The 144,179-nt window shown below is 39.2% G+C and overlaps 7 protein-coding genes and 2 long non-coding RNA genes across 13 annotated transcripts in view; 6 read left to right on the top strand and 3 right to left on the bottom strand.

Annotated features, from left to right (window-relative positions):
* The first annotated feature begins 1,057 nt into the window (after positions 1-1,057).
* On the top strand, positions 1,058-28,127 carry yes1 (YES proto-oncogene 1, Src family tyrosine kinase). Its single transcript, XM_067606271.1, has 12 exons — positions 1,058-1,457; positions 10,669-10,959; positions 12,478-12,577; positions 13,622-13,720; positions 14,795-14,898; positions 15,108-15,257; positions 16,919-17,074; positions 19,888-20,067; positions 22,328-22,404; positions 23,171-23,324; positions 23,676-23,807; positions 26,253-28,127. The coding sequence occupies exons 2-12, from the start codon at positions 10,677-10,679 to the stop codon at positions 26,459-26,461; spliced, it is 1,644 nt and encodes a 547-aa protein (XP_067462372.1). The 5' UTR covers positions 1,058-1,457; positions 10,669-10,676; the 3' UTR covers positions 26,462-28,127.
* A 371-nt stretch (positions 28,128-28,498) lies between these two features.
* clul1 (clusterin-like 1 (retinal)) lies at positions 28,499-31,284 on the bottom strand. Its single transcript, XM_067604725.1, has 7 exons — positions 31,249-31,284; positions 30,995-31,165; positions 30,228-30,666; positions 29,774-29,893; positions 29,470-29,684; positions 28,701-28,876; positions 28,499-28,517 (listed from the first exon to the last, which is right to left on the bottom strand). Exons 1-7 carry the CDS (start codon positions 31,282-31,284, stop codon positions 28,499-28,501), a joined length of 1,176 nt encoding a protein of 391 aa, XP_067460826.1.
* colec12 (collectin sub-family member 12) lies at positions 31,254-68,170 on the top strand. 2 transcript variants are annotated; one of them, XM_067606272.1, is made up of 10 exons: positions 31,254-31,433; positions 39,693-39,743; positions 57,312-57,434; positions 60,872-60,958; positions 61,090-62,133; positions 63,288-63,854; positions 63,963-64,105; positions 64,223-64,332; positions 64,458-64,600; positions 67,172-68,170. In XM_067606272.1, exons 1-10 carry the CDS (start codon positions 31,283-31,285, stop codon positions 67,189-67,191), a joined length of 2,439 nt encoding a protein of 812 aa, XP_067462373.1. In that variant the 5' UTR covers positions 31,254-31,282; the 3' UTR covers positions 67,192-68,170. The 2 variants fall into 2 exon arrangements, with proteins under 2 accessions (XP_067462373.1, XP_067462374.1); XM_067606273.1 differs by lacking the exon at positions 31,254-31,433 and adding an exon at positions 36,011-36,525.
* Positions 68,171-69,862: 1,692 nt separating this feature from the next.
* stam (signal transducing adaptor molecule (SH3 domain and ITAM motif) 1) lies at positions 69,863-81,488 on the top strand. The gene is made up of 14 exons (XM_067606274.1): positions 69,863-70,096; positions 73,026-73,110; positions 73,307-73,382; positions 73,567-73,662; positions 73,800-73,946; positions 74,150-74,240; positions 74,515-74,710; positions 75,003-75,097; positions 76,167-76,255; positions 76,521-76,608; positions 76,715-76,769; positions 76,922-77,075; positions 77,713-77,834; positions 78,519-81,488. The coding sequence occupies exons 1-14, from the start codon at positions 70,057-70,059 to the stop codon at positions 78,748-78,750; spliced, it is 1,566 nt and encodes a 521-aa protein (XP_067462375.1). The 5' UTR covers positions 69,863-70,056; the 3' UTR covers positions 78,751-81,488.
* Positions 81,489-83,231: 1,743 nt separating this feature from the next.
* On the top strand, positions 83,232-87,934 carry tmem236 (transmembrane protein 236). The gene is made up of 4 exons (XM_067606276.1): positions 83,232-83,719; positions 84,389-84,461; positions 85,207-85,330; positions 86,700-87,934. Exons 1-4 carry the CDS (start codon positions 83,466-83,468, stop codon positions 87,338-87,340), a joined length of 1,092 nt encoding a protein of 363 aa, XP_067462377.1. The 5' UTR covers positions 83,232-83,465; the 3' UTR covers positions 87,341-87,934.
* LOC137194403 (uncharacterized) lies at positions 86,884-90,086 on the bottom strand. 2 transcript variants are annotated; one of them, XR_010930961.1, is made up of 3 exons: positions 89,715-90,086; positions 88,833-88,920; positions 86,884-86,971 (listed from the first exon to the last, which is right to left on the bottom strand). It is a non-coding gene; the product is annotated as an uncharacterized lncRNA (long non-coding RNA). The 2 variants fall into 2 exon arrangements; XR_010930960.1 differs by having other exon boundaries at positions 88,833-88,924; positions 89,715-90,084.
* Positions 90,087-98,479: 8,393 nt separating this feature from the next.
* cacnb2b (calcium channel, voltage-dependent, beta 2b) lies at positions 98,480-135,673 on the top strand. 3 transcript variants are annotated; one of them, XM_067606277.1, is made up of 14 exons: positions 98,480-99,196; positions 117,530-117,595; positions 121,758-121,880; positions 122,088-122,227; positions 122,702-122,763; positions 122,936-122,961; positions 127,278-127,358; positions 127,524-127,582; positions 127,688-127,797; positions 130,066-130,217; positions 130,410-130,505; positions 131,302-131,475; positions 131,701-131,728; positions 133,323-133,428. In XM_067606277.1, exons 1-13 carry the CDS (start codon positions 99,161-99,163, stop codon positions 131,710-131,712), a joined length of 1,137 nt encoding a protein of 378 aa, XP_067462378.1. In that variant the 5' UTR covers positions 98,480-99,160; the 3' UTR covers positions 131,713-131,728; positions 133,323-133,428. The 3 variants fall into 3 exon arrangements, with proteins under 3 accessions (XP_067462378.1, XP_067462380.1, XP_067462379.1); XM_067606278.1 differs by lacking the exon at positions 98,480-99,196 and adding an exon at positions 102,979-103,625; XM_067606279.1 differs by lacking the exon at positions 131,701-131,728 and having other exon boundaries at positions 98,484-99,196; positions 133,323-135,673.
* A 1,109-nt stretch (positions 135,674-136,782) lies between these two features.
* Positions 136,783-144,179, top strand: part of LOC137194406 (uncharacterized) — a 15,824-nt gene continuing 8,427 nt past the window's right edge. The window contains exon 1 of the long non-coding RNA XR_010930962.1: positions 136,783-137,172. This is a non-coding gene — a long non-coding RNA (uncharacterized lncRNA). The remainder of the gene's footprint in view (positions 137,173-144,179) is intronic.
* LOC137194405 (macrophage mannose receptor 1-like) overlaps positions 139,678-144,179 on the bottom strand; it is an 18,489-nt gene continuing 13,987 nt past the window's right edge. Inside the window, exons 27-33 of the mRNA XM_067606280.1 lie at positions 143,304-143,536; positions 142,700-142,865; positions 142,230-142,400; positions 142,012-142,128; positions 140,800-140,958; positions 140,559-140,588; positions 139,678-140,467 (exon numbers count right to left, since the gene is read on the bottom strand). Coding sequence (XP_067462381.1) covers positions 140,208-140,467; positions 140,559-140,588; positions 140,800-140,958; positions 142,012-142,128; positions 142,230-142,400; positions 142,700-142,865; positions 143,304-143,536 — 1,136 coding nt within the window. The 3' untranslated portion in view covers positions 139,678-140,207. The remainder of the gene's footprint in view (positions 140,468-140,558; positions 140,589-140,799; positions 140,959-142,011; positions 142,129-142,229; positions 142,401-142,699; positions 142,866-143,303; positions 143,537-144,179) is intronic.

Genomic DNA, 144,179 nt, shown 5'->3' on the forward strand with positions numbered 1-144,179 from the left:
TTTTTATACTCTTGGATTGATTTATAAAAGAGCACACGTTTATGCATTTGGTACGGAGCCAGATGGAGGATTTTGTCCTCAGACATTGATGTCGGCCATATTGGGCGCACGGGAAAACCATTCAATAGCAGATGATGCAACGTTCAGGTGCTGTCGGAAAAAAAATGCAAATTCCCGGTATGAACCTAGATTTATGAAGCAATGGCAGGGGAAAAAAGAAAAAGAAAAGTTGTTGTCTTGGACACCACAGTTCTCACAGTGTTAATTGCGAGGTTTCCTGAAGTAATTTAGACTAATGCAAACTGCATAAAAGCATACATGAAAAGGCGAGGAGAGGTTTTTTTTGTTTGTTTTGTTTTGTTTTTTCACTCTGCTGCTGCATTACAAAGTATAGATGAATTTATACAAGTGACCAACAGACACAAGAGGCAGATTATTATTTCTGGTCATACAGGCCTGACTACACGTTTCTGTGGTTTTCCAGGACGCAACATATTTAAGGCTGCTAACAATTATTTTAATATTGTTTTATTTGTTTTAATCTATTGATTATTTTCTCAATTGACTAGTTGTTTGGTCTATATAATGTCAGAGAATGGTGAAAAATGTCAATCACCGTTTCCCAAAACCCAAGATGCATCTTAAATTGTCTTGTTTTGTCCCAACTAACAGTCCACAACCCAAAGATATTCATATTTTACCATCATAGAGGACTAAAGAAACCAACAAATATTCACATTTGAGAAGCTTTTTTCTGTCTTAAAAAAATGACTCAAAACAATTAATTTTCTGTCGATCAACTCATCGTTGCAACTCTAAACATAAATATTTCTGCTGCACAAAATTATATTCTTTAATATTTTTTCTTATTTGTGAAGTAGGGGCCTACTTTTAGGCGTTTCTTAAACCACTCAGACAAGGACTGACAAGTCAAAAAGGGAAAGATTGGGATCTACTTAAATTGTGTTATTAGACCAATAAAACAAAACAAAAAAAGAAAAAAGAAAAATAGGAAGTCGAATTTACGAGTCTAATCTGAGTACACGAATGCCCCATGATTCCTTCTTTGGCCTCGTCGGCTCCTCGGTACTAGTCCGGCTATTGTTGTGTGTCTTTCAGGGCAAGCCTGACCTATCAGCGGCCGGTGATTTCTGGATATTTTAACTGTTTTGCGGCGCTTTCACTCCGCCATATTAAGCGGTCTTTGTCAGCCGACGGCGTATGCTCGTTTTAAAGGACTATCAGGGATCCCAGCGGAGGACTTTGGGCTGGTGAAGTAGTTAATCGGTATGGGACAGACGGAAGACTGAGATTCCACGTTAGAGAGACTGCTTGTGTCGGCTGTTTCCACTTTGGATTGTCGACGTGAAAAAAGAAAAAAAAAACGTGGGGTGGAAAAAAAAAAGATCACAGGACGCATGTAGCCGAACTACAACACTGCAAAGGTCGCTTTTAAGGTAAGAAATCCTCTCCTGAAAAAGTCACATTTTGCCTTTGGAAGAGGAGCGAGCAGGGCCTTGTAGTGCTGTGTGACACAGAAAGTTGGGAAAGAGGATCATGAGAGTTTCCTCGCTGTGTTACAGTGTAATTAAAGTCTGAACCAAGACTCGAGCTTTGAGAGTCTTTGCTTGTGTTAATCGATGGAAGAAACTGAGAAAAAGACTCCCAAACCGTCCTGGAACAAGGTTACATAGTTTAACTTGCACTATTTAAGCTACAAAAACAACAACAAAAAACCCCTCAAACAAAGTCACTTTTTTGTAGCTTCATTTTACATTTGAGTGTGGATTTCTTTCACACAACAAAGTTTAACCACCTACTCTTTTCTTTCTGCCTCACCCAACCTCAGTCTCTCTTTCACACAGTCAGCTGCTACAGGCCTCAGCTGTAATAGGCCTTCAGTGCAGGACATACTGCATTACAACAGAGTTTCCAAAATGACACTAAAACCCTATAATTTAAGCCTTATGCAGTAATTTCCAACTTTCTTCTTGCATGATCTTATGGAGGTGGTGCTGGTGTACTTCCCTCATTTGACCACTACAGAAAATTTGTGTGTAAGATGAGGGATAAAGTACAGGAATGCTGCTGTTGTGTTGTGTGTGTGTGTGTCCATATATTCACTGTCCATGACTGTGCATGTGTCTGTTGGTGTGCTTGTACACTCCAGTGCCACAGTAAGTAATCCTCCTCTATGGTAATCCCTCTGTTAGTACAGCCCCAGTTGGCTGGACAGTCATGTCTCCTTCACACACACACACACACACAGATGGACACACACACACACACACACACACACAGCTGGAATGGAGAAGGCTGTTGGCAGAGGAGTGAGGAGCACTAACAGGTGGTGTTGGCTGAGTTTCAGGGGCTTGAGTTTAAGGGGAGGCATGAGGGATCCTTGAGTGTCCTCATGGCACGATTCAGACTCTACAGTATCATTACAGCTACCTGATTAAAGATTATGAGCTTCCCAGCAATTTCAGCCCACAGTGGCGAGGTCAAAGCCGTAATACAGCACGCTCACACGTCTGCAAACCTGAACGAAAAGTTTAGAATTGTGAGGCCAAAAAGAAAATGTTCAGATTTCAGCTTCTCACTGAGCGATGTGGTGTCCTTCATCAGTTTGGGAACAGAGAACAAGAAGAGCTCTTTTTTTTTTTTTTTATATAGCTGGAAGATGGCTCTTTCTCTCTCCCAGCCTCACTCTAGCCTTTGACAGGCACAGCAGGTGGCCTCAATGGCATGAATGGATTCGGAAGGAAGTCCCTCTCTCTCTCTCTCTCTCTTTCTCTCTTTCTCTCTCTCTCTCTCTCTTCCCCGGCCGGCCCCCGGGTCCCTCTTCCACTCTCAGTGATTGGCAGAGATGGCAGGCTGCCCTGAAGATAAGACCGTACCGCGCCTCAGTGAGTGTGCCAGGGCAATTGCCGAGTTACGCTTCAGTAATGGTTTACAGCCCCTGGTACCTTCTCATCTCTCTGTGATTGCGGTCAGTGTTTACCGAGGAGGTCTGTCAACTTAGCTTTCAGGAGTATGCGTGCGCTGGAGTTATCTTTTATAGCAACCAGCGGCTTGGTTGCAGACTTTGGGTGCTGCTGTTCGCCCAGAGCCACGTCTAAAAGTCTCTCTCAAGTGTAGGAGCTTCAATAACAACCTGGTGGCCTTTCTTGTAGTGTTTTGAATTGATCAATGGAAAATAAGTGAACAACACATACAGTGATCAATGCATTGTGTAATAATTTATCCAAAGCTAAAATGCCACATATTCACTGGTTTCAGCCTCTCTAATATGAGGATTCAACAACTTTTGCTTTTGGATTGTTTGAAAGTTCTCAGATATTAAACGTCTAAACGCAAGAACGGTACAAGAACCTTGGTTAAATGAATGAAAGTCAAAATCTGCGTTTCAGTCTGGAACTATCTGATCAAAGAGTAAACAAAGATTACAAATCAGAGAAAGCATTTGTTCAGGGCCATCAATAACGGTTTATTGTTGTTATCAAGTAATCTGATGATTATTTTCATGACTAAGCAAGTGTTTAAGAGTGTTAACCATCACTGTCACAGTTTCATAAAGCTCAAGGTTGACGTCTTCAGATTGCTTGTTTTCACCGACCAATAGCCCAAAACCCGAAGGTGTTTAGTTTACTGTCACAGCAACACAGAGAAAAACAGCAAATCCTCACAACTGAGAGCTGGAAGCAGAGAATGATCAGCATCTTTTCTTGATAAATGATGAAAAACGCTTGCAGGTTAATTTTCTGTTGCTTGATTAATCGGCTAATCATTGCATGTTTATATTCAGTGCCATTTGTCGGCTCTTGGATTGATTTTAGATAATGCTATAAACACACTTCGAAGTACCGCTATTTGCTTATCAGTCAAAGCGATACGCCCTCGATTCATGTAGTTACTAAACATGAACCCTGTTAAAGTTCAGTGTGTGAAACAGGTTCATCTCAAGCGACTGAAAAGGTTACGCAAGGCAGTCGCTCAGGGGTCGGAAGGCGTTCCCACGTCTCTCCCTGCCGTCGCATCTTATCTGATTTGTTTGTCACAATGAAAGTAAAGAGCTGCGTCACGCTCAGTTTATCTGAGTGCATCACACAAACTTCACAGCAGCGGAAGATATCCCATTCATACGAAACTTCCCTATCAGAGCTACACGCGAGTTGATACTTAATTTTTTTGTCATTTAAAAATAACCTCAGATCATAACACAGATCCGTGTTATGATATACTGGAGAGGCTCTGACATAGAACTTGAAGATTGGTTCATCAGATACTGTATACAGTTTGTTTTCCTTACATGTACGAACTTATCACTCTTAACAATACTCTCTTAACATTTCCAACTCATTTTTTTGGCACAATTTAGGCCCGTGGAGCTATTTGAGACACTTTGACATGAGTCGAATAAATAAAACCGACTCCAGTACTAGTTGTGAGTCGGCTCTTACCGTCTTTGATGAAAGTTTACCTCAGTAAAGAGCTAACAGTTCAGCCTGATAACACGCGGCGTTGGGATTTTTTTTTTTTTGCTCCTGAATGGCAGCTACAGCAAAAGCTTCCCTCCTGCCGCTCTGCAGCATTGTTTCATTCGGCCCTGTGGGAAGCAGCAGCCTGTGTCTCCTTAATCTGACACGGCATCACTGGCAGTCTGGCACACAGCCTCACATGTCACATGTCCTTGGATGGGCTCCGACTCCGCTGTTTGTTTGAATACATACCAGTGTCTTTTTGTGTGCTCTTGCACAGTACGCCTGGCAGTAAAATTAGAAGTATTTTTTTGTGAATTTACTTCCATTCTGTTCACTTCCAAACTTATACATCTTTCACTTAGATTAGAAGGGAGTTTGAGTATAATTTTTGCTTTTTGTAAATTTATAAAACATCTCAAACGGATTAGCTAACCTCCATGGTTTTTAAGATCCAGTTAGTTAACAAGCAATTTACAAAGTGTATTTGAAGTCATGACCCACATCTCTGTACGAGTGGGAGGCAGTATCTCTCTGTTCCCTCGGAGCCATCAAAAGAATAGCACACTTCTTCCTGCTAATCTCGTTGTTGTATATAACGATCTCATTCAGGAAACCATCTGATAAAGGATACAATAATCTGCCTGTAATTTGATTTGCCGTAAAGTCGATTTGAGCCGTCATTAGTTTTGGTAAATTTGTCACACAAGGGAAAAAAAAAAACACTGGTGGTGGTCATATTCTTTGCCAAGAATATTCTCATACATATTTCTCAGTGCTTCATGTCAGTTCAGGACTTAAGTATCTGGATGAAAATGATTAATAGCTTAACAGATAAATAGAACAAACAGAGCTGTAAACCACCATAACAAATCCTGTCTGTAGAAACATCTTTTTTTAGTATTTAATGGAAGTACTTGGTTTGATTGTTGGGGCTATTTGGCTCCAACTCTGTAAGGACAGTTTGTGCCCTTATTAGCATTTATGCGGCTCAGTGTTAGCATGTGTATAGTGAGTCTGCTGTGCTGTGCTCCGCTCTGTGGGGGAGCACCACAAGGTACTTTCTCTTTGTCTGTAACAAAAGGTAGATGGGACTGACAAAAGAAGAAAGTGAAAGCCTCTCTTTTGCAACAAAACAGGGAGATGTGGGATTTTCTTTCTCTCTGAGAGCACAGTTCTCCTTGGGTGGTTCAAAAGCTGGGTAGTACATTTGTTATATTCATTTTTTTTTTGCTCTTTCAAGCGAATAAAAAGAACTTTTCCTATAACCCTGAGAATCTGTGAAATCAGCTACGGACGGCGTTGAAATGTTAACCCCTAAGTGATCTCCTCTATGCTGTCTTGTTTTCATAAAAGAATGTGCTGTTAGATATCTGTAGCAGCAAGAAAAAAAATGAACCCTGAAGACTCTCCTGTCTCATGATCTTTTATTAATGACATCATTTTTTGATTTATTAATAAATCACAATATAATGTAACATCCCCACATTACATCTGCTCCAGGCCACCTCTTGTGTTTTTTTTTGTGTCAGAGAGGATCCCAACTGAAACTTGTGGGCGTTGAACCAGTTTGACACACCAGATCATGCGCCAACCCTGTGGGCTCGCTCAGGCTTGTGATCTATTCATGGCCATTTTAGGAGCGAATCATCTGGGTGCATAACGGTGAAAATAAGAGAGGTTGCCAGTCATTAAGGAAAGGGCAGTTTTTATGCAGTAGTATAAACTTTTGGAGCTCCAGATGCCTCAGCGGAAATCAAAGTAGGTCCTGAAACATGATCCGTGTACTTAAACACCAACATCAGTCACCCATCGTCCGGTTTTGTCAGGATTAGTCGCAGCTCAGGGTGTGTTTGCTTCCAGGACGCAGCAGAGGATTTGAAGCGTTGACACCCTCTTTAGACGACACCGACACACTCCTTCACCGTGTTGTCTTTGAGGTCAGCCACTAGTTTGCTGTAGCATTAGGTTCAGTGTCACGCAATAAGTGTGTTGGACTTGTGGGACCGTGTAGAGGTTGACATGTGACACAGGACAAGGTCAAAGGTGACAGTCATGTTTATGTTGGCCTCTGCTCTGATGTCAGTTGCTTCTTATTATGACGTGGTGTGGACCAAAACTATTTTAGGGTTTAGTTTAGCCTCTATAGAGATATGATATAATAGTGCTGTAATACTGTTCGCTATAACAGTGAACAGGAAGTTCAAATAAGTAGAGAGAATATTAAAAATAGGCGTTTCTGTGATTGTACTATATATTGCAACCATAATTTGTATCATTTAGAAGATGAGATATCATTTGCAAATACTAGACCACACCAGGGAAACACTTAGGCTACATATCTGATTTTTGTTTGCATGTTTAAAAACCTCATAAATCTACTCTTAACTGAAGTGGAAATACTATAAAAAAGGTTTCTTTGGAGGAAAACAAAGAATCAAATAGTAAAAGATGATCCATTTAAATGATTTTCCAGTTTATTTCTATTTTAAATATCAGATTTCTGTGGTTTCCAGGTTCATTCTTTGTTACATACTGCCTTTCGTGGGACGCTTCCTTACGCTGACTTTAATTTTACATTGACGTGCCGTGTTTTTTCCCACACACCTGTACGAACATCTGCGCATGACAACCGTGCCTGTTTACAGCCTCAGATTTGCAGATGCGTGTTTCAGGCTTCACTGACACATTCACAAACACGGGGCTTAGCTTTCTTCCCATCTGATACACTTCATGTAATCAAGATAACGAGAGAAAGTTTATTTTACTATATAATCGGCATTTTATAGCAGCTACGTTGCCAAAGTGATTGTCTCTCTCTCTCTCCTTCAAAATTGCAGACACGTTTCCTGTTGCTTTGCATGTTAACCAATCGTAACAAACCGTCAGGACAAGCAGTGCTGTCATGCTTACACAGATTGCATGCTGTCGCCACCAGCTGTTGTTGGTTATCTTTTCTGTGCAAACAATTCTGTGAAGGATGTCTGGCTTCTGAAAACGCTCTAATTTGTTTGACTGGACTAGTTAGTTAGCTAGACAGTGTACATGAGTTGAACTTAACATGTTTGATTTATTGGTCTGATTTTGTATTTGAAATATAAACTCACCTTCATCAGCTTCTCTCACATGATGTTTCTGGTGTGTAGAAATAGTTAAAACTTCTCAAAGAGTGAAAACATGTCAACTAAAAGCGTCCGTTCTTTTAAATGATGACGGCTCTGCAGCATCAATCTGCATCTAAAACTGTCCTTCCACCTCTTTAAAGTTCACCGTTTTCATTATGTAAGAATTCATGTCCATCCATCCTTCTGACACCATCATTCATCCTGTTGTCTTTTTCTGCTGCGTCAGAATTGGCTGCTCAGTCAATACTGTTTATTAATGGGAGGAAGTCAATACACCATCCGTCTCAAATAAATAGATCCATACATTGACTGTTCTCTCTCATTAGGTTCAGTTGTAGCGATGCCCTTCACAAGCCAAGATCATACTCGGTAGTAGAGACTAAATGAATTGTTTTCTTTGCTGAGTTCCTGTTTTATAGAAACAAAGTGCTGTCAAATCAATAGTAATAGTAGCATAGTAGCATAGTAAGGATCTTTTTTTTTTTATTTGTCATCTTACCTTTTTGGTTTCATTTTTAGATGGAATGACAAACGTAATCCATGCTGCATGACTATAATCCACTTGTGGAAAGGTCACAGATTAAGTATTAGCTGAAATTCAAACCTGTGTTCATAACAGATTGACTGGAATAAAAACCTAATATTGGTCTGCACTAGTAGAGCTACAGTTTCTAATATAAAATATTAAATTTGTGTATGTTGTTAAAATAACCATTTTATAGCCTTTGCTTGTGTTTTTAAGGACACAAACTTATAAGGCTGCAACGAACGATTATTTTCATTATCGATTAAAGGTTCAATGGCCAGAATTTTAGTTTAAAACATTTTTGATGTTATGTCACAGACTTATATGTGATGTGTTGCAGAGATATCTACTGAAGTTAGCATGCTAACCAGCTAGCTCTGGCCCCGTCCAGTCTGTTTCATAATACCACTTATAGCACCAGCTATGTGTCAACTGGCCATTTGGCATCGTAGCACATCGAAGTAAGCTGGATCAATATTGAAATATCATATCAATAAATAAGGTCTCTGCTGGATTACTGTGTTGCAAAATGGCAGCAATTAATGGAAAAAATGACGCTGTTTGGCAGAAAAACTGTTGTTTTACCATTTGTGAGTTCTGTAACATTTCATGATTTACACCTACCCTAGAGACATGTGTGTAACTATTTAGTTTTTATTTAGAGTTATGTTGTAATCATCTCTGTGGTGCAACCACTTTCTGGTCACTGCAGCTCTTTTGTAATTTACCACTGTCTCTAATGTCTCCTTTGCCTTTTCATATCTTGACAACGCCATAGCACAGAGTCACTGGAAACAGTAAGCTTTATGCTGAGTGATAATGGAGGTGGGGTGATGCGTTTGAGGGGAAAGGTGGGGGTTGGATCAGGCAGCCAATTCTTACACATTGAACCTTTTATTCTGTCAAATATTTTTCCATTAAATAATTAGTTGTTTGATCTATAAAATGTCAGAAAACACCAAATATACAAAAACCACTCCAAAGGTGTATCAATACAGTACCAGTGAAAGGTTCAGACACACTTCCTCATTCAAGGGAGTGGGAAGGCGTGTCTCTACTTACAAACCTGTTACACCTCCACACAGGTGTCACTCATTCAAATGTCATTACACTGCCTGATGATGTGTCACAGCATCAAACACCAAAAATGTTTTCTGAAGCTAACTTGAGGCTTAATATGAAGTAAAGTTTGTATTTTTCAAAGTCTTCTTAGTACAAAACTTCCATCTATGTAAGAAACCCTAGGTATCAGTATGTGAGCTGTCACTGCCAGATATTTGAAACCATGTTGTAACATTTTACAAATGCCAGGATATGAGTCACTGACAATGGATCAGTCTTAAGAGTTATGGAGTGGTAGCTTGTTGAACACACGTAAGGAAAGAACACACAATAATACTTTGACAAAGAAGTCAAATGTGGCAGAAAAATGACTAAACACAGCAGGCTCTGTAGAACACACCCATAAACTGACCTGCATTCATCTACCACCGGATACTCTTCTAGTGAGGACATCCCGACGCCTTCCCAAAATATTAAACATAACCCAAGACAAACATTAACCGAGCCAAAAATAGTCCAGAGAAGGATTCCGCTATCTTTATGATCTGTGAAGTTATTTGGTCATAGTCCTCGAAATACAGCAAACACACCCACACCCACCGAGCTCTCATATATCAATAGGTTAAGCAACTCTTCACACCTAAGGGCTCTTCTCTGAAATCTGTGTCAGTGATAGTGTGATCACAGGGGAGAGCTGAAGAGCTGAAATGGCCGCAGGCTGTAACAGGATCTAGTTTATAGCTCTGCTGGCTTGAAATGCTTTTGTTGGGAATTGTGAAGTCATGTGAGGTCATCGGTTGGCTTGCAGTCTTTGTTTTCTGGACGGCAAGGTTATGCTAAGATCCCCCCCACCCCTCAAAAAAAAAGCTCCAGGCGTAGTATGCGCAGTATCACAATTATTCCTCTCCACATAAGTTCAGCTCCATGACAAAGCAAGAGCTCAGGCCTGGTAGATTCTGTTGCTGATTTATTCAAGTTTATAGTTAAATTTGGTAATTGAGGGCTTGTTTCTAACCTTTTCAGGGAGGGAACATGTATCTTCTGCATTTTACATTCAAATTGTTCTTAAATCTCATCATTAAGATTCATCTCCAGGAAAAAAATAAATCCCAGCTTCCATGATCGATTGACAAAACAGACATCAGTTTCTGTAACAGTGCTCATCAATGAGGACATCATTTGGCTTGTTCCCAATTCACAAATATATCTGGCACATTTTCACAGCTCCAACTGTAATCGTCCCATTTGATTTGCATGTATTTCCTGATTTGATTATTCCAGCAGTTTCCATCTGAATGTTGTTCCTATATGTAAATTGGAGCCACACTGGATTTGCACTTTGTCGTTAATGTGGTGAAACATTTATCTGACCACTTCTGAAAGGTATTTAGGTCAGATATTATTTGCATCTCAGGTATCATTGTATTTTCTGTATGTATCAGCCAGTTAAGTGAATCTTCCTTGTCGTCCCCTGCAGGCTTGACAATGGGTTGCGTCAGGAGTAAAGAAGACAAGAGCCCGGCGCTGAAGTACCGACCCGATAACTCAAATGCCACGCCGGTCAACGCCCACCTGGGCCACTACGGGCCCGACCCCACCCTGATGGGTCATTCGCCAGCAATGAAGACACACAACAACAGCTACAACAGCCACGCCAGTGCCCTCACGCCTTTTGGCGGAGCGTCCTCAGTCATGACGCCCTTCGGCGGGGCGTCCACCTCCTTCACCTCGGTGGCTGTGAGCAGTCCCTTCCCTAGTGTCATCACAGGTCAGTTTCCAGAGAGGATTTAAGATTTCAGGGACACATGAGAGCAGGGAATCTGCATATTTGAGAAAAAGGCTTTGGAAGTTTTTCAACATGAATGAAATGTCCTTTTTTTAAAAAATTCAAATATATTCATATAACTTCAGGTCCCAAAAGCTCTTTGAGAGAACAGAAGAGAATCTTTGCTGCTTTTTAATACAATCCGAAATGAAAGACTTGCATTTTCTTTACTAATTTGCAAACTAAATTCAACCTAATACATATTTTCCTCTGCCATTTTCTAACTTTTTTTATTCTGTTATTATGTGCAAAACATTGTACAACTTTAGAATAAACTCAGCCGAACATTTGTTATGCATAGGACATTATGAGCAGCAGATGTTATGCAAATTAGACATTTGAAACGACTCAGCCAAAACATCAAGGCCGACTAGAAACCCTGAAATAGCTTTATAATATGGAGAGCAATGCAGCAGGCAGACATGGCTTCTCTGGAGCCAAAGAAAACAATTACATACACTGAATTCATTGACTTTAGTTATATGTACATTTAAAGTTTTAGTTTACTGTGAATGTGGATTCGTCGGTGGTGAAAATGACTCTCTTGTTATTCCGGATGATTAATGCAACATAGATTTGATGGGGAAATTATGCGGTAAATGAGCACAACAAATGTACAAAGAATGACGTGGCCTCCTACAGTGCGCACACACACAAGCGCACACACAGAGACACGCACACATGCCACCCTGCAGCCCTATCTCGTTCCATCTCGCTCTCTCAAGGAGGATAATCTGACCTGAGGGGCTGCCACAGATCTAATCCTGCCCGTTCAATTTCCTCCTCAAGATAAACATATCAGAGTCCTGTTGTCTCTCAGCACTCTGTCACTTCATACTATGTCAGACGAATAAACTCTTTTCATTACAGCCAGAGATCAAGTGACATCAATTTGATTCAGTGACTCGAGGCGATGCTACAGAACGGTGGAACGTATATTCTGTTTCCTTCATGCGTTCGTAAAACAAATCATAGTCAAGAGAGCCGGTTGTATGTTTTTAGATATTTCAAAAGAAGCATACTCTGTGATACAGTCTTGAATTTTATGAACATAATCTGATTGTTTTCTGTGGATTAAGATGAGTTTCCATTGTAAAACATGATAAAAGTAACAAAGGAGGATAAATATCAAAACGAGCATCTTGTTTTCATATGAAGGCCGAAGGCTGCTTCTATTTGCTGGTCTTTCATCATGTTGCCAGTAGATTAAATAGTCATTAAAGATCAGGAAATTCTCTGTGGTTACTTTCAAAGTCACACAGAGGAAACTAAAACTCTCATACCAGCTATAATAAAAAAAAAAAAAGATGTAATACCCATTGAGACAAAAAACTTGATTCAGTATAAATATGGTGTTGATAAGTCAAACTGTCTTATTGAAGCTTGGAGGTTGTGTGGGACTAACTAGCCGTTGTAGTCATGCACACCTCTAACTATCTATCTGTCTCTCTTAACTTGCAGGCGGTGTAACATTTTTTGTAGCGCTGTACGACTACGAAGCGAGGACGTCGGACGATCTGTCGTTCAAAAAAGGGGATCGCTTCCAGATTATCAACAACACGTGAGTACATTTGCTTTTTACACCGACAAACTCCCGCTGCGTTGATGTGTGTGGAGACGGTTGTGTTTGTGCAAGTGACATCCTCTCTGTGTGTGTGTGTGTGTGTGTGTGTGTGTATGCGTGTGTGTGTATTTAATCCCTCATTGTATTCAGGTCTGATATTAAGGCTGAAATCTGTCTGGGTTAATGGGTTCCTCTAATGGGCCATCTGTTTAGTCCTCATCGTTTTTCTGCCGCCACTGATCATTCCTCCAGTTCAGAGTGTTACGTTTGTTAAAGCAACTTTTGCATCAGTCAGTAAAATACAAGCAGTGCACATTTATAAAATAAGATCATGTCATGATTTATAGAATCTTTATTCAAAGACATCAGCAGTGCACTGATCATATGCCTGAAGGTCAAACTGATAACAGTATACTGAAAACAATATTTTTTGCTTTTTACCAGTAAATCTCAGTTGTTGCATTGTGACACTTGTATTGTTAGCCATCATTTGTGATCATTTTGTCCACAATACATGTTTAAACAAGTACAGTATGTCCTGTTTTGCAGGATTACACTTCAGTAATGCTCCATTAAAATAATATAAAAGGAAATAACAACAAATGATAAGAACTAAGAGCATTATTTTCTACACATTCCTTACTCCCTACTCCCCCCAGCACCATCTACTGCCCAGGTGTGCAGAGATGATAAAATAGGCAAAGCTCCAAAAATTCTTCTCTCCTCATTTATCACATACAGTCCTCAACAACTGTCCGTGTTCGTGTTGCGTTCGCAGCGATGGACATGGCCATCTGCTTTCAGAGAGGAGGTGGGAGGAGGATAGACGTGCTCAAAATGCCAGCAGACAGATTCTCCCAACACCTCAACTCCTCTCATCTTTGAATTTAAACGTGAACATCTGCTATTGAAAATACCGGGAATGTGACTACCTGTGTGGTGTTTTCAATGAATCCACAATAACTTGGACTAGGTGTATTTTTCCAACATGTTTTCATCTGTATTATTTCTTACTAACTTCTTTACTTTTCCTCTGTTCAGGGAAGGCGACTGGTGGGAGGCTCGCTCCATTAACACCGGACAGAAAGGTTACATCCCCAGTAACTACGTGGCCCCAGCCGACTCCATACAGGCTGAAGAGTGAGAACTCATTATCCTCTCTAACCTCTCTGTTTTGCTCGCTCCATCTTTAGTTTACTTTCACTTTATTTAAAACCTGGTCGGTTAGTTCTTCCCTGATTAAGACAACACAATGCGGCTGGGCGGTCACACTTTGTGACTAACCCATCACGTCCACACGGCAGAGAGTCTAAACAATGAGGCCCTGTATTGAGGACCGGTGGCTGTTCATCCGGTCTGACAGAAACGTTACGTACTGTGTTGCTTTCATACAGTTTTGGCCTGGTTTCTATGTGGCTGACAATTTAAGCTACGGATGAAAAAAATCTCAGCTAAACCAGTCAGTTAACTTTGCCCGCAGGGTGCCTAATAGTCTACCAAAACGTTTTAATTCATTAAAGTGATGACAAGTGATTGACAAGGTTCAGGATTGCTGGTTTCCTTTTAATTGTGTTCAGGGAAAAGTATACCTGTGAGGTGAGACAATGCATCTAGTTTCTAACATGGCTGGACTTGTAATGTCATCTGGAAACAATGTAATCTATTAAAAAAGAAGAAGAAGAAAAGTTAGACTCTAAGATTGTATACAGCCGTGACCTAATATTTTACTTATTATTCATAGCAATAAGGACAAACTATTTATGTAGCTCATACTGTATGTAATGGAACAAGCTAAAGACCTACAGCCTGCAGCAAAGCTAATAATGAGCCATAATGACAGGAGTGTGGTCTAAATTATTTTGACTTAAATGAGATTTTAAGCTATCTAACTTCGAATGTAACCACAAAAGAACCGCTTCAAATTCCTTATGTTTAATGTCAGCTGAATAACTTTGAATATATTTTATTTCTCTGTTCAGCCGTCTTTGATGTTTAATCTGCCAAGATTACAGACAGGATTTAACAGTCAAAAGTTTGGACACACCTTCACATTCCCTTGAATGAGAAAATGTCTCATTCAAGGGAAACTTTTGTCTGGTTCTGTACATCTCCAACATCTAAATATCACATCTCCATCAGCATATTTTTTTTAAATGAATCCTTGAGCTTGAGCTTCTCCTCTGACTAAGAATTTGACTTTCTGTCTTTTGGCAGATGGTACTTTGGTAAAATGGGCCGCAAAGACGCTGAGCGTCTCTTATTGCTTCCAGGGAACCAGCGGGGCACTTTCTTGGCACGAGAGAGTGAGACGACCAAAGGTAAGTAAATTTAGTCTTTGACATGAAAAGGCTGTAATAATAATGCTGCAGTTTAGTATACAACCATAAAATGAAATTATTTTTTTCTTATTTGTGCTTTTGAAGACTGTGGACCTTGATTAATGGTAGTCATATGTAATGCATTGCAGATTTGAGTCATTATCTATTACTATGAAGCATAATCTAACTGAATTTCTGTGAATTTAAAGGTGCCTACTCTCTGTCTATCCGGGACTGGGATGAGATAAAGGGAGACAACGTCAAACACTACAAAATCCGTAAGCTGGATAACGGTGGTTATTACATCACCACTCGGGCCCAGTTTGAGACACTACAGAAGCTGGTGAAACACTACACAGGTACGCAGTCCGTCCACATGACCCACTCACACATCTTATCCTCACGCAGGTAGCATTTAGACAAATTGTTGTTTATAGCTGGACAGCTCGGACAAAGTTTTCCCTTCAGACTCATGTTTGAGTTGTGTGATCTGGTTTATTTAACATGTTGGGGTTTTTTTTTTTTAAGGTTTTTTTGAAGGACAAGTAGTCACCACTGTTGTTTTATTTAACATTTCAGCCAATGAATGCAATGCTTGCAGAGGAAAATGCATTATTCAACTGTGGATCTGCTGCAGGGATATGTATTGAATACGTTTTACAGAGGCTTTTTTTTTTTTTTTCCTCCTGTGGTGACTGTAAACCCGTTGCAAGCGGTGCTTTCACTGACACGGTCGCAGCTCAGTAATCACAACCGAGTCCCAAAAAAACTAAACCATGTGAGACTTAAGCCAAAAGAGGCGTGAATATAAAAAATGTTTCATAAAAAAAACCAGTCTTAAGCCTGCTGTAATCTGCACAATATTGATAAGCAGGCAGCTGTTGCTAAAAATCCCCTGCGGACTGTCGCAAGAAAGCAGGACGTCTGGATGATGCAAACACAAACTGTTCATTGAAAATTTTGTAAGAATACAGTTTGACTCCCAGAGGTAGAATAAAAAACAAAAAGATGTTTGTTATTTGATTCTTTAACATTTGATTTCAGGTCATGTGTTGATCCTGCTGCTCTGCCCCATATAATTTATCCAATTCACTAACTTCTGCGCTTTTTATCATTAACGACCGGTAGATTCAAAGCTCTGCACTCCTTTGTATTCCTATAAGTGTCGTCTTTGAACTCCAGGCAGACTTGCATACGAGTCAACAATAACCGAGAAGTCATGCAGGAAACATCTTACATGTTCAGTGGCTGAATATAATAGGCTGTTCAACTCCACTGTTTCTCCCTTTTTCTGTGTGCAGAATACAAATGGGGCATTTCTAAAGCTGCAACAATTAGTCGATTGAAAGAAAATTAGTCATCAACTATTTAGATAATCGTTTCAGTCATTTTTTCACACAAAAAAATGGCAAATATTTGCTTTTCCAGCTCCTTGGATGTGAGAATTTGCTGTATGTCTCTATCATATATGATAGTAAATTAAATGTATATTTTTTGTCTGTTGGTTGGAAGAAACAAGCAATTTAAGGACATCCTTTTGGTCTCTTGGAAGTTTTGATAGGGGGTTTTTTCACTTCTTTTTGACGTTCCACAAGATGGTCAGTGCTCCTGTTGTCAGCTAGACTCTTAAAGAGGCTTCTATACCAAAACTGCATCTGGATCTTTTTGCTTTTCACAGAAATTGTTCACATCATTATAGTGAAATTACCAGAAAATTTGATTATTTCTGGCATTGAAAAATAAATTCTGAGGGGAAAAAGTCAAGATGAACAATTCTGTGTGTTTGCTTTGTTGTGGTTTGATTGTAGTATGTTGTATGTATCACATGTTTACAGTCCACTTACTGCAGTCTGGCTGTGATCACTGCCAGGATTATGTATGTATTTACACATTGATTGTGTTTGTGTTTAACATGCTACTGGTGTGAATGAGCAGGCTGATCAATCATTCAACAAGTCCCATCTGACCGGTCATTTTTCTTCCTGTGTGTGTGTGTCTTTACATGTCTGTTCCTGTCCAGAACATGCCGATGGTCTGTGCTACAGGCTGACGACCGTGTGCCCCACGGTGAAGCCTCAGACTCAGGGACTAGCTAAGGATGCCTGGGAAATCCCCCGAGAGTCCCTCCGACTGGAGGTCAAACTGGGCCAGGGTTGCTTTGGAGAAGTCTGGATGGGTAAGACACCATTACTGCTGTACTAAAACACACATGTACATTCATATACTGTTGATAAAAGGAAGGCTTCCAAAGAGTCAACTGAGTTTCATATTGATTAACATGCACTTGTGCTTTTTGAATGAACCTTGGGGCCACAGAACCAATTCATCACAAATGTGTTGACTTTAAGTATGTTGTTTTGGTAGTTTCACCATAACTGGCTTGCTGGAAGCTTGTTGGCATAGTGAGTACTTATGATCTCAGTCGCTAACGGCCCTCTCAGACACAACAGGATTTGAATTGTGCTCACCATTCGGTTTAGCGCACATCTGACTAGGTGTTCGGGGAAGTCGCGGAGGACAGAGCAAAATAGGTGAAGTTTTCAAAACTTCTAGTGGGACTGTAGAGCAATTAGAGCAGTTTATCATATAGGCTACACATATTGCCTACCTACAAGCTACCTGATTGTTAAAACACACCTGTTGTGCCTACTTGGTTGGAAACATGTTTCCAAGATAGGACTTTCCTCCCAAAGTCTTGATACAAGCGTAAACTTGTGTTGTACAATTCAGGGAATTCAGACACACACAATATTAGTTTTTCCTCCATATCGCCTTCCACGCCTGGCTGGCTGCCTCGTTTCTATTCAACCAGGTTGAACTCTGGGCGCTGCGCACTGTGACGAATACTGAACAAACTAGTAGCACACTGTGCCCACGCTTTGCTTGACACCGCAGAAACCATCATGGCACAGCACAAGCCATTGGAAATAATGGGTTTCAGAGCGCAGTGGTGCCGTTGTCACTTTATGTCTGAAAGGGCCTTAACTGGACACACAGATAACCCAAAGGGAACTACAGTCTTTGCACCACTCACTCCTGATTGCAAACCTTGTTGCATTTTTGTGGATCCACTTATACTCCAGCAGAGCAGGATTAGATAAAATTACGAGGAGCAACACAGCTAATGAGATTTTCCACCAGTTTCTAACATCTCAATGGTCAGCACTGTCAAGACGGTTTACAATTAGTCAAAAAGTTGAACTTCAAATGAAAACACCCTCTGAATCAACTGATCATGGCAATTCCATTGAAATGACTTGATGTCAGTCTGAAATCTTGCTGATATAAACACTTGTGTGGCCGCGCCCTTAAAGAGGTTTGGGTTTCTGTCAGAGTTCCTCTATTTACTCCACAGCAACGGAAACAAAGAGAGGGGTTTTTACTGTGAAATTCCCTCCTGAGTATAAAAAGCCAATATGAGTAGGATACAGGTTGAATCATATTTCTAAGAAACCTGCCAACAAAACTACTATATGGAAACACTGAAGTGACTATTCATGCTACAAAAAAGGTGCTTTGCTCAGTGACACTGACTGGCTTGATCTGTCCTGCTACACAACATAGAGATTGACGTCCAACATCCATTTTCGTATACACACTTCCTATGTCAACAACACGCTTACATAAACACACTGTACACTTTTAGTATTGATGTTTGACGCTGATCATGAATTAGTAAAGAATATAAACAACCGCATGGACTCACACAGCCATTAGCGCTTACATACAGAAACAAATCATCCACTTTAAATTATTTATAACTTATGTAAAATTAATGTAAAAGAATCTAGAAGCAGTTAACTCTATAAACCGAGTTACTTTATAGCAGTGGTTCTCAAAGTGGGGTCCGGAGACCCATTGGGGGGGCCTTGAAAGGGGTCCAGGGGGTCCCCAGCAAAAAGGAGAATCATTTATTTTCACTATAATTCCATCCATAAGTAACACAATGACAGAATGTATGACTGTTTTGGTCATGGGTGTCAAACACTTAATGTAATAAAACATCTAAAAGCAAAAATCTTATCAAATGGGTGGTGGCTTTATAGAATGATTCATATTACCATAAACTAAGATCTCATCTTGCTACATCACTGGCCCACATTCTGATGTAAATGCTGATTACTGATTGCCGTTGGTTCTCACACACACACACACACACACATAGCTCAGTAATCACAGGTCACATCCTACGCTTCAGCTCTCCGGCCTGCATGTGAGAAGGGGGCCTTTCAGCAAACACGACTCTCTTCTTTCATCACTCACTCTTTCATTAAGCCTGGCCTGCAGCAAGCCTCGACCTGCCAGCCTCCACTGTGCAATCCCAGGAATCCCTCTCTGCCTCTCTCTGCACTGTTCTGTTCTTGATGGTTTTTTCTGCTCAGACAGCTAAAACCCCTCACTGAAAACTCTCCCTGTTCATGCATTTGTCTAACGTTTTCAAATGTGTTATATTTTCTTGTGCTTTCCATGTTCTCACCACTTCATATTATTAGATATTATCAGTGCCCTACTTTGTCCTTCAGCTTGTGTGTATGTGTATGTGTGTGTGTGTAGAGTTTGTTCAGTATGATTCATTCATGAAGGTCAGCCTTATGACGGAAGCACTAGATCTCCTGCCTCAGCTCATTGTATGTAAGCAGGGCGTGAGTAAGTGGCTCTCGACCAGGAAATGGCTGATTATTTAAGCTGTCGTGTTCTTTCTCTCCCGGGCTGCTCTTGACACATGGGAACGCTGCCAGTGATCACTGGCTTGCAGGTTCATTTTTAGGATTGATGTGCCAATCACCTAAAAGGGGTCAAAAAGTCTCTAATATGCCTTCAGTGTTTCATTTTGTGTCTAAAAGTAAAATATGTTAATGTGCAGAATAATAAATTGGGGAAAAAACGTGTTATTCCTCAATTATACCTTTCAGTAGGCTACACAAATACCTTGTAGGTTTGTGGTTTATTTCAGTCATCAGTGATGATTCTACATTTTGTTTTATTCAGGCACATGGAATGGAACTACTAAGGTGGCGATCAAGACCCTGAAGCCCGGCACCATGTCCCCAGAGGCTTTCCTGCAGGAGGCTCAGATCATGAAGAAACTCCGACATGACAAACTGGTACCTCTCTATGCTGTGGTGTCTGAGGAACCCATCTACATCGTCACCGAGTTCATGGGCAAAGGTAAGGACAGTTCATAATCACAGAGACTCTAAATTTGAGCTTTAGCAGAGCTCTATAGACCAGGCTGTCCACTAACCCAAACATAAAGGCTGTGATGCTGTATTGTTAATCCAATATTCTTCAGTATATTAACGTAAGGACAACATTTATAATACAGAGGTTATCAAAGTTCTCAAAATGTGATCCCTTACCTTGCAGCTCTTTTCAGAAATATCCCAGCAATGATCACTGATGCCTTTCCTTTTTTTTCAACATATTTTTATTTCCAAAGCATGTACTATAACCAGCACCAATAGATAAACAAGCATAACAGTACACTGAGTATCCTCTTATCCCCTCATCCTTCCCCTCCATCCCCATACGCCCAAATAAACAAAAAACAAACAAAGAGTATATTTTCTGAAACTGCACTTTAAATACCTTAGTTTATCCTTAAAAGTTATACTATTGATGTGTTCTTGGTTACTTTTGTCTACCAAAATTTCGTAAACATCTCAGGTGTGAACTTAAGTATACTTAGCATATTAACGACCACCAAACTGTACATGCAATGAACCACCAAAGATACATTGCAAGTTTACCCTCAGAAGAGCACATGTGCATAGAAATGTGCCTGTAACACACTTCATTATTATTATTATTATTATTATTATTATTATTATTATTATACCAACAATTTACTTTCAGTATAGAAAAACATACTTGTGTTTGACTTAGGTGCACGTATTCATGCACATACGCATACACACACAGGTTGTGTATGAGAGGAACAAAACAACAAAAACAAAGAAAAACAGCGACAGAGTAGTAAGTAACAATAACAAAATATGTCCATAATTTATGGTGTGCCTGTATCCATAAAGGCTTAGGACCAGAAATTGTCCAAGTCCATTATTGATCACCTCAAGAGAAGTTTTCCAAGTAAGAAAATAACAGGAACCAAAGGTCTTGAAAAATACATCCACTGTTATGTTTCACTAGAGTTCATCTCTCTAATGGAAAAAAATCTGATATTTGGTTCAGGAACAGTTTAAAAGTTGGAGATAGAAGTATGTAAATGGTGAATCAGGGTGTTGTTGATCTAATTCAGATAATTTATGTAAATTGCTGCTTTGGAGGTAGTTATCCAGTTCATCTTGTGAATAGTTACTGAGGCATTTATAGAGTTTATTATAAAATTCATAAAAAGCCTACTTAATCTCTTTTAGGTGATGTTATTGTCTTTGATGCCTTCTTTAATTGATTGGCAAGTAATTTACTTGGTGTATCACCAAATTCATGGTGCTTTTGTCTGATATAGTTAATTTATTTTGTGATTTCATTTGTAATGTTGAGGTTTAGTTTAGCTCTGGATACAGTTAATTGTCTCCAGTTATCCTCTGCAGACGCAGTCTTATGAAGTACTTCACATCTTTCTACTTCTCTCTCAAGTTCTTGTCTTTGCATCCGTTTTTCTTGTTTTTAAATGATACATATGAAATAATTAATCCTCTTGATTGATACCTTTCCAAATGATGTTTTGCAAATGCATGTAATTCATGGAATGAAATCAAAGCTGGTTGTGTATATATAAGACAAAACCAAATTTAGAGTATTTGCCACAAGCAAAATGGGAGTTTTGCAACCAAAAACTAAGTCAAAGTTATAGCTGCCTTTTTAAACATAGTTTAAATCTGCAACTTATCAATACTATCATATGAGTGGTTTGCAGTTTCATCATTTTCTTCCACTGCAACGTGTAAGCTCTGCCATCTTGCATATCAATCATATTGAACAAACAAATCCCACTGTATTACATGGCAACCTTTATAAGAAATTTCAAATGTCATTTGGAGCATAATGCCAGCCTTAATCATCTTTAAGCCTCCGTACGTGAAGAATGATCATAACACATTATATAGTATATACTAGATCTTCAGGCAATGGATCTGTAATTTCTTCACTTTCTAACCCAGCCCTTGAGAATACTTTTGTAACAATATATATATAAAGAAAGGAAAATACCTATTAATATACAGAGAATCTGTGATGACAAGTTCACCTAATCAATACAAATAATCTGTGCTGAACTGGATTCTGACTCTCATTATGAGTGAAGCGACTGCCAACTGAACTTGAAGGGCTAATCCTCTGATGATCTTTGTAAAAACATGTCATGTTGCCTCTAAATTGACTTGTCTGTTTCAGCGTTTCTACTGCTAAACTCTGTCAACTCATTTGCATTGATTCTGCCTGACAGTATCTTCTAAACTCTTGACAGGGAGTTTACTGGACTTCCTGAAGGAGGGAGATGGGAAATATCTGAAGCTGCCTCAGCTGGTGGATATGGCTGCACAGGTAGGATTTAAAAAAAAAAAAAAAAAAATCATCTGAATATCAACACTGGCCCAGGAACTCCCTCTGCCTCTTACCTGCCCAGCTGCTGTTTTAACTCTGTATGAGGGAAGGAGGAGAAGCAGTAAAATAAATAGCTCCATGTGGGCAAGTTCTCAGCTGCGTGTGTAGGTGTGTATGAGTCAAATAATCAGTCCCTATGCAGAAGGGTTTTAGTTTGTTCTCCATCTGTTCGTCATATTTATTTAATATCCAACCTGACATCTCTACATTCCCCTCCCTTCCTCTCCCGCCTGCCCGCTGTATGTGCCTTCCCTCGTTCTCCACCACTTAGCTGCCTGTAGCACTTAAACACTGCTCATCAGAGGCCACTTAAGCTCGCTGGTTCAGTCGCCTACTGTGATCTGCTCTTAATTCGCCACTCCACGCTCCCGGGCTCCCTCTTCTCCTCACTCAGCAGAGTGGAAAAGTGTTTGAGAATTAGACCGAGGCAGGCTGACACCTCGAGACGCCTCTGAGGGACTTGGCTGCCAGTGCCAGGAGGTGTCAGATAGTTGTTTTTGAAGATTTGTCCAATTATTCTCACTGACACAACTGCAGATAATCTCTCAGCCTGAATTAAAATCTGGATTAAATACTACATCAGTGACATGTATTTTTCTTGAAATGACAACTCACTGTAACGGCTCTTGATTGGTATTATTCACGATTTGTGACTGTTTGGTGACCCCTCTTCTGTCCCCGTCTTTTCTGTCCAATCCTGTCCCAGATTGCAGACGGCATGGCCTTCATTGAGAGGATGAACTATATCCACAGGGACCTGAGAGCTGCCAACATTCTGGTGGCTGATAACCTGGTGTGTAAAATCGCCGACTTCGGCCTGGCTCGGCTCATCGAGGACAACGAGTACACCGCCAGACAAGGTGTGTGTGTGTGTGTGTGTGTGTTAAGAATTGGATGTGATTAGCCCACAGAGATGCACATGATTGTTTGTCTGCATTTGAGAGGACCTATAAATAGACTAATTTATTCTGAACCCCTGTTGTCTATCTTGAGCCTTCAGTTTATCTCATGTTCATCAGTGATCCCAGTCAAACTTTGGGTTTGTCCTTTTTTAGGAGTTAACATTTGATCCTCACTTGAACAGAAATAGAAAAAGCAGACACAGATATACATTTTTCTTCTCATTATGGTTTATGCATCCTATTCTATTTAGGCTACAGTCTCTCACTTTTTGATCATTTTCAATCATTTTTACTCTTTTCTCTGTCTAGGTGCTAAGTTCCCCATCAAGTGGACGGCCCCTGAAGCTGCTCTGTACGGCCGCTTCACTATCAAATCAGATGTCTGGTCATTTGGTATACTACTGACTGAACTGGTGACCAAGGGCAGAGTACCATATCCAGGTAAGGATGAGAGTTACACAGATATGGGATATGTGGGATATTTATTCCCCTGTTTTGTTTTTTTTTAAAGTCTTCCATAATCTCAAATATGTTGCTCCCATAGAAAATAAATGGAATCTTTTTCAAGTTTTCCTCATGGAAAACGGGAATAATTCATTCATTTTTGCCTCAGGATGATTCCCACATGCTACTCTGATCCTCAGTCATCTGAATCTTTTAATAGTATTTTCTCACACATGCAGATCAGAATAGAACTGCAATATAGTAGATATGAGTCAACGCAGATGTCTAATGACTTATCAGTCCATGGGAAAGTACCCCTCACCCTCCCATATGTGATCCTCTAATCGTCTGCCACCACATCCTGACCCCTGCTGTCTGAGAGCGGTACTGCAGCTTATCTGGTGTTGACAGCATGCGACTGGCACTGATTACAGAGTGTGCCATATGGCAGACTAAACCACCATCTCTTGCAGAGGGCCATCTGGCTCCTGTGGCCTCCTTGGTTTCAGTGCAAACCCTTCAGTCTAATTAATTCACCCCAGAGCTGCAATTTTTGGGGGCTGAAACCCTCATCCCCCCTTCTCAAAATTGTAATATGACTCAACGGGCATTTGTGGCTCTTCTCGTGCCACGCTGTCTTTTTCGGGAGCTCTGTTTCTATTCCCTTGCTTGGTAGTGTCGAAGCAGTAGGTGGTAAGTAAGACTGCAGCATCCATATGGGAACACACCATTTTTTTCTATTTTAGTCCGTGTGTATTTATAGATATCTTATACACACTCTGATATACGACAGGCATGTTATTAGAGCTATGGTTTCCAGATGCAAGACATAAATCACGCTAACACCTCAGCATCCGACATACCTCCACCACCATATCGTGGTCTCAGCAGTCGCTCTGGGCCTTTCCTCTCTCCAAGTGTGAGATAATCTGATCCCCACTCTCCCACAGAGAGATGGAGGGGGGCGAAGGAATGGAGGAGGGGGGCAGGATGCGGCTACGACCATGCCACTGACTCTGTGTCATAACCTCTTTTAGCTGCAGTTGAGCTCCCCATGGAGCTGTCTCTGCACTGTGTCAAAGGGTTCAGGATCACTGTCTTCCTGTCTTGGGAAGGAATACATAACTCTAGTGCTCTAGTAGGGCAGGAAGGGGCCAGAAAATGTAATGCCACTGTTTTTGTTTGAGTTTTATCTTGAACTCTTCTCAAATCCCATTTTATTTCAAATTACTTACTAGGTTGTTGCCCTGTAAGCGTTTTTATCCCTGTAACTGTCTACAAGTCTTACAGGAAATAGTCACCCAACTTCCACCTAAACAGTTACTGCTACTTTTACCTACTGCTTCAGGCTGCATAATGAGTTGTTTTCTCATCAAAAACTATTATTTTTCTTAACCAGAAAACTTTGGATAAATCCACTTTTCTGCCCTCTAAATAACTTGTCCTGTGTTCTCCTCTCTGAAAAAAAAATCAGAAACCAAAAGGGAGAAATTAATATTTGAAAATCTTCGGTTTCATGATAGTTTTGTTTTAATTTGATCTGCTTATGTCGCTGGAGTTCTTATTTCTTATTTCAGCAAATCGAATCTTGCAATAATGTGGTTTAGGATCACAGGCAGAGCAGATGGTCGCACTGAGCCTGATTGCATCCTGCTACACAACACAAGAGCCACAGACTCTGAACAACAACCCACATTAGCTTTCCTGCTAAAGTCTCCTTCTTATCTTAACTTACAAATATGAGCACACATCTTGTCCTGCACCTTAGCTTGTTCATTTCAATAACACAAAACTATTACCAATATATTAACAAAAACATGTTGACATTATATTATTTTGAATGATTAAATGTGATTTCAGTTGGACTTTAACTAACATACACTGACCTTGAGAGGACAGTAGTCATACTGACATGATTATTTTAGAACATCACAAAATAAAGGCTCTTTTTTTGGGCTAATTTTTCATTTCACTGGCATTTTGTGAAATTTCAAGACAATTTTACTCTACATCTCTATCTGCGCTCTTCTTCTTATCTTATTGAACTTTACACACAGTGCATTGTAGCATCCCAATCAAATAAAGGGAAGCCTTGACTGTTTTTCCATTGGACCTCCGTCATATTATGGGGCTATAGCAACACAAATTTAGCAAACTTAACATATAAAATAAGATTAAAATCCTTAGAAACACATAAAGAAATTATAAAATAATCTTGTTGCCACTTTCAAGTGGAGCTAAACCTAAATTACACCAGCCCCCATACAGCCTGACTTGTTAGTTATTTCTGTTAGTGAGTTAACTTACTGTTTACTTTTTCCATCAAAAATAAAAGCCACACAACAAAATACACTTACAAACACAAACTTTATACCCATGAGTTATGAAACCAACCATGTGAGAGGGTGATTTACACATTGTATTCTTGTGTGTTTTTTCCAGGTATGGTGAACCGAGAGGTACTTGAGCAGGTAGAACGAGGATACCGCATGCCGTGTCCACAGGGCTGCCCCGAGTCTCTCCACGAGATGATGAGGCAGTGCTGGAAGAAGGAGCCAGACGAGAGACCGACATTCGAGTACATCCAGTCCTTTTTGGAAGACTACTTCACAGCCACAGAGCCACAGTACCAGCCAGGGGACAACCTCTAGTTCGGGGGATTTTGGGGGAACTGTGGCATCACACAGAGATACATCAGAGGAGAGCAAAACTTGGGAAAACGGAGAACTGCTGGAGGAAAAAAAAAGAGGTTTTAGTGCTACAAATGAGTCCACAACCACACTGGCATATCTGCAAGTGCAAGAAGTAAATGTTTTCTGAAGTAGAGGTTTGTCCCTTGTGTACCTGGGGACCAATAATCTGGAAGCATCCAAGTGTGCAGATTGGTGCTGGTACGTTAAGCTCTGGGAACCCTGCTAATCAGAATAATCCATATGGACTGACAGGCCACGACACTGTGATCAAACAGAGATTAATTTCAAATCGATGGCTACTTGCAGATGCACAGTTTTTTTTTACTTTTTTATGATTCCCCCCAACCCCCACCCCCACCCCTCCAATCTCCCCCTTTTTATTTTATTTTACAACACAATTCTTTGAAATCTTTTATATGTACATGAGTTTGGTTTGAATATGTAGGTTGATAAGTTTTTTTTTTTTTAAGCGACCAATAACTGGTTGAGTTGTAGAGTATGTGCTGTGACTGTAAAAGCTTTGATGGAGAAGAGTGAAGCGATGTAAATGAAAATGGATGCAAGAATGTACTGAGAGATCAAAGCAGATGTACAGTATGTGCGAAAAAAGTGTATTTTCAGCAGGTGCGATCAGGCGGACGAATGAGAACATGAGAAGTGATTTGCATGTTTCTTTTTAACACGGTCACTTGAATGGCAAATCACGTCGATTTCTAACGCTTTTACTTATTTTCATTCGAAAGGGGACTTGAAATCATACAGAGATATTTTGATAATTTACAAGTGCAAAAAACATCTTTCCTGTTTTAACATTTTATAAATGTTTTGAAATGGACATTTCCAGTGCACAGCTCTGATTGCTGTGAAAAGACTCTTAACATGTTCCTCCTCATGTTGCACACATTTACACAGCGTAACTTTACAGCAGATGAATTACCTGACATACTGTAGATGGTACAGTGTGCTGTTAGATCTATTAAATTCACATCATGTAAATCATACATGCAGCTGTAGTTTTTTCTTCTTTTTCTCAGTAAAATTCCACCATCATATGATAAATGAACCTTCAATGTCCTTAGTACGCTGTTTTTTTACCCCAAAAAACTGTAAATGGAACAATGAAAAGCCACTCTGTGTTATGTTTTATAGAACAGAATTTGCAGAATCTGAAATCCTATGTTGAACTCTCCTTGCGGTTCTGTTATTTCAAATCCCAGTGGTAGAGATTATGGATCACTTTTGCAGCGAGGTAACTAGAACCAGACAGAACAAACACCTTGCACACTCTGTGGTCAGATCAGGGCTTTTTTACTTTAAATAGAGAGAATCTAAAAGTCCAATCACAAGTTCTTAGCGGTACTTCAACTGTCTGTCCAGCAGTGTATGATGGGAGAGTTGAGGAGATGGAAAGCTCTCTTCTTCTTGTCATTAAGTAAGTAAACTAAAGGATTGGACAAAGATGTGAAAATTGTTTTGTTTTTCTTTCTGTGCTTCACTCACGAGAGCCTAATATGTGATCGTTCCTGAAGACGGGACTTGAACTAGTGGGGAGATGATAATGAAATTACTGAGAACTAATATGATTTTGTACAGAAAAAAATAAAAGTTTTACTTAAAAGTTTCACTCAGCTTTCGACAATCATTCTTGGTCAGATTCAGACTGAAGATGTCTCAGTTTTGCAGTACACGCCTTAGACAACCGGGCCACCAAAAAGCGGGTTGAAACACACCTGCATATTACTTTTTCCCCATTTTTAAATGAGTCACACTTTCTGGTATTTTATCTGTTTTTATTTATTTACACCATTTGACAAAAGGTAAAGTTCTTGATTTATACATTAAATAAATGGCAATAATTGACATTGTTAAATTTATAGTGCATTTACATTTCAAAACAAGTCAACAGTATACATTCTGCTGCTACACAGGAACACAATCTAGTTCTGTTCACAAAGAAAGTGTTTGTAGAAGCTCAGAAAAAGAAAAAGTATAGTTTTACTCATCCTCCTCATACCTGTCAAGAAAAAGAGAATGCATTTATGTCAGAGCAGTAAATATTAGAATAAAGCATCATAGACAGTTCAGACAGCTGCAGGCAAATATTACTCCTTTTTTTTTACTTACTAGAAAATCTAAAAGGACAGAAGAGATAGGAAAGAGATGATGGATGACACCTGTCACTGATGAAAGTTCTCACCTGGCCATCTCCTTGTATTTGTCCAGAGCCTCCTGGGCCACATACTGGATGAAGGCTGGGTCCTCCAGCTCCAGCTCTCCAGGAACCGAGAGGATAAGTGCAGGGGAGTTGAGGATGTTTACCTGCACCTTAGTTTCAGTCACAGATACATTCTCTTCATGGCTCTTTGGCGCCACCTGGAGAGTGGAAAAAGTCGTGTTTTTACTAACCATTATGTGGATGTTTCCCCACTTTTCCCCCAGCAGTACAAACAATTTCAGGACTCATATTTGCATACACACACATGCATCGTCTCTGCTTAAATTCAGGTTTCTATGCAGGTTGTGTGACCACATCAGGTAGCTGATTAACTCATATGAAACACCTTTTGCCTTTTATCTCTCTTCCTCTGATTGGTCATTGCTCCTAGTTTTTTTCCCCAGTGTCACCTTTTGCACATTAGAAATATTCTTTTTGCACCTTAAGAGCCTCTTCTACCTTTTTGTCAATGTGTGGGCGATCCTTTTATGAAATGGGACAGTTGATTTTCACACACCTGACACTATCTTTTGAAAAGGCTGGATTTAAGAATACAACAATTCTCAAGTTGTGTTCATTGATTTAGTTCTTTATATTAATCAATAGATATCTAATATTTAAGTGTGATGCCTCTAACATTTCTTCTTATCTCAACATGAATAATCTATCTCATGTAAATGATTTCTTCCTGATGTCTTATCACTGATGCTTTGCACCTTCTTTCATTTATTTCACCCCTGCTCCTGCTCACCATGGTGATACGGAAGATATTTTCAGGGGCACTGCTGTTGTTCACAGCCTGAGCCACCCAGCTGAACTCATCAGCCATGTTGCTGAGCCAGTTGACTGTTTCATCAGTGTGGCGCTGGACAATAGACAAGATCTCATCATACTGCTCTTTGGAGACATCCAGCAGCTGGGAAACCTCGTCCAGCTCCACATGCAGCTCACGTACACTGGGGCACTCTGGAGAAGGGGAGCGGAAGGGTCAGGTGAGATATGTAAAGATATCAGTTGAAGTAAAAACACATGCTGTGAGGGTGGCGGTGCTTCACCTGTGAGCAGGGCTCCCTGACAGGCCTCGCACTGGTTCTGTAGCTGCCAGCACTCTGAGGACTGTTTGCGAAGGTCTCTGCACAGCTTCCTGTTCTGCAGGAAACGGGGGAAAGTTCTCCCTGCACCAAACAGAAAGATGTCAAACGAATAAATTTGTGTTTTTGTTGTCGTTAGATATTTATTTTTACATCTAAATATTCATTAAGAACTGAAATACTTGTCAAATATGAGTTACAACATTCAAACCATATCTTGATGCAGTATCTTGTAACTGTTTTTAAGATTGCAGTTGCTCTAAACCAGCTGTTCTCCACTATGTGCCACTGAGGCCAAAGAATCTGCAGATTTTCTAACCAATCCTGGCAGCTGTTGATACTGATTCTTACATAAGTAGAGAAAGAAATCAATATTTGTGTTTTGGACACTATCTTGCTAGTGAGTCCCCCCACTAACCTTTCTTCTTCTCCTCCTCCACTGCCTCATGGAGGTCATCAAAGACCTGGGTCACCACAGCTCCAAACTCATCCACCACGCTCTTGCCAAAGTCAAAGAAGGAGTCCAGCACCTCTTCCAAGCCCACACCCTGCAGGAAGCCTGAGTCGCGGGCCGGGTAGTAGGGATCTGAGGTGGTTTCTTCAGTCAAGTCATCGGTGTCGTTCAGGAAGGCCCTCTGGAGCACCTTGTCGAGCCTGTCGTTCATCCTGGAGACCAGGGCGACGCTGCGGTTCACCAGCATGCCCACCTTGCTGATCAGGCGGTTGAAGGAGTCCTCAATGCGGACGACCTCTGTGTCAGTGTTGTCGGGGTCCTGGTTCACCAGGATGTCTCCTGTGTCCATGCGAGGCTCACGGGGGCCAAAGCGTGTGGACACTCTGCGGAAGAAGTTCTCCACCTACAGTGTTTAAAACAATGTAAGTAATCATCTTCTGTTGTTTGAGAGCAAGTACATGATTGCAAAAAACAAAAAAAAAAGTGGATCAGGCACTTTCTGGGGTTTTAGTGCAGTCATGTTTATTCATATAACATATGTATACAGGTGGTTTTAGGGATTACCATGTTTCCTAATAAAATATGTTGATTTAGTTTTTGGCTTGAATGAAAACCTCAGAGCACCAGCCAAGGCAAGGAATTTGATTCCAAGAAAAGTAAAGTTTCAGCTGACAACCACACTGCTCTGTTATTTTTGGCAATGTTGTTACTAGAGTTTGAAGTTTTCATACCTTGGCACGGAAAGTGGCAAATCCCCTGCGGCAGGTGGAGGTGTAGAAGGTTTTACATGCATCCTCCAGACAGGGTCTGCATTCCTCCCACTCAGACTGCAGGGAGTCTTTACACTGCTCCTCTGCCTCCTCCAGCTTATCAGTCACATCCTTAGCCAGCTGGGCTGCCCCCTGGTGGCAGCGAGGGACACATTTCATATATATGCATCCTGTCTCTTCATTTCTTTCTTAAGAAAAGTTCATGTTTAACTCACTTTTTTCTTTTCACTGCTGTGTTGGAGGGACTTCATGAGGTGTTCATGCTTCTGCTCATTCCTCCACATCACCTCCTTCATCTGTTTCACCCCATACAGAGCTCTCCTCACCTCCTCATCCACCAGTTTCTCGCCATCCAGAGACAACTCTGAGAGAGAAAGCAAAGAAGAAAACGAAAACTTGGGTGAGATGTTCATATAAACACTCAGTTTACAACTTAAGAACAACAGTCAAAGCAGGAAACTCAAAAATATTCAACACACTTCCAACAAAAACTCATGAATTACAAAGATCAACACTAATAATGTATCTGTAAACTAAGCTATTATGTGACACTCATTGTGAAGAAACAGCTTTATGGGAGTTTATGGAAGTATGGGAGTAACTGAGTTAGATGCTTCCCAAGTGTTGATATAGATTGTTTTGGAGGAGGTTCAGCTCTGCAAACTCACGTTTTAAGGTATCCTCTGAGATGGGTTGGTCCTCAGGGGTAGAATTGAGGACACCCAAAGTCACCACCAGAACTGCCAAACCGAGCAGGATCTTCATTTTTGAGCTCAGTAACAAACTTGTGGGGCGAAACTCCTGAAATTACATGATAGATGGTTGTGAGTGGTTCAGAATTACATTTGCACACTGTTAGATGAACACATTCACCTCCTGTACGCACAGAATACATACAATACAATATAACTGTGTACGCATGTACATGTACATGTACATGTACACAAATAAAGACACTAAAACAACAGATGCCATCTAGTCTGATCCAGAAAGCTAATAGGATTTGAGTTTGAGCATGACTCAACATCAACCACACTGTATAGGGTCATAAGTAGGTCTGCCACTTGGTGGTGCTACGCATCTTGTCTGGACCTAAACAAAAACACATGCAGTCCCTCACACATGGATGTTAGATAATCTCAGATAATAACTGTACTTTTTAACTGATTAGACGACATAGACACATACAGTATGTGCAGTGATCCCTGTTATTCTCTACTCATAAACACAACAAAACAACAATATAGCACAATTTAAAAATTGGTTTCTGTGGCAGGACACTTTTTGTGACAAATGTGTGACAAAGTTTCAGTCCTGCAAAGCACTGACATCAATATATTACATAACATGTTTGTGTTTTTATCATCCAGACTGTCTGTTCAAATTGCATCATTTCAATTCCACAAATACTGTTAAACCAATCTACTTCCTTCTCATGTTGACACTTGTACCTTTTTATTCATTAAGCAGACTGACGACACCTTTACCCTTGGTTTTTACTTTAAGCCATACCGAGGTCAACAGTAGGGGGTGAGACAACTAATAAGATTCATCATAGGGCCAAACTCAGCTTTAAAACTCTGTTTACGTCTTGGCCATCTGCTGTGCTCAATCAAGTCACAAAAATACACCCAGAAAAACAGACACTTCTGAAATCATATTGTGTTTTCTTGCTAATTTGGTACCAGTAATCAAACTAAATTCACCCTCCTCGCTCCATTGGGGGCTCTACCCTAGTTCACACACTAGTTACACAAGTTGGTAACCAGCAGGGATTTACAGTACATGGGGATGTACTCACTTGCCTTATTTCATTATGGGTTTAAATTGCTGATACAATCAGCTCTATTATATCATACTGACAACATCTCAAGCTGTTGTTTTTCATTAAGATGACAACAGGAGCTATATTATCTACACATACACATTTAGCTATGAATCAAAAATAAGTTAAAAGAGGTACAAATTACTGAAACTAGTATGTTTTAATGATTGTCATCATAATTTAAATGCAAAACACAACTGTAAGACACAAGCAAGCATAATGGGTAGATCATATTATAAGATTTATATTTATTTACTTTTATTCTTGAGGGACAAATATTCACCAAAAACACTCTATTGTAAAAATACATCATGATATAAGGAAATATTAAAATAAACACAAAAGCAAGACAGATCAAATAAAAAAAAATACCTCAAAGGAACCATCACAACAAAGTTAGACTTACCAATGAAAGACTGAAGGTGGTTCTCTGCTGACAGGAAAAACAAAGTGCTCTGTGTGGACAGTAGTCGTGAAGTTACTTTGACCTGACCAGGTCTATTTGTGCTCTTTCCACTCGAGCTTTATCCTATTACAGTCTTTGCTTGATGTTGATGCCCGTTAATCCGGCATTCAACACGCTGAGAGGCTTGTTTTGCATAAGAGGTTGCTTAGTCATATCAACCAAACTGTTTACATATAAGGACAATGTGTTAATGTTATATGTGGTCAAGATCAGTCAAATTATTCATCATATTATAGAGCAGAGAAGAGTTTTCTTGTAGGTTTCTATTAATATTAATATGTAATTTTCAAATGTCAAACGTTCCCATGGAAGACTCAAAGGTTTTGGAAAAAGAATCAAGTGCAAACTGTTGATTAAACAGCAGTGTAGTGTTTTGGGAATGATCATAAAGTACACAAATATTGTAGCATGTTAAATGAATATATGCTTAATATAAGCTTCTGTCCAAGTGCATGTACTGACAATAGTTCTTAAATGATCACAAAGCCTTAATGCAACACACACACATCCTCACACAGAAGCAGTGTCATCACAGTAAGCTGTACTTCACATCATATTGTTTGTTATTTGATTGGTGAAGGGATTATTATGCTTTATTTTGTAGTGATTCACCAGATAATAAGTGATGACGTGATCAGAAGAGACTGTTTTGCTGGAATGGAGCCTTGTGCTGATCTCATAAGAACTTCTGCAGAGCCTCCTTTAACAAATAGCTAATGACTATAAATATACAAGCAACCAAGACTACACACAAACTGTTATGTTATGTATAAAGTGATGAGTAACTTCAGTCTGTCATGTATCAATTACCAGCAGCTACTCTTACATCTATAACCAGATGTGAATGCAGATACAGTATTTTTAGTAAAGGAAACATTCCTCACAGTAGGAAGCTGTTTAGCATCTCCACTCCTGCTGGAATGTGAGGGACTTGGGGGTGAAAGGGTTCCTGTGTCCGGTGCCCCGGCTCCCTCAAAAATGTGCCCTCTTTGCATGCTGTGACCCAGAAAATAGGGTCCTCTCTGGATAATAATCAGAAACAGCCAGTGCTCTAGACCGCTCCACAGCCTCGCTGACACCTTCAACACCTGGTTCCCATAACACTGCAGGGAGAAAAGTTCCTCCTATGTTCTCCTGTGGCTGACCTAAACGTAAAACAGTTGACAATAAAAAACTCTCTTGGTAGTGTGAGACTACATGCATGCAATAATTCATAGAGGAATAAATGTAAATCACCTTTAACACTGTGCACAGGCTGAAATTTAAGACATGATGCAGGGGGAATTTTGTTTTTTGTGAATCTGATGATCTCTAATGACATTTTTCAGTCTTTAGAGAGCTTCATACACTCCTTGAAGTGATGTGATGTGGTCTTATGTGAAGTTGGGCTACTGACCAAAGCGTTAAGTCCTGGACTGAAGAGATAAACAGGTGTAGAGGATAAACTGCTTTACAGAGAACTGAGGTGAAGTGGGTCTGTGTTGAGTTTTGTTTGAAGAAATGAGTCAGGATTGGTTGAAAGTACGTACAGTTGTTGCTCATTAAAAAAAAAAAAGTCTAAAAGGTGATAGTGTAACAGACATTTCTAAAATAAGGAACACACAACATGTGTTTGAGAACTGGAACTTCCAATAGAAAAGGATTACAAATTAATCTGATGGCTATTTTGTATTATATTTGTATTATTTAAAGCTGCAAATTATCAATATTTTTACGTTTACAGCTTGTTGCTGCCCCCAAGTGGCCAAAAAATGAATGCAGGTTTGAAATACTCTGCAGGCTCAAGATTCTCTCCACTTTTCAAATGAAATACTGCAAGACTATGCTGTAGGATTTGTACATGCATGTATTAATCATTACAACTTTACTGTTAGATACTCGTATATCTTTGATTTCACTTTTGACCTGACACGTTTTAAAATTAAAGAACCCCATACTTCATCAAGAAAATGTTACCAAGACAATACAATTTCAGTAAACATTAATGTACATTTTTCTGCAATCACTCCCAACCCATCAAACCCTGCCAATTCTGGTCAAAGTAAAACCCAACACCTCCATGTGGGAATCTGTGCAAATAAAACAGGGAACAGACTGGTAAACCACTCAGTAGATGAATAAACCAGGGAATGTATTGGTAAATTGTACGTGCCAATATAGCCGATCTCAGCAGATAATGTGATAATAAAATAACGATTTTATTGGCAACTCAGCACCATAAAAACTGCTGGACAACATAACCTAGTCTAGTATGTAGTAGTAGTCTATAGACTGACACAGCATGTTTTCATGGGCTGCCTTCAACAGTCAAATTGAGGACTTAGTCCCACATTGATAAGACAATGGCTTTGATTTAAGGGAAAAGTATCTCATTGTAATGTGAAAGTTTTGTCATAAAAGGTCAAGTGACAACACACACAAACTGTGATACAAAATCTATCTGTTAGTTAAACCTGTAACATCCTGTACCGTAAAGTTCAAAATAGTGTTATTGCTGGTGCTTATTCAGTGTAATTATGCGCAGTATCATATCAAACACACACACTCACTCTCTCTCTCTCTCTCTCTCTCTCTCACACACACACACACACACACACACACACACACACACACACACACACACACACACACACACGCACACAGAGAGCGCAAACAGGGGTGCAGACGGTGCGCACAGATGTGGGAGCACGTGGTTTCGCGGTTTCTCCAGGCAGCCCTACGGGCGCACCACTTCCTCTCACGTTTGGATTCCTGCACTCTTGGAGTTTCTCCGGTTACTTCTGCGGGTACCACCAGAGTGCTGAGCTGAACTAGGATACACCCTCACCTCAGCATCTTCCCAAACTACCACACAAACAAGAAGATTGTGTTTTCTCCCCCCCTACCCTCCCACACCCCCTCCTGCTCTTGAGTTTCTTGCATTGCTTACTTGCTGCAAAGTTCATTCCTCTTTTTCTGCTGCAGCATCTGGGGTGCAACTCTTCAAGTTACCTGCGCTGAAGGAGGTCGTCCCCGGCGTTAAGAATTACGGATGGAGCTTTGAATTTCTATTATTTTTATTTTTATATAACAGCGGATATTGGGATACTCGCTAATAAATTCGCTCAAGTGGAGCTTTTGGGCAAATACCATAGCGATGCTGTGGATGTGACTTCAAACAACAGCTTCACAACGGTAGACTCCTGTGCACCACAATGAAAGGTAGGCTCACTCACAGGCACAATTAAGCAGAAAACCAGAAAATACTTTCAGTACGCATTATCGATGACAATTAGATCTATTTTCTGCTCATTTAACACTCTCCTTGCTCGTCTTTGTCACTTTTCTGCGCTCTTTCTCTGTCTGGGACGCGAGGAATGCGTGGGCTACAACTCGCGTCTCACATCTGGTTTCAATTACGGGACTCTGTTTGGGATTGTTTTGCATCTGGCCGCTGCTGCACATCAAACACTGAACCCACACTAAAGAGAACTATTCACAACAGACCCGAAGGACATGCTTATTCACCCAAAGAGCAAGTTTTTACTTACTTGTGTGTTAGTAATAAAATATTGAGTTATTCTGGCTTTTTAAACTGATTTCTTTTCAGTTTTTGTGTGTGCGCTTCAGCACTTGTACATGTCAGGTTATAAAATTGTGCTGGCTCAAAGAATTTGGAGTCCTGAAGGAAACACTGAGTCAGACTTAACTGCATGAACAGCTTTATTGTGGTGTAACCACCACACGGACTCCTAATGACTTTTCAGCACACTAATTAAAACAGGGACCTGATAGCGCATGCGTCAGTGTTTGACAGCTCATGATTATAAATACAGATTCATATTAACTTGGTTTGATTTTCTGTATGTTGCTAAATTAACATGGTGCATGTTATTCTCATCTACAAAAATACACGAGCAAGCTGGTTCCTTATTACATAAAACAAACACTACATGACTCATGCCACCTTGTGGTCTGTCTGAACATACTTACTCAAAGCTCTGGATTGTGGGCATGATCTGGGGAAATCTGTGATGACTGGCATGTAGGCCACTTCCTGTAGACACTGTAATGACCTCTCATGGACCTAAGAGCAGTTGGTGTAATATTCAGACAGTCTCATTCTGCAGCAGTGTAAACAGGATGAATACATCTTCAGTCCAACTTTATGTTGTCCATTAACTCTCATAAGGGATGTGCAGATGCAGAGGAGTCACAACAAACACTAAAACAGACCTGTTTTTGTTTCGTGTTAATGAACGTTTTAGATAATCCAATGATGTTTTAAATGGTTTATTTAGCATAAGAAGTCGACATTTTCTCAGTCCTCAAAGGAGCACCTAATCCATCAGTTTATCTGAAAAATTGAAATTGAAGATCATGGCTTTCACTGCTCAGCTGTTACACTTTTTGTGTTATTTATAGGTCAAAACACATTTGAGTGTTTAGGTTGACTAAATGAAAGTGAACGTTCTCATACTTGTCTTAGTGTGCGTACAATATAACCATTGTTTCAACAACATTTCAGCGTGAAGCAGATCCTGGCAATAGGTTGAAAAAAAAATCAGTGCTGTTGAAACACCAATTATGTGTAACCCAGACATCTAAAAACATTCACTTTTAAACCAAACTTGGCCCAGCTATAAAGGATAGGTTCACAATTTTTCAAGTCTGTCCTAAAAGAAATTGTCAGGAGCCCAAATGAACACTGACACATGTTTTTCTTCCTGTTCATACTGGCCATTCATAATGCACTTTCCGTGTAAATGATGAGGGACAAAATCCACAGCCCTCCTTCCATGCATAGATGTATTTAAAAGTTTATCTGAAGTTAATATAAGGCTTCAGCCATCCAGATCAATCAATTCAAGTCAATATCTGTCAAAGTTACTGTTTTTAGTGCCAATTCTCTCTTTTTGTTATGATCCTTCCACTGCAGCTTAACAGGAAAACAGTCTGATGAAACACAAAGAGGGACTTTTTTTTAACTAAAAAAGGCTGTAAATGTGGCAGATATCCACTTTATTTGATAAACTCAAATTGCTAAAGCCTCATATAAACTTCAGATTAACTTTAAAATGCATTTTTGCTCAAAATGATGACTGTGGGTGTTGCCTCCATCACTTACACTGTAAGCACATTTGTAAGGGATCTTCTAAAGGTCAGTATGAACAGGAGGAATGATTACAGCAAGAAAAAACTATTTCAGTGTTTATATGGGCACCTGACTATTGTTATAAAACAGACTTTAAAAATTGTGAAACTATCCTTAAAGTAAGATGCATAACATCTTTTGACCTGCAAATGACCAAATCAGCGTTCACTGCGATCTTTATCTGTGTTATGTTTATGTTTAGCAATCCTTCTTAAGTATCATGGTCCCATATGGCAAAAGACATCCCGTAATCCATTTTACACAAAGTTTGACCCGTATATCTATTTTCAAATCCACTCAGTTTTCAGCCCTTTGGGTAAAATGTGATGAGCTCCATTTCCCCGAATGGTTCTGGAAAAGCCAAACATATTAACGGGAACATTACCGTTGTAATGGGACACAATCATGTTGCTTGGACATAAACAGGAAACAGGGTATTGTGAATATTGGGAAAGTCAAATTCCTCAAGTGAGATGTGGTTTCAGATTTTTCTTTTTTACAACTGTTTAGATTATTTCTGTCATTTCTTAACTCTGCTCTCCTTCGTGCGTCTGTTCAAGAGTCTCTGCAATTTCTCAAGTTTTTAAACCACAGCAGCAATAACTCTTGAATGTTCCCAGACTGCATATTTAGCCCAGGAAGAGACAGGTACACTACCAAAACACAACTTTCCAGCAGTCATCATCTTTTATATCACCACGCCTCACTACCTTTAAAATAACAGATGAGGGTTTTTTTCTGGAGGTCTTTTGGGACATGTGGTCTTTCTTTATTGTCACCAGCCAAGGACGATGACACAGTATAAAAAGCTTTGAAGTCACAGAAGTAGTTTCCCACAGGCATAAGAGCTGCTTGCAAGGAGACTACACTCAGGGCCTGGCATGGAAGATAGGAGTAATCCCACAAAGTGAAAGAGTTTACTGGAAAAGAGCAGAGCCAACCTGAGTGAAACATGGCGTACTTCTTTGTCTAATAATAAGCGCGGCACAGTGAAAGGCACCAGTGGGTTGTGATACAGAAATAAAGTCCTGTATCATTTTGGCCAAATAAACTTTGAGAAATAGACATTTTTATAAAATTATACATACTTTAAGTGGGAGTAATATCATTTAAATGATTTAGAAACTCATCAGTTTACATAATATGATAAGTTGTGTCTCCATCTCTCCAGTTTCATGGCACATTATATCGTAAATTCACTATTTATTAATTTATTTCTGTGTTTTCCCTCCAGACGACTTTGCTGATGAGGAGGAGGTGCAGTCCTTTGGGTATAAGAGGTTTGGTAAGTACCATGTGACTTTTTGACTTCTGGCAGTGAACTTCAAGTGTCACCTTCATTAGTGCGTATCCCATATAACACATCAGTGATGTCAGTTATCCATATAAATGCATAAATAATATTTTCTTAACATACAGTGTTTTCTTTGGCTATATTCCACCTACAAGCATTCCTGAGGTCAAAAGGAGGACACACCTTGTTTCCCAGAAACCAGCTTATTTTTGGCAGTTGTGTTGTTTCATTTTTATCTTTCTGTTGTAACAGCAGTGGGGTACAGTGGAAAGGGAAACCACAGCATCCTGGGTGTTCCTGAGCAGTGCACTGATTTTGCAACCGTATCAGTATCCTAGTGTACTTTTGTTCCCCTCAGTACAAAACTGCAATAAATAACTTGGTCTAAAACCAAAAAAAATCAGACTTAAAATGGGCCTGCTCGTTTCCTTTTCTTCTAGTTCCCCGAATGTATCAAGTATCTGGAATGGTAGCACAGCAGCCAGGTTCATAATCTCACCCAGGCCAGATCATAGTACTCTCCAGCTGTGTGAAGCACAAATGTTACATTAACACATTCCTCCAGATGAATCTCCTGATACTGGCCACGGTCATTTACAAAAAGAAAGATTTTAGCAAATTATGTAAAACCTGCTTTAGTCCAAGGTTTTTGCCTGCGCAGCACTCAGGTTTTTTTAGCATCTGCAGTTCGAACAAACAGTAACCTTCTACTTAATATTTTGATCATATGCCAATAAAGTGCTACTATATTGGTGAAAATACAATATCTGAGTGGTTACACTATTTTTGTACAGAATCATTTAAGAAAATCAGCCAAATTTTTTAATGTACAGTATGTGTATAGTGTAAAAGTAGCAAAATTCTAATTGAAATCTGGTGATATCTGATTAAAGAAATTTGATACATACAGTAAATCCATTATGTTATAGTGACTCAGGAATTTTGTCCAATAGGGCAGAAAAATGAGTTTAACTCAGGTTTTCTTAGGATTTATAAAGTCAAGTTGATTGTTTAAAACATGGCAGGCAACAGCCAATCCAATTTCTGATGCCCTATAACCCTCTTGTGTGTGCCCGAGTGTTCAGGAAATTGGTCCCTACATAAGTGGTAATACTGCCTAAATTACAGATGATAATAGGCCTGTAGAGCTCACTGCAGCAGCATGTTTACATTTAGGCACATTACCCTGAAGGTAAAATGAGAAGTTCTGTAACTTCTGAAACGTTATGGCAATAAAACAAACCCAGTTTTTTTTAGTTTACTCTGTATCCATCTCTTGGCATTCCTCATACACACGTAACACCAGATGTCTGTTATTACAAATACCTTTTCTTTATTTTGCGGCACAAATGCTTGGATACCATTTTACTACTTGCAGCTAATTTTTTTCCCCCTCTTTGACAGCATACATGTGAATAACCATAACTTCAGTGTGATTTTTCTCCTGCTTCTGTCCCAGAACAGAGATCAAGTTACAACCCTTTGGGTTGAAATGGTCACAGCGGTCCCTCTGGTTTAAGAGGTGTTTTAGAGTATGTGTGTCATCCAAGCACTCAGCAGTCATATTTCAGGAAGTGTGAGGGCAGAAAGAGTCCACATTGTGTGTCATCAGGATCAATTTACACATGTGAACACCTCTTACCACCTAACATCTGAATGTGAAGGTCCGTGTATCGGTTCAACTCGCTTTCCAAGAGGAAGAGAGTTTGAATTTCCTTGATTCCAAACCAAATGGGAAAATTACACAATGTGTCAACTCGTGACAAAAGACACGTTGCTCCAAACTCTGTGGAGCTACTACACATAATTACGTATAGGCAGGGAAATATGTTGCTCTGCTCCTCATGTGTCCTCTGTGTGAGAGAAATTGGGTCCTTGACTCATTTTGACATCTGCTTTCCACAAGAGGTCTATTATCCCGCTGAGATTATATCCAAACCTGAGAAGTTGCTGAGCCGCTTCCTGTGTCCATACTGGAAGTTTATTCAGTACAAACCTATACACTCAGAGGGAGAGGGAGAGGTGGAGAAGGAGTAGGCATTGTGGGCCTTGAGGGTCCATGCCTGGGCTGTGCTGTGTCAGCAATGTGCCAAGGAGAGAAGGAAGAGGGGGATGGAAAAAGAGGGAAATACAACCTCAAGTGGAGATGATTTTACAAAAAAGTTGTATCTTTCTATTTTGTATCTGCTTACTCTATCTTCAGTGCTCACTGGTTGCTTTTGGTTTTATCAATTTGCTTTTATTTTTTTCCGATTCATGGGGGGAACGTTTGTCAACAGTTTTATTTTCAGCTGAGGAACCACATTCCTTGCCCGACTTATTTTTGGGAGCAAAACAGCAAGTGGTTTTAATTTACGGGGACTTTATTACCAGAAAAGAATGTTTTCAGAATGCTTGCCCGTTACTTACAACCTCCTCCAGGGCGTGCATGCATGCAGTTCGTGTTCTGTTGTCCTAATGAAAGATTACTTGTGTTTTCAATAAAGAGTGGAGTGAGTTGGAAGAGGAGGAGGAGGAGGAGAGAGGGAGAAAACATTAAAGGATTACAGAGAAGTAGAAAGCAGTTAACAACACGGTAACAAGAAGAGAGACAAAGACAGATAAAACTACACAGAACACCGCCTGGTTGATTTGTTGCTGATCCCAGACCTGTGAAGTCTACAGGAGCAGAGTCTGTGACTGGTCTGAAGAACAGTGGGTCAATCCTGGATTGACCAATGACAGGCAGGCAGGAATGAATCCCAGACAAGGCACAAATCACTGCATCCTGGCGGGGGACAGCGTAAAGCATGCCATGAGGCTTTCTTGCGGGAGCGTTAGTTGGGGGACAGGTTTAGGTCATCGGCAGGTCGATTGAACTGGCCCCTCTACTCCTTCTGTGTTTAACCCTTCATTTAATACAGCTGATAACGACTCAAATGCAGACAGTGATAAGAAGTAAGCTAAACAGGTGGTTGTGAGCCCTCTTATGTGCCAAGGCGGACAGTAGCGGGACACTCAAACAGATTCTTGTCTCCCACAAGTCAGAAGCTTACAGGCATGTTTGTGTTGAGCATGTAATTTGCTTACCCAGCTGTGAATGGGCAGCCATTCTCTTATGTTGCAACTATACTTGAGCATGTGTATTTAAGCTTATTAAAACCCCAGTAGCTTATTAAAGTCATCATAGGAAATGTAGATGCCATTGACCATGACACTCAGCTTTTCCTCTCTTTTGTTTTAAGTACTTTAATGGAAAACAAGAATGTGCTTCACTTTCACAAGGGAATTAAAATAATATTGGTTGTTGCCATGTTGGGCTCAGAGGACTTTTGCATGAAGTTGAACCTTTCTCATCTTCCCTGCCTTTTGAGTAGTGGTGGGCTGCGCTTGCATGTTTTTTTGAAAATGCAATTCACAATGAATGGCCTCTTGTGGTATCTCTAGTGTTTGAATACATGTGAGTGCCATAAGAGCGTGGAGGTCACGGTGTTAGATTGGCGTGAAGAACATCTCACGTTGATGCAGCCTACATGATGCAGGAGATAGAAGTTTACGTCTTGTTACAAAAGAAATTTGAAATGTTTTGCTTTTTTTTTTTTTTTTTACATCCTAACAACAATATTTCCTTAATCTTATCCAAGTGTTTTAGTTGCCTAACTTCAAACATACCTCAGTTATACCATAAATATACAATAATCATACCATTAATATTCTGTGCCTGAGCTCTTGAACCTCCCTGCACCTTCCTGGCCGAGCCTGAGACAATTGAGAGCAACATTCAAAATTGACATAAATGTACGAAGAGACATAAATACGAGAGGTGGCAAATAAATCTGTTTCTGATACAGTAGAAAGAACATAAACTTTTCATATGGTCCACCTACAGTAGTGTTATAGAATGGTAATCTATGATTGGACGATATGAGGAACATGTGATTATAAAGCGACTGTTGTTCCTTCCTAAACTACTGGAGGCTCCATTTGTTATCAAGCTCGGAGATCAAAATGTGTTTCAGCTGCGTTAACTTCCACCTAGCAGGCACTTATTAAACACACACTGTATCAACGATTGCAGACATGAGAGGAGGAGCTGCCACTAACTCAATAAGCAGCTGAAAATGGGTCTCAGTTATGGAAGAGGACAGTTTTGGAGTTGCAGTGAAGCTCCTGTCAGTATGTGCTTTTATATATAGCTGTGGTTGTTTTGACTGAAACTGGCCCAACCACCTCACCAAACATCTTCACACCACTCTGTGCTAAGTGTCCCCAAGAGATACATTGGCCAATGGTAACAACACGCCTACAACAAACTGACATCTGGTATGGTGTCTTCTCTCGCATAATGGATGTTTGCTAAGCTCTCCTTTCACAGCAGGTTTTGGCTCAGCCACAAAAATAACACACACAAGTATTGGAAGTGTCTGACTCCATTTTCTGTCAACAGTCTCAGACAGGCTGGATGAAGAAGTTCTGCATATGGCACAGCCTGTGGTGTAGGCAGAAATTATATTTTAGGTGGGCCAATACAAAAGTGGGTGGGCCATCTTTTTCCAGAAAAACTGACTTATCAAAAGAAAACAAAAAATTGAGCATCAGTCTATGAAGGCTGTACACAACAGTATAGACAAAAGCGTCTTTTATAGCCTATACAGTATAAAAATACAGTTTATTTGCACCAGCAAGACTGACTGCTCATTGGCTCCAGCACAGGACTGTTAATTAACTATTTTATTTATCTACTTATTTTTATTATTAATTTTATTATTAAGTGGCAACTAAACATAAACCAGCAAAGAAGGTGTTAACATAAACGGAAATCGCACATGTAACATATCCCTCTTGCATTCATTATAGCCCATAGCCGTTGTTGCTTCAGTCAACAATGGCAGTCTGTCAGCTCATGAAAAACCAAATCTGCACATTTTACAGAAAACTGCATCCTTACACTCTGTTCTGTCAAAAAAAAATGGACCGTACCAGTGTGATGAGAAGCACCTCGATGTTCCATTCTTGGCTCTGCTGGGAAATACATACAGATTTGGCTGTGAACGTGTTTCATAAATGGCACATAAATCGGTGGCTGAGCCCATAGCTGCGAGAACATGATTTCAGTTGGGCGTGTGGGGATGTTGACTACTATACACCCCCTCCCAAAAAATTATTTAGTTTATTAAATACTTGCAGCGGCCGGGCTACTTTGTTGTAGGCTGATGAGTTGGGTGGACTCAACTTTGTTTAGCCATTGTTGTAGTGTTAATGTTACATCGCATGAAAAGCTGAAAGCCAGCGAGCTGACTGAAGGCAGCTCAGGATGGTCTGCATGTCAGAAGAAGAGCAACTAATAACATCCCAGAGACCTCCTACAACTTATTTCAACAGTTCATTTTAATCAGACAACAAATTCAACACACGTCAAGTCAACAAGAAAAAAATCAAGTTTATATTTATTTATTTCCTTATATATATATATTTTTATATTAATTGTTACAAAATGTATTTTGATCAAATTTGGCTGGGTGTGCTACTGCCGGCCAGGCCCATTACTGGCTATGCGCCTGGGTTCAGCATCAGAGTTACATTTATTTGAAGTCTTTTGGCTCCAAAGAGGGCCAACATCAACCTCAGTGCTTCCTCTCCTTGAAACCCAGCACAAAGCTGGAATGAAAAATGTGTATTTTTCTTTGTTCTGTTGTGAGTCACAACGCTGCTCACACTCCGATCGACTGTCAGACCTGGCTGTGGTGTGTTTGTTGCTGTGGATGTGATTGCGTTGGCCCCAAACCAGCACACACCGTTGTGTTTTTTTCTTGTTTATGCTTTAGTATTTGTGTTTTTGGAGATACTGAAAATGTCTGCATGTTGTGCAAAGAAGCCAGCTATGTAGAATTTTTCCATTGACTCAGCTCTCGAATGTTTCAGATGACCGTTTCAAGTCAGGCATGTGTTTGTGTATTCACATCTGCTGCAAAGGAAAATACCAGACCTGCTCCGTCTGCCTGAACATACTCATAGCAACTTTTATGTTTGCAGGATTAACTGCAGTGTGTTCAGTGGTTTAGGACAGTAGTTCAGGAAAATTATGTTGTGTACCTCCACTCAAATAAAAAAACAAACAAATGTTCTCACTTACCTCTTGTAGTATCTTGTCATGTAGATACTTTTTATGTTATCTGACCAGGTTTTGAAATATCTGTCTCTGAGATTTCTGCATGTGGAGCTTAAAGAATTGAAATTTTACCTTTAAACTAATTCAACAGCATCATGTCTTTCCAGAATACAGTTTCTTGCTTACTTCAGGTAATACGCTGGTTTCACTGTAAACAGTTTTCATTTGAACTACTTCTAAAAATTGTTGACAGTGAGGTCTGTGGATTATTTAGACTGGAACACTGTTTCTGGAAAGAGAAGTTGCTTATGTTTTTTTTTCAATTCTTCGTTAACCTGATAATCTGACTGAATTGCCATTTAACTTTCATGTCATTATTTAGTCTGACATTGTGTTCATGTTAGCGGTTTTCATTTTTCACTTTCAACACAGCAGTGGTTAGCCATAGCAGTTGCTAGATGCAATTAGCTTAACATTTGTCATGTCTATCAAAGAAATATGAGCTGCTGTTTCTTTATGTTGGCTTGCGGCAACCTCTATGGCATCATTGATCTTGTCGCCATCTTCCAGCTCTGTTACAGGATGATCCTCATTCTCATTCCCTCCTACAAAGCTCTGATTGGCTGGGTTGTTTTTCCAAACAGGAAACATCAGACCTGTTTGAATGGCTTCATATAGATATAACATGATAGCACTAGTGATAAGTGAGGAAATATGGACAATTTAAATATATTCTACTACTTTCCACATGGACCACAGTGCAGCTGCAACGGCCTGAGCAGGCAGTCAGATACCATCTTCTCTGTGGTCAGCATCTTTCCCCACAAGTAAAGCCAGACTTGGCTGGACGGCTGGCTGGGTCCACACTGTGTGGTTTCATTGGCTGTACTGGGCGATGAAGCTTGAAAGTGGTGTGCGGTGATGGGATGGAGTACAGCACAGTCTCAGGCTGATGATCATCAGGCTGGGTGATGATTGCTGCTGATTCAGTATCTAAAGTGCTTCCACGGCGGGCCACCCAGCAGGCGTGACCACACAAAAACCCGACAGCACAGATGGTCTGTGGAGTTAACTCCAGTGTTCGGTTCAGCGGTTTTGGGCTCACATGAGTGTATAATGAAGTATTCTTAACCCGCATGAGAAAATATGCCTCAGTTTATTTGTTTTCATGTTGTTGTGGTGAGGTTGAGATTAGGAAAAGTCGGACTTTATGGTTGATGTCACTGCATCTGATTTTTAGATGTCTTCCAAGACACAGAAAATTATCTGTGAGGCTTCAGTGTGGGAGCCATTATAAATACTAACATGGCCCTTCTACAGAATAACATGGTTACAATTATAGACTTCTTTGATATTGATCACACTTATATAATCCACATTTCACAAACAGATTGCCGTATATTCTTCGTGGTAATAGGAAAATTAGTTGGACCAAAATGGATTCTTATAAAATCATGAGATCAGAGCCACAGCACATTTCTACATGGAGGTTTCAATCCAAAAGTACAACATCCTGTAAACCCTCACTTTACTAGACCCTCTTGTGCACTGTGCCTAAACCTGTAAATGACTTAAACCAGTGACGGAAACTGTTTTATATCTGATGTGTCATTAAAGTGGCCATTGCTTGTCCCATGTGGCTTCTTTTAAAGTAACTATGTTTCATTTGTTGGCAAACTATATCAATTACTCAACCTTTGGAGCTCAATAGTTAACTAATTCAAATTGGAGAGGAGCTTTACTATCCCACATTCTTAATAGGATGGCAATTGGGTTCTTGATCCAAACCTGATTAGCTACTGCCAGGCATGACAGACTGCATCCAAGATAATTGCTCTTTTAGGGACATCTGACTTTTATATGTTCTTTTTTCTGGACAAAAAACAAAATACATTGGCTCCTTCTCATGCACAGACAGAGACATTTGCAGACATACTGCAGATGTAAATGATTCGAGTCATAAGTCAAAGACTAAAGTATGGATGCTCATGTGGTGCAACTGACATGGTAAAAGTGAGGATCAATGACCAACCCCCTCTGTTCTCTTTCTCTGAGGTTCACATGGCCCTGTTTTACTTGAAATGACCTCATTCCAACATGCCAACACTGGAACTTGAGCAGAGGGAGCCAGGGGGTCTCTTGTTCTCCACTCAGGCCAATAAAGTTGGTTTATGGCTTCCATGTTGTTCTAAATTCATGCATGTGAATGTGAATGATCGTAATCAAGAATTGTGAGCTTTGAAGGGGCACTTTTCTTAATTTTAGTGTCCTGTATTTTAGTTGGAGATATTCAGTTTCAGTTGCACATGGGCTCAAATGTATGCATTGCACGTACACAAGTGCACATAGTTAAAAATAATTGATAGTGCATAAGAGAAAGAACAGCTTGGAATTTAACATGTTCCTCTTTTTGATAGTTGACTTAAAAAAAAGTTACTTTACAAGAATTTTAGACCCGTTTACTTATCTCCATAAAGGGTTATCAGGCTGGATTTAAGTGCTTAGACCAAGATTACAGCAAACGTGGCATATTTATGTTGAGCGGCCCCTTCTCAGCACAAGACTAGGCCCTTTTTTATGGAACAGGATTATAAAACAAAATAAAATGTTAACAGTCTTTATAAACAGAGAAATACATCATCTTTATTTTAAATTACAATTGATAAGGGAAGTGTGAATCCAAAGTTGAAATACAGTTTATCATAAATTAACAAGTGTTTAGTGTGTGTGCATAAATGTACACACTTGCATGTGCCCACTTTAAAAACATTCCTTTTTAATAGTGTAGATGAAGGTGTTATTTTAGTTGCATTCTACAGTTTTCAATGGGAATATTAACTCTCAATTACGTTTAAAAAAACCTCCACCTCAGCTTGCCAACTCACAAAGGAGCTACATCACATATTGTATTCCATAACATAGTCAATACTTAGTATTTCCTCTCTTGAAACCTGTGGCAGCAGATGGGATTCCAACTATTTATCTCCAAATCTCACCATGAGCAGAGCAGGAGACACACACAGTGAGACTGGATTTCACTCTTCAGTGGAAACTGCTGACTGGAACATAAAGACTTTTTTGATATTCAATCCTGCCTCACAAAATATCCCCAATACAGTGGCCCAGCTTTGTTTATGAGGCACACTTGCGTGCTTGAAGCTCTGTCTCTTGAAATTACGATATATGACCTATTTGTCATAGTCTGTCCTCCTCTAACCAAGCACAGATGGGATGACAAAACCAGATCTAATCAACACCACGTTCCAGCAGCCTACTCAGCTAACAATTAATGCACCATAAAGTTTTCCTTTAACACCGAGCTCTGTTCCACTGAAGGATACCATTATTCTCCTTTTGCATAGCTCTGTCAAAGGATACACCGCTCTTCATTTCCAAGCACTTCTTTCTTTTTATTGCACAAGCTTTTGTGGAGCTTGCATGTGTCTGAAATCACATAGGAGTCCTAAAGGGACTTGCAATTTTGTAAACTTTGCAGAGAAAAACTTTGAGTGTTTATGGATGGCACAAAGAGCAGGTGGTGATAGGTTAGATTGTAATGATTTTTAATAAAATATAAACATGTTGAGGAGTTTTTTTTTCTTTTTGCAGAAAAATTACATCTACTCTTTCTCCCTCATTAAAAATTACAGAATCTATTAATATGCACATATATTTCATTTCAAAAGTTTAACTGTTGGACATGAAATATCTCCTACTTCACTGAAAAGTCTGTTCTCAGTTTATGTGCACTGAAGGCTTCAAGTTTACACATCACACTAGTGTAAGTTGAATATTGACGTAAGTCGAATATTAAGACAAGATTGGCTTCCAAACTAATTTTGATGTCACAAATCCTGCTGGTGAGCCCACCCCTAAAAATCAGATTTTCAATGAGCACAGAGAAAATTTCCATTTTTAGTAGCTGAATGTGAAAACAGCCTTCCAGTGTCAAACTCTGCACTACAGGTGGGTGGAAAAAATCGATTGACATAAGAATCTCAACTCTTATCTCCTACCGTTCTGCATCAGTTCACAAATGTCAAAAATCGATTTTCTAAATTGATATTGACAGAATGAAGAAGGCCAAACTCAACTGCGAGGGCAGTGCAGCTTCCAGACAGTCTACAGCGCGCACACGCTAGAGTTATCTTAATGGATGTGTAAAGAGAACTGGATACAGCATCAGAAATGGGGCCCCCTTCATTCCTATGAAAGTTGCTCAGTGGCATATGAAGTCAAAAAAGCCACTACCTGCAACATACTGTGCACACTCCATGGGCCCAATGCTCCCATGGAGCATGCTCACTAGAGACTTCTGCTGGCCGAGACGCTAACTTCCGGTTTAGCCCTTCAGATAACTTGAAAGAAGATAAAATGATTCTATTGTGCTAGACCTCTGAAATGTGATCAGACCAAATGGATCAAATTCTGATAGTGAAACAAATAATTTCACAGGGGTTGTGAAGAAAGGTGAAGAAAATAACTCAGTGCTCAGTCTGCTTCACCTCAAAAACCCTGCGTCTGTTCAGTGTCTTGGACAACGATGTTTTTTCCTCAGAGCTAACAGTTCAGCAGAGAGGCTGCTCTCCACTGCTGGAGACATGACGTTAATAACCACACAGTAGAGCACTCTGCCTCCCCCTCAGTTTGTTATTCTCGTACAGGCAGGAGACTGTAAGATGCTTTCAAATTAATGAATTCATTAATTAATGCAGTTAACTTTTTAAAATAAATAGCCCGAGAACCATTTATCTTAATTGCCAGTTATGTTTCATATTGTACTTCAGTGGAGTAAGGACACCAGTGACTGGTTTGGCACACAGTATACTGGAGCAAGAGAGTGAAAACAGTGCTCCCTTTTCTATTCATTCAATCGAGAATAGGTTTTGAATCGAGAATCGAGAATCAATTCTGAATAGAAGAACTGGAATCGCATTGAATCATGAGATTCCCAAAGATTCACACCCCTACTCTGCACATACATCATTCTGCACAGTAAACTTTAAATATCCAACTGAAGGAACAAGAAGGAAAACATATTTTTTAGTGGAGGTGGACTTTAAAATTCCTGTCAGATTTATGAGTCTTATGCAGTCCAAGACTTGAGAGATAATAGCATGCTAAAGAGGATGTTTTCCAAAGACGCCCGTCCACAATGTATATACCAGTATGGTGTTTATGTTATGGCCTGTGGCCAAGGCCTTCAAAGGACACTTTTCAGCTTTGTCAGCTTTAGGCAATGTGTGTGTGTGTATAATGAATGCATCCCATCCTGTTCAGACATGCAGCCATCCATATGGTATTTTTCTCTAAACAACCTGAACATACAGATTTCTATAAACCACTGATCTCCTTACTCATGCTGAAAAAGAAGCAAGCTCTACTGAGAGGGTTTCTTATAAAAACACCCCAAAAAACTGAATATTGACTGAGGGCAAAGTAAAAAATGTAGCCCCTTATTCATATATTGCTTGGCATGAAGAGTTGATGTATCAAATGTTTGCATGCGTCCTTTGATTTGGCTCCACTGTAACAAGGTCCAGATGTTCTAGAGGACCGGGGCCCAATTTTAAGTGTCATAAACCTGTTAGCAGTGAGTGAAAAAAAAAAAACGTGGTATGCTACGCTAGCTCAGCAATTCAAGGACCCTAATGCCTTAGTAATTTGTCTCAGTAGTAACTTCCCCTATTTGAGAGTGTTTACTTGTTAACATTCCAGTTGGTGACTGTTAATACTGGGGTAGCTATAAGGGCTAGAGGGGGACAAGACGACCCCGGGGAACTTTGTTTGCTCAGTTAAAGTTTTAACATTTTCTGAAGAGTGAAGTCAGAAGCATTAGTCCTCGGTCCTTCAAGCTGAAGCTACTCAAGGTGCATGGCTCAAGGAATGGAAATGTGTGTCGGTCAGTCAGTTCGTCTACCACTTTGCTCCAGACTGAAATATCTCAACAACTCTTGCATGTATTGCCATGAAATTACATACATTCATGGTCACCAGAGGACGAATCCTGCTGACGTTGATAATCCTCTGACTTTTTAGCGACTGCCACCATGACGTTGACATTCGTGGCTTTAGGGAAATGTCTTGATAACTATTGGATAGATTGCCATGAAATTTGATACACACACTCATGCCCCCCTCAGAATGAATTGAAATAACTTTGGTGATCCCCTGACCTTTCATCTAGTGCCATCATCAGATCAGAATTTCAATTTCAATACTTGGTTTGAATTGGTCTTAGTTTGTGAATGCGGACCATGTGTAACATTGAAACAATTGGTCCCTTCAGTGAAAGTCTTATTCTAACCATGACAGCAGCATTGCGTGTCTTACCAGGCATTTATTGAATGTCTTCATTCAAGTGGGTTGCTTGCTTTGATTTGTCTCAGGAATTAAAAAAACATTATGGAAAATTGTATGATATCCTCAAAGGGTCACTGCGGTACATTGTTGTTCTTTTGTGTGTCTATTTGCATATGTTAAACCAACTTGTTTTTAGTACAAGATTGATTATAGAAATTACAAACTGTAACACACAACTGTAATTACATGTAATTGTACTTTTGATTGATAATGTACATTTGTAAACTGATACCACACAGTAGTATAACCACAAAATATGTGTCCTCCACCCCCCGGTAGAGTAGAGAGGCATGGCTGTCTATGTGACTACTGGTTTTTGGTGTGTGACCATAATATTCAGCTTTCATATGATACAAAATGAAAGGCTGTGAAGTAAAAGGATTCCTGTGGTAGCCACCCAGTCACTGTATATAACATAGTATTAACACTCTGCACAAAGGGTCTTTACACAAAAAGGCTCTGGTCTGTACAAGCTTTCTTTGTGTTGCCATGGAAGTTTCCACTGCCGGCCAGGAGTGAGACGGGGAATGCAGTCAAGTCTTGTGGCAGGTACATGGAATAAGGGAATAAGTGTTGAGATTTTTTTTTCTTTGACTGACTCAGAGTCCAAATTAAATACAGCTGTTTTACAGACACCAAACTGTATTGCCCCCATCTTTCTCCCTCTGCCTCTTTCCTCTTTCACCTTATGTCTTGGTGAATGGCGAACTGATGATAAAAATGGACCACAAACAACACTAGCAACTCTGTGAGTAGGAACAGTGGTACTAAATGCCAATGTCAGCATTTTTACATGCTCACAATGATAATGCTAACATATGTTTAGAAGGTTTAATGTTGTTTACCATGTTCACCATCTTAGTTTAGCATGTTAGCATGCTAAACATTAAACACACTACAGCTGAGGCTGATGGGAATGTCCTAAGATTTGCAGGTATTTGACAATTTAGTATTGTACAAATTAACATTTTGAGCTGATGACAGCACTAAATGAAAGGTCAGAGGATCACCAAAGTTATTACAATTTTACTTTTGTTGGACATGGATGTCTTTACCAGATGTCAAGACAATCCATCCAATAGTCGTTGAGACATTTCACTCAAAACCACAAATGTCAAACTCATGGTGGCATTGGAGAAAAAGTAATCAGCATTCATCGTCTGGGAACCATAAATGTCTGTACCAAATTATGTGCCAATCCATTAAGTAGGTGTTGAGATATTTCACTGAAAAGCCAGGGGATAGCCAAAGTCGGTAGGATCCATGCTCTGAGGACCACAAACGTCTTAACTAGGTTTTGTGGTAGTCCATCCAATAGATTTTGAGAGATTTTAGCATGAAAGTAGTTGCTTAGCCGACAGACCAGCATTGCCATCCCTAGAGCCACACAGCTAGCATGGCTGAAAATTAGCTTTGAGTTAATTGTTCATGCATATTTTGAAAATATATGATTTTTGTCTGGGTCTGTAATCTCAGCCTTAATGACCATATATAAACAAATACATGCCTAAACTGTAGGTACATGGTTTTCACTTGTCAGCAATAATATGTAAGCTACAGTATCCTCCGCCATACCTCTACCTCTTTCTAGGCTTTTCTGGCATTTATTTACCTCTTGGGGATTGTCTGGCTGGACTCCAGCTTGTTGATTGGGGCGTCCTGGCTGCCTTCCAGCCTCTCAGCTCCCAACAAGCTCAGCCCCCCTGTGTTCTGCACTGGGCTGGTTGGTTTAGCAATGTGTTTTCATACAGCTCCTGACATGTATGTGTCAGCATGTTTATGTACTGTGGTAGTTTATGCGTAGTAAGCAAGAGGTCACAATGGCCCCATGGATATGAAACATGACACACTTACTGACTAATGAGGTACAACATGGAGGGGGCGTAACAGACCAAAGCAAGCAAGAAATTAAGTATTATACTGTTATATTGGATTTTCTTTCATCAAAATTGACCATCTAAATTTCATGCCCCTCAGGTTTTACACCACTGCTTTGAAAAGATTGTAAATATTATATTTGATTGTGCAAGACTTCATTATATACTTGGATTATCATCATCTGGACAACAAAGACATTATGAGTTCAATAATTAACTACTTGTGAAAACAAGCCATCGAAGCATTTACAAGAATTGCTGGGCTCACATCTATGTCTATGGATATAGAAACCCAGTTGTTATATTTTCTGTCTGGAGTCAGTGTTGGAGAATACTGCAGCTACCTTGGAAGGATTTGGTCTTCATCATTACTGGGGCCACATCACTGACAGAATTGTTGTTTAAGCAAAATTCCTTGGAAGGGAACAGAAAACACTCCGGTGACAAGCAGTGGGAGCATGTTGTGACCCTGGAAGGAGCCACTGGCTACTCTGCCCAGAATTAATTTCCATGTTAGTGCAGTTGGAGCTTCATCAAGAGCATGACAGTCTGGGTTTGTAGTCTGGTAGTCACCCGGTTCTACACTACAGTACGTGCTAAATAGTGACGGTTTTAAGTTAACGGACCTTTTCATTTTACACAAGACCACGTGTGTATATACATTAAGGTCCTGACAGCTGATGCCATTTTGGTTATGATTTTACTGTCACAGACACATTTTTTCCTTGATGGACAAATAGTTTAAACATTCCACCATCCTGGTCAAAATCCATGGGGAACAAGCATTTTGCTTTACTGCCCCACACTGAAACATTTCTGTAAAATTACAGTTTGTTAGGTCTTCCCCATTTATTCCACTTTCAGTCTTAAGATCCATCATATTTTTAACTTCTTTTGAGAGTCCACAATTATTAACATAAAAACAGGATAACATTAATTTTGTCAGTTACACTCTTACTTTTTCATCTTTTTATTTTCCTTTTTATTATCTACACATATTTTTTTAATTTCTCTATAAAGCACTCTGTTCAGCATTTGTTTTAAAGTTTGCTCTACTGTATATATGAATTGACTTAACTATTTCCCCATGTTGGCCAAGTTGTTATATTTATATTTATATTTATATTTTCACAGAGTGAGAGAAAGCTTAAGTGCTCCTGCATTTTTTTTAGGCTCAAACAGTGATCTCATAGTGTCATAAATTCTGTACCCCATTTGTGCAGTTAGTAATGAATAATAATAAAATATGGTTGCAACTCTGTTAAAGCACAGCAGGCTGGGATAGCACGCTGACACGCCAGTATGGATCTAATCAACAAACATTTTGAGCCTGAAAACGAGTCCAGTGATCAAAACAGTCTTGTGCAGAAGGATGACAGAAATCATGATTCCTTGAATCATCTGACAAGGCTGCTTTTGTGATTCATATTCAGGTTTTATCAAACACATGTTAGTAGTGGGGTGTGTGTAGAAATGTTTTTTTAAACATCTAGAAACATTAATACCTACAGTACCAGTCAAAAGTTTGGCCACATATTCTCATTCAAGGGAACTGGGAGGTGTGTCCAAACTTTTGACTGGTACTGTAATTCAAAAGGTTGTGACTGTGAGAAAGTATTTGAGATTCAGTGACCCTGCAATCATGATAAACACTCATTTACCCACAAATATGATACTGCCACTATGGTCCCAGCATTAGCACAGATATATTACCTCTGCCTCGCTCTTGACCCATAACCTCCAGACAGTCGGCCGCTTGTTTACATGGTGTGATGTTGTCCTTTAAGCAGCATGTGGTGAGAACCAGTCAGGGGGCCTCTGATGGAGCTCTCCACATTAGCTCCCAACATGAGGCTCTCAGTACATATAAGGACAACAGTGGTCTGCATATCCATGTCTAGGTCCACGGCTGGGCCCCTTTGAGGTGGTCAGACATGATGTTTGCACAGATGTGTGGGTCCAAAGCTGAGAGGCCAAACCCCCCAGTACCCCTCTGGTGGTCCTGGCCCACCCCTGACTGGGAAGGATGGAGCCTCCTTTGACTCCAGATTCTGTCCCATCACGGGTGACATGACTTAAAGGAACAGAGTCAGACCTCTGATACTGTTTGAGAAAGATGTCAATACAGCTGGAGTAGCTTGTAGCTTCTACTGATGAGGACAATAGACCTAGACATAATCCTATGGGGCATTTTTGTTTTTACTTTTGATCCTCACGCCCAGAATCAAGTAGTAGCTAATCTGGCAAAACTTTCTTTTTGTTTAGACCTGTTTTATTGTCTGACAGCTGTTGTTTGTTGCCCCATAGGACCGTTTTTTAGTGATGTCCCCTTGTTCTGAGATCTTTAGTTCAGTCTGTACAATGTTATCGTAACCTAACCGATGGACAGAGCTATGAAAATAAAAACAAAATTGGAATAAATCATAGTTTTCCTTTAAGTCACTTTTGGGATTGCTCACATTTTCAAGCCACGTTTGATATTATAACATTTCTTTTGTATTTTAAGCATTTTTATTTTTGCTAAAACCTTTTGTTTAATAACTTTCCTGTCCAGTAAAGTATGACAGATTTACACAAATTCTCTCTTCCTATACAAATAAGATTTGAGGTTCGTTCCAACTACAGAAACTGCTTTATTGCCTGTTTTGAATACACACCAGCTGCCAGAGGCTTCTTGGTCAGTTCTAATGAAGTCACGTAAACATCCTGCTTATAGTATAATGTTTGCATCACATGGTACTAGTGGTTTAAACAAGTAGTGCTGCTGGACAAGTGAACATCTGTGATGTAAATGACCAAAAATTTTACTGCACCATGGTTTTAGGTTGGATGGCAACAAGGAATGACACAGAGGGGAATGTTACTGTTTTGTTTCGGTTTCTCTGTCGTATGGCTAACACATGTGCAGTGTTTTTACAGTTTCATAGTGAGTCAAGTTTTTGCATATTCATGAGGGCAAATGTTTTCAATTGATACTTGGCTGAAGAAAGACACAGCGTGTCCCACTTTAGAGATGCAGTACTAAACTTAGTTATGAAATGAAACAAACTTCCCATGTGACTTAACTTTTGAATGAAAACCTTGGACTTGCTTTCATTAACTTCCCGCTCCTATTGCACAATATTTTAGTTACTACTGCTTCTCATCATTGTATTGTGAGTTATTAGAATGACGCAGATTTACTACATACAGTATACTGATTTTTGACACAAATTCCATTATGTATTGCAGGAATCCAGGAGGGTACAGAGTGCACCAAGTGTAAAAATGACTGGGCATTACGGACAGCTATTGCACTGCTCTATGTCCTCTGTGCCCTGCTCACCATAGCAGTGGCTGTCCTTGGGTTCAAAGGTAAGTCAAAACAGAAGTCAAAAATTGCTTCTTGTACAGTACAAATGACACATGCTGTAATTTTTACATGCTTCTAAGTCAAACTTTGACCTCCACAGTATATTTCAAACAGGTTTTATAGCTGTCATGTTACAGAGATCTAAATCTGTAGTCTTACATTAAATGCAGAATTGCTCGAATAACACAATAGTGAGAGTGGTTCATAATGAGTAAAGCAAGCATTGTTCTATATTTTTGTTATTGCCAACAAACTCCATGAAAAGACCAAAACCAACAATGTTGTGTCTGTCTCTCAATATTTTCTGACTTTCCCGGCCTATCTATAGGTCTCATCCCATAGCCTATTTGATGTAAATCTTTAAAACAAATTTAAAGTTTCATTTTTTTAAAAAGGCTATGTCATTTCATAAAACAGCAGGGCACTGTAGTTTTTAGCAAACATTACCTAAACAGGAGTAAATAGTGCATTTGTTAGGGACTATTTTCAGCTGCGGATTAGTACACATTTGGAGTGCAAGTGATTATTACAGAAGTAGGCTGGTGTTTGTGGGATTGACTCAAAATAAACTACAGTACCCATGTTTGTGGTAATGAAGAAAAATGTCTTACAGTGTGGCAATGTGGTTCATTTATGTGTTTTTAATAGTTTTTGGACAACAATGGAGGTCTAAGGGTTTGGCTACACAGGCGATAATTGTTAGTATAATAACATAACATTGTTGGTTTGGGGCTTTTTATAGGATTTGTTGACAATAAGAAAAATATAGAACAGCGCCAGACTTTGAAATTACTAGTATCCACAGGTTCTTAAAAAGTCAGTCATACATTTTGCATGTTTAAGGCTTAAAGTATTTGATGTCATATTATATCAGTCAGTCCTATTATATTATATCCTGTCCCCTTTTCAAAAAAAGTAATTTAGTTTCAATAGACCCTTAAATCCATCTTTGTTGAAATATTATAATAGAAATATGTAGATTCTGTTTTTTGCATAGATTTCCCCCTGTACTTTTACACCCACTGCCCCTTTATTTGCAGTCTCTCTGTCTCTTTCTCTTGTGATGTGAGTCGAATGGTATCACTAGCAACCAAATGGAAAACTAAACCCATCCAAGTCAGAGAGTCCAGCCTAAGATTTTACCACTTGAAGAGACTCCCTTGATAGAATCCCTTGTTCACTCTCCACTGAGTTTATATCTTTTGGAGATAAACCATAGCTTGAGATAGGAAACACATTTGTTGTGCAACATTGTCCTAATTGCAACCCACTTGTGCGGTTTCTGTCTTTACTGTTTAAACAAGGGCAGCTATGTTAAGTAGAAACAGACAGAAATTCCAATTATCTCATGGGCTATCAATATGGAAGTCACTTTTGTCTATTGTCCAATCTTATACATTTTGAGGCCCCTATCAATCAAAGTAAACCTGTCAAATTATCCTTGAACTAAATATTTAAGTCCTACATGTCTGATGTCCTGACTTGATGAACCATGTACCTCAACCAGAGGGCCAAAAGCATATTCGCCCAATGGGAAATGACCTCATTCAAAACATGGTCTTCAAGTGAAGATCTAGATCTGAATCATGCCTTGTATGTGCTGTCAGGATTGTTTTGGTTTTCCAGTTTTGGGTCTGTGTTAGCGCGGAGCCCATGTGATTTTGATGGTTTTGGTCTAATGTCTACCAGATGACCATGCAGCGACTACCCTGGCTTAACAACCCAGAGGAGATTTTATGGCTTGGTAGTAATTTGTTGTCTCATGAACCACAGGTTGACTCACAAATGGGTGCAAGTGTTGAAAATAGTTTTAGTGTGCAAGAAACCAGTGTAGAGTGGGTTCTGTGTTGTGTTTTTCTCCTCTACATCCCATACACAACATACATACAATAAAATAGAAAATAAAGGGTTGAAGCCGTGTACTTACAGTAACTCAGAATGCAGTTGAGATAAGGTGTTGGCATGTTTACAACTATGCGAGCACTCGTACACAGCTTTTTTCTGCTCCTGCAGCATTGATCAGCATTAACCTACTGGGCCTCACATTGGGTAACTGCCTAATTATGGCTCATAACTGGGGTCACAATAGGCAGCCAATAAGCCCTACTCAAATTAGCAACCTTATATAACTCATAATGCTTTTCCAATACTCAACTGTGGGGGGGGGGGGGGGGGGGGGGGGTGGAAAGATTAACCGAGGGGAATAAGAAGGTTTGTTGGAGATCAGGGAGGAAAGATAGTGTGGCAGGCATTTCTGTTCTGCTGTTATTTTACATATTTGTCAATATTACACAGTGCTGTAGTAATATAGATATCTTAAATTATTGAATTATTTTATGGGCAACAAATTAGGAATATATAGTCTTTCTCTGTCCTCAAAAATATTTAGAAATTTGCACTTTAGAGAAAAGAGAAGAAGAGGAGTAAATAGACTCTAAGTTGCATATTCCTGCTCCCAGCAGTTGACCAACAGCTTTTTGAAACAGGGCCCATGATGTGTTTATGTTGTCCCAAATACATGTTATTGTTCTGTGTTTTTGTCACTTCTGGAATGATAACAGTGAACGCTTAGGATGCTTTCCAGTGCTTTTATTTTTGTTTGCCAGTTTTAGACGCCCACATACCGACAGTAAAACAGATCACGCAGGACAGGAGATGGACTCTCGCTGCAGATGTGAGGAGGAGATAGATAGACAGTTCAAGTGTGGTATTCATTATGAGTCTGACATTGTTTGTACTCATGAAGTGGAATTTGTGAATGTTCTCTGAATACTGAGATTTGTATCGATCAACAGATACAAAAACATGTGCAGATACAAAAAAGAAAAAAGAAGGAAAAGAAAAGAAAAAAGAAAAACATAAGAAACTCCTCTCCCTTTTCAATGTTCAGAATTCAGAATTGCTGTACAAGTTTCCAGTTATTCACTGGAGACTTATGAGTACAGTAGCACCCTCTGGTGTTCAAAATCTGACCAAGTACATTCTCTGCAGCTGAGTTCACATCTAGTGATCTATCTGTTATTAAGTAGAGAAATAAGTATTCAGATCCTTCACTAAAGTAAAAGCAGCAATGTTACAATGTAAAAATACTCTCCACTAATGGTAAAAGTCTTGAATTCACTTACTTTACTAAAAGTACATTACTATAAGTACATAATCAGCCAAATGTAGTTCCAGTACCAATTGCTCATTAAGTATCTATCTGAGAGAGAATGACTAAATGAGCACCACAGGACTCCTATTGAGATTATCATCAATAGAAGGTCCACAGTCCACAGGAAATGCACTTCCTGTGGTGATTGTTTCCTTTCACTATACAGTAAGGGGAGCATATTCTGTTCACCTCATATAATTTTTGCTTTTCCTCTGTAAGTTTTTATACATATCTATGAATGAAAATAATTATCACTTTACACCCTCTCTTCCCTGTTTATCTCAGTGGTCCAGAAAATGGACAATGTCACACAGGGGATGCAGAATTATGGAGGCAAGATTGATGCTGTGGAGACAGACTTAAAGAAGCTAGGTGAGTCTCACTATCACAAGATAAGCATTCAGAAATGGAGAGTTTTAACTTAAGATAATATTTTTTTTCCAATCCTCTACATGATAAAGATGCATCTGACTCTGACATTTTATTTTTTGTTACCTTGTCAGATTATCAGGCAGGAGAAAAGTCCATAAATGCCACCAGCGAAATCAAGACTTTTAAGTCAGATCTTGAAGCATTACAGAGCCAACTGAATGACATTGCTGTCAGGGCAACCAGAAACAGGGACATGCTGGATGAACTTCGAAACACAGGAGATGACATGCAAAACAGCCATGTTTCCCTGCAGAGTTTTTTGGAAGGCAACACTGCCTCACTGCGTGGGGTCAACCAAACCTTGGCCTCCTACAGTGGTATGATTGAGAATCTCCAGACAGACACTGCATGGCTTCAGTCAGAGATAACGAGCCAGGTCACAGTGCAGAGCCAGACCCAGGTTAATGTCAATGCACTAAACATCACCCAATCCCAGCAGCGCAATATACTCAGCACGCTGCAGAAGACGGTTGAAGACACAGGCCAGGCAGTGCAGAAACTGAAGAATGACTATCAGGGTCTGCAGCAGACAGCCAGACAGACCCGGGCTGACACAGAGTGGCTAAAGGAAAAGGTCCAGAACCTCCAGGTTTTGGCAGCCAACAACTCAGCATTGGCTCGGTCCAACGGAGAGACTCTGGATGACTTGGGGGCTCAGCTCAGCACACTAGCTAGCCAGATCCAGAATGCCTCAGCCCTCACTGAGGGACATGATCAGAATCTGCGTGAACTCATGGACCACCAGAGAGACCATGATAACACCACCTCGTCAAAGTTCGATGAGATGGAAGCAAGGTTAGACAAACACGAGTATGACATGGAGCTTGTAAATGGAAATATGACTTTTGCCTCGCAGCTACTGGGTGCCATTAACACTGATCTCAATGGCCTGAGGTCCTGTGCTGAGACAGTGATGCGACATTCAGACCTGTTACTGGGGCTGAATGGGAGTGTGACAGAGGCCAAGGCAGACAGCCAAGAGCTGCGCGCCCAACAGGACGAGCTGGCGGCAAGGTTGGACAAAGAGGTCAGCAGCCTGTCTGGGGTGATGGAGGAGATGAAGCTGGTGGACAGCAAGCACTCACAGCTCATCACCAACTTCACCATCCTGCAGGGTAAGAATACAAGGCGTATTTGTGTGTATCCTGAAAATAGTCAAAAATGTTTCCAGTCATGAGATGACTTATTTGATTTGATTGTGTCATAAACAACATACACATAACACACTTCAAATATTCACAAAACAAAAAAAGAAGAAAACCAAAACAAAATACAGATTTAAACCAACATGGGACGTGGATATACAAAGACAAAAATATAAAATGGAAAGAAAAACTATAAATAGCATGCAACAAAAACATGGTGTTTTGCATAAAATTTAAACAAACTTATTTCCATTGTAGTTCTGCCTGCACCAAATCATGATAAAAACAAAGATTGCTGTGCTTCTGCTACTTTACAGATCTGAGTGAAAGTTGTGACATGCAGATTTATTTTTTCTGGATATTACTCAGTAAATGGAAAGTACATTTTTACTAAAATAACACATGCATTGACACATCCCTCTGCTTACTCCCTCTGAGTATCAACATACACCATCTGGTAAAGTGTTCAGATTCTGGCCCCTAAACAATGAAAGGATTTAGACCCAAAATAATCATATTTATGAATTTTGACTGAAATTTGATGATGACGAGGATTATACCACTGATGGTCTCCAATAAGCTATTGAATGCTATCAGCAAAATAATATTTAAAGGTATGCTGTGGAGTTTCTGACCTCAACTAGTGGTTCCCTGTGGACTTTTTCTGAACAAAGGCCACTGTGGTTATAAGTTACAATTATGGGATAAAGATAAAATGCTAAAACATAGTGTGCCAACAGCACAAGTAGAGATGAGTTATAAAGTCAGCAAACTGACCCAGTAATGTCAGTTATAAAGCAGTATCCAGCTAAAGTTTGCTAACATTAGCCATCATAAGCTACTGGTCTTACCAGACCAAGTAAGGCTGTAGCATTGTATTGAATTGAGCAACGATGCATTTTTATTGCTTATGAATTCAACTTCTCATTTGTAAGAGGAAGATTTAGTGATTTCTTGTTTTAAAAATTACAGTTAGTCTTGCCTTAACTAACATACTGAATATGTCTGAAGTACGAGAAATACACTGTATTTTTTCTTTGTGACGGTGCGGAAACATTTTAGAAACTTTAACAGTAACAGTACATTTTAACATATATAGTCCACTCATCTGCTGTTACTTTCAGGTCCACCAGGTCCAAGGGGCCCCAGGGGTGACAGGGGTCCTCAGGGCCCAGTGGGCCAGGCAGGACAGAAGGGCGATAAAGGAGACAAAGGGATGCCAGGATTGGTGGGACCTAAAGGAGACAAGGGTGCTCCTGGACCGCCAGGTGCGACAGGCCCAAAGGGTGCCGCTGGGACTCGAGGCCTTCCAGGGGCTAAAGGATCAAGAGGGTCTGGAGGTCGACCTGGAAACCCTGGTGACAAAGGTGACCCTGGAGCTCCAGGACTCCCTGGCAGGGATGGACAGTCAGGGATGCCAGGACCTCAAGGACCACAGGGCCTCAGAGGAGCAGCAGGACCTGCAGGGTTGGAGGGGCCTCGTGGGCCTGTTGGACCTATCGGCCCTCCCGGTCCTCCAGGGCTACCAGGGATACCTGCACCTGCACCACCTCCTCCTCTTTCAAAACCTCCTCAGCCCTCCCTGGCCCCCGAACCCCCCAAACCACCTCAACCTCTCAAACCAGCAGAGGAACCGCAAGCCACCACGTCCCGGCAGGTCCAGCTTCCTGTTGCTACCACTCAAACTCCTGGTGAGTTAAATAATTATATATGGGCAGAAATGAATATGCCACTCATCCTTTATAAATTCTGAAAAATTACAATTGTTACAGTTGCATCTTTGTAATAACTTATTCCAGGTTGCCCACCTGAGTTCAGAAAGTTTGGAGAAAGCTGCTATTACTTCTCCTCTGGTGCTCAGAGACTTAACTTTGATGAGTCCAACCAGTTTTGTACCAACAAGTCATCTCATATGCTCATTATCAATGACAATGAAGAACAGGTAAATTAAATTTAAAGTGTTTACTTTGAAGAATGAAACTGACAAAACCTAAAATCATTGGTTAGTCATATCTGAACTAATGATCTTGTGAAATATCTGTTGCTCTTTTATCTTCAGCAATTTGTGAGAAATGCGATTGCAGGAAAAGGCTACTTCTGGCTGGGCCTCACTGACAGGGAGGAGGAAAATGTCTGGAAGTGGGTGGATGGAACCTTACCAGTTTTCAAGTGAGTTAACTAGCCAAATTGATTTTACAATAAATGTATAAATCAGTTATTTAGCAAATAGAATTCATGTCGTTCTTGTGTGCTGCTTGAACTTTGATACTTACTGTCCATGTGGTTGCTCTCAGGAAGTGGAAGCCTGGCCAGCCTGATAACTGGACCCACGGCCATGAAGATGGCGAGGACTGTGCCGGCCTTATCCATAATGCCAACTGGAATGATTTCTACTGCACTGACCGCATTGGCTTCATCTGTGAACGGGCTTCTGACTGTCAGTATCTTTTGCATATTAGACCCTCTTGAAATGTGAAATTTCTTCTTTGTGTGTGTGTGTGTGTGTGTTTGTGCCTGTGTGTGTTGTTTTATTTTAAGAATAAGGCTGGCATTATTCAATTTTTTTTTTTTACTGTCAACAAATCCCATGAATAGACCAAAACCAACCATGCATTAGTCTCTCAATATTCCTCTTCCCTCCTCTGTCAGTAGTACTTAGTCCCAAGCCCATTTGCTCCTACCTACTCAAGAAGTATATTTTTATGATCCCCTCTAAACATGTTTTAAGACATATGAAAATATTCTGCTTGGAATGATAATGTGTGTCTGATATTGTGCCCCGACCTCACACCCCACTCCAAAAAAAGTGCAATTACCACATTAAAATCCTTACAATTGCATCTTCTCTGAATCTATGAATATGAGTGGAGGGGACTTGGTCACAAATTCATTTTTAAAAGACTCAGGGGCAAATTCACAAAGAATTGATTGCAACCGCTGATAGCACCATGAATTGCGCATTATTTGCAACTGCTATCTGCCCTGTCTCAGGGTCCGATTCATAAAAGATATTGCACTAATGATATGACGGTACAAACACGCTCCAAGTTTTGCAGTTTAGTTCAATTTGTCCTTGTTTTGCGTCTGATTGAGTGAGCGGAGTGGTTTTCAGTGTCAGGCTTTTCTCCACATTTCAGCACACAGATTGATCCATGATGAAAACTGCAGAGAGCACAAAAGCCTCATATTGTGTGTCTTTAATTAGCAGAGGTGCGCACACATAGAGCTGTCCACAATCACAAATCAATTTTCCTGTATTTTGCTTCTTTAACTTCTCTAGTATTTTGCAACTATAAAATAATCTACTGAAATGTCAAAATACAGCTATTAATTTGACTAGTAGGCAAGTCTGAAACATGTTAGATTAATGTCTTACAGTAATGTTGTTCAGGTGTCACTGAATGCATCTGGGATTTCGCAGAAACTATGTGAACTATGAATACTGTTGTTGTGTTTGTTGCCCACAGCTGGCTGTGTGTCACAGCTGGCTGCAGCATCACACAGCAGCTGAAACAATAAGTGCGTCTCCAAACTAAGAAATAGGCTGTGCACATTTACACATGCGGCACAGCAGCGGTAACTTCATTAACACTGGATCAGTCATGAACTGACGTAATTAATGTTCTGTGTTCTGCTACACATCTACACAGGTCAGCTATTACACACAGATTCCAGGTTTATATGGCAGAATTGTTTGTAATAGAGTAGCCCTCATGGATTTTTCCCAAGACATTTTTATTTTTAAGTAGCTGAAAGTGCTTGACCCCCCCCCCTCAATGTCTGACTGAAGATTTTGCCTATGATATCATTCAGTATCAATTCAATATCATTCAGTGCCTCACAAGTTTGAAGATTTGAAGATAATGAGTGAGAGAGAGTGAGTGAGTGAGTGTGCTTAAGTTACCACCAACTCTCTAAAGACTTATATAATTTCCCTCTAACTGCGTGTGACTATTAGCACTGGGCTTTGTGAATTGGACCATTTTTGCAATGATTTGCAATTTGCATAGAAAGGGGCCAATTTTGCCGCCAATGCTTATTATCTAATTTACATATGTGCAAATAGCAAAGGAGCACCAAGACACTATTTGCTTGGCAGAGCAGTTTTGGGTGCATTTCACCCTTTACGGGCGCTTTGTGAATTACATGGTTTCTTTTTGTCTCATTTGTGCAAGTTTAGCTGCCATAAAAGCTGCGCAATCCCCTTACTCAGGGGTAAATTCCCCCTGAGTAATTTCCACAAAAAGCTGGGAACTGTGATTTTTAGCAAAAGTCGCCCAAAAATGAATAAAAGGTGCATATGTTGGGGACTATTTTCAGTAGCTGATTTACACAAATTTAGTGCTTTAGTGGGTATTTGGCAGGACCATTGACTGTATATAAAGATATGTATATTTATATACAGTCAATGGGCAGTCAGATAGTCACACTGCCCATATTCACCTTATAGAAGACAAATGTCACTCAGTGCAATGGTGCGGTGCATTTAAGAGGTCTTTGACATAGAGGAATAAGCTATACCAGACTTTGGCAACACATGATCAATTTATTGTTGGTTTTGGGCTTTTCATGGGATTTATTGACAGTAGTAAAAATATAGTCAATTTCAGGTAATTCAAGACTTGCACATCTGATATCTGAAATATGACACTGATCTTACAAATTTAATCCCAGATAAGGGTTCTTATTTAAATGTGGTATCTTAGACACCAGAGGGCTGATTTAGAGATAAGGCAATGTATATTGGAGTTAAAAAATATACTGACAGACTTGATGTGGATGCTATCAGTAATACTTAAAATGCAAATCTTAAATCTAATAATTCAGAGGCACACACCCCTATCCAATTTGGAATAAATGAACTGTGTCATATTACTGATTGGCCCAAGGGTCGTCTACATCATTCTATGGGACAAAGTTATATTCTTACTGTTAATATCAGCCTGTAAATGCACTTGGAGATGTAAAATGTATCTTAAGTGTTTCATTTTTTGTTGTCTCTTCTCAGTGGAGGTTCCAGTTTTATAGCATCCATCGACGACAGTGTGAGCTGTCTCTGGAAAAAGAGTGAAGAGGACAAGATGCAAGGACAATGAAGAACATGAGGAGGAGCTCTAGAGAACTAGAGGACTCTGATAAAGCCAGTCCAGTCGAGCATCACTGAGACTGGGACTGATCTTTGTCTTAAAAGGCACTTTACAACACAGTATGGTGCAAAAGACAGAAGATGCACACACCCAGCCCCACTATTGTACTGATTTAGTATTTGTACTGAAGAAAACATGAGAATGTAGTCATTTATTTAGGCTATACTAAGTCATTATTTGGTGCAGCCACTGGTGTACAGGTGTATCTGTAAATAATATTTCACAAAGGATACAGTGTTGGTTTGGATTGAATTTCATATGGTTTCATTTCTTGACTGGCTTCTCAATTTTTACACTTACAAAAAATTTATAACAGAGGATTATGTTTTTAATAAAGTGGAACTATTTTTGTACCGTCATCTCAGATTCTGAAATAAGCTCTTGGGAAAAATGATGATTACCCACCATCAGCATTACTCACCATCAGCAAATGACTGCAAACTCAGATAATACATAGAAATAACGCTGGTGTAAATTTCACCTTTTTGCAAACTCTTTCTTCTTTTTGAGAATAGATGCTCAGTGTGAGCAGTGCTGCTGTTTTGTGAAGGGCAGTATTTCTTAGACTTTAGACCGCCAGTATGAGTTATATGTGAAGTACACATTAACAATATGTAAATGTTTTGTAATGTAGCCAGCATAAGATGATTTATTCATTATGCCAAATACAGTGTTTGAAATATGTTACATGTTTGCATAATCAGTTGTAATTTTTGTATGATTGACCTTTGCCAATTCACATAATGCTTGAGGACATTTGTAATCTGGATCAAGGCTCGTTATGCCTTTTTAAATTACCAGGTTCCCATGGATCAGCCCAGAACACTTATTACAATAAAATAAAAATAAAAACTGTGCAAGGAGTCTGTGCTTTATGTCTTGTTAAATATTGTAACAAATACATCTACATTACATGAAAAGTATCCCAAGATTAACAAATTCATGTATTCTTCCAGTGAAAATAAAGAAGATAACTTAGTACATGATTAATAATAATGTACAACAATCAGACATCAGAGCTTGAACAAAAGTTTATTGAATTACAAATCACAACAAATATATACAGTAGATACAACCAAAATACTCCAGAACTTGACAGAAATAATAAAAAATCAAGCATGCTAAATTGAAATAAAATGGTAGAGAGACTTTATGTGACATTTGGCATTATTTCCACATCTTTCAGACACTCAGCATATTTCTTTTCTACTGCCTTGCGATGAGATAGTTCAAACAATTTAATAAACTTAAGATTTAGATGATTGATACTCTGATTTTTGTTTGTGTTGACTGTCCAATTTTTTTTTCATTGCATCAATAGTATTTAGCTAATATAATTAAATTTACCTAGTAAAATGCTTTATCTTCAGATTTATGAAAATTATGGAATCCAAACAGTACATTATGGTAATACAGAGAGAAATAATATTGAGCCTTATCAATAACAAATCGAGCAACATCTTGTCAAAATTTTAAGTGATACTGTCCCACCCCTGGAACACATTTTATCCTTGGTGGCTCATTCTGACATTTTGGTTGTAAAATTTAAACATTTACCTCTTAAATGAGAGCAGGTTTATTACTGTAATCAAACGTGTTGAAGAACAGTAACCTTTTTATTTTTGGTATATTATTTTCAGGTTTGTGCACAAAATTGGGGTGCCTGGTTAGGCCAATTTTTATTTTGCCAGGATGGTGAAGTCATGGCCCGCCCTGCTCTGCCTCTGATTGGCTAGTGCTTGTTACCTTTGTTGGCTGGGTTGGTTAGGTTTAGGCATGAGGAGTGAGATTGATTAGGATTAGGCTCAGAATATCAAGGTGAGCCAATCAGAGGCAGAGTATGTTGGGTCATGACTTAGCCGTCCTAGGAAAAAAAAAATCAAGCCCGATCAGAGGTTAAAGGACCAGTGTGTAGGATTTAGTGGCATCTAGCAGTGAGGTTGCAGAGCCAGTGTTTGGTTTTTCCACTCTGGGCTACAACATGGCGAGCTCCGTAGAAGAAGACCTGCTCCCTGTGTAGATATAAAGTGCTCATTCTAAGGTAATGAAAACACATGATTCTTATTTTCAAGGGATTATACACTGATTAAAACATACTTATGAATATTGTATTACATTTCTGCCAAGTCTGCCCCATAGATGCCACTAAATTCTACATACTGGTCCTTTAAGTGAAAAATTGAATGCAGGACTTTTCACAGTATTTTTACCATGTCCTATTAATAATTTTACTTAAGAAAGAAGTTTTGAGTACTTCTTCTACCACTGCCAATACCAACATTTAGTTAGAGAAAGGGTGAAAATAAAGCAAGACAGAGTTTGCTTGGGGCCCCCAAATCACTAAATCCGCCCCTGGTCACATGACCACCATCACCTGATGATGACATGTTGTATTTATTTATATATTTATTTATTTATACTGCAAAGACAATTTGTAGCTCGCGGTTCATTTTCTGCAGTGTGCAGTAAAGTCAGACATATTAACAGGTGTATGACTGTGAATGTCAATTTGTGTCTGGTGTCAGCAGTTTATTTGACACCGGACAATCTGCTTCCATTACCCAGAATGCCTCGCTTGTTGCCGTCTAGCGAAGCAGTGACTGTGTAGAATATAGTCCGGGGGCAGCTTACATTTGACATTCATGAAGTTTGCCGTTACTATGCATTTTTATCGCATGAAATAAACCACAGCGGGGAAAGAAAATAACAGGGGAAGGCGACATCTGTTGCTGTCAAAACACCAGCAATGCCACTCTTCGCGACCAACCCATTTGACCAAGATGTTGGTGAGTAATCAGAGCTGGAGGCTAGCTGAAGTAGCTGTGATCAGTCAGCTTTGTTTGTGTTTAGCCTTTTTAGTTAGCCTCTGGAGCTGTGATGCTGATGTTTTTAGCGTTATAGCTGACTTGCACTCCGGACTGATTAACTGACATGCTTCGCTTCATGTTAATTGTTGGTGAATACGTGTAGTTTGTTGTGAATCGTACGCCAGCTATCTCAGCTAACTAACGTTAGCTCGCATCCTTATGAGCAGCTAGTTGGCGGATAGCATCCAAAAGCCTTGAAAACGTTCACAGTTTGCGCCATTTGAAAAGTAAACCACACATGTAATATTAATGTTTGAAGTCACATCATGTGTATCTTATAGTTTTTCGTTTTCTTGGTTCGGTTAACCGATAATAAACGTGGGATATTGATGTTGTCATCCGCTAATTGAAGTAGCTCGCTAACTAGCCTTCTCCCTCATTATTGCATTACCCTCCCTTAATCAGGAGTCAGCAATTAGGTTCAGTCATCAATGGCCAACTCCTTTTGAGTCATTTTTTAAGAAATTATCTGATTCCAGTTTATATAATGTGAATAATATCTGTTTTTTTAAAGTCTTCTATGATAATAAATTGAATATCTTCGGGTTGTGGACAAAACAAGACACTAGAGGACATCACTTTTGGCTTTGGAAAGCATTTGGTTGACATTTTTCACCATATTCTGATATTTTATGGACCAAACAATTAATCAATTAATCGAGAAAACAATAAATGTATTAATCAATAATGAAAATAATGGCTAGTAGCAGCCAAATGTTGTGTTTATTCATTTATTTTAATCCATTCAAGAACAATATTGGTTAATAAAACAGTTTTAGGGTTGTATCTCAGGGCATTTGTCATAATTCCTATCAGGAAGTGAGGGCTGCTATAGTGACAGCAGCTTATATTAATACTCATGTGGCAAAAAAAAAAAAATACTCATAAACATGAAAATATCCTCTGTGTCACACTATGAAAAAAGAAATGTAATTGATAACTTATCCACACACAATAAAAAGTAGGCCGCTTCGTGACTTCAAAGTGCTGTTACTGACACAAACCTGTTCTGCTCAGATCGACCAAATTATGTTGTTTACCTGTGTTATTCATCTGGTAAGTTCAAGGTCATATTTATTAGGATTTACATGAGCTTTGTGTTTACATCGTTATCTACTGTAGATTTAGGAAGAGTCAGGTAAAAGATTTGATGTCATCTATAAGAGGGAAAACTTCAGGTTTCGTTATGGGGCCAAATATTTTTGTTGGAGGGCCAGATTTGGTCCACAGGCGGTTATTTGCCTTCAACTGCTGTATAACCAATCTAATGAGCCTCATATTCACCATTACTGGAAGTGAAAGAGGATGTGGTTGAGTGTGAAACCATAATGTCACGCTGTGTTTCCTATCTTGTCTTTTTTCTGTGTCAGGTGGTTAACCACTTTATTAACATGTAACCTACAGTGCACGGGGGTGGACAAAGTACACAAACACCTCACTGACATTATGCAATACAACACTATAACCATCAATGCTGACTCTAAATGCTACTTTGGTAAAGCTTATAATGTGTATGATAGAACTGTCAGGTGTTATTTCAGTGTCAGTGGTAATTACCTTAATAAAAATGCCTTCAGGTATCTTTTTGGCAGTGTTGCTGATCATTTTACTTGGTTACTTGTGACAGTTTTTCTTTTCAATTGCAGTTTTTGTGGTATATATTATTTTTAGATTTTGCCCTAGCCACAAAACAATGTTGCATTGTTTGTGACTGATGCATCAGCATCTGTTTATATAAATCAGGGTGGACTAAATATTAGAAGTCAAAAAGCTTTAGCACTCTGAAAGATGTGTCAGAAATCTCTCTTTTTATTAAAATACATAGCTGAGCACAAAGACAGACGTTTCAGCATAAATGCAGCACATTCGGCATAGGAACAAGGCATCTGTGTCGAAACGTCTGTCTTTGTGCTCAGCCATGTAATTTCATAAAAAGGAGATTTCTGACACTTCTTTCAGAGCTTTTTTTGACTTCTGATGTTTCTCCCGAGGAGCGCACCTGACAAGTACCTGGAGCTCCATAATGTCCATAAAGTTAAATCAACAGCGCTCTAAAAGAGTTTCAACATTAACAACAACATCCTGTATTTGTCTTGGTGTGTGTGTATGTGTGTGTGTGTATATATATATATATATATATATATATATATATATATATATATAATTATTTTCGATATTTTGCCTTTGTCATAAATCCTCATTTTGCAGTGTTTGTAACTGATGCAAAAGCAATTCAAGGAGTGATGACTGTACCTCGTAGTCGCAAAGGCAGCCAAATATATGTAGAATATATGTAGTACGTTGAAAAGTACTTGATATTAACTTAGTAAGAGATCTGAGAATCACCATTTTATCAGTCCATTTTTATGACAATATGAGGCTGCTTGCAACAGATGCCAGAAAGTTGCCTGAATTGCTGCTCTAAACACTATGTGTAATTTGACAAGCGGGAAACTTGCAATTGCAAAGAGAAACCAACACTGAATGAAAGACACAAATCACTATATTTTTCTTAACAGTACATTTGCAGCCTCAAATAGTTAACTTGACTCAACACCTTCAACACTCAACACAAAGTGAACATTATGAGCTTTACCACATTGGTATTTACTGCAGGGCTTGTGTATTGTTATTATCTCTAATGTTTATACTGATGTATAAGTGTGCATACTATACACAATATTGATGTTGTTTTCACAGACTTTCTTGAAACTTAATCATTTCTGATCTGAGGAGGATCTTGACCTCTCCTTTTAATCTCTGTCTCTAAAGATAAAGTCACAAAAATTGTGCTTATGCAAGTTTTAACCTTTCTGCTTACACCAGTTGTTGTGTTTCTTTCCCACAGAGAAAGCAACCAGTGAGATGAACACAGCTGAGGACTGGGGCCTCATTCTGGACATATGTGATAAGATAGGGCAGTCACGCACTGGGTTAGTTAACTGTGTTCATATTCAGCCGGACGCACACGAGTGTACAAGCAGGAATTCAAAGACAAATATCGATGCCTTCATTTTCATAAAGAACTTCTCTAGTGACATATTTTACTTGACATACCTGGATTGTTGTTTGGTGCTTGTTAAGCAGTTTCATCTCTACAAACCATTGATTTCTACTAATCTGTCGCAGGCCTAAAGAATGCCTCCGCTCCATAATGAGAAGAGTGAACCACAAGGATCCCCACGTGGCCATGCAGGCACTGACTGTAAGCAGACTGTAAACAAACAGCCACATTTGGTATAACGAATTGCTTCAGTTCATGAAGGTGAAATGTCAGCTAATGGAGTAACCAAGCTTATTCTGTGATAAGTTATATCCTAAAAGCTGCTACATTTTTTCCACATTTTGTTATAAATTAATTAGCAAAGTTGCACTTTTTGCCCTCACAGCTCCTTGGTGCTTGTGTCTCAAACTGTGGGAAGATATTCCACTTGGAGGTGTGCTCCAGAGAATTCGCCAGTGAAGTCAGTAACGTCTTAAACAAGGTATGTGGTCACTTTCATGTAGTGTGTTACCTAGATAAACCTAATTAGTTATTTCTGATTACTTGAAATTAGGCCATGCTGCCTCCAGGTTCTTGTTCTCATGAAGTGCTGCTTTTTTTTTATGTTTGTTACCCCAGGGCCACCCCAAAGTATGTGAGAAGCTGAAGGCACTGATGGTGGAGTGGGCAGAGGACTTCCGCAATGATCCCCAACTCAGTTTGATCTCAGCCATGATCAAAAACCTACGTGAGCAGGGTGTCACTTTCCCTGCTGTGGGGTCGCAGGTAGATTTGCATGGCTGAATGGATCGGGGACTTTGGGAGCTTTAGAATATTTGATTTTAAATGATATGAAGTATTTTTTATTGTTTTTATTTAATCAGAGAATTTGGGGTTAAACAAGAAGACATCCTACTATTCTTCTAAATCATGACTTGCTGAAAAGTATGTGGTAATCTTTTTTTTTTTTTTTCTTTTTTTTTTTATAGGCTGCAGAGCAAGCAAAAGCAAGCCCTGCTTTAGTGGCAAAGGATCCCTCCACCTCAACAAACAAAAAAGAAGAAGAAGACCTGGCCAAAGGTAAAAAAAGAAACCTCTGGGCAGGAAATTACTAGTTTGTGGTAGCGTGACTATTTTTGCACATAACCAAAACACTTATACTAGTTCTGCAGTCTTAAGCCATCAGTAGAGAAATGTATTCAAAGAGACATAGTCCTTGAAACATGCATGCAGCTCTTTTATTAATAGTGTGTAAAAAACACACATTACACTGGATTAATGAATTGCAGATGTTCAGCAAAGTCTTCCAAGGGCGCAAACACAGTCACACATATCCGTGTCTTTTGTTTTGCAGCTATTGAGCTGTCACTGAAGGAGCAACGTCAGCAGCCCCAGACCTCCCTGTCAAGCCTCTACCCCAGCACCTCCAGTCTGCTCTCCTCACACAAGTCCGACGGCAGAAAAGTCCGCGCCATCTACGACTTCGAGGCCGCAGAGGACAATGAACTCACTTTCAAATCAGGAGAAATCATCACTATCTTGGACGATAGGTGAACTTTTCTACGCACGCACAAACAAATAAGTAGTAATAAGTACACGCTGCAAACAAGGATTTGTCAAATAACTGAGAGGATTTAGAGCAGTTAGTTGGCGCTCTGAGGTGGCTGACTGTTCTTTGTTAAAATGCCCTTCAGCAGAGCACTGAATCTACCAGTTCAAAAGAAAAATGCTCCTCGAGTATTACATTATCACATATAAAAAGACAACGATTCAAATCCATTTGGTAAAAGATGAACCGTAGTTTCTGTTCATATCTGAGTTTGGATTTCCTTCTTATTTCAGTGACCCCAACTGGTGGAAAGGGGAAACATACCAGGGCGTGGGGCTGTTCCCCTCTAACTTTGTCACTGCTGACCTCACTGCAGAGCCTGAGATGAGTGAGTACACACACACACACACACACATACACATACACTTTATCCACTTATGTTATCTGCAGTTCTTTGACAGTCCATTTAGTCCATTAGCAATATTGCTGTATTGATCTTAGGGTGGGAACTACAAAAGAATATATGAGTCACACATATAGTAAACAACAACCCTGCATGAACTTTCCTCTTATTAGAGATGTGTTAATACAACTTATTTACCACAGTTTTAGATATACTGTCACCGATCTGATGTGAATTATTTTTATTCCTTCTAAATATCTTCTCAGCTTTTAATAAGCCATTTATATGCAGCTTGCATGTTCTTGGCACAGTTACATATACTGACATTCGCTTGCTCTTTTTGATTTACTATGCATTTAACATCTCCTTATTGCTGCCTCAAAGGATTCTACTGCGTGCCGCTACAAATCTGTTAAGCCTGGGACGTCTCTCTTTTTTTCCGAAGCAAAACATCTATCCAGTTTTGCTTTCAGGTGTTCTCATAATATAGGACGTTTGAGCTCCAGATTCCAGTTGTAAAAACTGTAAATTGTTTCTTAAGTGTTTTGGAAGGAATTCATGTGCTTTGGGATGGTCATCCAGGATGATAGATTTCACACTTTTCTCTTCTCATACATGCTTGTTGCTCTAGCAGACTCTTCTTCTTATCTCTTTTTGCTTGTAGCTTTTTGTCATATTCTTTTGCATAAAGCCTCTGCAAGTGTTTTATTTAGTTTGTGATGTTGAAACTTCCGATGCTGCTTCTGACCTTCAAAAAACTCATAATGATCACTTCCATCCTGCCTTTTTTTTTTTCTCCGTTTGTGAAAAATACCTCCACATAGCTAGCATGAGGACAACAGCCAAATGCCGCGGCTACTGTTATGTGTTGCTACTTCTCGCAACATTAACTTTTATCAGATAGTTACTTTTATTTTGGTCTGATATCTTGTACAATGTTCTGGGCAAATAATAATCGAGTCAGCACATCCTGACCTCTTACGTGTGTTTAACTGATTACTACTGTTACGTTGTTTTGCTGTTGCCGCATCCGCCGTTGCTCGGAAATCCACAGTGAAGACAGAGAAGAAGTCGGTACAGTTCAGCGAGGACATCCAGGTGGAGACCATAGAGCCTGAGCAAGAGCCTGTATATATAGACGAGGTAAGTTCCCCGCTGTGTGTTTTCTAAGCTTGTTCAGCCTCATTAACATGTCACTGCGTATTAATTAATTAAGAGTTTGTTCCAAAATAGGCTCTGCCATTTCAGAAATGTCATCTACTCATAAACTGCATAGCAACAGACTCAAAATCGGTTTTCTGTTTTGGAAAATAAATGACCCTGGAGATTTTTCTCTTTACATAACGACAGAAAATAACACATGCATGTGGAGAGTGTCATCACATAAACTTTGTTGAAACCTTTCCAGGACAAAATGGACCAGCTACTGCAGATGATCCAGAGTGCGGATCCTACAGACAACCAGTCAGACAGCGTTGAGTTATTACAGTTGGAAGGTAAACTCTCGAGAGACAAATCTGGCTTTTTTTTTTTTTGTTCCTGTAAAATTGGACTAATGTTGACTAGAGATGACATCATTAACTAATTCTTTTTATTGATCAGGTGCCTGCAATCAAATGGGACCACTCATTGACCAGAAGTTGGAGGATATAGACAGGTACATCATGACATGTTTTGCTACTACAGAATGTTAAAAGATAAAAAAAAGTGAAGAATTTTAACCTAAAACATTTGTACTTCAAGTGTTCATTAAATACAGTTTTCAGTAAACATCTGTGTATGTGTGTGTGTGTGGATTTGCAACATCAGGAAGCACTCAGAGCTGTCAGAGCTGAATGTCAAGGTGATGGAAGCTCTGTCTTTGTATGCCAAGCTGATGAACGAAGATCCAGTCTACGCTATGTACGCCAAGCTGCAGAGCCAGCAGTACTACATGCAGCAGCCTGCCAACGCAGCACAACAGGTGAAGTCAACTCGTCATAGATGTGACCCTGCGACAGTGATATTTTTTGCCCGTGCGGATACGAAAAATGTTACCTCGACTAGCAGAAAAGTTTCCACCGTAGGAATAAGGTTTCCAAATGTGTGAATGTTTTGAGTGAAGCTTGTGTGCAAAATCCTGGATGTGTACAAATTATCTTAAGTATAAAAGGTGCAGTTTTTGCTGCAGTTGCTGTTGAGGGCGGTTATGAATGCTATTAACTAAATGTCTTTGAGCTCTAATGAGATTAAAGCTGATATCTACAAATCTCACTGAAACTATCTTGATGTTGATTGGAGTTAAGATGAGCGGGAAAAAAACATTGACTGCCCAGTTCTCTCACAGTTCTCCCAGTTCAAATTTACCATTACCTTTTTAAATCAGCATGTTTGACTTCAGGCACCCATGAATTACAGTCTCATTGTTGTAGAGAGACTTTAAATGAACTTTTCTCCGTTTGAGTAATGTAGCAACACGTTGGAAGTGAAAAGAGAAGAAAACTAAGTGGTTTACAGAAATGCACCTTTGTTATCCACCTGTTATTTTCCCCATTCTACTCTAAATTGCTGTTGACCTCACCCCCTCATCAACACTGCTCTGTACATGTTTGTGACCGCAGGTCTACCCTGGCCAGCCTGCATCAGGTTCGTACGCCATGAGCGGTACCGCGGTGCAGGGTTACACTGTTCCCATGGAGCAGCTTCAAGCTGGAACCCCAATGCCTGGCCAGCCAGCCCCCAGGTGAGCTCCACACATGCTAGAGGCTTGTTTTCCTGGAACACTAATGTGCATTAGAAAGCTGCCAACATTATCAAACTTTGTGGTTTTCTTTTCTTTGAAGTTTCAGAATTCACTCACTCTCCTCTGTGTCCTATTTAACGAGGAAGAAAAGAGAGTCTGCCCAACTTAAAACAGCAACAAAATGCTCATTTACTTTTTTAATTGTTTACATACCTTGTATTCTATGTATTTCCTCCTGTTTTATAAGTATATTTCATATATTTAATGAAAAGCCTCCCTGCTTTCTTGTCTTTTTTTTGTTGATGCTGTTTTCTTATAATGAAAACTCAAAGCTTCTGCCATGTTTACCGGTTGTCTTGATAAATTTGATATAATGTAAATTACACAGCACTAATTATCTCAGTCGTGTTATACTCACCACTTTTTTTTCTCTAATAAATCAATGAAATGCAACACTTCCTAAAGATGTCCTTCGTCGGCCTTTTATTTGAAGCATCTAGGAAGTGTTGAGTTATACTGACAGTAACTACTAGAACTCAAAAACCGTAGAGAAGCGATTTATTTTTGTGAGTATGACATGACTCTGTTGTTTATATTTATGCCAGCCATTATTTGTATTTACAGTATTTATGATTCCACCTGACTGTAGTGTGGTATTTACTCTCGTTTCTTTCTTTTCCATAGTGATGTCCATATGTACATGGGCCAGCCGCCAGCCTACACTGCAGCCCCGGGCAGCATGGCCCCAGCAGATATTCACTCCTACCAGAACGCCGCCAGCGCCCCTGGCCCCGCCCCTGGCACAAATCCCGCAGGCATGACGCAGACGCCAAACTACAGTACCCCCTCTGGCCAGAGCATAGCACCTTCCTCAGAAGCCCCACAGGCCCCCTACTCAGAAAAGGCCTTGCTATAGGGCCACCCGAGCTCACCGTTATCCTCACGCAGACACTCACAAACGCGCACACACACACACCAGACCTGATCAAATAGTGGTTGTAAATCATTCTTTCCATTTCTTTGATTGTGTTTTATAATTTCTTTTATCATCGAACACCAGATGAATGGAAAAAATGAAGATAGAGGAGACTGACATTGATACCTGGCATACTTTGCATTGTTTTATCAGGCAGATATAAGGTTAAATATACAGTTACACTTGTCCTTCTAGGTTTAGAAGTGATCACAGTATGGTCTGAAAATGGCCACAACTTTCTTTTAGGACTGTATTTGATTATGTTTCTTCATTCTCACTCTTCTCCTCCATGTCTTTACACGATTCAGATGTAAAGATGTGGAGGAGCTCTCAGCTGCACTTTCATCCTCAGTTGCACTTATTTATGTTTTTGACATCACTCGTGCCTGATCACTTCTAAAACTAGATGTCATAGCAATATGAGCATTGTCAATTTTTATTAATTACTTCCTTTTTATCATAAGACTATTAAAAAATAAATAACAAGTGTAATTGTAGCCACTTAAAACTAATCACAGAATATTTGTCCGATTACTATTTGATCAAGTGTGAAATATACAAGCATTCCCCTCACGCCACCCTCAGCACGCACACTGGAGCTACACACACGGTATTCAGTCACACTACAGGCAGGTGTACAGCAGTGAAAATGCACACAAACACAGTTGCACCGGTTGGTTCACACATCCTCTGAAGTACGTGACCTTCACACCTCACCTTCACTCACACACTAACACGGAGAGAAATTCACAACAGCCTTCTCACCCACTTACATAACTACAGCTAATCACGTCACAAAAAAAGGGGCGTCGACTCGCATTCACCTTTTTTTTTTTTTTTTTTTTTTTTTTTAAACGAGGAAAAGGACTTTTAGCAACGCTGAAAACGTTAGGCTACTACATTCTGTATATGTTGTCAACTTTTAGAAGTACTGAAAACTGAAGACACTTTTTTTTTTTGGAGGGAAAAGAAGCAAGAGGAAATTAAGCATGCACATGACTCTTGTATATACTGTACTGAACTAGTAGTGAAGCCACATGATGACCTCATGGGTGGTCTGTGTGTTAGCGCTGCTCCCAGGTGTTTCAGCCTTAAAGGTGGACTCTGCAGTTATGACGTCTCTGATGAATTAAAGGTGTAAAAGCCAAAGAGAACAAAGTGAAAAAATGTTCACATGTCAGAGAACAAGATTGTTTTTCTTTCTTTCTTTCTTTTTTTATTTTTTTTTTTTACATGATTGACTTCATACTGCAGAGTCCTCCTTTTGAAAACGAGCAGTTCTGGATCCTCGTTGGTGGACACGGGGCTCGCTCTGTCTCCATTGTGGGGCTGCACTAACAGACTCGTACCACAGTCTTGGCTACTAAGGGGGCGAACTCTTTGAACACACCCCCCCCCCAGTGTCTTTTAAAGCATCTCCTTAGTCAGTGTTGAAAAATGAATACTATGTTTTTGTAGTGCATTTTAATTTATGTTTTTGATTATTGTTATGCTATTTTAAATGGAGAAGCAGTGCAGGATGTATGTATTCAAAGAAAAGCGGAATATGTGATATTCTGCCCATCTTAGTTGTATATTTAAATCGCTCACATGAGAACATGGACTATTCTCTCTGTGTTTGATACATGCTTATTGTACTGTAGGCTCAAATGGTAATGTGAAAACTGATCGAACCTCCCCACGCATTTCAAAACCTGTCCGTTCTCAGAGCTATGTTAACACTAAAACAAATTCTACCTGAGGCAGAGATGAAGTAAGGTTTCTATGATCCCGCAGTTGGGATTTGTAGACACCTCTTTCCCAATGTCTGTCTAAGTTAACAGTGACTCTTATTTCAAGCATTCATGATCAAAGCTTTTATAAAGTCTTCTTTTCATATTGTGTTATTCATTAGAAAATGATGCTTGATGAAAGCACCTTTTTGATACTCTTAGTTCTCAGTTGCTCATATTGCATCGACATGTTTAAAGGTCTTTGGGAAAGAGGTCATGTTTGCAAATACTGATTGGGTTGCAAAAACCTGATGAAAAATAATTTATCTGTTGTATAATATTGACTGAAACTAAATGAAGGAGATATGAAGCAGTTTTAAATAATTTCTTCCAATTGCAGGGCATATTGGTGTGTTGATCTAACTTAAAATCTGTGTCATTTTAGTTTCTCTTGAGATCTTCTGTTTCAAATGTTCTACTCCTTGCCATCCCTGTGCCGCCTTAAGAATATAAAACAGCCCTCAATTTAAGCTCAGTAACCAGGACTTTGCAAACAAGAGGCCGTTTTATCCTTCAGAGCTTGATTTTAGCATTTAATAAGTTGATTTCCAAGACAAGGAATCCTATTTCGCTGCCTTCAACTAAATGCTACAGTGAAATAATACGAATCTGTCGAATATAAAGAGGGTCAAAAATATCAAAGTAGCAGCTATTCTGGGGACCACGGGACCAGGAGCCAGTTAATCATCACACGACATTTAAAATCTAACATCTCGTTGCACCACTGCAGCTCTGATGTAACTTTATTGTACAGGATTGAGATGCTGCCTGTTTTTAAGTTTTAAACCAACATCATTATTGTAAAGGTTCTGTCTAAACTTGTACCCTGCTGTTTGTATGTATTCTTTTAACCATACTTATTAATTGGTATTCACAATAAAACCAGGCCAAATGTACAGAATAATATGTATGCCGTTGTTTTCCTTGATTCATGTGCTTTTTAGGGAACTCTGTAGATGAAATTGGACACTTTGTTTTTATGATGAGGTCCTTTGTGAACTCACTATTTTCTGTCTAAGGTAGAACACCTTTGGTTATTTCACACTAGAGATTTCTGAATTTGTGTTTTTGTCAGCATTTCTTACTGGTGTAAATGTAGGTGAGGCTCAGCTGCAAAAGGTTATGTCAAGTAATTTTCTTACACCAAAAACATAATGACAGTTGTGGGATTGTTTGCTCATGTTGAGAGAGAAAAAACTGTGACTGAGGATGTGAGTGTCTGCGCGGCGGATTTCAGCTCCCAAAAAATGTATTCGACTGAAGAAAGCAATGTTTTTGATGTTTTTCATCAGACAAATGGAAAACATGACAGAGAGCAAAGTATATATATAGACATCAAAATATCATATGCACAATTCATGGTACAAAATGTATCCAAAGTATATCTTACTAGTTATTTAATAATTTGTTTTAAAATGTACTTTATTGAGGAATAAAAATACAGCATGACAAGACATTTTTATGGAGAAAACTTAAATAAACAAAACGTTGTTTGCTCATGTTGACAACACTGTCGGTCCAGTCTGCTCAAACCGCTCCCGCACCGTCCTGATGAAAAAGATTAGACAAGGTTTTGAGTGTTAAAAGATAGGTTCAAAATTCTGAAGTCTATCTCAAAACAACAGTCACGTGCTGAAAGAGGTTTTCCTCGCTGTAATCATTCCTCCTGTTCACGCTGCCTATTAAAAGATCCCCTTCAAATGCGCTTTTAGTATAAGTGATGGAGGCCAAAATCCACAGTGTGTCCACACAGTCATTTTGTGCAAAAATGCATTTAAAAGATTATCTGAAGCTTATATGAGACTTCAGCAGTCTGAGTTAGTCATATCAAATGGATATCTGCCACATTTACAGTCTTTTTAGCATCAAATTCCCTCTTTGTGTTTCTCTGTTGAGCTGCGGTGAAAGTATGGTAACAAAAAGAGGGACTTTGACACTAAAAAGACTGAAATGTTGAAAGATATCTACTTGATTTGACTCATTTAGACGGATTTTAGATGGAATCTGAAGGTTCATATTTGCTTCAGATAAACCTTTAAATACATTTTTGCACAGAGGGAAGCTTGTGGATTTTGGCCTTCATCACTAGCATTATAAGTGCATTATGAAGGGATTTTCTAATGACCAGTATGAACAAGAGGAATGAGTATGGCAAGAAAAACCTATTTAAATGTTCATTTGGGCACCTGACTGTTGTTTTAAGACAGACTTGAAACTCTTGAACTTTAACTGCAATTGTGGCCAATTTATTTCATCAATATTCAGTGTTACAGAGAAACAGTGAAAATTTGAACGCTTTAAAAAACTGTCCTCTACCTTACCACTAGATGGAGATCAGTGTGTACAAGATCCAATAAGGACAGATGGAGGAATGTGAAGTGTGAACAACAGAAGAGGAAGGCAAGACAGTTTTGCTTAGCAGCCATCGAGCATGTCACTGTGGAAGGGATTTATCAATTTATAAATAACTGTTTAGTTTCTTGTTATGTTTTAAATTTTTGCTGCAATCATAACACCAACTCAACTCTGAGGCTTACGTTTCTGTTTTTCTTTTATCATTTTGCTCATCTTGAAAAACACCTGATAAAACAGACATGAGTCTCAATATATGTATTTTATCTTTCAGAATATGTGTACAGTTCAGCTGGACGCTGAGTGTAATTTTCTCCTTGAAATTATGGGATGGGAGTGCTCGTCTTTGCAAGCTCATAAAAAGGCCAGCATGACCACCTCGTTACCTCAGCAATAAAAGAATACAGCCTCCAGTGCAGTGTAAGCAATGTCAGTGTGCAGAGTCCAACCGCTCAACTGGATGCTTTTGCAGCAGATGATTGTCAAAGTCTTTAGCTCCAAGTTCAGAACAGCAACTGGTGTTCGGGGACCATGCCCTCGGGGAAGACAGTCAAGCTCATCCTGTATGAGGTGCTGCAGTTTGCGGCCCTGATCGTGCCAATATTTGTGATCATGGAGAGGTTTGCCAGCCTCATACGAGAGGTGAAAGGCTGGGATCTAACAGCTTACTGGCTTGTGGTAGCGACCTCTATCGCCTACGTGACCTCTGTGACCCTGCTGGTGTGGGTTCCTCTTAAATATGTGATCCTCCAGCAGCGCAGGTTCATCACAGAGATCACACAGTGGTAAGTACGGTTGCTAAGAAACAGCTCAATTATTTTCACAGTGATAAAAGAATCTGCATGTTCCAGATAAGGGATCTTACCTCAAACAAATCAAATCTAAGATGGCACAGATAGCCGTTTTAGGCAAAAAGTTGATTTTGGGTTGTAAATATAAAATGAACTTGACAAGGAGAAAAACTGTGATATAGCAATGAAGTGGTGGAAGAAATACTGAGACTTTTAAGTATAAAAATATACTTTATATATCAACGGTAAAAGTACTCATGATGCAAACTGGCCCCTGGAGTGAACATTGTAGCTGGTTAATATGGTCATAATTTTAATTACTTTGTATTTCTTGAGTAGTTTAATCTTATTAATGCATATTTTGTAAATGAATCATATTTTGTATGTGTAATCGTAATCTACAAAGCAACTATAGATATAAGATAAATATAGTGTGGAGAGTAGAAAGTAGAAAGGGGCAATACTTGCACATAACTGTACTTAAGCACAGTACTTCAGTAAATGTATTTAGTAACTTTCCATCAATGTAACAATGGAAGCCACAAAATGACATGATAAACTGCAGTATATACATTGAGAATAGCATCAGTACTTTTCAGTTATTCATCACACTGAGATGATCATTATTCAAATGTGATCTAAAATACTTATTTTGTTTTCCAGGAGACCGACAGCGTTGGCGTATCTCATCCTGTGTACATTACCATGCTTTGCTATTTTAATAGCCGCCTCCAAGGTAGTATCATCAAGAGTGATCGTTCTTGTCACCGAGGAGCACCTGTTGATGTTTTGTTTTGTCATGCTCCGACGGGGCCCTTGAACAGGCATATTTGTTGTAAACAGTCCATTTGTGGCACAAGCTTGTTTCATGTCTCCCTTGTGTAAGAGAATGTGTTTAGAGCGCTATAATTATTCACTGAGTGACGGTTGACGCGGCACATTGCACCACAGAGACGGAAAGAGATTGCTTGTCACCAGTTTTCTTCAGTCTCTTGAGGGTCATTTCTTTAAGTTGCATCCAAATATTTTCTCATGTGCTGAGAAGGACTTTAGCACCATTACAATTACAAGAGAAATCCCCCGTCACAAGACTTTACGCTCTGTCCGGGGTATTCAGTAACCCACAGTTAATATAACAGGTTGGCCATTAACCCAAACTTGAATACCATCCACCACTCTAAAAAGATGGGAATGTTTACTCATATGTTACACTGTGCTCTTATCTGTTTTATTCTTAGACAAGCAAGGATATAAATAAGAGCATCTGACCACAAAGACATATTAATACACCTAATATTTCTTAATCTTGGGGTAAGAAAATCATAAAATTTAGAATGCAGGAGCTCTTCTTTCTCAGTCCAGCCAAATGCCATAATGAAGAGTTTCAATTTCATTTCTTCCTGCTTCATCCTTCATGATTTCCAAGTGGCAGATCAATTCTTTCTCTTGTTAATTTTTACTTATTATGTGTTGTGCTGTAGGTGCAGGTGGACGGAGGACACAGGTTTGACCATTTCACTGAGCTACCCGTTTCCTTGGTGCTTTTCTCTCTCATCTGTGTGGATGTCATTGAGAGGATTCGACCCTGCAGGCTCGTTGGACAATGTAAGGCTTAAACTTACTGACATGATTAAAAATGTAACTATGTTTTTCATAGTGCATGCTCAGGGCTTTGAACTGACATAGATTGTTGCATTCTTTAAAACTAGACTTTAGACTAGATTTTAGAGCTAAAACAAGTAGTCGATTGTCTGAAAATTAATCAGCAATTATTTTAATAAGAGATGAATCGTTTGAGTTATTTTTCAAGAAACAATCCTGGACTTTTTCTGATTCCAGCTTCTCAAATGTGATTTGTTGCCTATCTTGTCATATATGACGGTAAATTGAATAGACTAAGATAGTAGACTTTTGAGAAAATATTTGTCAGATTAATTGATAATGAAAATAAGTGTTAGTTGCAAGAACTAAAAATCAACTACTAAAAGTCCATTTCTAAATATTTATTAGTCAGAATGTAAAGTTTATGTGCCTCTCTAATACAATCCTACTGCACCATTTCAAAATAACCAAAACTCCAAAAATTAACCTCCAAAAGCCCCCAAAGCAGCACCCTAATGCCTCTGTACTGTTGCATCTATAAATCTAATTTTCAGTTTACTGAGTTTACTGCAACTTTTTCTACTACAAATTTGTAGTCAGAAGATCACAAAAAAGCTGCTAAAAGGTGAAAAAGGTAGTGCTAAAACAATAGCTAACCCAAAAATTAACTAGAAATACGTCACATTTGTATTCCTTTATTTCTTTTTTTTAAAAACTTTTTTTAAAAACTGAAACCTTCAGTTATCATTACAGAGCGTAAAACAAATCTTGGGTGGTTGAGCAGTTGATTATTTGGCCATTCTTTGTCACTGTAGGTGCACTGTATGCATGTTAGAGAGCAACATTACAGCTAGCAGAGAAACACTTTTCACAGAAGACGTTTTGACACGTCACAGTAAGAAAAGGTGCTAATAATAAAATTTTATTATTATTTATATATATGTATATTATAATTCTATTTAGCTGCTTCAATTTCAGGGTCGTGGTATCGTGCATGCTGGCTCACTGTCACACTGTCATGGCTTACTAAGACACTTGAAAGGAATAGTCATCGTTAATGTGATTAGTAACACCTGTGCTTTTCCTGTGATATGTCAAAATATCTCCTGTAGAAAAAAGCTTATTGTTAGACTGCTTAAGATGCTAAAATATGTTTCAGGTTGATATTGTTATTTCTCATGATATTTCATGAGAAATAACATTACACAACTCGTGAATTAACAGAGGTGACCATAACACAACATACATACACTGACAACAGTCACTAAGACTAAGGACAAGGACAAGGGTTATGGTTATGCTAAATGTATATACATGTATATTATATGTGCAGTATGACAGCTGGTGTTTTGTATGCTCTCGTCATTTGCAGTAGACAGCTTGGATCATGACCTCGATATGGCAGGTCTCACCCTCACCCACCTGGAACAGGTGACCACCATATCAAGCCAGCTGCAATCTGATGAAGGCCAGAACGGTCTGACCCACGGCCATCCAGAGACCAGGAACGGCAGCGCCTCAGGCAGATGGCAGGACTTCAATGGCTCGCCCAGCCGGTCAGCATTCAGCTCACGAGCATCCAGCACCGCCTACCTGTACTCCTCATCCTCGCGCCCCCGATACTACTCTGGCCCTATGGGCTTCCTGTGGAGGAGGGATGGAAGGTCAGAGGTTTTTGTGGATAGTTTCCTGTTCTGGCTAGACACTGTGGAGATGGTGAGAGTGGCAGGAGAGCCACTGGTCTTCTACTCAGTCTGGGTGTTCCCCATCTACATCCTCGCTTTCCTGTCCACTCTCCGCGTGGTCATCACTCCTAACAACTCCTTGTTGTCTTTTGCAGGAGTTGCTCTGCAGGATCTTCCTTTCTTTATAATTCGGGTGGCTCTGATTGTTGTGTTTGGTTATGAAACACCTGTGTTGTATGCAATGAAAAATGCGCTGGTGAGCCTGACATTTATCTACTTTACATTCCTGACCAAGCTGAAGATATTCGGCAGTCAGAGCATGTTTTGAGGAGGAGTGGCACATTCTGTCGCTAATGAAAAGATCCGCTTTGATTGTGGATGGTTGAACAGTTGGTGTATTTATGTGTATGTAGTAGCATCAGAGAAGCATCGCGCTGGTACTGATGATGAGGTTTTGAATTGTAATGGCTTCAAATGTATTGAAAGCCCATTCATCCGAATCAAAGTGTAAAAAATGATTCTCTCAAAAAAGAGGAGAGCTGTGTCAGCTTCAGTATAGACCAATTGTTTTTGTTTTTGTATGAATTCATTTAGTATTTATTGATACCAGATTTTATGTCTATCTGCTACTTTTTTTTTATCCATACCACATTTGTACAGCATAATACAAAAAAATTGTTGAACAAACATACAAATATATTGTATATAAAAGATTCAAAACCATTTCAAATAACCTTAACCATATTAAATAAATATCTTTATTTTAACTGTGGTGTAAACATACTGAATACAAGTGGGTTAAAGCTGCACTAGTCAATATTTTTATATTAAAAATCAAAGTTGGCGACTACCTGGTGAACACAGTGTAGCATGTAGACATTAAAGAGCCAGATATTTCACTCAGCAGTTAATGGAGACAAAACCTCAAATGAATGCTAATGTTGTGTAAATAAGCAACATGTTCATCATATCAACATCATAAGTGATAATATGTTAATTTTACAGCTTGTTCTGTAGCAAAAAGTTGCAAAAGAATCAGTTAATACTGCTTTAAGTTAGTATATGAGCATTGGTAGTTGACATATTGTGTAACCTCTCTCTGGCTTACCCCGAACGTGTTTCTATGCCACTTACTGTCTCAACAGAATTGCCCTCAGTGATGACCACAGGATTTCTGTCATGATGCAGCCAATCATACCGTACTGTTGTAGCATGTAAGGAGCCTGTCCTCCCGAGAAAAATAACACTTGTTGCATGTAGGCTCACATACAAATGGGCGACAAATTCAGAGAAAAACAACCTCAAGTGTCTTAGTAAGGTGTTGAACCACCACAAGCTGCCAGATCAGTCCAAAATCTCCCATATCTTGGATCATTTGGCCATTGTCATCTTTATCTTCCTTTAGTGACTCCTCATGCATCTGTATGGAAACATCTGCAGTTATTTTTCCACTTATTTATTCAGGTTTTTTTCTTTAATTTATCTCTTGGATATGGTAAATGCACACTCTCTCATGATTACTCTTGCAATTTTCTTCTTTAGCAAATCACAGAACCAATAGATAATTTTGCTTTTTCTTGCTGCTTCCAACTCCTTGGTTTGCCCTTGGTTTGTTGCAAATTAGCATCTCACCCTCGTCTTTCGCCTGTGGCACAGACAGTGTCATGGTTTATGTGATTCCATGGCCATATTACTCACTGGATGGCAACCTTGGTGTATGTGTGTGTGTGTATCAATGCAGAATGCCAAAGTGACACCACAGAGAGACGCTGGTGTATAATCGGCAGTCCTCCACCAGGACAAGTCTGACAGAATCATACCCCATGGAGCACTTGGTCTTTGTCCGTCTGATGGATGAGCCAGGGCTGCGGGACAAAGTGTTTAAGGGAATTGCCAAACCGGTGGTTCCTGTCTCTCCCAGAAAAAAGAAAAAATGAAGGAACTTGAAAAATAGCAGCAAACGTCATACTGCATCCGTGGTCATAAATTCAGTTAATATCAGACAGAAATTTATATCAGTTCGAAATGCATTGCCACACTGAGAGGGAAGATTTGTAAGAGACACTATTAATGATATACACATGGAGTGACAGAAGACAAGCAACTGTAATTCACAATGAGGGACCAGAGCTGGCCTGCTTTCATTTACTAGTGTGAAAACTAAAATTAACTTCCCTTAATTTCCCCACAGCCATGATCATCCCACTCCTTAATAATTCATACTATAATCGGCAAGAAAGCATTAGTGCAGCTCGAGATATTGTGGCCATTTTACAGTGCGTCATGTTGACAGGCTGGGGAGCTTTTTTTTTTATTCCTGTGACATAAGCTGAATGCTCTGAATGATCAAAGGAAAAAGCAACAGACTGCATCCATTCCTCTTTAACTGAGTCTGTAAGATCCACGTTAAACTATGAAGAGTGCTGTGAGGCAGACGCTTTCATTTCTTTCTTTTTTTCATCAAATGAACCTGTCATGCATGCTGAGAGAAGCTTTGGATTAAGTCAACCAGTTTTAACTTCATATTCAGCATTTTCACTGCTGTAATCTCATCCTAATCAAGACATTTTTGGCTGCAATTGAGACTTTAAAGTCTAATTTTCTTTAAATGGTGAAAAAATCTGCCAGTGCTATTGTAAGTTGTGTTGAAATCACAACAAAACCAAGTAAAAGTTTTCTTTATTATAGTATGGCAACCTTACCTTGTGAGGCAGCTGGAATCGCGGGATCACGACATGATGGGATCACGCGAAAATCCATCTCGTCAGGCTTTAAGTTATGCACCTGCGTCCAAAACACTGGTGGTTCGGACCAATCGGTATCACAAATCCAGCTGCCTGGCAAGTTGATAGATGGTGATAGATTGATGGTTCATCCAATCACCTGCCAAGTATTTTTTGAAAGTGCCTGCCCTTTTCCAAACAGTTTCCATGGATGACTTCTCAGATGGTTCTGTGCAACAAACCATCTGGCGTATCAGCTTAACGGCAACCTGCCTTATTCTTTCTTTTTTGAAGATACAGATGCCAGAGTGGTAGCCAGGATTTGAGAAATGCTGAGGTGATGAGTCCAAATTTTCCAAGCAGAAAACACCCATCGAAGAAACCACCAACGGAATTCTGTAAACATTTTCTGAATATTAAAAAAAATGTATTCTTATAACTTTTCTTACATCTGGTGGAGAATCCTCAATCATATTTATTTCAATGTGTTATCATTTCTAGCCACACTAGTGGCATGGCTTTCAGGATGTACAATGTCAGTCTGTCAGTCCACCACTTTGGTTCAGACTGAAATATCTCAACAACTATCAGACAGATTGCCATGGAAACTGGTCCAGATCTTCATGGTCCCCAGAGGATGAATTGTACTGATTTTGGTGATCCCCTGACTTTTCATCTGGGGCCACCATGAGGTTCACATTTGTGGTTTTGAGTGAGATGTATTAACAATGATCGGATAGATTACCATGAAATTTAGTACAAACATTCATGTCCCCCTCTGGATAAATTTTAATAACTTAATCCCTTAATTTTTCATCATGAGGTCAACATTTCAATTTGTCTTCTACTTTGTTGGTCAGTGCCTTTTCTAATGACCATATACCTGCAAAACACATGACATTCCCATCAGCCAGCTTTATTTTATGTTTAGTGCTAATTAGCAAATGCTAAACTACTTAGCGTGTTAGCCCATTACACCCGCTTAACATCAGCATGTTAGCATTGTCACTGTGAGCATGTTAGTGTAACATGAGGGTTCAATATGTAGATATGTGTGATCGCTCTAAATGAAAAGAAACAGCAGGATGGAGACACATAACTTTCTTAAGCAGCACTTTACTCTTCTCCACACTTCATCAACTTCACAACAACAACACCTCCTTGTTTCTAATTGACATGTGGCTGAACTAACCAATCAGAGGCTATAAGGACTTAGACTGAGGTAAATGTGAGGAAAACCACAGAGGTTGATTCAGGAGATTATTATAACTGTTTTAAAGATGCTAATATATATATATAAATATGTAAATAACTGGAAACAAATATGTTAACTCAAATATATGAATCAACTTAACTTCTAAACCTTACATTAGCATGCTGATGTTAGTACAGCCTCAAAGAGCCACTTGCGTTGCTGTAATTCTTAGTCTTGTTTAAGATCTACTACTTATTGAGGATAATAGCATATCTTGGAATATACTTTATCTGAAAAAAAGATTGAAATTTAGTCTAAAAAATGATAGACACTTTTCTTTTGGAAACAGAGTGAAATGATCTGAATGGACAGGAGGAAAATAAGGTCTCTGGATTCTAATTATAGAATGAAATTTAGCTTCATAAGAGGGAGAATTTTTGCAGCATTGAACAGAAGCAGGATTATCCTCATTGTTTCCTCAACCCACTCTCAAGGTAACACGAAAAACAAGTGAGAGCGCGGCAGAGAGGAGAAATGACATAAAAGGAAGCAACAGCGGAGGGAGAGGGAGCAGACATTGTGGACAAAGATGAGGAGAATGAGATAGCGGAGAGAAGAAAAGAAGAGAGGACAGATAGAGAGATGACAGAGGGAGGAGGAGGAGGGGGGCTTGCTGTTAAGGAGGGGTGGAGGCTTTGTACATCTGAGAGGCTGGAGGCGCATTTGAATTCAGGCTGTGTGTCTCCTGCGCTAGCCGAATGTTACCTGCTCTAGCATGGCAACAGAGAGAGAGGGAGAGCGGTGAGCTTCAGCTGCAGCCTCCACACACACACACATACACACACACACACATGCACGTGTTTACACAGTCACAACAGGAGTGCAAAGAGTGACTCAGGTAAGCAGGAACGCCCCTGATGAGAGTGAGGACCCTTGAGGGAGGGAAGCAGCATGGTGAAGTGAGAGGGAGAGATACTGGAGGAGGAGCTATAGAGCTGGATTTTTGAGGAGGAAGAAAGAAAAAGCACAGAGCCAAAAAATCTCTGAATCTGGACTCCCAGGTTAGGCTTGAGAGAGAGGGATAGACAGGGATAGACAGATGTGGAGTGATGCGAGAGCTCTGACTGGATCATTCTGAGAAACTATAGAGCACAGAGAGACACACACACAGGGAAGAAAATGACATTTAGTTTTTGTAACAAGACCATACGGGGGGCTTAAGCTCGGGGGAGGCTGGAGGGGGAGCCTCTTCGACAGCGCGAGTCGGGACGGTGAAAGGGGTGAGATGTGGTAGTTGGAGGGTAAATAAAGGATGGCGGATGAATGAACCACCCCTTCTTTTGAGATGAGGTGAGCACACATGCACCTTAACACAAGAAGACATTCGAACCTCACACTCACACACTCCTCAGTCTCCGGGACAGTCCTTGGATTTAGGATTTAGAGTGCAGGACTTTGAAGAGGCTGTGAGACGTCTCTGGACAGAACTTGTTAGAGGGACCACCAGCCGCTAAACCACTAGGTCGTCCTCTCCTGCTAAAACCTGCGGACACAAGAGATTGATTCAGTTTTCTTTTTGGGGGGATCCCCAAACTCCCAGATGAGCTGGCGATCAGGTAGATCACCTGTGCCATGAGGATCTTGTGTGTGAGCCTGGCCTGAAACGACCCACTCCGGAGGCTCTGTCTGCCTGTCCCCTCCTCTTCCCCCAACTGGATGTCTTGATGTATTGCTGTGGGCTGGGACACTGGCAGAGAGTGCAGTCCACCTATGTAAGTGACCATCGCAGCATCCATCCCCATCTTTTTGATCCCATAGCAACAGTGGTGTTGTGTTGTGGCAGAGAGGGGGGTCATGCATCTGAAAAAACTGTACAATACAGAAGCTATGGCAGATTATTGCATATACATACATACATATATATATATATGTATATATATATATATATGTGTGTGTGTGTGTGTGTTCAAGCCATTGAAATGTGTATTCAGTTCATTCACAATTATTACCATGCACCCTTTGCATCTGCAGTATGTAAGCATACTCAATAACGCAAGCAGTCTTCTATCAGTTGCAAGTGTTATGATGTTATGATTACAACCTGTTATTTGCTGCTAAGGTGTGCACTACTCAGTGACAGTCAGTGTGAGTTTTCAGCCGGGCTGCAGTTTATCATCACAGACAGTGGCATTGTGAAACAGCTCTCTGTATTGATCTGAGTACAGGACTTCATCAAAACATTACCTAAAAGCCGATAACCGGTATTGGATGGTTTCACCTCCACCCCGGAGGCAACAGTTTGATTTCCTCACCAAGCATTTTTCTGTTGCTCGATGAATTATAGGGAGCAATTTATGGAACATGTTTTGTTGCATACCAGAGACAAGGTGATTTTTTTATAAATGCATGACAGCTGCTTAGAAAAGCTGTTGGAGCTCTTTCAAATCATCTGTCCTGGTTGAGCCGTCTGAAGGAGGAGAGGAGAGGAGAGGAGCAGGGGAGGACAGACAGGTGCTGTTATCTCATTACAGGCCAGGTTTTACTGTCCTCTCAATGACAGAGAGGAGCAGGGAGGACAGTCACTCTTCTCCTCCACCTGTTTCTCTGTCTTTTTTCTAACTCTTCTTCCTTTCCCTGCTCTCTTTCTCCCAGCCTGTTTGCTGCTTCATTATTATTTTATTCATTGTTGGTTCACTGTATGTGTATGTCTACCAAACCTCTGTTGCAGCTGATGGTACAGAGTCTTGGGGCTGTGCATTGTGTGATGGCGCTGACTGCAAAAGACCCTATCTTAACCACATTCCTACATGAAATAGGCTTACTGAGAGCCCTCAGCGCTCAATAGGCTGTCAGCGCCCAGCCTCACAGATTACCACATACTGTACTGCTGCATGCAATGTGTGCCTACCTCAGCAACAAGCCACCAAAGAAGCTTACAGAATCAAAAGCCGCGGATGGCTAAAAGCAGTGACACATCAAGACGTGGGACCTGGAGCCCGCATTCAGTGCATTGATTTTGTGTGCTTACAACAGTTTAACCTGAGTAGAAACCCTGAGCCGAGTAAATACATGTAAATATAAAGAGGTGAAAAAAATCCACAAACTCCGTTATTTGGAAAATGTATGATAAATGGTTGCTGCCCCTCTGCCTTAAGTGATCCAAGTACATTACTCATCTGTTATTTTCACTCTGTTTGCTGCAATACATTGCGCAGTGTTGCCAAATAGACATGGTCTCCAATTAAATTAAAAAGGAGACATTGGTCTAAGTCAGTCAAGAGGTCACAAGAGGAAAGTTCAAAAAAAGTCCTCTTTCGTGTAACTGGTAGACAATGCAACATGTGATGAGAGGTCCCAGGCAGACTTTCCTTTATTTTAAGGGGTCACAAGCCAAAAAGGTTGGGGAACACTAATGAATTGATTTAGGACAATGCCTGACCTGGAGGCCGTGACCCCCCCCCAAGAGATTATAGACTAAGTCTGATGGGTCCTGAGATGACTGACTAGATTTGGAATAAGAGAAAAAATGTATTCTGTCACACAATTATTTTAACTCCTCAGACTTTTCTCTTTTTTTTGCTTCTGTATTATGAAATAACGGATCGTTTTCTTTTTTCATGCTTCTAAAAACAATTCAGATGAAATGGTCTGAGAAGGAAACATCACACTTTCTCTATTTTTCGTATTATCAACAGATCTCATGTACAGAGCCAAACCAACAATGAACTGACTTACAAGTATTACATGTGTATCCAAAGCCTGATATATCGTATTCCTTTGTGCCATAGACCTCCATTGTTGTCCAAAAACTATTAAAAACAAGTCAATGAGCCACACTGCACTGGGTGACTGGGTTCCTTCACCACAAAGATTATGGTCATGGTAGTTTGTTTAGAAACGGCTACAAAGACTAATAAGAGTGATCATGTTTTCAGTCTCAGGAGAGTAGTTCTGTGTAAAGCTTTGTACTGAAGTTCTTGTAGAAATTTACAATGTACTACAAAGTCAAGAGGTTGTGATATGTTGCACAACAAGCTACCAAAGCTCTATAAACAGAACCGCGTGCCTGCACATTTGCAGTGGCATCTGCCTTACACAGAACTGCTCTCTGGAGACTGAAAACGTGATCACTCTTATTAGTCTTATTAGTGCTGATCAAAGCAGCAATAACACATTGTTGTTAGATCTAAATTTTTCCCAAATAAACCATGCAATGTTAAATTCATACTCTCCAGTCTGTTCCTCCAGGTGTGGCCTTTGCTGGCAGAGAACAGAGCCAGTTTGCCTTAAGTGCTTGCCTGGCTCTAAGAAGGAGCTTAAGACATCTTGCTGTTCTCTGCTTAATTGCTGCTGTTTTCATAACGTTGACTGTCAGGACAACTTTGCCAACAGGTGAAGGGCGCGGCGCAGATGAAACCCGGTTACACTCTAAAATCCCCATTAGATAAATCTGATAAAACCTTAGAAAATAGCAAAGACAGTTCAGGAAGAAAATCTTGTTAACTTGACATTCCCCTCAACTTCTCATCTCTTTCTCCTCTTATTTCCTGACATCTCTCTACTGTTGAGTATAAACAATGCCCCAAATCTTTTGCTTTAAAGGAAAAGTATGTTCATGTTTATCTCTAGATGGAAGCACTATGTGTTGCAGCAAGGAGGACATTTCACTTTACTCTTTATTTATATCACACTTTCTGTGCAAGCGATCATTTTATTTGAGAATTCAAAAGTCTTTGTTTCCGTATGAATTTCCTGAGGTGTCTTTTTGGATAACTTAAGAGCAATTTTTGTAAGTCCTGCCTTTGTGTTCCTCATTCCTCAGAATTTCAACATGTCAATATATTAGCCTACTTTACTTTGGGAAGACTTGAACTCACTTACATGACTCATGATACCCACAGTGATCCCTATAACATGAATAATTTAGAAAAAAAAGAGAAAATCATTGCTTTACATGGCACCTAGACCTGGATACTCTTGCTGTATATCTGAACATCAATTTTAGAAAGTAATATTTAGAGATAATACTACATCGCTTTCTGTGACTGTTGAGAGAGGCTTAAAATTTTAAACAGATAATGTCACTGGTGGAGATATTTTGCTTACTGGTTTTTCAGTAGTGACAGAGAATCAGTAATCTTTTTACCTACTTTTCTACATATTCACTGAAAAAGACTTTAACTGTTTTAAAATCCAAAGTGTATGTTCGACTACTCTCATGTGTCTAAAGTCTTAAACCTGCATTTGAGAACAGAGGATACAGATGGAGTAGCTATAGCCCTGAAAAGTGTCTTCTTTCTTTCTCATAGCATGACTTTAATAGCCTGCTGAGTTTTGAGTAATTTACAAGAAATGCACTTAACTCCTCTCCAATCATATAATTTCTTCTTTGGTGCAGTTATGAACCACTAGTGCCTCCGGGTTTAGTTCATGTGCAGGATGCAGCATTAAACTTGCTCTCTTGAATTTTTTATACTGCAGTGGTAGTTGTAATTCTCATCCTCTGTTAGCCTACTTCTGTTGAGGTGAATCTATAGGGACCAGCAGATCCATACAGTGGGTGGACATTGATTATAACGCTGAATCAAAATCCTGTGGATTTGGTAAACACACTGCAAGCTGTGGTCGGTATTGACTTGTTTCCACACTCACATGGCTATTTCCTACTTCACCGGAGGCGATGGGATTGTAGATCACAGACGAGTATCTGTGTAGGACCAAAAAAGCTCTCCAGGGCTGCTCAGCCTCAGATAGTTATTTATTTGATTATATTTTCTTAGAAATGCAGTTTTATGGGGTAAATGGGGTTATTTTAATTGCTTATCAAGTTAAAAAGATAACTGGAAGCTGTCACAATTATTGAATTAAGTATATCGTGTCTGACTAGAAGAGGCATTTAGGTTGTGATAGGTAAATTTCTGTCCATCATTTTAAATAAAAAGATTTAATTGATGATAATAATAGTTGGGACATACTTATTCGCTTTATTTCCAAGTGTGAGATAAAAAGACTGATGCCACTTTCTGGTCTGTGCATTACATATAGAGCTTGAGCCAGGAGGCAGTTAGCTTAGCTTAGCATGAAGACTGGAAGCAGGGGTAAACAGCTTGCCTGGCCCTGTCCAAATTTCTAAAACACCCACACCTCTTAAGGTCGCTAAGCCAGGGAATTACATAGTGTAACTATTCTGACAAAGTTTTTCTTCATTCTTCATTTTATTTCTATGCGGCATCTCTGGCAATAAAGTTGTGAAGTGCGAAGAGCTCATTTGGGTGTCACCCAAAAGACAATTTTGGGTGACACATAGTTGGAGCACCTCTATGGCTTGGTTGGGCATTAAACTGCTTTAGAAAATGTCTATTTCTTTGATTAAAAATTGAATGGTACCAGACTGCGTACATAAAAGCTTAAGGTGAGAAGTGAACTCCTTAGAAATCATCAATCACGAAGCTAAAATAACACGTGCTGCTAATGACTGGCTGAAGGTAAACATTATGATGCTGAGAAAACTGATTTTACTGTTTGCACTCTAAATTGGGTGAATTTTGGATCAATTCAGCAACTGTGGTGCTGTGTTTTGTTAACAATTGCAACAATGAAACGTTCTGAATTGCTACAGCTTGTTCACAGACGACAAAACTCAGGGAAGGGAAAACTCACTGCTCCCGGCTGTTCTTCACCAATAAAAAATTCCAGCATGTAAGTTCAAGTTAAAGTTTATTGTCATCCCAATTCTACACAGCAAGGTATACAGTAGGATGAATATACAGATAAAAATTTGGATTGAACATGACAAATCAATATAACATATTTCAAATAACTCCCCCTATAAACCAAAAATTGTTGATTTCAAATCAAACACACAATATAGAATTTGTTACTTGCTGAGCCTCAGAGGTGCTGGTAGGCATATTTTCTTAACTTTGGAGAGACCAGGATAGCTGTTTCCCCTTGCTCCCAGTCTTTATGCTAAGCTAAGCTAATCATCTCCTAGTTCTAGCTCCATACTTATCGCACAGACATGAGAGTATAGTATTCATATTCTCATCTCACTTCTGGAAAAAGAGTGAATAAGGGTATTTCCCAAAATGTCAAACACGTCCTTTAACTTCATTCACTGGTGAAAACTTGAGTTGATTACATTTTAAAAGCAACACTAAAAGAGCAATAGATTTATGACAATGTGACTCTAGAAGGGTAAAACTGAGACAGAGAGAGAGACATTCATCTATAATACCATCAGTCTCTTATTCTGTCAATCCTTCTCTCTCTCCCTCTGACCAATCACTGTCAACAGCAACATGATTACAATCAAAATTGCAGGATGACATGAACAGAAACCTATTCATGCAGAACATTTACAGACGTGTACTCACTCTGTCGTCTTTTTATTTTGTCATTTTTCTGTTTCTCTTAGAAATTATGGAATATGTGACAACAACAAATTCAATGTTGCATGTTTTTTTTATTTAATCTCATGGAAGGGATCAGTAACCTGCCCTCCAGTCTGTGCCCTCTGCTGACTGGCCCTCTCCAGTCATCTGTCCTCCCTCCTCTCCTCCATCACCCCTTCCTTCCTCACTCTCTCTCTCTCTCTCTCTAACCTGATACACTCACAATCTCTCCATCTCTCTCTACTATCCCTTTGACATTGATATTCCTTCCTTCCTTCCTTCATTTCCACCTCTTCCTCCATCCTCTTCTTCTCAATCTCTCCTCTCTCAGATGTTAGGAGGGCAGGATTGGCCGTTTGCTGGTCCCAGCCTCCGGCATCACGGAGGAGGGGCATCAGCCAGATGTTTGGTTTCATATTCATATTCATACAGGCTTGATGAATCTGAATCAAGCAGGCAGCCACTGACAAGGAAGAAGTAAGAGAAAGATTCAGGTGGACGACTGAAGGAACTTTTCTGCATGTTCTATTTCTGCCTCTGACAGGCACTTTTGGAGTTATCTTTTCTTTGTCTGTTTCTCACTCCCACTCCTCCTCCTCGTCCTCCTCCTCCTCCTCCTTCTTGAGTCAGTTTTGGAGCATGTTGTAGTCGGGTGTGATTGGAGGGCGATGCTCCAGGCAGATGTACAATAAATCTGGTAAGGGTTGCTGGCACAGGGGAAACAGTAGAGGACGTCAAATGAAAAGCCCATCTCTGTCTCCGAGCGGGCTGCTGCTAAAGGTGGACTGGGCTCTGTGTGTGTGTGAGGAGTGTATCGGGAGTCGGGCCTGCAAGCCATGTCAAAAGTACCCAAGAACAAAAATGTCTCCTGGGTGAGTATTGCCTCTCTGGCGGGTTGGTGGGGGGGAGAGGGCTGTCAAAAGAAGGGGAGGGCTTTTGGTGGATTATAAGAGTTCAGTTTGAGTGCTTTTTTTCATTTCTGTCAGCCTTATCTGCTTTGGAATATGTTATTTTTGGCTGTAATTCCTTAAAATGAATGCTATATTTTCAACATACAGTACATTGGTTTGGCATTGTGCTTATTAAAAAGACAGTTGGTCCGTTTTGTACAGAAAAGGAGCATGTTTTATAGGCTTAATTCAGGTCTCCAGATAGAAAACTGATAACAGGTCATTGTCTGTGATGGCTCTTTTGCATGTATGTCTTTAAGTATCCAACAGCTGTCATAAAGCCCACTGTGCTCTTCTTCAGCTTGCATAACAACACTCTTGCCCAGCCAGTTGATAAATAAAAGAGCATTGATAAAAAAAAGACTCAGACCGAGAGGTGAGGCTCAAATGAGGATCTGACGTGCACATGACCAAAGTTTACAGTTGAATGAAAATAACTGAACGGTTTGGTTCTGTCCACTTGATAATTAATAACAGAGTCTTTTTATAGGTCGGGGCAGATGTGTGGACACAGTGGAGGGCAGAGTGGGCGGCCGAGGTCTGGAGCTTTGCCTGAAGTTGTGCGTGCCATCCATCTCTGCCCCGGCAGTCCTGCCCTGCACTACTGGCTCAAGCTTGACAGCAGACACACATACACACACACACACATTCTGGTTGTAAGAGGCTTAGGGACAGATGTTTGTTTACGTATGTATGTGTGAGAGCACATGTGTGCATGAACACGTGTGGTGCGTATGCGAAGAGTGGAGTGGGTGAGGAGTGAGATGAGTGTGCTTTATGAGGTTACAGCCTATAGTAGCAACTCTGTGAGCGATCCAGGAGTAATGCAACTGATTGTTTCTGTATCAGAGGAATAAGATCTTTCTTCATGTCTTTGCTACCAGAAATATGGCAGCCGCTGACACAATAATGAAAAAAAATATAATTATTTTCCAAAACCTGTGATGACTCACTGTGTGTGTCAACATTTACAGCTGTGCAAGTGTTTTACAAGCAATGAAAGCTATACAAATGGCATCACCTATTTTTTTTTATCTGTGATTTAAAGTGTATTTTTTGCTTTATTTGTATTCAAAAACAAGCAAGCAATCGTCCTTTATGAACAAAGTGTATAATATCAGAGGCCATATTCATAGTATGGTGGAAAAACAAGATACTTGAGCTGAGCTTTGTTCATTGTCAGGATATATTCTACCATTTGCAAGTTTTTTTTAATATCTTATGAGCTGTCACCTGATTACCAGGTGAAATGACTTTTGCAAAGACAATATGAACATTGTTAACATCAGTTTTGTGACAAACCTGTTGGTTGAATCTGACGGCTGATATTTTACCCAGCAAACATTTTCAGTTTGGTCTTATCAATGATCATAAATTGCTATTGCCAAGTTATATACATATACTTTTAAAAACTCTTAATTTAATTGTCCTGCATCTTTAACTGCAGCACAAGCATCATCTGTTTTTGGCAGTGATGTGTATACAGCATTCACTGATGATTGATACTTTTTGCTATATCTTCACGTATTCTAACCATATTTTATATAATTATAAATATGTGTGTTTGAAGCACAAAAACAAAATTAAGAATACCTCTTCAGCACATGAAGTGTTTAAGATTTAGGAGTCAGTAGTTATATATATATATATAATGAACAAGGTGGCAGCTTCAATTCAGGCAATATTTGTTTAAAACTCTAATTGAAAGCAAAAAAGAGACTCCATTGACAATTGAATGAAAACAAGCTAAAATACAGAAATGGTTAAATGGTTTTTTAGAATATTTTAGCTCCTTCATGAGGGAGTGTCTCCTTAAGGGGCAGCGCAGTAGTGATCAGACGGCCTTATGTAACAACTTCACATTTGTGCTTAGAGGGAGTCAAAGGAAGCAGAGACTCTACGCGGGTTTTTTCTTTGGCAGTCGAGGTCTCAGAGCTGGAGGAGATTTGTGGTGTCATGGAGAAGATTTAGTAAAGCCCCAAGTCTGGTTCAATCCCAGGTCATGGGCTAAATGTTGGGGCCTAAGAACAGTGCTTTCTTACTTTCTTTCTTTTTGTTTGACCCCTGATAATGATTGTCACTCTAGCAGCATACATATTCATAAGGACATGAACGTGTGGGGCCTGTATGTGTGTGTGTGCAGCTGTGTGTGTTTTAGGTCCAGATGTGTTTGTGACCCAGAGATCAGTGTCACAGATCCTTGCTCCACGCTGTCACACCCTGGCCCGGCTAAATCCAGCACTGCATTTTCTTTTCCATTCTCAGTTATATAACACACTGATCTGTGTCCCTCAGCTCCAAAAGCTCTCCCCAGAGATTTTGGTACCTCACTGAATGCCCATCTGCTGATTTCCCCCTGCCTGGCTGTCTGAGTTACAGGCCACAGTGACAAATGGACCATACAACTTTACTTACCTTCAAAAAAGTGGTGGAGGACGTGATTCAGATCTTTTAGATTTAGGAAAACCACAATGTAGAGGTGTAATGTCTAATAAACCTGGGCAAATTTAACCAAGATTTTAGAAATACTGAGGTCATGAGTCCAAATTCCCCCAGCAGAACCCCATCCACTTAAGAATGTTTGTCTAGCCATCAACCAAACTTACATTTTCTGAGAATTAAAATAAAATAATGAATACAATCACGTTTTTTAACTGTTCAACTATATTTTCTATAGATGTAATCTCTCCTAAATTATGGTCAAAATGTTGTCTCTCTCCCCTGCCTAGATAAATCTGGTAGAAACTATTAAATCCAGGTCAAATTTCCCAACCAAATCCTGAGATAATTTGTCAAGAAAAATATCAGAATCAGCCTTAAAAATCCCAACATGTGTAATATGTGTGTATGCTGACTAATCCTCTCTCTGAAATGGCAGTTGCAGCTGAACCGCCCTGAAATCTGTCTGCATAGCTCTAAGAGAGGAAATATGTTTGTTTGTCTTTTTACAGTTTGGATGAACCAACTCTTTATTTTTGTGTCTGGTGCAAGTTGCTCTGAGTCAAACAGCCCTCTACTAACCCTGCATACTTTTAGGTAATAGATGTATAGAAATACACAAAAAAGGTTCGAGATTATCACAGGTTTAGCATGTCAAATCTTCAAAGCAACAAGTAGAGAGACTATGAATACACTAAGATGAGTAAAAAGTACAATATTTCATTCTAAAATACATAGAGAGCCCTCAAAATTATATTACTCCAGTAGACTACAAGTACCTCAAAATTGAACTACAGTTCTTGACTAAATATACTGTACTTACTTACATTTCAGAGCTGCCCAGGTTTATGACCCCTATTACAGATTATGACCTTATATGTTCATGAGCTGTGAGCAGTTTAAGAGTAATTGTTTCATTCTAAGGCCCGAAGAGGAGAAAGAATTCAGTACTCTATTTTTTTAATGTTAGGAAGCATGATTTACATGATGCTTTGCGTTATTTATAACATATTGCGTGGATACATGAATCAACTGCACGGACACACTATAAGCAGAGGATAACTTGAGGATAGAAGTAGAAAATCAGTGATGTGAGGAGGGCAGCCTCTGTCTGTGCTGATACTTGGCAAGTACAGAGTTTTAAGTAGTGACATAATGACACTGAGCTAATGTGGTGAGAGAATATCTTGATTGCGCTCCCGGGATGATGAATACTTGGTATTTTTGCAGTTCTGTGATGTAAATCGGGTACACAAAGGAATTATGTACGGCTTGCTTTTTAATTTCATCTTTCTACTTTGGAGCCAGGCCATTATAATACTCCCATTTGAGCAGCCAAACCCCAGTTGTTGGATGCAAGCACACACGCGCACTAATCAGGCGTCACGCGCAGCGGACAGAGCCAACTCTGGTGAACAACATAAATGAGACATTCCTCACTTTGCGCACTCACAGTGTTATATAACAGACATGGACAGGGCGGACGGTTCGGACACCTTCTTGGTTTGTTCGGTGTTTGAGGTCAGAGGGAGCGGTGTGCGGCGCAACAGATGCCGCACCGAGAAATAAGCCTTTAATACCCCTAGGACTCGGGAGAGGGTAACTACACTCTAACTCATAACACAGACTTAAGTGAAACCCCTCACGCAACTCATCCTTGTCTCGGCGGCACCGTTCCTTGGAAATATCTCACCTTTACGCACGAAGCGGCGCTTCAAGAACTGCGTTTTTGGTCCATTTCACAGCATCTTCGGATATATCCACCTGAGTGTTATAGAGGTGAACCCGGTCTCATGGCATGGTTGTCCATGTCTCAGTTACTGGAGCCAGGTGAACGATAATTTGAACTGTCTTTACAACCGTGGAATAATAGTAGAGGACTGCTGTAACCACCATGCCGCCCAAGAAAAAGGTAAAATATATAATATTCTTGCGTTGTATTTATGTAGTGTGTGTGGTGTGTGCGTGTGTGCGTGCGTGTGTGTGTGTGTGTCTGTGTATGTGTGTGTGCGCGCGTGCTGAACAGGAAGGGTAGGAGAATGCACCATCTGTTGCACTGGGCGTTAATCCTTGTGTGAGGCCTTTCCACATCATTGCACTCAATAAAGCAGTCACAATGCGCAGGGCTGATAGAGATGCATATCCACATATATGTATCTTGTCATGTGTCCAGCTGAAAACCACAGGCTCCACAGGCCTTACAGGCCTATCACTGGCACAGAGTTATATAACCTATAGCCTGTAAAGATCAGATGAAGGAAAGCTCTTTTCCTAAGATTTCCGTTCACTTAACACTTGAGATTTGCTGTGAACTCAGTTTGATATTTTATCAAGGCTACAGGGACAGAAATTGAACATATGTGGCTCTATTTTTTGCTTTGCTTATAATAGTTTTACATTGTACAACAGCAGCAGATATAGTCAAGTTCTCTTTGCACATGTACTACGCAAGCCATTCAAATGCATACTGTATTATTTCCTGAAATACACCTTTGTCACCTGAGTAGAACATTTCAGTTATGACTTTATTTTAGTGGTTTAGTAACATTTGTTTCCAAGTTGTGACAATTTTCAATTTTCTTGTGTTGTACAAAACAAGCAACGACTTCTGACATTTCCAATTACCTGTTTAGAAAATAGAGTCTCAACTTGGCAAATGTGTGAAATCTTTTTTGTTGTGCAGCGGATGGAACATTTTCTTTAAAGTAGCTATAATAAATATTTTATATTGCAATGGATCACATTACTACTTGCATGTGAAAGGTATCATCTACAGTAACAAACCCACAGAGAATTATCACTTGACTCTGCAGTTCCTCTCTGAGTTTTATTGTGTATACAGTACAGACTCGCCGCTCTCATCAGCATCATTTTTGGCTACAGCAAGCAGCTGTTTTTAATGAGGCTCTAAAAACCCATGGTACACTATGTCCAGCACCAAACAGTGGACAGACAAAGGTAGCAACCAGCTGGTGAACATAGTGGAGCATTTAACAGCTAAAGAGCCAGATACTTTTCTCAGGAGTTGGTGGAGAACAAAATTGAGCTAAAAGGACAGTGAATATTAGACTTACATTCGCCAGGTGGCCATAAACATGACTCAAAATGAATACTAATAATTCTCTCTATCAGTTTGCCAACACACTCTCCATATGACCTTAAAAGGTGATAATATGTAAGTGTTGTGTTTACAGCTTGTTTACACTGCACTCAAGTGGCCAAAAACCGTTTAATGCAGTTTTAATGATTCTAGAAATACCTTCAGAGCAGTGTTATAAAACAACTCTCTGACTCTTTTGAAGACCAGCAGGTATTTTTAAAACAAACGTATAAATGAATTGAATGTAATATATGAGAGGCACAAACTGAAGCTAGAGGAAGTCTTGCAGTCTCTGGACGGCCTACTGTCTTGCGTTGCAGTGTGTTAGTTAGTGCCGACCCACTGTTTGTTACCTAGAATAGGAAAAGCCTCTTAGTAGCTGTTACTGGGGCATTACATCCAGATACCTGCTCTCCTTCCAGGCAGGAAGTGGAGCAATAAGGCATCAGAGCTGTCTGGAAAGTTCCAGAAGAATATGTGGGCTCCTTTGGGATTAGGACGGTTTCCAAGTGTATGATTGGATTGTTTTCTTGTGTGTCTATCTATCTTGTTTGTCTACCTTTTAGTGTTTAACTTGACAGTTTTTTTATGTGCTCGTACTGCAGAAGAGTGACAGCAATGGTGGTGATATTAGTGGCTCAATAATTGTCTCAGTGCAATAAATGAGAAATGATCATAACAGGAATGGTTGGCAAAATGCTTTTTTTATAATCCCCCTTTACACACACATGCGCACGCACTCCTCCTGTATATGTTGCATCATAACTCTGTGCAGTGCAGAAGGGCACAGAGACTCGCCATCTATGAACTATAGATAAAATGTATCTATTACAGGTGCCGGGCAAGACAGGCATTAAGTATTATAGATAATGTTAATGCAGTTATTGTATCTCTATCGATGACAGGCAGCTTTAGCACATGCAGTCCAAGCAGCAGCGTTGGCTGTCTGTGAGGAGTTTGCATTTGTCTCTCTCTCTCTAAATCCTGGATTGACGCATGCTATCTTAATCTCCTTACTCAGAGACAATCATGACCCAGAGAGAGAGAGAAGGGCCCAAATACACATTGGTTTTTCCCCTGTAATGATTTTTTCCAATTTACTCTTTGGTACTATGATTTTCTTTGAAGCACATCATTTTTTTTTCCTTTTGATGTCCCTTTAAATGTGCAGACTCTCTCTATAGTAGTAGCTAAACGCTGTGAATAAGTTGTCATTAACTGCAAAATGATATGGAAATGGTAATATCATGTTAAAAAATGGATGTTGCGCTTGTCTTTTACATTCAGGGTTAGACGTGATCCCAATGCATAAAAAATTAATTAGATCAAGTAGTTTCCACTTTTGAAGTCTTTCTTTACTTTGTTGCCACAAACTGGCAACATGAGTAATAATGATCAAACTCATATTAACATACTGTATAGACATAAATTAAATTTAGTGCAGTACAGATTCGCTGCCACTTTTGATCTATAATTAGGGATCTAAAGGGTTGTGATGCAGCCTTTAACTCCACAGATGGTGGCTCATGCCAAAGTAAAGGTGGCGGTGCCAGCCGGGCCATATCTGCTCTATGGTAGCATCAGGCAGAGGGCATAGAGCCAGTCTCCTTCAGACAGATGATGCAAAGCAGCTGATTAGACAGAGCTTGGAGAAAACTGGATTGGAACACATACTGCATGCAAATGGACAGGCTGATGATGACCAAGAGATAAAGCAGCAAAGAAATCATCACAGTATACAGAATAACACATCAAAGTAAATGAGCAACAGTTAAATGAAAGAGGACTGCAGTTATAAAGATAAAATTCCACTATTCCTTAGCTGCAGAAAATATTTATGGGCGAAAATTGAGAATTTGCAAACACCCGGGCTCAGTGCCAGCTGCTCAATGGAGGGCCGACAAGAAATTAGTCACAATTATATTAGTGACCTGCTCCATAGACAACAATGAACTGTAGTAGGGTGTTTGGGAAACAGGCTGCGTTTTTGTCCTTTTTTGATGCACGACTCTATCCACTAAAGCTTACCAACAAAGTTTTAATGAAGCTTATTAGTCTTCTACTTACAGATGTAGCTGCAGGTCACCTAATATATCTGGAGATACATGTGAACATTTTACAGTTTTAATCTTTTATCATGAAAAATCTGTTACTTGGTCACAGAAAATACAAACGAGCACATCCATTGAAAAGGATACACTCACCAACGGGGTCTGTTATTATACTCTATTTTGTTGATTATAGATCTATTTTGAAGAGCTCGACGAGTGCATGTCGGTATCTCATCTGCCAATGTGAAGCTCTGGAAATCTGAAACGTTAAGTGTCGACCTCCAAACCAGCATCCTATTCACAAGTTGAAAAAAACAAACAACAAGCAAACATGGGTACGGTCAAAAGGATCATGTGAATGTGGCAGCTTTTCTCAATCAGAGAGCCGACTGTTGAACAACCAGCTCTGTAGTTTTAGAAGTTGAAGATTACCACTTCACATGAACACACCACAGTAACTAAACAAGTGTCACATCCAAAATATCACAAAGTAGCAACACATTTCATCCTCTGTATGGCAATAGACAACATCACAATAGAAACACCTGACAGATAGAGATGCTTTGAGTGTACAGACTTTGGTTGCAGATATTTGCGTATATTCTGGATATGGAAGGATTTCAATATCAATTACATCTGTGCCTGCTATTGAAGATAAAAGCATATACAGTTAAGAGTTAAGAGAGTAAGTCAAGGTAACATGTTTCAAATACATTTTCATCTTATTTGTTTTTTCAAATTTCAGAGAAGAGTGGCATGGACAAGCCGCTGGAGTTGGGAAGTGGAAAGAATGATCTTGGTGTTGCGGAGATAAAAGTCCTGTTAATTTGCTGCATAGATCATTCAGGTGACTGACAGTTGGAGCAGCTACAGGGATTTGACAGGCATGAAATTCTCCTGATTGGATCATCAACACAAAAAAATGAGCAACTGAGTATGAAATTATCTGGTTCTTTCATGATAAAAAGTCCAAGTGTAGAAGTGTGTATAAAAAAATGTACAGAGAGAAGTCAACTACAACTTCTAAAGAGCATTTTGGTAGGAAATATCAAGTCACCAAGTTTAACACCAAGCACCAATTCCACTTTGTTGAACCATTACGAAGTTCAGATCAGTTCTCTTTTGGATTTTGGATGAATTTGGCAACTATGGTGCAGAGCTTTGTACCAAATGCAATGAAGAGTTCTGTGAATAGCAGTTAAGACTCACAGGTATCACAGTGTTTAGAGCCACACAAACTAATGAAAAAAACAATTTCTCAATGGCGATAGGAGAAACCTATACTGACACAAAACTATACAAGAGACTCCCATCTTTCTATGTTCAGGAACATTGAGGACATCACTAAAAGACAAGTTTGAAATTGGAGTTTACAGTTCAGAAAAATACTCCCAGAGCCAGCTGTTCCTCTTAAGCTGTTCTTCACAAGTCTATTGAGACTTAATGTTCAGTCATTAGTCACAGTTTGAGCTGATTGAGTTTAAAATTAAGCATTAAGCAGTGAAGTTTATTCTTGAGCTTGGAAACAATCCCAACTCAAGGTCCAATTACTATCTCTTTCCTCTTTCAACCGTATCACATGGCCTTTATCAGCAACATCATCAGTTTGCTCGATTGCCATAGATATTACTCTAATGTCCTATCACCATGACAACTGAATGTATTCCATCAGCTGATGAAGACTGCATGATACAGTCGAAAGCTCTGGATAAAAGGGTTAGCTTGGATATGATAAATCATAGTTACTTGGAGCCTTTTCCAGTTGAGATTCACCAAAGTAAATGATAAAATCCTGCATGATGATGAACTCATTTGGCAGTGAAAGTAAAAGTGTCAAGCTGTTTCCAAACAATGCTGCAGATCAAAAGCCAAGCTCCGGAGTTCAGTGTTATTCGTATGGTTGTCAGTTTGCCTCAGCTTACAAGATACTACACTGTCATGGGGCTGAAGGCCTGTAGCAGATGTAATGGTGTGGAAACTCTTGACCCCTAGTTGGCTTTTTCGTAGCTACAAATGAGATATAGATAACAGCAGCACCTGGGGGGGCAGCCTGCAAGGCGCAGGAGGCTGCAGGGATGTGGCAGAGTGAGTAGCAAGAGTACATACACACACACACACTGCATCTCCAAATGCAAACAATCAGAACACTGCCCACCCAAGTAAGCAGACACACAGAGTCACACACACACCTCCACCCTCTTTAGTCTGCCACTCACCTTTCATCTAGATAAGAAGGTGCTGAACTCTGCTCTCTCTGTCTCTGTGGACATTTTCACATACACTGCTACTTCCATGTGAACTCTTTGATACTTAAAGATCCCCTCCAGACACGTTGTAAGATATATAAAAATAGTCTGCTTGAAATGATAATATGGGTCTGATATGATTTTTCCACAATAAAAGTCCAATTACCTAATTTAAATCCTTAAAATGACATCTCTTCCTTTTCCCTCATTGAAAAATCAATAAGCCATGAATATGCAAATATTTTTCATTTCAAAAGTTTAACTGCTGGACACTAGATGTCTCCTACTTCACTGAACTCCATTCTTGATGTATATGCACTGGAGGCTTGTGTAAACTGCACACTGGACCATGATTGGCTGCAAACTAGTTGTGATGTCACAAATCCTGCCTGTAAATACAATCTTAAACTCAGATTTTTGATGAGCAGAGATAGACTTTCCCCATTCATCAGATATATGTGAAAACAACCTTCTAGTGTCAAACCCTGCACATAAATCATTCTGCACAGTGAAGATCAAACATCCAGCTGAAGTAACAAAAAAATAAAACATATTTTTGAGTGGAAGGGGACTTTAAATTTCATGCTGATGCTGAATCAGAGTCTGAGCTGTGTGAGAAGCATGTACATACCATGCAGGGTAAGCAGGAACATTGGATCATCTGTTCCTCTCTGTTTATTTAAAACATTTATTTATGCCATTTATGAATGTGCATGCTTTGTGTCAATTTGAAATGTGTAAACACTTTATTTATTCATGTGAATGACATGTAAGTGTGTCAACTGGCTTGAATGACAGTTTAGATGTTTGACTTCTTTTGGCTTTGAAAAAGGTACAGCAGCAGTGATGGCGAACACTTCTCAAGCTGACCTAATTATACTGACATTCTCTTTGGAGATCTAACTGTCAATTCCATATCTCCTCAATGGCTCCTTCATTGATTTATATGTACTACTCAATTACTGCTAGCATCTTTAATTAGTCTATAAGGATATATCGGATTTTGCTAAACAATGTGGAGCACTATTTATTAACCTAGAGTTGAGGACGTAAGAGTTGGAGGTGTGGAGGATTTTTTTTTTTTTTCCTTTTGTGTATCCTTGTGTGTATTTCTCTGAGGATCACAGCATACAAGTGACAATGGGAGAAGAATTTCATTAGTGGGAGTCATTTATGCTTTGGTGGCATATTTCTTTCAATGGTTGCCATGGAAACTGCCATGGATCTGCCCATTTTTTTGAGGGAGTGTGCAGTTGGAATGGTATCTTTAGGGATACAAATGTATACTATCTGGTGCAATGGATAATTGCTACTCGTGCTTAAGCTTGCCAGCTGGAGGAGATGGAAGATGGATGAGGTCTTGAATTAGGAAAACAGAAAAACAAGCCGGGCGTACAGCTGAATCAAAGTGTCTTGCTCGTTGGTTGGATGGAGAGATGGCTGATTTTTGTTTGAGATTCCATCACATATTTTCTTTTTCACCACTTTGACAGCTTTCCAGTGTCTACTACATTTCCTTTAAAGCTCCAAATAATTCCATAAAAGTGCCATATTAAATGTTTTTGGAATTGTGCTTCAACATGGGTCTTATGTTTGTGGTTGTAGCCATTGAGGCATACAGTCCAGTCTTACAGATGTTCAGTTTGCCCTTTTTAGTTGAACAACTTTCTTGTCAAGACAATGTTGAGAATGTGTTTTAATGTTAAACTTGCAGCAAGTAGACATTTAAAGTGCATTTTCTTTCATTTTCGTTAACTGAACTTGGTTTTGATAAAAAAAATGTGCTTTCCTTCTTTCTGTCTGACTCTCTTAAAACTTGTGTTGCTTGCTATCAGAGTCTAACTAAGCCTCGTTTGGAAGCTCCTAATTGAAACCAGACCCACCTTTGCCAAACCAACCACTCTATCCTCATCCTTTAGGCCTTAAAAACAAAATACTTGAAGACACTTTCTATTATTGGGCTTGTCCACGTAGGCCAACAGTATGCTCTCAAGAGCGTTATCACTCTGGTGCTCAGTGCTCATCACTGCCCCCTGAGGCAGATGGGGGGAATCCAGTTGTAATGGGTGTTTTTTCCTCAATGTTTGAAAAACACAGTAATAAGACTATTCTGGCAGTACTCAAAACCTAACTTAGACAAGCCATACAAAGGTGAGACTTATGCTTTACTTACAAACAGTATGTTGTGGTTTTACAAGAGAAAAGCATGATGACTAACAGGTTGGTTTGGCAAATATACATTGGATTGACTTCCCCACCACTAAAGAGCACCGCACAGCAACTTCCCTAAGCTTTCAAAGCATTCAGGACTGTCTTTCATACAGTGGATAAAACAGTTCGAAACATCTAATAAACTGAATTGAATGAACGTTAAAGAAGTGTCTGTGTAACATGAAGGTGCCTCAAGTGTTTTACATGAAGGACTCCAAAAACATTTGAACATACAGGCTACAGGTTCTCAGGTCATGTGTTTTTTCTTTTTCTTGTCTGAAGCATATGTGGAGATGTTTACTTGTTGCATTTTTGCACACAACAATACTCTCTTTTGTTTGTTCCAGACATTTTGCACAGCACAAGTGATGCAGAACAATTAAACATCTGGCATTTGGACACATGCTGTATGTAACTTATTTGAATAGACCAAATAACCTCTCATCTTGTTAGTTTAAAGGCTTTGTTAAGGGGTCATCGTAAATTCAATTCTCTACCTGTGCATTTAGCTTAGCATGAAAGATCTGCTCATTTTGTCATCACTGATCTTGTCCGTTGTTTGGTTACAGCTGAAGAAACATCTGAATAGGAGCATCAGTAAACATAGCAGTTCGCCCTTTATTTCATGTCTTTCCAGGCATTAGTAGTTGCTTTTTATTCCCATGATACCCATAAAATCCACAAAACTGTGCCTCTCAGGACTTTTTCCCCTGTAGTTGCTTCTGAATGAACTGAATGAACTGAATAAAAGGTTCATGCAAAGTTTTCTTAAACAAATCCAACAATGAAGAAGTAAATAAGAAAGAGCTGGAATAAACTGGTTCAAACATCTTTAATGTGAACATAAGCTGTATCAGCTTTTCTTTAAAACCCAGTCCAGAGTTTGTTTGTCCTCTGGGGAATTGCAGTGCTCCAGGCCAGCCAGCTGGCTCCTGGCGACTCGATGGCTCTGATTATTTCAGTTAAGGGATGGAGTCCATCTCCCCAATCAGATGCTCCTTTCCTAATGTACTCCCTTGGCGTGTGCTGAAAGAGCTGTGTAAACGCTTTTGAGCAGGAAAGGAGTCACCTTCAGGTAGCGCACGATAAAATGTGTCTTTACTTGTTCACCCACCCTCCTCCCATCATCTTCGTCCTCCACCTTCCTTTTCCCACCCTCTGAGTCACGTAATCACGTTAATGGGTTGGGATGGGAGGGAAAGGAAGGGGTTGTTGGTGAAGAGATGGAGATGGAGGGATGAATGAAGAAGTGCAGTAGAAAAAAAGAGTGAATTAGAAAATTAGACGAGACTTACTGGACACTTTTACAGGGCAGAGATGATATGGATATAAGAAACGGGAAATACTGTGTAGAACAGGAATTCTGGGTATTATTGATCAATAGTTTCATCTAACTGAAATGTTCTGTGATGATTAGCAAAGCCCATTTTTAATGTTGCAAAAGCTGCTCTGAATTTGAACCGTAGAGTTGCAACTAACTAACTAACTTTTCATTTTCGATTAATCTTCTGATTATTTTCTTGATTTATGGTGAAAAATGCCCTTTAAAACTATAAGGTGATGTATTTAAATTGCTTGTTCTATCCAACCATCAAAATGCTTTCAAATATCACAAAGAAAAGTGTCAAATCCTTAAATTTGAGAAGCTGAAACCAGAGATTTTTTTGACATTTTTGCTTAAAAATGATTGAAACAATTCATTGATTATCTAAGCAGTTGACAATTCATGTAAATCCCTAATTTTTGCAGTTCTTTCCTTTTCCCAGACATCTCTAGTCACCTGCAGTAGCGTGCTCAATATTGTTTAGTAATTCAGCGGGGGCGTTTTGTACTATTGGCTGGGTGACATTGGCTTGCATGAGAGGCGGGTGCTGTGCGAACAGATGTCTACACCAGCCATGGGTAAACAAAAACCCATGCCTGGGCATAATTCTGCCCCAGGGAGATTTACATCCTCCTCCTCTCCAATTCCCTCCTCATCACGTTGAATTCTCTATCTTGACACTGTCTCGACTGCATCCTTCTGCTTTTCTGTAACTTATTCTCTCCACCCCTTATATGATATATAATTGTACTCCATTTTTTCAAGTTAGTTAAACTTGACATCACTATTTCAAAATGCATTTTGGTGTCAGTTAATTTCAGTTTTGCTTTCTAAGCATTTGACCATTTTTATTTTACTATTTATTATTTATTACTTATTACATTTAATTTTTAGTGATAGTTACATTTGTAGTTAAATTCATAGTTTTTAAATTCATAGTCTTTTTTATGCTTGTGTTTCCTCTCACCACGCCGCCTTTCTTGTGTTATTTTGACCTATTTTTACCTAGCTTTCTCTTTGATGTTGATCACTTCTTTATCTAGTAAATGGAGATGCGTTCTGACTCTGGATGGGTTTCTTCCTTTCAATTCAAGTCCATGAACATGTCTGTTAGAAGACGCATATACTGTAGGTGAGACAAATTTATTTGTATGTCACCTTTTATCAACAAGGTCAATTCAAAGTGCCATACATTCAGTAAGAAAAGGGCATTAAGATAAGATACAGAAGAAATACAAATACAAATACAATATAAAATTATATATAAATAGGATTTTAAATGACATATTAAAATAAAAGATAAAAAATAAACTAGGAATAAAACAGATTGTAGAGTTGGAGAAGACCTCCAAATATGTAATGTATAGAAATTAACTAGGAACTTTAAAAAAATAATAAATTCTAGTATATATTCAGAGGGATCCCAAATATTAATTTAATATCATTAATTTGGTGGCAGGAGGACTCTATGATTTAAAGTTGTATTCCAGCCTGTAATATAACATGCAAGAGTGCAGCAAACTGTCTTATACATTCATGCAGGTGTATGCTGATCAGCTATCAACACTCTTCTTTTCTAGTCACTAAACTTCACCACACACTGTATGTATCTACGCTTTCGAAATCTCACCTCCTTGATTTATAATTTTACTATTCATGAATTTCCTCTTCACATTTCACTCATCATACCCTGTCTTCTCTGAACCTCCATCATCAATTTTGGGTTTTTTTTTTTCTTTCTTTGTCCAACATGTATCCTCACTTCACTCTTTACTCTTTTTCCCTCTCTTTCTTTCAGCTCCCATCCTCCCGTCCTTCAGCTCACTCCCTCTGTCTTCCCACTTAATTTCACAATACAAGCTATTAAAACAGAGTTGTTTGCAGTTGAAAATAGGTCCATCATAATTACTGGCCTATAGACATGTTGCATAATCCATCATCCGTCAAAGTCACACTGCCTCACTGGTGTCAGGCAGCGCAGTGTTCACTCATTTGGAATAACTTATAGAGTAGGAGTGTGTAAGTGGTAAAGGAGAGTCAACGGGATATTGTTTCTAGCTGTTTGAACATGAAGTCTGAGCAGTGAACACAGGTGTGGCTTTGATTTACCCAGTGTATTCTTACAGTATGATCCTTTTTTAATGAGCGTTAAAGAGGGAAACCTTGTGTCCAACAAAATGTATTTATATACTAATACTTTGCTTTGCCAAAGATGTTTTAGAGGAAACATAATTGCTGCCTGAATTATATTTGATGGCAACATTTGCGTGACATTCTTATGCTGCACAGAAGTAATAGGAAGAAGATTAAAGATTTCAAATTGACTCTGTTAATATTTAATCAAGACCACAATTTTTCCAAAATCTTAAAGGAATAGTTCAATATTTTTTGGAAATGCATTTATTCGCTTTCTTTCCAAGAGTTAGATGAGAAGATCGATGCCACTCTCATGTCTGTGCTTTAAGTGTGAAGTTAGAGCAGAGAGGCGATTAGCTTATCATGAAGACTGGAAGCAGGAAACAGCTAGCCTCACTCTCTCCAGACTTCAAAAATCCTCCAGCACCTTCAAACCTTCCTAATTAACACATTATATCTAATTTGTTTAATCTGTCCAGACAGTTAACAGTAGCAGATACGTTCAAGGTGGCAGCAAGCTTCCTATAAAAGATATTTGCCGGTGCACATTAGTTTTATATGAATGCCATTGTAGGAAACAGGGTTTAATAGGTTCAGTTGCAGCAGAGTGAAGAGAACTCCACCAAACTTCAGTTTAAGTCATATTGAATAAAATTTGATGTATTCTCATGTCTCCCTCCTGCCAAATCATACAGGATGTTACCAAAGATCTGTTCAATTAAAAAATCTACATTTCAGTCACTTCTCTCTCACCGTTGTTCTGCGCCGTAAACCTTAATGATCCAAACTCATTAAAGAGAAATAACCTGAAGTGAAATCCTGAAAATGGAGCTGAGGTGAAAAAATATCTCTCTGATACAACAATCAACAATCTGTCAACAAAAATGTTTCATTACAAGATTCACAAATTTTCAATTTCTCTTTTTCCAGCTGCTCCTTGTACATGTTGGAAGTGTCCTTGAGCAAGACATTGAACCCTAAATTGTTATTAATTTGTGTAATGAAGACGAAAAAGTTTGCCAAACGAATATTATATAACAAGGTTGAAGCTGGTTATCATGAAAGCAGCTTACAAAGAAAAGTGTAGGAAAAAAGAAAAATGTCAGCAAATAAAAAATATAAAATACAGTATGAAATTATAAAGTTATTATTAAAGTTAATATAATAGAGTACAAGTGTATGTGAAAATAATTTGAGATTAGATTTTAGTATACTGATTTTATGGGGCTCACCAAGGACTGCGTTGTTAAAATGCATCATACTGAGCAGACTGGTGACAGCGAGAGAGCTGATTTGTGACTTTGGGATGCAAGTGTGTATCTTGAGTGCCAGATTGACGCAGGGGGGCTGTGCCATCTCCTGGCTATGACACAGAGGGCATTAATTACCATGTCTTTGAGGGGACAATCTAATCTCTGGGACACATGGCACATAAACCTGACTGTCCCAGGAGGGATTTGCTGCATCGCTTTCTGACAATTAAAGGCAGAAGGGTTCTGGGAAAAGGGATAGTCAGTGAGAAGGCATGTCGAGGAGATGTTATTCATAATAGGTCGTAAGCTTAACAGTGAAGTGTTGATTCTGTTTGCATTGGCATTATTATTAGGATTATAAGACATTTGGGGAAATTTATTAATTGAGACAATGCAATTTTATTCATTTACCCTTCCCAGTTTTAAAAAAGCTCTCATAACTCACCTTTTTAAAGCTGCTTTTAACTGATGCTCAGATCCTCATCTGATTCTTTAAAATGAGAGTATGTCTTTTTGTCTTTTATTCTCTTTTACTGCATTTGTTTTCTACTTTTAACACTGTGTCTTTCCTGATGATCTTGTGTGTAACTTCTTTTTGCCAATTTGTTTATCTGAATGCCTTTCTTATATATTTTCTCCTTCCACAGCTGGAAAGGCGCTTTTACATTTAAAGACACAGCCTGTGAAAACAGTTGTATAAAGTTGTCTGTTGCTCTATAAGAACTTAAGCAAGTCTGAGAAAATTACTCAAATTAGAAACTGAGCACATGGAGTTTTAAAAAATGGACATTGTGGGAAGTGTAGAATTCAGTGTTTTTGGAGCGTGACTCATAGGGACTAAAACCAGGACATCTCAGTCTCTGCCGCATCAATTTTGACCACTGTTTTCCTCACAATATCTGTCTCTCACAACTTCATAGAAGTGCAATAATGAATTGCTCGAGTACTCTTTTAAAACATTTCTGGTTTCTCATCTGGCTGCTGCTGTTTTGGGGTACATTAGAATCATGATGTGTTTATTGTTCTTAGGTTGTCCTTAAAATGCCAGCTCACAATAATTACAATATGGCATCTTTTATATCATTCTTATTGGCTGTTGTGATTTTTTTTTCTTTAATTTTGATGTCATTATATATTTTGTGTTTTCTCTTTTGTGTCTTAGTCAGTGACTAATTGACTAAAACACTCTTGATAAGGAGATTTTAATGTCAGTGATGCTTCCCTCGTTAAATAAATAAAAACAAATAATGAATGCACTGACTAGTGGTCCCAACATTAGTTTGAATTAGTCTGATTTTCACATGTGCTCTCACATATTTCTCTTTCTCTGAGTCCTTTCTTACACTTTTATTTAAAAAAATCTTTATCCACAACTATAAAGAAACAGACAACTCTGCTAATCAGTCTATAATACCAATGCAGTAATTCCAATTCATAGCGATTAATGCAGTGAACTGATTAAACTAATTGTCGTTACTCTCCGTCTCTCCTCCAGGGAGAGCGTCAGGACTCGGATGTCGTTGAGGAAAGAAACGCCCAGGTGCAGCTGGAGAAGGCCAAGGTACTGTCTCACTGTTGCATCATGGTATCACCTGACCCAACCCACTGCAACCTTCGCAGACTCGTTTTTCACAGAGGCTGCTCTCAAGGACGTGATTACATCACAGACAGGAAACACAGATATCAGGGCATCGGATTAGCAGAGCAATATTCTGCTATTAAAATGAGTAATTGCAATCTTCAGTCCTGTCATCTCTTTACGTGCTCAATGTCTGCAGAGGAATAATAATGAGGAATTCTGACACCTTCTTCCATCTGTCTGCAACCACAGTTCACCACAAAATGTGCTGAATATGTCGGCTTTAGAATCTAAAATAAAATATGAGGACAATAACCTGTAATCTGATGTGCAAATGAGATGAGATAAATCACTTAATCTCATTTCTGTACTGCTTGTTCCAGCATGTTTTTATTTAAAATTCTTTAAAGTTCATTCGCAAGTCAAGACTATAAATCTAGACTCACCCTTTAAAGTATTATTTGCATTTTTCCTTTATTTATTAGCATACTATGGTGGTGGAGCAAGCTTAATGCACTGCAATTTGATAAAACATAAGAAGAAAACATCTTCACCACCTTAACAACACATACAAAACATAAAAATACTGCAAATGAGTAAAATAACAAAAAAAATCCCCAATTTGACAACATGTTTGTGCCATAAAGAAACATGCAACAAATATACTTCAGAAATGCTACACCCAACAATTGAAGTCCTACAACACAAAGGATGTTTCTAGGGGACACTAAAAACTGATGGACGGGCTAGTAATTGGTAAAAGGCTAACACTGGTAGGTGTATAAACAATATGTCCAATAACATGAAATCAGAATTCATTGTTGAGTGGTTTTAGTTTTAAAATTACGTTCGCAATGTATTGGACTTGCAGCATTTCTGTATCTGCAGCACATTTCTTTCTAAATTCTGCATGCGTGTTGTCAAAGTGGTGAAGATGTTTTCTGCATTTGCTCACTATGCACGTGTTCTCTCAAGCTGTAGTGAGTAAGAACTACACTTAGTATTTCAGTTTCTGACATATATACCAATACACCTACATGCTTTGTTATCGTCTTTCAGTTACAAAGGAATCTCCATGAGCATAATGCCAAATATCAAACATGAATGGCTTGTATTGTAACCATAATTTGCCTAAACTGCTTGCCAAAGGTGTACATATCTAGGTTTTCCAGTGGTGGCCGTCATATGTCTCTTATGACAAATACTCAAGTAGAAATGGTTTGATAATGATGACGATAATTAAGATTAGAGCCTTACCAATAAATGTATGACTGCCAATAAGTAACATAAGACACTGCTGTGCAGAAACTGACAAGTTGATTTTTCAAGTGTAAAATGCCTGTTCGGAATGGGCTGATTTCTCAATACCTAGAGAGAACAGTGCCTGTCCCCTAAATGCCTCTCATTCAAACTTTTGGTAGACGCTACAATTTACCAATGCTCCCTAAACGCTTCAAATGCAGGCTATCAGTAGACTCTACAAATACGATTTTCCCAAAACGCCTCACACGCAGGCTATCAGTAGACTCTATAATTTACCGATGCTCCCTAAATGCCTCACAAACAGAATATCTGGAGACAACAATTTTGAGTTGAACTGAAGTTGATTGGATGAACGTACCTGAGACATCCTGCACTATGTCTTGAACGCACATGCCAAGTTTCGTTCATACTACACAGTTTAATAGTAGAGTTTAAGTCTCCTAAATGTTTTCAAGTCATTAACACTATGGATGTAATCCCACCTCTGACCACAATGTGGGTTGCAGTGGCAGAGTGGCACTGTCCATATTTCTGCTCGTTGACTCCACGGGCAGAAGAAGAAGCAAATCAACGTTATTTATGAGGTATTTTTATATATTTCTCGAGAACTGCTCATCCAAATAACTTCAGACATCTTCATTGCACTTCCTTGTATCCCTAGCAATCCACCTGCCAGGTATGAAGTGGATCGGATGAACAGTTCTTGAGATATGCGAAGGACAAACTTACATTCATACATACAGACAGAGATTCCTTGCTTTATATAGAAAGAAGAGAGATAACTTGATCACAAGTTCTTTAAAAAAAAAAAAAATCTAAGGGATTCTTAGCAAAAGCATTTATTTATGTTATGTGTTTATATTAAAAAAAAAAATCAAAATATATATATCGTTATCAGATATCAGTCCTGGCCTCAAAAATCCATTAGTGATCAGGCTTTAATTAAGTTGTGTAATTCTGGCACATCGTGTGAAATATCTGAGGAACAATTTGGGAAGTGCTTTTTAGTGGCAAACAGTGGCAACAGTTCCAAACCTCTTAAACTTAAAAAGTTGAAGAAATATGATATGAGGTCAAGTCAAAGCTGAGCCATTGCAATCTCCTAAATTGTCTCCTAAAATCACATTTTAGTGTGACTCACACACACACACACACCAAAGGAGGTGTATGCATGTACTGAAGGAGGTGTATGCATACATTGCTCTTTTTCTGTTGGCATATTGTAATCACCATGAAGGTCATTAAACAAAAAGACATTGAAATATCACAGCTGATATTAAAGTCCCCTCTCTTTGCCTTTTAAGCGACGCCTGCTGATACACGTCCCATTGAATATTCAATTATATCCTCTCCTACAGATTTAATGTGCTCCCAATGGAGCTTTGTAATTAAGGCAGCAAACACAACACGGCCAGTCCCCTGCTGACCCCACACTCTCATCTTTCTAAAGTGGAGTAATTAGCAGCTTGATCGGCATGCCACTGACATTTGACTCTGATAGGATTACAATGCCAACAGGCTTTCTATCAGAGGAAAGCATACAGTAGGTACTTTGCAACAAAGAGGAAGGAATCAGTCTTTTTCACATTTTGACTTGTCATAGTAGGACAAGCACAAATGTTTCTAATCACATTAATGATGAGTCTGTTCTGTTCAAGTAACCCAGTAAGTCAGTGTGACAGAAACTAACCATGTCCAATTTAGTTTCACAACTCAGTGTTGAGGGGACAAGGACAAATGTAACAGATGTGATAACCTAATGAGATTGGTACAATTGAATAAATGCAGCATCTGTTGGCACCCCAATACCACAGCTTGCTGCTAAAACTCTATGTGCACCTCCCTGACAGACCGGAGTAACCACAAGAACCTGTAACTATAGTTCTTACTGCTGTCGGTCCATGTACAATCTAATCTACATGAGACGCTTGGATTTAATTCAATTTTGGTTTGATACTGGATGAGGATATGTGGATCTAACTGACATTTTGCCTGTTAAACCACACTGCATTATCTGTTATATCCCCTAAGTTATGTAAAAATGTTTAATACTGCATTCATTCATTAATTCATTACTTTGTGACCAGAAAAAATCAAGAGCACAAATTAAGTAATTTGTGCACATGAATAGGAGACCACAAATTAGTAATTTGTGTGCACCAATTAATTCCACAGTGTGATTTATTCATTTCTGTGCACACACTTTTTTTCTCCATGACTCCTGCTGAGCTCCGTATGCCTGCAATGTAAGTGCAGAGCTCAGAATGATATTTCTCCTTTAAATGATTAAGATCATAAGCTACAGTTTACAAATTGTTAATATTGACCTGCAGAGCTGTTTTTGCACATTGTGGCAGTTAATAAAAGCACAATGCCCACATACAAAACATGACGCACACACTCAGTGTGTATGCACAGCATGCATACAGGTACATGGCCATACTCCCAGGCATGCACTGCACAATATTATCCTAAATATGTAACTATGTTGGTTTGAAAAGAATATGAACAGCTTTGTACATATTTACACGTGCACAGAAATGATTTATTGCATCATCTAGTTAACAATATTATGCTTTAAAAGCACATTTGGGCAGATTACAGAATGTAGTACTGAAAATGTTTCTGCATGAAAATGGCAGCAAGTTTCTTTATCAGTCTCATTTCACATTAGCTCTGGTTCTCTGTTACAATACTAGTTGTTACTGGATGTTAGAAAGATTGTTTTCAATGTACAGATTCAAAATAATGCACTGCATGTAATCAATTGTAATTGAGCAAAATGATTCAATTGTGTGAACATGTGTATGGGTGAAAAGTAGGAATTAAGATATTTGAGAAATTCGTTGTTTTGTTATGAATATCTGTCCTGTGTCCCCAGTACAAGCCAGTGGCATTTGCTGTACGTTGCAACTTCTCTTACACGCCAGCAGACGACGACAGCGTCCCCGTGCCAGGCCAGGCTGTCACCTTTGAGGCCAGAGACTTCCTGCATGTCAAAGAGGTTTGAAAGAAACACACATACATAAATGAGTTACATACAGGTGGAGTTATTACCAGGACTTGTCTTATAAGGCATGACACTCTGCATTAAGATTTTGATACACATTGCAGTAGATAAAAATGACATAAATGCAGTTGCTGAATTGAGTTTTTTCTTTAGCCAAAACAAGCCTTAAGTACACACTCTCTTTTCTCTTGAAATGACCAGAAGTTTAACAATGACTGGTGGATCGGACGGCCGGTGAAGGAGGATGGTGTGGTGGGCTTTGTCCCCAGTCCAGTCAATCTGGAAACCATTCTCATCAGAAGAGAGGTCCAGGCAAGAAAAGCTGCCAAGGCCTTAGCCAAGTACGTACAACATGCTGCTCTTTCCACTGGCTTCAATAGAGAACTGTTGTATACTACTGTTGCAGACAAGTCTACTGTATTAGTGTACTGTAATCCAAATAATAATCTTTATTGGTCCTGCACACATACAAACAAAACAAAAGTCAATAGATTGACCAAAAGGAAAACATTGGATAGTAAATTTAACCTACAGCATTGGTTGTGTTTACTCTGATCAGCCTGGCAGGCAAGAGGATCCACTGCCCACTGCAAGATTTTGACTTGACCTAGTTAGTGTGACAGAAACACATCTAGAGGATCTTGGATATTTGGCTTTGGTGGCAACTGTTCTGAATCACTAAAGGGGATTTACTCTGAAAGCTCTATACATGCTATATCACAGTATCTTAGAGCATCAGACATACAGTATAGCGTTCTATTTTCAACATGAATGAATGACTGACTGCTAATTTAGGTCATTTTGTCACATTTCAGCAAAGCAGCATCTCAAGCCGCTCAAGATATGAACTCAAAGAAATATACCCCTCCTTCACAAGGTCAGTGTGTGTGTGTGTGTTTGTGTGTGTGTGTGTGTGTGTGTGTGTGTGTGTGTGTGTGTGTGTGTGTGTGTGTGTGTGTGTTTGAAATTGTGTAAAAGGATTGTTTGTTCTCCTATTTTTTGCTGATTGGTGATTGGTTAACATCAGGTATCTCTCCTGTCTCCAACAGCCAATCAGCAGGTGAAAAAGAAACCGGTAAGTGACTGAACGTTTGTTGCTCACTTCTCTTTCATCCCATTGCTTTTCGTTATCTAAAATTAAATGTAATCCACTCTCAACCTACTGTATGTTTGCACTGCAAGCAACATGTTGACATGAGGCTCTGTTTAGTATTTTGTACACTGTATATATTTTCATGGATTAACAAAGCCTCCGAGATCTAATTAGTCAGCATTAATTTAATACAATTGAGAAAAACTCAATAGCTCACATGTACATTAGTTTCAGACAGATGTAGCGATGATGGATAAAGCTGCATTTCCCATCACCCTCAATGGGTCAAACACAGGCCACTGAACCTCGCATTAACAAAGGTGTTATACTGCGGTATAAAAGGGTGAACCTGAGTTTCTATAATTACAATGTTGTTGATTGGTTTTCAGGGAAGGTAGGCTCTGCACTGTGGTGACCAGCAGCACAGTTTGTCTGAGTCATGTTTGTTATTGTTTCTTGTCTTTACAAATCTGTTGTTCATTGTCGATGTGCTTGTTCATGCATCGGACTACAAGGCATCATGATGAGTATACGGGGATTAGTTTTATCACTAGGAGTTATTTTGTTTGCAGACAACGTTGCAGGTGAACCAGCTGGCAAATTGGATTCACACATACGCTACAGCAGAGACTTCCTCCTGCAACATAGCTCCTACTCAAGTGATTAGAATCAGCCTGATGCAAACATCCCTGCGGAGATTACAAGGAATTTTCTTTTTATAATGGACACAAAAGGAAAAGAGGAAAGAAGGGAGGGGTGCAGCAAAAACTTAAGGGAGGAAAACAGAAGTTCAGCTCCCAACCATTATTTTCTTAAACAAACAGCAAGACTGTGCTGGACTCTTACGTTTACCCAGACGGATTTACTATCACATGCATGGACCGATGCAGAGAGACTATAGGCAAGGAGCAAATAGGGGGCGTGTACGTCATGATAAATGACGGGTGGTGCAAAACAACGGCGGTGAGGAAGATCTGTACCCCTGATATTGAACTCTTATCAGTGTCCATGCAACCCTCCTATCTTCAATGACTTCCCACAAATATTTCTCACAATTGTTTATATCCATCGAAAAGCAAATACTGATAAGGCAGCAGATATTATTTTTAGTATTACCCAAGAATTTGATGAAATTTCCCCTGATGCACACTGTCTCCCTATTCTCAGTATGTCACCTACCCTACAAGAAAAAACAAAACCATTGACTTAGGTTATGGCTCCATCCCTAAGGCATATTCATCCATTTCTAAGGCCCCCCTTGGTGGCTCAGAGCACAATACTGTCCTTCTTAGCTGGTTGTCCACCTATCGGAAGATTGGCTGTTTGATTCCTGGCTCCTCCAGTTGTGGGGTCCAGTATCTTGTCCAAGGACAAGATACTGAACCCCAAATTGCTCCTGAAGACTGTGCCATCGGTGTATGAGTGTATGTGTGTGAATGATTAGAAACTCCTTCTGATGAGCAGGTTGGCACCTTGCATGGCAGCCTGTGCCATCAGTGTATGAATGTGTGTGTGTGAATGGGTGAATGTTGGCATGTAGTGTAAAAGTGCTTTGAGTGGTCGGAGGCCCAGAAAGGCATTATATAAATGCAGCCCATTTACCATTTACTTAGACCCACCTATAAACAGATTCTGAGGATGAAGCCTGTGGACAAGCAGATCCAGGTGTGGGATGAGGACTTCTGCCAATTTAAATGAGATGACAGAAGTTATCTTGGGCTATATAGTCTTCTGTGTGGGTGCGATTATTCCAACAAAGACCAACAGAGTGTACCCAAAGAACAAGCCGTGGGTGGCTAAAGGATTAAAGGAGGTGCTAAATGAGAAAATGAGGGTTTTTTGCTTCCAGAGCCTGCAGGACAAAAGGGAGATACAGAGGAAGGTAAACAAGGAGATCTATAAGGCCAAATGCCAGTGTAGGGACAAGGTACAGAGGTACAGAGTAACCTGGGCAACACTAGTGCTGCATAGGCTGGCATAAAGACCATGACAAATGTCCCCTCCCTTTATGGCAGGGAAAAAAATGGACACCTGTCCAGATGAGAGGGTGTACCTCTCTTTAGCCAACAAACTGAATGAATTTTTCACCCACTCCAAGACGGGGGGCGGCCACAACATTCCTGCTTGGCAAGAGATGGACAATGCTGGGATGGAGAACACACACAACACACTCATCATCAAGGAGGAGGTGGTGCAGCAAGTGTTTGAGAGCACTCACACATGAAAGAGCCCAGGGCACGATAACATTGGTGGCAGGGTGTTGAAACACTGAGTGGGATGAGCACTCCCTCTTTCAACACACACTGGATACCCAGGTGGTCCTGTCACTGTTGAAAACATCAATCGTGGTCCGCCTTCCCAAAGTCCATCATCCATCCTGTCCTAATGACTACACGCCCATTTCCCTCACTGGTAGTTGAATCACTTGAGAGGATTATCAAAACTCACATTATCAACTCATGTAAGCAGGTCCTGGACCCACTATAATTTGCTTATCACTCTGCAAGAGTGACAGATGATACCATTTTAAATATGCAGAAGGCACGAGTCCTCTTTGCAGATTTCTCTTCTGCATTTAATACAATCCACCTATTAATCCTGGCTGACAGACTGAAAGAGCAGTTTGGACAGGATTCAAAACTAATCAGATGGACTTTGGATTTCCTTATGGGCAGATCTCAAAGGGTGAGGGTAGGCAACACCATGTTCAAGAGGTGCATTTTACCTCTATTGGCACATCACAGGGCAGTGTGCTGCACCTTTGCTATATTTTATACACACTGTACTTTTCTCGAAGCAGATACCCTGGACGCCATGTAATTAAGTTTGCAGATGACACCGCCTTGGTCATTCTAATCAAGCAGGATGAAGTCGAACATGGTCTAGTTTTAAATGACTTCGTCAACTGATGTGTTGCCTCACATTTAAATCTGAACACATGCAAGACCAAAGAGCTGAATTTAGATTTTAGATGTGATGTTCCACCACCTGCTGTATCTAGGATCAGAGGAGGTGATGGAATACAAGTATCTTGGTCTTATTATAGATCAAAAACTCTCCCGGGACCAATGTGCTGATGATGTATTTCTAAGAAGGGCCAACAGCGCATTTACTTTCTTAGAAAACTCAACTTTTTTAACATTGATAACAACATTCTCACTCTATTTTACAAATCTTTTATTGAGAGCGTTCTTTGTTATTGTATTGTATGCTTGTATGGACATTCCAAAATCACTCACAAGACTGAATTAGGAAAAACTGTGAAGACCTGCGGGAAAATCATGGGGGAACAGCAGGCTGACCTGCACCACCTGTACCTGACCAGGCTGGCTGAGTAGGTAGACAAGGTCCCATCCACTTTCAGTAGAGTTCCAGCCACTCCCCTCTGGTCGGAGGATCAGAACAACCAACCAAGCAAAAAACTCATTTTTTCCCATGGCAATAACTCAATTAAACAAGATGCAGTGGTTGTGGGGAGTCTGGGTAAATACATAGACTAGGGGATGGTGAATACATGGTTACTATAGGGGATGTGCAGTATACTCACTACTTATTTTTATTACAGTTGTTGGTATACGAATATCTGCCTGGACTGTGGTGATATGTATGATGGCTGCTATAGATGATCTTGGACTATTGTATAATGTCCCTTTCCCTCCCTATATTTCCTGCATGTCTCTACACTGTCAACCGTCAGATAAAGGCATGAATGGCAAAATAATAAACTTGAAAAAAAAAAAATTAATACATTTCCAGGGATTGTGTCTTGACAAGAGTCCAGTATGTATGTGTTAACCACAGAATGATCTAGAGTTCATCATCCTGCAGCACAGTGTTTGATTACAGAAGATAAAATCCATTAATCTAGTGATGGATGCAACTATTTAATATGCTCTGTGTTTTAGACATAAATCACCTTCATTTAAAAGCTGGAGTCAGTTGGGAACCTTTTAATGTCTTTTTGACCATTTTCTTTGCTGCTGTATGCTTCACACAATATCTGTTTATTAAACACAATCACATTGTTAGAGACACAAAGAAACTACAGAAATATGACTGAGAAAAACTAAAAAAAAAAGTTTTTTTGATAGTCAGTGTACATCATGAACTGTGGCTTTTCAACTTTTAAAAAATGAACGTACTTTCAGTCATGTGTTGCTTGCAGTGTAAACATGCATTTATAGCCAGACAAGATATACTGTATTACATATACTGAATTAAACCTGTGTTTCTGTGTGGGTGTAGGGGGAGCAGGTGGCTATATACTGAATTAAACCTGTGTTTCTGTGTGGGTGTAGGGGGAGCAGGTGGCTATGTATGATGTAGTGCCTACAATGCGTCCTGTGGTTCTAATGGGGCCATCACTGAAGGGCTTAGAGGTGAGTCTGCCTGTCACACATGTTAATAGTGCTTAATTAATGATTTATAACATTGTTGTAAATATGGGAAACTTAATCTAGAATTAAAAATGTATTGATATTATGTGTTGAATTTGAATAAAGGGGAATTTCTATTTGAAATCCATGATTTTTGTTTAATTTCAGGTTACAGATATGATGCAAAAAGCACTATTTGACTATTTAAAACACCGATTTGAAGGCAGGTAAGTTCTGATTAAATTCTTCAGTGTGACACCGTTTATGTGGAAATAAAACATAATGGAAATCATGACTGTGTAATAATGCCTGTTACTTTGTCTCCTCTCCAGAATTACTATTACACGGGTCACAGCAGACATCTCTCTGGCTAAACGATCCATACTCAACAACCCTGGAAAAAAAGCCTTAATGGACCGGTCGAACACCCGCTCCAATTTAGGTACATTTCTTTACTATATCATCCCAACCTGGGACCAATAGTTATGACGAATTCTCCTTAACACCTCTTTTATCAGTTTGAAGAGCAAGATTGTTGCGGTTTACAACACCCCAACCACCAGGACAATTAAAATAGTATTAGTAACAGAAAAGTACCCTAAATTGATTTCTGAAATAACTTCTGAAATAACTTACTTTAATTGTCTTGGCTTTCTTGCACTTGTTGTGTTGTCCCTTGTGGCAAACTTCACCCACTTGTAACCATAATTAGGTTCAAATAAAACAAGCAACTGTTATTTTCTGATCTAGGTCTATCAGACTTGCTCTATTTCTTTATCTCATTAAAACTGTGCAGTTTGTGTTCACAATATTTTTGTATATGCGCTGCATAAATCAACCCTCATTCCAAGACAATAATCTTGGAGATCACTTTATGCACCACGGGTAAAGATAATAAAAGGAAAACTTTGACACTTTGTAAAATATACTTATTTGCTTCCTTGCCGAGAGTTAGATGAGAAAATCAATATCACTCTCATGTCTGTGTACTGAAGACAGCCAGCAGCTGGTTAGTGTATTTAGCATGAGACTGGAAACAGGGGGAAATGATTATCTTGGCTCTGTCCAAAGGTAAAAAAAAATCTGTCTACCAGCACCTCACTAATTACCATGTTATATCTTCGGCAAGCTGTTTCCCACTGGCTCTTGTCTTTATGCTAAGCTAAGCTAATTTGCTGCTGGCTGTACAACAGCTTCATGTTTAGTGAACTAACAAGACAGTGGTATGGATCTTCTCATATAACTCTCAGCAAGAAAGAGAATAAATTGAAATATTCCCTTAAGAACAAGATAGAAAGCAGATTAACATTTGAGACATATGAAGGTCGTTGAATAGTGTCAGTGAGGATTGTACGGTAAGAAGTTTGTTGGATTTTTCTTGGGAATTTGCTATCTTTGCCCCAGAGATATTGCACAGTAAGCCATTTCCAAATTTCACCCCTTGGTTAGGAGAAGAATGAATGGGGGATAAGATTTACTTGGTTTTCTCTACTCTTGTCTTTCTCATTGCTCTCATCCCAGATGCTGCCGGTATGTATGACTGAAAGCACTGGTAGTTCATCTGTGTTTGAATACTCCACTTTCCTTAATTCCTTCCTTCCTACTGTCCATTACCCCATATCTGTATCAACAGCCACTGCTCTGACACTGTTAAATGTATAAACATATAAAGGCACTGACTTGCTCTCTTTACAACTGTTTAAAGTTGGACTCAACATTGATCAAGATTATTTGTTTTAGTGGGCTAACAGATGTGTAAGATGTAATTCACTGTTATCAAAGTAGAATATTTGTGAGCATCACATCTACTGAAAGGATAGATATTCACAGCCATGCTTCCTCCATACCCTCGCTCTAGTGGTTAGTCTTATGGAGTGCAACATATCCTGGTTCCCCTCATGGACTACAGTAGTTACCCAGGAAAATAAAAATACATGACTTATTTGGCAGTCTCATTGAGTAGGCAGTGTTTCTTCATAACTCATGCCAGATTTACAATTTTTAATCTTTTGAGGTGTTTTGTGAGCCATTCTCCATTTGTCGTGTGAGTTGTTCACAGGTCTGTGTACTTTTGTTTGTTCTCTGCATTAGAAATTAAGAGGCAAGAATATGGCTTTCCAAAAAAGAATCGTAACTCAAAGGTCCCCTGCCAGCTTTTTATAGGGATTTTCAATCTGGTGTAGTGGTTGAAAGCTTGAAAGCTTTAGAAAAAGCATGTTAGTGGTCCCAAATTAAGATTTTTACAGGTTCCAAGGTCATAAATGCACATTCACACTTAAGAATATTGTTAAATTGAGATGCAGAAACAAGAAATCTGCAAGGTCATTTATTATTACAAAACCAACATGACAACTTGATCATTTAATTTCTGGTTTAGTCCAACAGTCTAAAATAAAATATTTCAGATTGTATTCTCATTTCTACATCTTAATTTAAAAAATAGAGAAAAACGAGAAATCTGTACATTTAAATTGTTTCTACTCATGCTAATGCAAAAAAGGTGAAAAGTTTTAAGATCTTCACATTCCACATCTGGCAATGCAAGTTGCAAGGTTAAAGGTGAATGATCTATAGAGAACAAAGTTTTTTATGGTACCTGTGAGATATGGCATCTTGTTTTAAATGTGGACATAGAATTGAAAGATGCACAGTTGAGGGATTCTCTTGATTTTAGGTGTCAACGTCATGTCTTTACTCTCTGCTTTTGCAGCCCAGATCCAGGGGGAGGTGGAGCGCATCTTTGAGCTTGCCCGCAGCCTACAACTGGTGGTGCTAGATGCAGACACAGTCAACCACCCTCTCCAGGTGTCCAAGACTTCTCTGGCACCAATCCTTGTTTATGTGAAGATCTCCTCACCAAAAGTAAGCTTGATCATACAGTACTGTAACAACATGAAGCACATTTTCCTAAAACTGACCTGCACCTTCTTTTGGACTGACTCTTCCTCAGTTCTCTCAATATTTTGTACTAAAGGAACATGATTCTGTGAAATGCCAACAGCTACTGTAACTTTCTGTTTTTCTCCTCCCTCTCTTCATATCACTGCTGTGTAGGTGTTGACCAGATTGATCAAGACAAGAGGGAAATCTCAGACCAAGCATCTTAATGTTCAGCTGGTGGCAGCAGACAAGCTCGCCCAATGCCCGCCAGTGAGTACCATCTAGTGGCCACTGTGTGAAATTGGTGCAGTAAAAGTAACTGTACAGTAATTCTACATTTGATCTTGAATTGATGAATGAATAGATGGATTCAGGCTGTGATAACTGTCATTTTAATGCCATTAAACTGATAACTTACCAGAAATAGTAGAAATAATGAGTTTGCTGTAAAGTGGAAATACATTGGTGGCCACTCGAAGTGTATGCAGGGTTGCAGATGTCATTGAGGACAGTGGGGTCATGTCCTCAGTATTATATATTTTCTTTGAATTTAGGGATTTTACCATCATATTAGGACTTTCTACATTTAAAAACTCACACAGTGTGGGAGGGCTTTGAAACTGCATTTAGACATTCTCTTTGGGGTGTCAAACTTGTAGAAATTATAATTAAATAGCTAATTGAATAAATCAAATATCCAAACAAAATATTTTAGAGACTGTTTTTGGTGTCAACTCATGACCTCAGTATTTCAAAATTCTGGCTAAGGCCATGCTTGTATGCTTACTAGATTGTTAGAATCCCTTACAGTTAATTTACTACATAGTCAAGATCAGCATTCTTTTTCCTGTTATAAAATTAAAAGTCCTCAAAGAATGTGCATGTTTCTGTATGCATGAATGTCCTTTTTCTGAAATGACTTTATTTCCTTACATCTCCTAATGTGAACCTTTATGTGGGACCCAATCACGGACTTTCTTGATTACTAAAATAGTTATTTTTAGCATTTAAAATCCTGTCTCAGTTACAGATTTGTCCTGTGTCCGTTGTCCTTATTTTCTTGTAGGAAATGTTTGATGTCATCTTAGATGAGAACCAGCTAACTGACGCCTGTGAGCACATTGCTGATTATCTGGAGTCCTACTGGAGAGCCACTCATCCACCGGAGATGGAGCCTGCCAACGCGCTGGTGGCCCAGCTGGCTGAGAATACACTGCCCACCACTCCTTCAGAAATACCGGTACATGAAAAACAGTCACATATGGGAAAAACAAACCACCTAACCATTAAAATAATAGGCTGTAATATCATATCATCATCTCATCTCATCCCACTCATCTCATCTGTATAGACAGTCTGCTGAATGTGAAAAAACTGTTTGCATTGTTAATTATGAGTTCATTTGTTTCCATTTATTCATCTAACATTTTCATTTCATTTCTCCTCATCCTTCTCCACTGGAAAGAGGAAGAAATGAGATAGGTCTTCCTCTGGTGAGTGAGATAACTTTAAATTCTACTGTAGTTTTTTGTGGGTTTTTATTATTCCACTGCGGTAATAGATATGAGTTACAGTTGTGCCTTCTTTGGAAGTTATCAAGAAAGGATGTGTGTGTAATTCATCCATAAAACACATGAATATACGATTTCCTGTAAACGAACTGGAGGCAGAAAACACATATACAATACAGCAACTTGCTGAAAGCCAGTAAATTACTTTTTAGAGGTGAAAACTAAGTTTTTTTTTACTACACAGCACATGTCCATTAGTCAGCCCTAGCTAGCTAATGTTACACATGGAACTCCAGTAAGAAATGACAGATACATGCAGTAAAACTAATCTAGACTACACCCAAATGCACAAGTCATCGTGTAGTGAGAAATTAACTTTGTGACCCAAATCTTAAACAAGTAGCACAGGTTAAGACCAAGGAAGCCCTCCTCCCAATTGTAATGGAAGCATGCATGTAATTCATCCTGTTTGCCATCAATACTCGACATTAGATATATGCCAAAGAAAAAAAACGAGGCCTTGTCTTGTAATTATGATTCCATATCTCATAATTATGACTTACTATATCATAATTACAAGAAAATATCTCATAATTACAAGATCCAGATCTCATTATGAGAAAGGTATCTTGTAAACCGTACTTATTATTAATAAGTACTACTTATCAGCCTAATGAAGCAGTCAAAAACATAGAGTAACAGTGTGAGCTGAGGTGTTCCCTTCTCACCCATATCTGTGGAAACTACCCACCACCTTATTAAAATCCAGGACTCTGGCCAGATCGCTAGTCGCAAATAGCTTTTTCTGCACTCCAAGCTGAAAGGGAGGTTTCATCCATGGGGTATTGAACATTTTCCACTTTCACGCACAACACTAACTCCTAATGCTGGGCATCCCATAAGCTCTTAGTCATCCTAGTTTGTTTTCTGCATCCAGCTTGTATGCACATCTCACAATGACGTTGCTCAAAAACCTGTCTATTGAAAAAATAGTAAATTAGTCAATTAGTTGATCGACTAAACATTGATTAGAGTTTTAATCATTAATCACTAGTTTTAGTCACAGTTTTACACCTTTATTTGATATGATTATGCAATGAAAAGTTTCCTTTTTTTTGTCTGTTGATCATCATAAGTAATGGCATAAGTAAATGATCTTACAATATAACTTTGGGTAACCTTTGGGTAACTACGTTATTGACATGTATCATTATTTTTGACATTTAGTGAAAATAAACAGTGGTTGCAGCAGCTGTAAAACAGATGCAGAGAAGCCTGACGCCAATAGTGCATCTATCTATATGTAATTGCACAAAGCTGCACTGAACGGTCCAAGATCCCATGATAAAACTGAACATTACCATCCAAAAATATTCAAATTGCCTCTGGTGTGATTGCCAGCACAGGCACATGGTGACCAGCTGCCTCCCTAACAGCAGCTGTGTATGTATGTGAACTTGCAAATACAAGTGTGTTGGTGCCTCATTTTGAAGACATTGTATATGTATTGGCAGTATGTATCAGTATGCATTGTGTGAATAGTCAGATGACACTGTGTTGCATTTCTTTTTCCTAGGATGAGCAGAAGAATAAAAAGTCAGCAGCCCCCAAGAGGAAGGGTTCCCGTGAGAACCACTTGGACCAGGAGCCCCCTTCAGCCCCAGCTCAGGAGCAGAGGGCTGAGGAGGGCCAAACAGAGGAGGAAGAGCGGCTCCTGAGGACTGAACCAAAGAGACCCCAGCACACCCACCACCATCACCATCACCACCACCGCAGAACGGAGCACCGTAGCCACCCCCAGCACAGCCAAACATCTGGTGCTATGGATGTACAGTCAAGCAGGGATTATACCCAGAGGCTTCCCCGCAGGCACCTGCCTGAGGAGAGGGAGGAGGAGGTAGAGGATGTGGTGGAGGAGGATGAAGAGGAGGTTGGCTATAACCATCGGGGCCATAACCATCATCATCATAACAGCAACCACCACCATCACCACCACCACCAACATCACCGTGGGAACAGCCAGCCACATGTCAGAGAAGACTATGAGCAGGAGCACAATGAACGCAACCGGCAGCACAGGCATCACCAGCATATTCCATCACGGACACACCACACGGATCACAATCCTGTACACAATCATCACAACTATCACCACTACCACGGCAGAGAGAGAGATAGAGACAGAGACAGAGATAGAGACAGAGACAGAGACAGAGACAGAGACAGAGACAGAGACAGACATAAGGACAGGGAAAGAGACAGAGATAGGGATCGAGGCAGAGATAGAGACAGAGATAGAGATGCACGACAATGGCACAGGGATTCCTATATACATCAGTGACTGTCTCCACTGTGGGTTGGTGCATGGTTCTATGCTGCTCAAGTTATAATGCACTAATGGACGGCAGACTGTGTCAGATTTGTAAACAGTGTTTCTCCTCATATTTTTTTTTTTTGCCATTTTTTATTTCCACCTCCTGCCACACACACTCAATTTGTCCTTTTGTTTTCTTATTCTTTACTAAAAGGAATTTTATCACTTGTATGATCCATTTTGTCTGTCTTATTTTCACCTGATTCATATATGGCTCTATCTGTGTGTATTTTTGCACAAACATAGGTCAAGATGAAACTGCCGCAGTTTGCTCATACACCGTTCTGTTCTAAAGTTGTTTTAATTTTGATTTGGTCATGCAAATGTACGGAAGCTGAGAGCAATCGTTAAAATAATTTGCAATACTACAAGAGTCGCAATAATTTCATTTTATCCGTTATCTCAAGATCAAGTTACTTTTCTTGATATCTCAAGAAAAAAAGTTTTCTTGGTCATTTTCTTAAGATATCTTCAAGATAACTAAATAATTATCTTGTTTAGAGTTGAAATATTTAATCAATTAGCCAATTGATAGAAAACTATTCAGCAAACATTTTGATAATTAATTGTTAAATTAATTATGCAAGGATTTTCTTTGTTTTATATCATGTAAATTGAACCTTCTTGGGTTTTGAACTTTTGGTTACACAAAATAAGCAATTTGAGGATGCCAGCTTTGGCTCTGAGAAATTGTGATGGGATTTTTTAACTATCTTTGACACTTCATACAGTAAACAATTAATCAATACATCAAGAAAATAGTCTGCAAAATGATAATAAAAATAATTGTTAGTTGTTGCCCAAAAAGGGTTATCATGAGAAAACAACTCTGCTATCCCGAGATCACAAGATAATTACCAAGATCACACGGGATATCAGTATCAAGTAAAATAATTGCAATACTGGCCTCTCTCAGCTTCCGTACAATAAATGTATTTTACAGTATAACTTTTGTTTCTACAAAGTTACACAAAGGGATGTTTTGTCGAATTAAAATGGTCAAATAACTGGGGAACAACTGACTTGTCTGTTTGAGTGTCACATCTTACTCTGCCCCCATGTATTTAAATCAGATGTGTATCTTCAGAGGCCAACAATTTATTTTAAACATTGGTAAGGAAAGTCAAACTATTTTTCTACATGATTCTAAAGGGAAGCCATACTTTGCTTCCTACTTTTCTAAATGGTGTTCAAACATATTTACTGAATTACATTTGCTCTGTCTGGAAGCATGAATAATCTTTTGGTGACACTGACCTGTGCTATATGCTGGATACTCTATGCATCTTCTTGTGATAAAATATATTGCTTGAATACAATCTCTATGCATTTGTACATACTTCATAAATGCCTTGTTAGTTAAATGTTAAAGAGAACCAGAGAGCCTGTTGCACTGTTTGGTAGAACTTGACCTACAGTATTGTGTATGATTGCTTTGATTTGATGAGGCTGAATTGACTCTGTTCCTTTCAAGATTATTTGTTTTGGTTATTTTTGTTTTGTACAGCATTCAGAAGTTAAATTTGACAAATATGCATTATATTGTTGAAAATCATTAAAATGTAAAACTAAGAATGTTGTGTTAAGTGGCATTTTATTGGAAGAACCTGATAACTGCAGTGATGCACTGGATAAAGTAAACTTCAAATACAGTGCTGTGCAAAAATTTTAGGCACTAAAAGTAAAATGAGAATGCTTTCAATAGTAATGCCATGTATAGGTTTCAGTTATCATGTAATTCCATGCAAAGTGCAGCAAACAGAAGAAACCTAAATCAAATCTTTGCCAATTCTATTAGGTAAACTTGCAAACAGTTTTTCAAGGTACTCTGCAGGTAGGTTGTCTAAAGTTTTTCTGTAGATTTAGGCTGTCTCATTTGCTTCTGTCTCTTCGTGTAATCCCAGACTGACTCGATGATGTTGAGATCAGGGCTCTGGGGGGGCCATACCATCTGTTACAGGACTCCCTCTTGTCGATGAAGATAGTTCTTTATTACTCTGGCTGTATGTTTTGGGTCATTGTTATGCTGCAGAATTCATTTGGGACCGATCAGACACCTCCCTTATGGTACTGCATAATGGATAAGAATCTAAACATCTGAAGTGCCTAAAACTTTTGCACAATAGGCTACCATACATTTTTGAAGCCTTACATACTGCTCCACTTCATCTCCAGAGGGTGAAGGCATGTTTCTCCTCACACACAGTCTTTTAGAGACATGTTTATCCATGTAGAGACTAGATGCACAAGACTAGTCTATAGTCACAATTAAATATACATAATTTAATATCATAGATACATCCATATACTGTACTGTAAGCAATGTATATATCCTTTTTAACATGTACAATGAATGTACGTCTTTTGCGCAGCTGCTCCTGTAGAAAAGGGGTCAGTGCCATTTTGACAATAAGTCAGGACCCTCCTGTGGCCCTACTAAATGCAGTGGTGTTTTTTCTCAAGATTTTTCTCAAATCAGGACTCTCTCTTTTTCTAAAATAGCTCTCAATATCATTTGAATTACAAAATGTTATATATATTTTTTTTATATTATAATGTCTTCCCCATTTTCAGTGAATTTCCTCTAATGTGTAAAACAGCGCCCCCTGTGTCGTAACAGCTAGTCTCTGTGGTCAAAGATGGTATTGCAGCCTTCCCGAAGTGTAGCACAGGGAAGCAGGTGAAGTTCGCATTAGGTGAGAAACTCAGAAACTACCGTGCGACTTGGTAAAAGTGAATGGACAGGTGTCTAGAAGATAAACACAGTTAGGGGAGTTGTGAAGCTAGTCATACTCCGTCGACAAAAACTACCTTAAACACCATTTAAACGAAACAAGAGAGTTATCCGTTTGCTGGCTTCTTGTTTTCAAGTATTAATTATATCAGCTAACTATTTTTGTAAGGCTAGTTGGCTAGCTAGCAGCGATGGAGAGAGAAGATGGGGATTTTTGACAACAAACAAAACGACCCAGCAACAAGCATTGGGATATTGTATGACATGGATACTTCATCTCCTTGAAAGAAAGGAGAATGGACTTTGACGTCAAATAACGTGAGTCAGTTACACCCTCTTGTCTGTCACTAGTTTATATCTGTGCTTCTTTGCTCGCTGGTTTCTTCCTGATTTCCTGATAAATGTCTCTCCTAGGCTGTGTGTGTGTGTGTATCTAACTATCAGCTGTGTTCTTGTTAATTTTATGGAGGTTATGTTTTGTTGCCTGGACACTGAAGCAGCTCTGTCATAGCAAGCTTCCCAAAGTAATCTAGACCCAATTGGTTCAGTCTTGTTCATGGTGTGTTGTCTGTAAATGAACCTGTGCAGAAAGTCTGTTAACTTAGTTGCTTGTGAGAGTTTCTTCATTCTTCTTTTGTTTTAAGTTGTACTGTATGAGTAATGACCAGGAGTGTAACTTAAATACTGCGTGCCAGTGATGGGAAGTAACTAAGTAGCCTACGTTTACTCAAGTACTGGACTTAAGTACAATTTTGAGGTACTTGAACTTGAGTACTTCCATTTGATGCTACTTTATACTTTCTCTCCACTACCTTTATTTAACAGCTTTAGTTACTTTCCAGATTAAGATTTGACACAATGGATAATATAACAAGCTTTTAAAATACAACACATTGTTAAACCAGTGGTTTCCAACCTTTTTGGCTTCTTGGCGTGTGTAGTAGGGGTCACATTTCAGATGTCTATGAGTTGTTAACAGCTCCACCAAATAGTGATTTTTCCCTCTAAAATTCAATAAATGTTCAAATGATCCAATATTTCACCAAAAATCAAAGATTAGAGAAAAGTCCAAAAACAGATTTGTGTATCAGAACTTTGTCTTTTCTTCTCTCCTCTCCCATTAATCATCTCACAACCCCTCAGATTTATCTGGTGACCCTTTGGAGGGGCCTGACCCCTAGATTGGGAACCAATGGACTAAACTAGCTAACTGTATATAAAGAAGTTCAAGCTAGCTCCACCTCCAGCAGCTACAACAGTAACATGCTGCTCTAACACTGATTCTTCAGTATTAATAATCTAATGATGTCATATAATAATATATCAGTCAGAGGGACGAAACAAGTACTTTAACTTTAATAGTGTAAGTACATTTAGCTGCTTTTACTTCATACAGGACTTTTACTTGTAATGGGGTATTTTACATCGCTGTATTGATACTTTTACTTAGGCTAAGTAAAGGATCTGAGTACTTCCACCACTGCTATATTTGTAGGCTATCTATGGTGTGCCATCCATTTAGATTGGGTGTAAGTCATGTATTTGATACATGCATTGATGCTTTTTGGTACATTTTTAGATGTATGTGTTTGTGTGCGTTTTAGTGTTCGGTTTTATCAGTGTTCAATACTGATTTGTACCTCCATATAGCCTATTATATCTTATATGCTAAGGAAATACATAAAAAATCTGTGTAATTTATGTATCTATGATATGGGCATTATGTATTTTTTATTCATAAATTGGTTGTATAAAGGTTTACTAATTGATTTACACCACAATGGAACAGTCCGAATGTGCTGTTAACTTTGCTGGTAAAATGATTGTCATACATTATATCTTAGTTCTCTATAAATAAACTGTCTGACTTGATTTTTGAACCACACTACAGCTTAGTTAACTTAGTTAATTCAACTGACTGAAAGAACAGCTGCCCCAGTCTGGCACCTGAGGCCACCACTGAATCTGTTATAAACATAAAAAGGAAAACGGTTAACTGCTAATGCAAAATGTCAATTATATGTCATATGTGAATAAATCTGCAGTTCATGCTAGTCTTTAAAATATGTTTAACAGCATTTACAGCTCTTAAAGGTAAAGTCAGTCATTCTGGAGAAAGATTGTTGATATTTGAACTAAACTCCTTCAGAAGCTCCACCCCACAAATTTATGGCCAAGTCAACAACCAAAAGAGAAGTATCGCGGAATCCAGAGCGAAGCGTCAGCTGTAGCACTTCTATTTCTCTCACACATTATCATGAGTGGAAAAAAATAATTTGTCTCGTGAGCACAACAGTCCATCCACACTCTCCGCCTCTCTGCGGCAGCCATCTGTCAGCTGCAGCTCCTGGGGAGCTGAGAGGACAGCGGCTGGACAAACTGTCTTCACCAGGCTGACTGACAGCAGAAATGAACCAAAATAGTTTGCATGTCGACTCCATGGGAAGAAATCGACGGTGTTTGTATTTATTGATTAATTGATATGGTTAATAAGTTGAAAACACATATGCAGTAGGACATTTGAGGGTTTAACCCAGCTGCTTGCTAAGATTACGCTTCACTAAACGCGACAGAAACAGACTCAGAGCGTAAAAAAACGTGGGGGGTCTCTGTGAGACTGTCTCGGATTCAGTGTGGTTGATTAACCGTGACTACACATAAACGCTGCCTCCAGGTAGATCTCTCTCTAATAGTGATGGCCTCATCCTGTCTTTCCAGGTAATATCTTTGGTTCTCGGTACACATTGCTTGCCCCTTTTCAAAATCAGTCCTTCACTTCTCAGTGATCATTTGAACAAGTTAAACTGTATTTTGACTGCAATGGTTGATCAATATCCACTGTTTATTTTGTATGTAAAAATGTTGCAGAATAAGCAGTAGTCATAGCCATCAGATAAATGTAAAAGATACAAAAGAGTGTAAAGACTCTACAGAATGCTGATAAAAAAAGACATTCATCGATTAGCATCTATTTATCCGCATCCCCTTATAAAGCTAAGCAAAGTTAATTAGATATTTCAACTTTCAGTTTTACAAAGTGAACAATCTGTTGCAAATTCAAGAATACACAGCACAATCCCTGCAGGCATAGTAGTTTAAAGTAAAATAAGGTATGAATTAAAATCCTCCCCGGTACATTCAATCAATCAATCAGTAAAGTCATATAAAAAATATACAGTTAAACATATTTTCAAACAATTACAAAAGGATAGATATTTGTTGAATGTAAAATAAGATATCTTACAGCTTGAATTGTTTTGTTCAACAAAATTATTGGTCATGCAATTGAGAATGCGAGCAACACACTGCCAAAAATATATTGTATGGCCTAGCAGATTCTGCTGATAATTACGTCACACAGTTTTGACAGACCCAGGGTTCTCCTCCTCTGCATTCACTACCAGTTTCTTTTCAGCCACCAGATTAGGCTCGGCCCGCTCATTGTTGAAGAAGAGTGGGTTGTCAAAGGTAGTCAAGCGTTCAGGGATAGGTAAGCGGTGGCCAGACTTCTTGAAGAGGAAGATGGCAACGACTGCCACTGTGGCAATCCCAATCATGACCAGCACAACCACCAAAGCTTTGTGGCCATGGGCAAGAGATTCTCCAACATTTGCTGCACAGATTCAATACATAGATGAAGGTCAGCCAAAAGAAATTAATTATAATTATGAGTCAGATAGAAAAGATGAAGAGATGCTACTTACGAGGTGTTGGTGATGGCTTTTGTCGTAATACTAGTGAGGAAACATACATGATCAAATTAACTTTTCATTTCAGTATACATACATTTCAGTATTTTGTATCATTTAATTCTCTAAATATCTCAAAATCAATTTGTAAATATATTTTGATTAATTTGTGAGTTTCTGTATGGGCCACACATTCCTGTTATTGTAAAACCATTAGGCTACTGCAATTCAGTATGTTTAAATATGATGGTCTCACCTTTGGCTGTTTTGCAGATATACGCTCTGTCATACCACCGGTTACCTGTACGCCATGTCCCATCTGCAGTTTTAATCGCTGCATAATTGTTATCATTAGGTTCGCCTTGTTCCCAGTTGGTGTAGTCCATTACCGTTTTATCCAACCATAACCACCTGCCTGGGGACAAATAAAATTCAGTATTGTATTTCTTCCTCTGCAGTTTCTTTTTGTACTAGATAAAAGAGTTTTGATGATTTGAACCTTCTTTTACTGTTGAAGGAAACAAAAAGTTGCCACATTGTCCTTGTATAATCTACAACCAAACATCTTACATTATTTGTATTGTGAAAAATAAAAATAATGTATAGAAAGGAATAATTGAAAAGATGTAATTGAAAAACTGTTTGCATTTTGTAAAATATAACCCTTAAACTCTTTTATCTCTCGATTTTTGGCCACTTAGGGCAAAAGAACAAGCTGCAAACACAACTCTGAAATCTGTACAGTGGCCCTGAGTTCAATGCAATGCAGTTTAAGAAGATACATGCAAATAGATAAAACAAAAGTAGATAAAATTCCTCACAAAAATGCTGCCAATACAGAAAACACAACCAAATACAGAAACACTGCAAAAACAATGTACAAAAAAAACCAAACAAACACAACCAAGAAACGCTGCAAATTGCACAGAACACAACATAAATGAAATACAGGACAACAGAGGTTTCCAGGTAACACTTAAGAAGTGATGAACATGGCCACCATATTTAGTGGAAACTAGGAAACTTCAACTTTCTGTTGTGTTCTGTGTGACTTGCAGTGTTTCTGTATTTGGGTGTGTTTTTTTTTTTTTTTTTTTTTAAATATTTGCAGCGTGGTCTGTATTTGTTTGACCTTTTTGTATGTGGTGTTTTCTGTTTTTGCAGTGCACTAATTAGTATTTAGTTGTGTTTTATCACTTTGCAGCATTTTTTTTCGTAAATGCTGTGTATGTGTAATCACGTTGGTGACGATTGTCATTTACCCCATTAGCATTTGTAGTTGTCAGTCTGGCCACCTGATTAGTGTAAGTCCAATATTCACTTTTTGTGGCTGTGTTTGGGTCTCCAACTGAGAAAAATATCTTACTGTAGCTGCTGAATTCTCAACTATGTTCATTGTCATTTTTGTTCAAATGATAATTTCCTTTAGCTTAATGTTGTCATGGATGAGCTTTGAATGTAACTATACCTCTGTGAGTTTTATACAAGCCAATCCAGAAAGAAGTGTGGCTATCTTCAAATGTTTTCAGATAGCTTTTAATGAATTCTTGTTCCTTGGGCTCTTCGATGCTGGCAAGAGTTCCACCTTCACAAAACAAACAACAAAAAACAGTAGGTACTTAAATAAAGCTACACACAGCTGAATGGTTCAGAATATGTGTTAGACCATCCACAGAAAATCCTTACCATGTCTTACACAGTTAGCAGATGCATCTGGCCACTCAATTCTTTCTGTCATAAAGAGATAACAGTAGTGATTAAATGGCACCCAGTTATTTCTCTGCATTGCGTATCTGGATATCTCTGGGTCTTCAGGGCAAAATCCTGGAAATTCGCTTGACTCTGTCGGTGGCACATCTGTGAATGAGAGAGACAGTGATGACACTGGGATCAGCTAATTATATGCTCTCAAATACAATGCACTGAGTACCTACATTTGTATTTGACAATACTGGAGAAAAAGAAAACTATGTCGCATCTAAACAAAACACAATGGTAACATCCTACAATCAACACTCACAGTAACGAACAGTAATTAACATTCAGTCATTAATATTAAAACAGTGTTCCAAACAGATAAAGGCCGGATGCATTGTGACATGCTGGCATTTAAGGTAAATCGCATATTCATTTATTAAAGTTTACATTAGCCCTACCTGTAGATTTCATACAAACACTGGTCATGTTCTGATTGCACTCAGCGGTCTTCCATTTTCCATCCACATCCAGGTACACACAAGGTCGGTCTCTGCTTGGTTCCCTTCTACCCCAATTGAATAAGCTCATGGGCCAGCCATCAATATATCTGAAATACCCGCCGGTCTGAAAGGACAGATTGATCAAACTGGATTCAACATTGTTGAAAAGTCTATAAAATGTTTTCTTTTGTTTTATTTGGCTCTTGTGGATCTAATCAATCTATTTACATCAAGTACGTCAATGCTTGTCTATAAGGATATTATGCTACATTTCATTGATAGAATTATAGAAATATTTAGCTCCATAAAAGCCATCAATAATGTACTGTAAATGGACTGTTTCAAGAATTGCAGAATACAATTTTTAAAGGCCCTGAAAACAGTCAGTCAGCTTCTTACTATGAATGATAGGTTCATACATAATCATTTTCTGCCAAATCACTGATTTCAAGTGGGCGGGGCTCAAGTAGAAAAATGTGATCACGTTTTAAATTACACACAGAGGTTAGTGATGTTACTCTATTTTGCTGTGTGCTGTTTGAGAGGCTCTCAGTCCTGTTACCTCCTTTTTGTTCAGTCCGATCCACAGAGGAGCTTTGAGATTCAAAGCCATCAGCTCAACATAGGTCTGGGTCCACTCATTACGCAGGCTAGCCAGTTTGGCATCATCACCTTCACAGTGCTTCTTGGCTTCGCCCCAGGTCATTTGTTGAGTAACAACCTTGATGGAGTCATTAAGTATTTTGACATAGTTGTTATAAGATGTTGGTTCAGGGGAGTCTGGCAAAGTTGAATCTGTTTAGGATGAGAAATCAGATTAGAAACATATTTATTTTTGCCACTTATGTTAAGGTCAGGGGCTTTGTTATATGAATGCTTAATAGTTATTATAATTTTCCATTTTCCTAAGAAGAATAACATTACTCATTCACCCAATTCAAAAACTGTGGTGTTTTAATTGGCCGTGTATTTATATACAGTGCAATTTTTATTGTTGAAATCACAACTTTGTAAAGGTAGAATTATGCCCAAATTAAATATTTACGTCAATCAATGTATCCCCAAACACAGAGTGTGTGATAGATCTAGTTTCTATAGCCAAACAATTGCAGTGAGTATCCTGTCCTTGTATTCTCATCACAGAAAACAATCTACAAGAAATGTCCACCCCTCATCTTAATATTGATACTAGAGTATTTCCTTGTTTTATGAATGTAGCAGTTCACAAATTGAAGCAGCTGTGGTGTTAGCCCTCCAAACCTCAGCCCGAAAGGTCCTGAACCTTTATAAAGTACTACCCCCAGATTTTTTTTTAGCTCCTGAAAGTAAGTAAGCAAGTAAATAAAATTATATAGCACCTTTCCATAACAGATGTCATGAAGTGCTACAGAATAAAAGATATTGAACTATCCCGCACAAATTAAGTTTAGTCTGTGGT

Source organism: Thunnus thynnus, chromosome 12 (genome assembly GCF_963924715.1).
Source record: "Thunnus thynnus chromosome 12, fThuThy2.1, whole genome shotgun sequence".
Lineage (NCBI taxonomy): Eukaryota > Metazoa > Chordata > Actinopteri > Scombriformes > Scombridae > Thunnus > Thunnus thynnus.

Excerpts from the sequence above, each read along its gene's own strand:
- stam (XM_067606274.1), top strand. The coding sequence starts at position 70,057 with ATGCCACTCTTCGCGACCAACCCATTTGACCAAGATGTTG. Across the intron at positions 73,947-74,149 it reads TCCCTGCTGTGGGGTCGCAG|GCTGCAGAGCAAGCAAAAGC; the intron begins GTAGATTTGCAT and ends TTTTTTTTATAG. Across the intron at positions 76,256-76,520 it reads AGCCTGTATATATAGACGAG|GACAAAATGGACCAGCTACT; the intron begins GTAAGTTCCCCG and ends AAACCTTTCCAG.
- tmem236 (XM_067606276.1), top strand. The coding sequence starts at position 83,466 with ATGCCCTCGGGGAAGACAGTCAAGCTCATCCTGTATGAGGTGCTGCAG. Across the intron at positions 84,462-85,206 it reads TTTTAATAGCCGCCTCCAAG|GTGCAGGTGGACGGAGGACA; the intron begins GTAGTATCATCA and ends GTTGTGCTGTAG. Across the intron at positions 85,331-86,699 it reads CTGCAGGCTCGTTGGACAAT|TAGACAGCTTGGATCATGAC; the intron begins GTAAGGCTTAAA and ends CGTCATTTGCAG.
- yes1 (XM_067606271.1), top strand. The coding sequence starts at position 10,677 with ATGGGTTGCGTCAGGAGTAAAGAAGACAAGAGCCCGGCGCTGAAGTAC. Across the intron at positions 14,899-15,107 it reads AGAGAGTGAGACGACCAAAG|GTGCCTACTCTCTGTCTATC; the intron begins GTAAGTAAATTT and ends GTGAATTTAAAG. Across the intron at positions 20,068-22,327 it reads CACCGAGTTCATGGGCAAAG|GGAGTTTACTGGACTTCCTG; the intron begins GTAAGGACAGTT and ends AACTCTTGACAG.
- clul1 (XM_067604725.1), bottom strand. The coding sequence starts at position 31,284 with ATGAAGTCCCTCCAACACAGCAGTGAAAAGAAAAAA. Across the intron at positions 29,685-29,773 it reads TCAGGGAGCCCTGCTCACAG|AGTGCCCCAGTGTACGTGAG; the intron begins GTGAAGCACCGC and ends CCCCTTCTCCAG. Across the intron at positions 28,877-29,469 it reads ATATCTTCCGTATCACCATG|GTGGCGCCAAAGAGCCATGA; the intron begins GTGAGCAGGAGC and ends TCCACTCTCCAG.
- colec12 (XM_067606272.1), top strand. The coding sequence starts at position 31,283 with ATGAGGTGTTCATGCTTCTGCTCATTCCTCCACATCACCTCCTTCATC. Across the intron at positions 62,134-63,287 it reads CAACTTCACCATCCTGCAGG|GTCCACCAGGTCCAAGGGGC; the intron begins GTAAGAATACAA and ends TGTTACTTTCAG. Across the intron at positions 63,855-63,962 it reads TGCTACCACTCAAACTCCTG|GTTGCCCACCTGAGTTCAGA; the intron begins GTGAGTTAAATA and ends AACTTATTCCAG.
- cacnb2b (XM_067606279.1), top strand. The coding sequence starts at position 99,161 with ATGTCAAAAGTACCCAAGAACAAAAATGTCTCCTGG. Across the intron at positions 122,764-122,935 it reads ATATACCCCTCCTTCACAAG|CCAATCAGCAGGTGAAAAAG; the intron begins GTCAGTGTGTGT and ends TGTCTCCAACAG. Across the intron at positions 127,583-127,687 it reads AAACACCGATTTGAAGGCAG|AATTACTATTACACGGGTCA; the intron begins GTAAGTTCTGAT and ends TCTCCTCTCCAG.